Consider the following 144,179-nt stretch of genomic DNA (forward strand, 5'->3'; position numbering starts at 1 on the left):
GCCTTGGCGTTGATGCAACCATCTCATAGACAGTGATTCTCAACCTGTGGGTATGGGGGGGGGGGGGGGGGGTCATGGTAATGCTAAATGGTTAGGCACGAGCTTATAGAAAAGAAAAAAATGTGAATTCATAAACTGATGATATTACTGAAAGAAAAGAAAAGCAATACACATTCTGATAAAATAAGAAATTAAAATTCATATTTATACTGATATAACCCACTTATAAAGAGGACTGTACCAGTATTACACAATGCATCTAATAATTAACTTAGTACTAAACTAAAAGCAGGTTTTATAATTATTAGTTACTCCATAGGGCCAATCTCACAGAGCAAAGTTTTTTGAAGGAGGATTTGGTATTAGAAATAATCTTTCAGAGTTCTTTTTGTGTGTTTAGCTAAGATCTGTATTTTGTTTTCAAACCAGCAAATGCAGAAAACCAAGTTTTGAAAAAGTAGGGTGTTAAAAATGGTAACAGTACATAAAGTGCTCTTGTTTTGAATGCAGAAAACTCATCAATCCACCCTGTCTAAAATTCAGAGAGCTTAGTATTACTAAATTGTCTCTTAATTATGCCACTTGCTGTGAACTCAATGAATACTTCTTCTTTGTCAGGTAAGATAACTTCAGGAGTATTTTCATATGCACGCCCCCTCCCACATGCACGCAGAGGCGCGCGTGTGTTTGTATTAAAAAAGGTTATATTGCTACGACCTTTCGGAGCAGTGTATTTTAAATTTAGACTTCCTAAAGCAGTGTTTTAATCTTTTTCCGTACATTTTAAAAGAGCGAATACAACATTTGTACTGGTAAAAAATAAAGTTCTGTTGTACCACATCTCAAAATTTGCATTTATGCTTTTTTTCAGAAGTTCTGGTGCAGGATTCCGGTACATACCATCACAAATCAGTGTATTTAATTATTGTTATCATATGAAACAAAATGGGGGAAGGGGTGCAATGAAAACTGTGATTGAGAATTGGTCCATGAATAGGGAAAGGCTGAGAAGCACTGCCATAGAAATCAGGAGAGCAAAAGAGGCAGTCTGTGCCCTGGTGGAATGGAGAATGTCACTCTAGTCCATCAAGAGACAACTATTTGCCTTTTAGATAAGGAGGACCAAGTCCTGGCAAAAAATCAGAAGTGGAAAGAATTCATCTCATTAGTTTCTAAGTCCAGTAAATCATTCTCTTCCAGCCACAAGAGAATAGTAGCCGATCACGAAGATTGTTGAGGGAAGGGTACAATTATAACAGCACCTGTACATTGAAATGGTGTTCTTGCATGGTCACCACATCTAACTGAGTGGAGAGTGGTAGAATGTCTGTATAAAGAACATTTAGTGTGAGACAACATCACAACACCGCCAGCAACCATGGAGAAAAGATGCTCATGTCTGTGGAGTTTGATGGCCAGTAGAAGTGTTTAAACTCAGAAGAGTGTTCCTGGAGCCACTGTGTAGCAATTCGGGACATGCTGGAATAGCCCATGTCTGTTGGAATACACAAAGGACATGAATGGATGCAGGTGATCAGACAGGGTGCTTACGTACATGTCATGTGTCAGTCATATCTAGACATATCATGGATCCCATATCACTCAAATTGCATACCCCCGGCACCATTACAGAGCCTTCACCAGCTTGAACAGTCTCCTGCTGACATACAGGGTCCATGGATTCATGAGGTTGTCTCCATACTCGTACACATCCATCTGCTCGATACAACTTGAAACGAGACTCATCTGATCAGGCAACATGTTTCCAGTCATCAACAGTCCATTGTCAGTGTTGGCAAGCCCAGGTGAGGTGTAAAGCTTTGTGTCATGCAGTCATCAAGGGTACACGAATGGGCCTTTGGCTCCAAAAGCCCATATCAATGATGTTTCGTTGAATGGTTCACACGCTGACACTCGTTGATGGCCCAGCATTGAAATCTGCAGCAATTTGCAGAAGGGTTGCACTTCTGTCATGTTCTCATGATTCTCTTCAGTCATCGTTGGCCCCATTCTTGCAGGATCTTTTTCTGGATGCAGTGATATCTGAGATCTGATGTTTTACCAGACTCCTGATATTCACAGTACACTCGTGAACTGTTCATACAGGAAAATCCCCACTTTATTGCTACCTCAGAGATGTTGTGTCCCATTGCTCATGCACTGTCTATACCACTACATTGGAACTCACTTAAATCTTGATAACCTGCCATTGTAGTAGCAATAACCAATCTAACAACTGTGCCATACATTTGTTGCCTTATACAGGCATAGCCGAGCACAGTGCTGTATTCTGCCCGTTACATATCTTTGTATTTGAATATGGATGTGTCTAGGGAATTAATATCTGTCTTGTCTCTAGAAAAGAATATACTACTTGGCCCTGGCAGAATTTGTGGGGCAGGTGGGGGGGGGGGGGGGGGGCAGGGGGTACTGCTACAACTGAACCCTCAAGGAAATGAAATGTTCGAGGAACTTTTTAAAGGGATCTGGGTAGCTGGACAGTTTACAAAATCCTGTAAGAAAGATATTGTGATTTTGCCAGCATGTGAGAGAGACTGTTTTGCAGATGATCATCAACAGCCTTGTTTCGCTTCTGGGAAAAAAATAATCTTCGGAATAACTTCCAAGGTAGACACAGAAGCTGCCATTCTAGTCTGAGCAACATAATACAACTGGAAGCAACATAAAAAGGGTCTCTCCTTCATAGCAGATACCTCCTCACAGCAAGCAACTAAATGTCATCAGCTGTAGCTGATGCTGAAGAGGTTGAAGAAAAGAGCAAAGAATACTGGTATTAAATTTTTCATGAATAAAGCTGTGCATGTCAATTTTAATGTGTTCCTGTATTGTTTCACCACACATAACGTGCCCTGAGGAGGTCTGCTCCAACTTCTAAGGGTTCCTGTAACGAGATGGGAAGAATAGAGAAATATTTTTTGGTCCCACCTCAGTTGTTGTTGTAGCATATTTGGATTCACACAATCTTCATATCTTAAAAAGATAAATGCCATTTATCAAGAGAGCATTAGATTGACTACTGAAGATTAGAGAACAAGCCCCCATCTCCGTACTGAGGCTGGGAAGCCACTACATTCCATCCAGCAGATGCTCCTCATGATGTGACATTGGTGCAGATATTGTGCTGTCACCTGCACATTCATCAGTTGCCCGTTCACATTTTGTGTGCATGACACCCATTCATCATGAAGACTTTTGTAGTTCAAATGAAGCATCATTTACCTGACTTAACTGTACCAAGTATAAGTATTTTTTCTCAGTATTGTTCTGTTATCATTAAGTGAGATTGCATAGTGGTCAGCATGCTGTACTCACATTCAGGAGGATGATGATTTAAATCTGTGTACAATTATCCAAATTTAGGTTTTCTGTGCTTCCCTTAAATTGCTCCAGAAAAATGTTGGGGTGGTTCCTTCAAAGGCATGCCCAATTTCCTTCCCCGCCCTTGACAAACTCCAAGCTTTTGCTCTATCTCTAGTGACCTCAGTTTCGATGGGATGTTAAACCCTAATATTCCTTCCTTCTTTTTCTGTTCTGTTATTAGGTGAAATTTATTATTACGTAAAAATTGTATTTATTTTGCACATCATTGTACAACTGTGCAGCACTCTCATTGTTTTGGTGGACTGTTGCATGCTGCTCCTGCACATGTGGACATGTACTGCAGTGTACTTTCATATTCACTCACTACATCTGCACTCAGCTGGTATGCTAAGTTGTTTAATTGATCTGGGTCTGCATTGATGTCATATGCTTCCTTGAAAGCCTGAAAACCAAATAAAAATAAATCAGATTGTAAACTCTTCACATCATAGGCAATATGGAAAATAAAAACTTTCTGCTCTAATCTATTAAGTGTTCATGTTTTCTCAAAGACAACTATAAACAGTACATATTTTCTCATGTTATTTGTACATGTTGGGAATATAGAAAAAATAGTAGCAGTTTGATTTGTTTCCTTCACTGTTGGATGAGGTGGGTTCTGTTCACCAGTTTTCAAATCATCGTATTTAGATTATTTACGCACATGCACAGTAAGTACTCACTTGTTTACTAAATGAAAATAAAAACAAAAGGCATTCCATGCATACATAACCAGATGTTTATGAAAGCTATCAGGTTTCAGTGCTCACGCATTGCTAGGATACGCTTTGTGTGAAGGCTTAATTTTGAACAATCATTAATGAATGATGTTAAAAGCTAGGCATTGTTGTGAGTGTCATTGTAATAATGTAACCTGCAACCATAATGAGACTGTGAGAGCACAGAGGTGTGAAAGGTCAGAGCAGGAATGTGGATTTGCATGTAGTGTATTTGCTATTGTTAGGTCCTTTCATGTAGATAAAGTAAAATGTCTAATGCTGTGGCATCAATCAATAATTATTTCATTTAATTTAAGTGGAATATACAAACAGCACCTACCTTGTCTTTTATTGCAGACCAGAAATTACTACAAATAAATGTCAGTTATTAATTTATATCTGGATTTCATAATTTTAGACTGTACTAATGTGGAACTCATGGAAGAGTTAACTAATCCCACTCCTGTGACAAATGCAACAGTGTTGTAAAGTCACACCTTAGCACCAGTCTTGAAGATGTATACTGTCACAAAGGTGGTGGACAAAACAATGTGGACAATCTTCAGTTATGGTCAATCACAAAATATCTTTGTGTAGTGAATGAGCAGTATAAGCACAACAGTCTATTGGTAGAATTTGAAGTCAATGTTGCACAGGATATTTAATAGTGACTTTGAAAGTGTTCATTAGTATACCATTATTACAGTGACAATCACTGATAATTATGACAGGATGTAGAAAAACAGAATTGATATCAAGTGATATGGAAACAATAAATATAAATGTAGAGTGTAGGGTGTATAATAATGAATAAACACTGCAATGTTACAAAGCTAATTGGCTAAGATCAAGGATGCATAAATGCATACAGAATGTGGCAAAATTTAACTTCTCAGAATAGGCATAACTAGGATAGTGGATTTAAATATCTGTTGTCCGGAATGGGTTGAAAACAGTCACCTTTGGATACAGTAGGTCTTATTAATTGATAGGCTTGTAAAGAAAAATTGAAAATTCCCATCCCATGCAAGGCATAATTAATTTATCTTCCTTTTACATATTCATGGTTCATCACTCTATGTGCTATCTTCAGTGATTTGTTTGTTATTCTGCCTGAAAATGTTTTTTGACCTGACAACATATTCTGGACTTTCATATGAATTTTGCTTAGATATTTCTGTATAAAAAGAGTTGATTATTTGACATTAATTTAAATGAACCTCAGGGGCTCAGACAGCCTTGCGACAGTATTGGATGCAAATTTCTTGACCTCTGCTATCAGGAGCAGAATTGTAGGGTTCCCCTTAATAGGTCAAGTGTGCACTACATGCAGGAAGCAGCTACTACAATAGTGGAGTATGTGTGGTGTGCACATGGGAGCAAACACGCTTTGCCTGTAAAATCAGCCACAGCAACCTCGGAGAATCTTGGTCCTCACAGTTAAGAGATAGAAAAGATTAGTATGATTTTAGTAAATTGCATCTAAGGAAAGGTCCCAGAATTTGCATCACTTATTGAAGGTTATAATGCACAAATAGTATTGGGAACAGAAAGCTGGTTGAAGCCAGACGTCAGTGACAACGAAATCCTAAGTTCAGATGGGAATGTTTATCGTAAGGATAGGTTAGTCACCAATAGTGGCATGTTTATTGCAGTAAAAAATTTGATAAAATCTAGCAAGGTTATCACGGATTCTGAATGTGAATTTATCTGGATGAAACTGAGTATCAAAGAACGGTCAAAAATGGTGATCGGATGCTTTTATAGACCACCTGGGTCAGGATCTGTAGTTGTAGAATGCTTCAGACAGAGCTTGCAGAATATCATTAGTAATTTTCCTGATCATGCCATTGTAGTAGAGGGTGACTTCAACTTGCCAGGTATAGATTGGGAGTGTTATGGCATCAAAACTGGTGCCAGAGACAGGGAATCGTGTGGCCTTGTTCTGGATGTCTTGTCCAAAAATTACCTTGAGTAGATAGTTAGAGAACCAATTCGTGACAGTAACATCTTGGACCTTCTGGCAACAAACAGACCTGAACTTATTGAATCAGTTAATGTAGAGGAAGGTATCAATGATCATAAGTCTGTGACAGCATCTATGACGACAGGTCCTACAAGGAATGTTAAGAAATGTAGGAAGACATATTTGCTCAGCAAGGGTGACAGGATACAAATTTCAGAATATCTCAGCAATCAGCATCAAATATTCGGTGATGGGGACGAAGATGTGGAGAACAAATGGAAAAATTTCAAATGCATCGTTCAATATGCCCTAGACAAGTACGTTCCGAGTAAGGTTTTAATGGATGAAAAGCTCCACCATGATTTAATAGCCATCTTAGAAAAGCGCTACACAAATGAAGAGCACTTCATGTCAGATTTGTGAGAAGTAAAAACCTAGATGAACAAACAAAAACCGAACAAAGTGAAAATGAGCGTAAGGAGAGCAATTAGAGAAGTGTTCAATAATTTCGAAAGTTAAGACATTGTCAACCGACCTGAGTAAAAACCCTAAAAGATTTTGGTCATATGTAAAATCAGTAAGTGGGTCAAAATCATCTATTCATTCTCTCAGCAACCACACCGGCACCGAAACAGAAGATAACAGAGAGAGGGCCAAAACACTGAATTCGGGTTTCCAAAGTTGTTTCACCACGGAAGATTGTAACACTGCCCCTCCTTTCAATTGTCGTGCGAATGTCAAAATGGCAGATATTGAGATAATCGATAGCGGAATTTCAATGCAGCTACAATCGCTTAGTAGTGGAAAGGCTTTGGGACCAGATGAGATACCTATAAGATTATGCAAAAAAACTTACTCCCCTTCTAGCAGTAATTTATCGTATATCGCTTTAGCAACAAAAGGTACCTAAAGCCTGGAAAAAAAGTGCAGGGCATTCTCATTTTTAAGAGAGGCCGTAAGACAGATCCACACAATTATAGACCTATATCAATGATGTCAATCTGTTGTAGAATTATGGAACATGTTTTATGCTCAAGAATTATGACGTTCTTGGAAAATGAACGGCTCCTCTATAAAAACCAACACGGATTCTGCAAACAGAGATCCTGCAAAACTTAGCTCGCTCTGTTCCTCCACGAGATCCACAGTGCAGAGGACAATGGTGCTCAATCTGATGGCATGTACTTTGATTTCAGTAAGGCATTTGACACCATCCCGCATTGCCATTTAATGGAAAAAATATGAGCTTATGGAGTATTGAAGCAGACCTGCAATTGGATTCAAGACTTTCTTGCAGATATAGCTCAACACGTCACTCTTAACAGAACTAAATCGACAGATATAAAGGTAATATCCGGAGTACCACGTGGAAGTGTGATAGGACCGTTGCTGTTCACAATATGTATTAATGATCTAATAGAAAGCGTCAGATGCTCTTTAAGGCTATTTGCAGATGCAGTTGTCTATACAAACGTAGCAACGCCAGAAGATAGTAAGAATTTGCAGAATGACCTGCAGAGAACTAATGAATGGTGCAGACTCTGGCATTTGACCCTGAACGTAAATAAATGTAACATATTGGGCATTCATAGGAAAAGAAATCCACTACTGTACGGCTGCACTATTGATGACAAACAGCTGGAGACAATGTCTGCCGTAAAATATCTAGGTGTCACTATCCAGAACGACCTTAAGTGGAATGACCATATAAAACAGCAGACACAAGACTCAGATTCATCAGAAGAATCTTAAGGAAATGTAACTCATCCACGAAAGAAGTGGCTTATAAGGCACTTGTTCGCCAGATTCTTGAGTATTGTTCATCTATCTGGGATCCCTTTCAGGTAGGACTGATGGAGGAGATAGAGAAGACACAACGAAGAGCGGCGCGTTTTATCACGGAATCGTTTAGCAGGCAAGAGAGCGTTACGGAGATGCTAAACAAACTCCAATGGCAGACGTTACAAGAGAGATATTGTGCATCACGAAGAGATTTGCTACTGAAATTTCGGGACAGCACTTTTCAGGAGGAGTCAGACAACATATTACTCCCCCCCCCCCCCCCCCCCCCCTCCACATACATCTCGCATATTGACCACAACAGGAAATATTCGAGAAATTAGAGCCAATACAGAGGCTTACCAACAATTGTTCTTCCCAAGAACTATTCACAAGTGGAAAAGGGTTGGAGGGATCAGATGGTGGTACTGAAAGTACCCTCTGCCACACTCCATTCGGTGACTTGTGGAGTATGATGTAGATGTATAGATAAAAGTTGAAGTTAGATGTAGTAGGGATTAGTGAAGTTGAGTGGCTGCATGAACAGGACATAAAATTGGGGAGAAAAGAAATTTGGGGCATCATTTGACTAAAAGAAGGGATCAGTTGATAGGACACATTCTGAGACATCAAGGAACTTAGTGTGAGAGGGCAGTGTGGCGATTGAAAATGCAGAGGGGAACCAAGAGACAACCACAGTAAGCAGGTTCAAATGGATGCGAGTTACAGTTGTTATTCAGAAATGAAAAGGTTTCCATGGATAGAGTGGCATGGAAGGCTACGTCAAACCAGTTTTCGGTTTGAAGACAACAGCAGCAGCTGAAGAATATGATACATATAACAACACAGTAGCTGATATCATAAGCTTTTTGTTTTCATGGTGAAGTAAAATAAAATCTGCATATACTAGTTAAACAGCATTAGTGAAGAAAATATGTGTCTTGACGCATCTAATACAGTAAGATAACAGTGCCAAAAATTGTAAAACCCTAAAATTGCAATATGATATAGCAATTTCGAGTCTGAAATGAAAGAAAAATAGAAAATATCTTGTCATTTTCAGGTCACAAGGAACACAACTGATAGCAAAGTGTAGCAGTACACCTTTCTTATTTTGCCAAACAGTAGTGTGGTATGAAATTAGAATTATATATTAATACCTTCAGCTGCTGACAGGCATTGATACATATGAACAGGGACAGGTGAAAATGTGTGCCCCGACCAGGACTCGAACCCGGGACCTCCAGCTTACATGGCAGATGCTCTATCCATCTGAGACACTGAGGGCACAGAGGATAGTGCAACTGCCGGGAATATCTCGCGCACACCTCCCGCGAGACCCACATTCTCACCTTATATATCCACACACTACATTCGTAGTGTCCCTACGCAACACACTCATTACTCATGGAAGACATTCTTACCAAGTCCCGTAAGGGTTCGGGTAATATGTGTGCATCCACACAGAAGAGGAAGGTCATGGCCAGTATTGCCAGAACTATATACTTATATGGATATGGCGTCTGTTCTTTCGGACATTAGCACTATATATATTTATGTCTTCAACTGCTGATGGGCGTTGATATATATCAATGGAGACAGGTGAAAATGTGTGACACAATCGGGACTCGAACCCAGGATCTCCTGCTTACACGGCATGTCTGAGGGATGTATAGTATTTCATGGCTTGACTGTCTGATATATGTTGCAGCTATCGATATGTTGCAGCTGTTGATACACACACACACACACACACACACACACACACACACACACACACATAAGTTAATGTCAGATCATCAATTTGTTTTGTGTACTAATAGTTTTCAGCAGAATTCACATAAATCTCCTCAAAATGTTATCTTATTTAAGGCGGAAATATTCAACAAATTTTTGAATGTGTTGGCAGATTGGCAATACTATACTTCAAGTTGTTTTCTTACTTGTGTGTCCATCAGAACTGAAGTCAGTATCTTACTTTGCAAAGTTTCAAGTGATTTACATTAACAACCGTTAACTGAACGATCTCAGCATGTTGTGCAATACCCACCAAGCAAATCAGCATGAAAGTTTATCAGAACTAATACACAGTATACGTATAAATTCAGTATCATTGTAGGTGTGAAACCCTACTCTTCCTTCCTTAAGTACTATAATTCACAGAGAGCCAGATGATGTTATTCCAGGCTTACTGCCCATCTGAATAAGACAAGTCACTTTTTTATGATAAATTTTAGCAGCTTGAGATCTAACAATTCACATGGATATGAATGTCAGGTCCAGAATATCTCTCAGATGTTCAAGCATTTGTTCTCTCTCTCTCTCTCTTCCCTTCCTCCCTCCCTCCCTCCCTCCCTTCCTCCCTCCCTCCCTCCCTCCCTCCCCCACAAGCAGTGGAGGCTTTGGTTAAGGGATTTGCAGAACCAGAGGATGTGGCAGAGGACAGTGCCCAGCTGCTGAATGTGATGCGAGAAGGACCCAAATGGCACAGCCACTGAACCAGCAGCTGAGGTCACGAGTGTGATGGCATGTTACTGCTGGTCCCAGTTTGGTGGTGGCCATTAATGGGTTAAACATCTGGAAGTTGTCAAAACCTCACGTGCGCAGTAGTTGTAGCACAGTTAGCTATGGGACAATTGCACCAGGTATATGCTCTTGGGCATGATGTATGTGTGTGTGCGTGGGGGGGGGGGGGGGGGGGAGAAGGGGGGGGGGTGACATAGGGATGGACTAGGAGGACAAGGATGTTGTTTAGGTGGATGTGCGATGGAATAGGTTGAGGTCATTGGCATGGAATAAGTTGTATTTCAGGTGGCTACAGTGTATTTGTTGACATATAAACATTGTTTGGTTACAAAGCACAATAAATAGGGGGAAAAAAAGCGAAAAGGTACTTTACCTCATCATCATCAAACTGGCAGTACAGGATATTTTCTGCAGCTGATATACGCCGCAGACAGCTATAAGTGTTATTACGTGAATCCTGGCATTTACAAGAACCATCGACGGAGCAATACTGTAAAATTTATAGAGAATTATGTACTTTGGTGCATATGAAAATTGATTTACATTACGTACTATTATTAATGGCAATACCTGTTTAAATACTGACTTTTCATGTCATTACAGAGACAAAAATTTTAAATATGGATGATGATTGTCATAAATCCTATTCTTCTCATCAATTTTCAAGATTACCCAGTCTTACCATAAATTAAAAAAGATATGGTGCTGGTGTAATATTCTACAATATTGTAATATATAATATTGTACAATATTGCACCAGTGATGTGTGGTTTTTCATTCATAATGTATAAAATATTCTACCAGAGACTGACAGGTCCGTCAGTTAATGCAATAACTGAGCCTCATAACAAGTGCTCCACTGTAGTATTAAGTTAAAGTATCACCCAAATTATCCTTAGATTAATATTTGCCTTTCGTAGAAACATATAGCTTACTTAACCAATTAAATTCTTCAGCAATAAACTAAGGTAGATAAAAAAGGCCCTTGAAGACAAGATACAAAGTTATAAAGCTCTGCATCCTGTCCAAGATGGGTAAATTAGGATTGATTGACTGCCATGTCATCCACTGCCAATGGCATCATTGGATGTGGTATGGAGGAACATGGGGTCACACACCACTCTGCCGGCTGCTGTTGGCTTTTTTAACCTCAGAGCCACTATTTCTCATTCAAGTATCTCTTCAGCTGGCCTCATGAGGCTGAGTGTACCCTGTAACCAGTCCACCCACTAAGGAAAAATCCCTGGCAGTATTGGGTATTGAACACGGGCCTCTGTGTTGCAGCCAGACATGCTGACCACTGTGCTATGGAGCCAGGCCCAAAGCTATAAAGGCTCATAAAATATGCAATATAGCAGACATATTGCTTGATAAGTAGGTCTGACATCTAGAGGATCGGTGAAATAAGGGTACCGCCCAACCATTCCCAATGTTCCATAGAGCTCATCATAGATGAGGATCTCTGGGATGCAGAGTGTTTATAATATAATAGATAAAGGCCTCAATGTGTACTGAGAAGGGAGTGCTGCATTCATTTCACTGCAGGGGAAAAACAGATAAAAGGTTGACAGGCAAAACCAAACAATGGGAAGGCCAGGATGGAATAACAAAAATATTATGAGCTAAAATGCGTGGCAGTCTTTATAACTGAATGTACAATGGTCTTTTCATTGTGCCTGTCTGTGACTCCTCATTTCCTCTGTATGGTGAGTAGTGATCTATTGTTTTCAAAATATTGTTATAAACAGAGCAATTGAAAATTAGTGACCTATCCCTGGCTGTAGCTGCTCATGTAAAAACACCCATGAATGTGTCTTTTCTTTGGTTACCCAGCATATGAATTTCCTTGAACCAAAGCCACTTCCTAGACCATCTGAAATCTGTGCTCATCCCTCTTCACTCACACATTACCATTCATTTCTCACTACACCAAATCTACCACATGGTGTAGCTACCATGAATCAAGTGTGAGCCAAACCTCACTTGAAAGTGTTTCTCCTCACCTTAATCAATTTCTTACTTAACAATGTCTTGTCCACCCTTTAGAGTTAGCCATCACAGGTGTACAGCTGTCAGAACCAAAAATGGAAGTGAATGGAAAGCTATAGTTTGAAATTTCGTATACAGAGATCCCATAAGGCAGCAGAGTACTAGCTGTTCTTTTGTATATAATTTATTATAGTTTAATTTCTGAGAGCCTTGTTTTTATATAAAAAAGTGTGAAGTATTTTAGAGGTGTTCAAAGTTATAGAAAATAGTTAGTCTAGAAAATATGCAGGATAATCTCATCTCAATGGACAATGACGTAATTCATATTCCTGTCTAGATTCTGTTGATAACAGAATCCACTCAAAAACTTTATTGGGATACAAGTAAGAATTCATAATGACTAAATGAAATTAAACTAAAGTGATTTTCATCACAAGATTCTCAATCACCAAAAATATGCAAGATTTAAAATGAGTTCATTTGACATCAAGAAGAAACGGTTAAAATGTAAAGGTGCTGTACCAAGTTGAGCATCTCACAGATAACACTTTCTTTTATTTTAAGGAAGTGGCTCTCAAATTTTCTCCAGCCACCTTGACATAAATTTATCTCTGTCTCCCTAAATCAAGTTTCAAACAAACTAATTACTAGAATTCAGACAGGATACTACAGTCTAACAAAAAAGAGGAAAGGAAACAATGTAGCAGTTGCTGTTAGTTAATATCATTGGGGGTAATTGAGGATGATCTCTCAATGTACAAGAATCTGACACAGTATTCCAAGATGGCTCATGTGGCACAAAATAAAGAGGAGTTAAACATCAGTTTACGTCTTGCTGACATAAAAATCATTAGATGATTTGGTTCCATAATAGTGAGTAATCTGGTGAGAAAGTGTGTCTAGACAACAAATATATTATGAGCCTGTGGGATATTGACGAAAACGTTGACGCCAAAGGTAAAGACAAGCCAGACAAAGAAGTTTTACATCACATCATGTCAAATCACATGAACCATATTTCACAGCCAGGAGACAATGTACAAATAAAGGATGTGGATTTTATGTAAGAAAGAAAAACAAAAAGTTGACTTAACTTAATGAATATTACACTGTTAATGCTGATATGACTATAGCCTAAAACATTAATTTTAAGAATTTCTGTAAAGACAGATTTCAGTGGGGCAAATGAGTTGCAGTTCAATTCTATCTTAAATACCACTAATATATCCAAAAGAATCTAAAAAGCTCAAGCACATTGTTAAATACATGTATATCTGCTCTCATCTGCCCTGGTCTGAAACCCCTGTAGTCTTGTTAGAATGAGAAATATTGGAAATGATAAAGGACATTAACTAATATATGAACTGTGAAGCAGTTGTCAAAATGTGAAGGTTTTTAAAGTGGTCTTTGAAAAATGTTGTAAGACCAATATCAGCTGTGGCACAGCAGAAACATGTCAGACAATGGATCCAAAGATCTCTGGTTCAATCCCTAGCCAATCTTAGGAGTTTTATCTCTCTCCAATCAGTTCTTTCATGCCTGGCAAAGTTTATTGATGCGAAAAATGTTGACTCGTGGCTTGGTTCAAAGTCCACATTAAACTGTAAGCCCACATGTAACTGCCAAGGTAAGTCAGTTCAAAGCTCAGAGGAATGGACAGCAGACTACCTCCAATAGGATCATGCCAGGTAAAGCTCTGTGTTGTTAACAGATCTTCAAAATGCCTCAAAATACTTCTTATAATTTCCCTCTAGCACAAGTAGAACTCAACATATCATTCTCTGTGGGATTAAACCAAAAGAAGTAAAAGTAGCCGTGGGAGTACTCCAAGGCAGTATTACAGGGCCATTACTATTTAAAATATATATAAATGATTAGCAGATAACATCAGAAGCTCCTTGAAGCAATTTGTGGACAATCCAGTTGGCTGTAAAAAGGTTTCAACATCAGAAAGCTGTAGCGAAATGCAGGAAGATTCAGAGAACTGACAATTGGTGAGGGATCTGGCAGTTGACAATTAACACAAATAAATGTAACATATTGCACATAAATTGGCAGAGACCCATTACTATTTGGTTACACTATTGATGAAACATCACTGAAAATGACAACAACCATAAAAATATCTAGGAGTAACTGACTAAAGCGGCATAAGTGTAATGATCATGTGAAACTAGTTTTAAGAAAAACAGATACCAGGCTGATGTTCATTGAAAGAATCTAAAGGAAATGTAATTGATCATGAGAGAGAGAGAGAGAGAGAGAGAGAGAGAGAGAGAGAGTGGTGTGTTTTGTCACGAATTAATGTAGTGATTATGAGAGCATTACAGAGATGCTCAGTAAACTCCAGTGGCAGGTGTTACAAGAGTGTTGTTATGCATCACTGAAAGAGATTTACTGTTAAAATTCCAAGGATGGGTGTTTCCAGAAAACTTGAGCATGTATTGCTTCCTTCCAGACAAGTCTTGTGAAATGACAACTACTAGAAAATCATAGAAAATAGAGTTCACGCAGAGGCTTACTGATACTCCCTTGTGTCTCATACCACTCATGAATGGAGAAAGGAAAGGGAAATGATTGTCATGCATGAAGTACCTTCTGTCACATCCCACAGTGTGGCTTGAGAAGTATAGATGTAGCTATATTCCAAAAATATCAGACCTGGAAGCTGAATGTCACAAAAAGGATTTCTGTACTTCACTGTTGAATTCAGTTATCCAGAATAAACTGATTTCTAATTTTTTAAGTCATACATATTGAAAACATAAATGAACTAAAGCGTTTATTAACTCTACAATGTCAGTTTTCCAATTAAGATTGAGATATCTCTGTAGTCTCCAAAACTGGATGCTATATACTTCTTGTATTCCATTACTGGGGAAACAATTTTTATGGCTTGCGGAGTAACTGAATTGTAAGTATAAAACATTGTAAAAATTTAATGATAATCTGTGTATATAAAAACCCTGACACACACTGTGTCTGATTGTCTGAAATTCCAAGTGCCTGTTGCTATGTTACTGACCTGGAGCTGAGCCACAGTTTTTGTCACACACAAGGCAAACGCCATGAATCTGATGTGTCTGCTTTTCCATCCTTGTATCTGGGAAGCAACTACCAGTGCAGCAACACATATCCAATTGGAAAATTATTTTCAGCTGAATTTCTTGCAATTAGGAAGTGGCATCAGGAAAAATATTTGCTGTGACTCTCATCACAGAAAAGTAAGGGTTTAATCACATTGATTATTGCTTGGATCTGTTCCTGACATTCTTAAACAACCCACTGATTCTTACAACAAGCTCAACCACTCTATTCACTGAACAGAACAGAGGGAAGGTTGCCTCATCAGTAGTGAAAAGATGCTTCATGCATTATAATCAGAATGTTCATCACAAATTCCACATGTGAACTAAAAAGACTGGGTGCATTGGTGGAATGAGGGCTGTGTAGTGCTGGAATGGAAACAGGGAAGGGGCTGGATGGATGAGGACAATTACTAACAAAAGTTGAGGTCAAGAGGGTTACAGGAATGTAGGATATATTGCAGGGGGAATTCCTGCCTGCACAATTCAAAAAGCTAGTGTTGATGGGACTGACCCATATGGCACAGGCTGTGAAGCAGTCATTGAAATGAACGATGTCATGCTGGGCAGCGTGCTCAGCAACATGGTGGTCCACTTGTTTCTTGGCTACAGTTTGTCGGTGGCCATTTACATTGACAGGCACCTTGTTGGTTGTCATGCCCACATAGAGTGCAGCACAGTGGTTGTAGCTTAGCTTGTAGATCACATAACTGGTTTCACAGGTAGCCCTCTCTTTGATGGGATAGATGATGTTTGTGACCAAACTGGAGTAGATGGTGGTGGGAGGATGGATGGGACAGGCCTTGCATCTAGGTCTATTACAGGGATATGAGCCCTGAGGTAAAGGGTTGGGAGCAGGAGTTGTGTAAGGATGGACAAGTGTATTGCATAAGTTCGGTGGATTGTGGAATACCACTGTGGAAGGGTTGGGAATGATGGTGGGCAGGACATTTCTCATTTCGAGAGGTAGTCAAAACCCTGGCAGAGAATGTAATTCAGTTGCTCTAGTCCTTGGTGCTACTGAGTTATGAGGGGAATGCTTCTCTGTAGCTGGACAGTGAGACTTGGGGGTTAATGGGAGACTGGAAAGATAAGGCATAGGAGATTTGTTTTTGTACAAGGTCTGTGAAGGCTTCAGTGAGATACTCGGTATATTTTGAGAGGGACCACTTGTCACTGCAGATGTGATGACCATGGGTGACTAGACTGTTTGGAAGGGACTTTTTTGTGTTGAATGGGTGGCAGCTGTCGTAGTGGAGGTATTGCTAGTGGTTAGCAGGTTTGATATGGACAAAGGTACTGATGTAGCCATCTTTGAGGTGGAGGTCAACATCTAGTCAGGTGGCTTGCTGGGTTGAGTAGGACCAGGTGAAGCAAATTGGGGAGAAGCTGTTGACGTTCTGAAGAAATGTAGATAGTGTATCCTCACCCTCAATCCAGATCACAATGATATCATCAGTGAATCTGAACCAGGTGAGGTGTTTAGGATTCTGGGTGTCTGGAAAGGATTCCTCTAGATGGCCCATGAATAGGTTGGCATAGGATTGTGCAATGCGGGTGCCCACAGCCATACCTCAGATTTCTTTGGAGGTAATGCCTTCAAAGGAGAAGTCATGGTGACTAGGAAGGAAGTTGTTAGTCTGGAGTCTGTCAGGTGATGGGGACGGTAGTGTTCAATAGCAGTAAGGCCATGAGCATTAGGGATGTTAGTGTAAAGTGAGATGGCATCAACAGTGATGTGCAGGGCACTGTGTGGTAAAGGGACAGGAACTGTGGAGAGTCAGTGGAGGAAATGGTTGGTATCTTTTATATAAGAGGGTAGGTTCCCGGTAATAGGTTGTAGGTGTTAGTCTACAAGAGCAGAGATTCACTCAGAGGGGGCACAGTAACTGGCCACAATGGGGCATCCTGGGTGGTTTGGTTTATGGACTTTCGGAAGCATGTAGAAGATAGGAGTGTGGGAAGTGATAGAGGTGAGCAGAGAGATGGACTCTGGAGAGAGGTTCTGGGATGAGCCTAAAGATTTGAAGAGTAACTGGAGATCCTGCTGGATTTCTGGAATTGGGTCACTGTAACAAATTTTGTAGGTGGATGTATTTGATAGCTGGCAGAGTTCTTCTACCAGGTAATCCTTGCAATTCAAAACAGGTAGGATTATAAGGCTGGGATCATTTTTTAGCTGGTGGTCTGTGGTTCTCCCTGTAGATGTATGGTTAGTTTCCATGTTGAGGGATTTGGGGAATGATGGTGAGGCAAGGTTCAAGGTTAAGAAAGTTATTGGGGTGATTTGGGGGCAGTAGGGATGGATCACAGATGGATGGAGGAGTGATCTGAGTCAGTCAGGGTTCAACATTGGTCTTTGGTTGACTCTAATTGGTAGGGTTGGTGGTGAAAAAGTGTTTTCACCATAGGGAGCAGAGGAAGAACTGAATCACTGAATTTGGGAGTGAGGCCTAAGATGAGGCCTTTGGAAAGGGCTGATATTTCTGTGGGGCTAAGGCTTCTGGAGGAAAGGTTCGTGACTGTGTTTTGGGTTCTGAATTCTGTGTGATGGCGGGAGGGAGTTATGGAGGGTGGGGTAAATGGAGTAGGTCTGAGAGACAGGGTTTTCATCTATGAGGGGAGTTGAGAGGAGAGGAGAGGGGGGGGGGGGTTGGAGGTTGTTGTAGAGGTGGTGGACAGCAGTATTCCAAGGCTGGAGTAGGAAGTGAGCAGGGTGGAGAGTTTTTTGAGGTGGTGTTGTGCATGTTGCACTAGTTCCTGGAAGACAAGAGTTTCAATGTTTGTTATGGGTTCCAGGAATTTGGGATTCCATAGCAAGAGAACTTTGTGGATGGAGAGAAGGTACTGCAACCCCCCAATCACCACCTGCCCTCTGTCTAACTTTCTGACTGCACCTAGGTGCTCTACCCTCTCTTCACACCATCCCTGCACACTCCCTAGTAGCACTTCACTGCTCCCACACCTACCCTACTATCTCTCCCTGTCCCAGCCTCCTCCTTACCCCCACCCACTTGCCACTCCCACCATGCATTTGTGTTTGCAGAGTGTGTGTGTGTGTGTGTGTGTGTGTGTGTGTGTGTGTGTGTGTGTGTGTGTCATCTATTTTTGACAAAGGTCTTGTTGGCCGAAAGCTTATTTGCGACAGCCTTTTTGTTTTGAAACTTGGTTAGTTTCTTAAATTGTTTTAACCAATGCTTGAGTGACTGTTCTGTGGATGGATCTTATTAAAGTATGTTTTGTGTTGGCAATGAAACACCACAGGTTGTGCACCAAAGTCAAAATAAAGAAGCTGCCTTTTTTTGTACTGTGACCTCACTGAGCATATGGTACTCACTGTTCCCAGTTTATGCAAGAAAAGAAGTCGTTTCAATTATCATTATCACAAAATGCCATTGTAATTGAAAATTCTTTTCTCTGTTTATTTATAATATAGCAAACAATCTGTGGATAACCTATGCTTTCAGTTACAAGATAATATAATGGAATAATTTATGTAGATATCAAACCCTGGTTATGTGACTCAAGATACAAGAGAACAATTTTTGCACAGTAGGTTAACTCCAAAGGAAGCAAAGCAAATAGAGTTACTGTCCACATATACCATCATTTGGTTCTTTACTTTGTACCTGTGTATGTGGTTATGTTCTTCTGTTAGTTTTGGTTTAAGCAGTTGTTTTTAACAATTAAAATTTACATTACATAAGAGATATTTCCTTAAAAGTATAGCCATATAGATGCAGCTTAACTCTGTGTCACATATTAGAAGAGCACTTACCCAGCTACCAAAGCAGGAAAAATTGGAGCGAATCTGATGGCACAAGAAAAAAATGAAGTAAAAGAAAAACTAGATGCTATATTCTAAGCTTCAGGAGGAAGAGCTGTATTCAAAAATAGGAAAAATATATGCAAATAAACTAGGGAAGGTAAAGTCAGTCTGAGCTATCACTCACATATGACTGTAGGAAGAGAATCAGGTGCAACCCTAGTTATTTTTTTTATTTCCTCCTTCACTTGTATGTCTTTCTATTGCCTCCATCCTTGCTACCCTCCCTGTTTTCCTTTCCCTGTTGCTTCATAACCTGGGTTGTGAGTAATTGAATCCACTTTCCCTTTCTTTCCCCTCTCTCCTCCCTGATGAAGGAACATTTATTCCGAAAGCTAAGAACGTAAATTTTCGGTTCTGTTTTTTGTGTATCTATCGGCTGTACTGAGCTGAGGTAAATACTGGCCAGCCCCTCTATCTCTTTGTTAGTATTTGTCTTTCTATTGCCTTTTTTTAGAGCCTAGATAATTTTTCCTCACAACAAAGTCATTATTTTTCAGTTATGAAAGCTCTAGGTTCTGTGTCTGTTTCTCCCATTTGTGATTTGCATTCCACCCATTCTTCAGTTCTTGGTATTTCAGTACTTGCACTTAAGTCACTTTTTTATGGATCTTGATGTTCACAATCAATTCTTTAAACATTACCTCCTTCCATTTTCAATATTTATGTTCAACCAAATATGTATTAATAAGTAATGCACTTACCATGAGCTTATTATCCAGCACTAGAGGGCATTCTTCATCAACAGTGAGATCAGATCCCTCACCTACATATTCTATTACAAATTCTCTCCCAGTTGTGTTCTGGCCTGCTAAGGATTCCTTAAATGATTTGCCATCCAGTTCCACCAGAGATGAAAGATTTGCAATGTCAATAACAGTTGGTGCAATGTCTATGTTTAATACTGGATCAGATATAATCTGGCCCTTTGGTACACCAGGTCCCCTCACCAGAAGAGGAATCCTAATATCGAACTCATAGGGCTGTCGTTTGTCCCAAGGCATTGCAAACTGACCTGTAGCAGAAAAATGTAATATCTATAAACCATTTGTGATTCCTGTAATTTTTTCTTGCCACATCTGGTGGTATACAATAGCAATTTTTTTATTATGAAAAGATAGTTTTCACGTTTATGATTGCACAACAAAGATAAAAAGTTAATCATCAACTGCATAAGAAAACCTTTGTTTGGTTCATTTTACCAGTTCCAACAGTTTAAATTGTGATCTTCAGAAGTGAAATAGGCTCAAATCATTGACTCTGCAGCTGCTCAACTACAGCTATGAACAAAATCATTTATGATATTGTCTCTAATGCAGGATATTAATTGCTTTTTTAACAATTCGAAAAGGACACTTTGAAAAAATGTACTTCATTGGCTTCATCTATACTTACCTATCACCTGTTGTAAAAAGGAAAACTGTATAATGAGTTCAACAACTTGGAAAGTTACTAGAAGGAGACAAGAGTCTCACACATGTGTGACATGCATTGTCTGTCACTCAGGCATGTCGTACATGCACAGTCTGCACTTGAATACTGCTAGTAAAAGGACACTTGTGTGACAAATTTCCTGTAGTATCTTCTTTGATAGCGTTTTCCACCGTTTTCACTAATTCTTTTATAGGTTAAATTATTGGGAACCCATAGCTGCTGGGTGAATATAGTTACTAACCAAACCAAACCAGCTACTAACCAAACCAAATACTGCAGTTTGGGCAAAATTATGGCATGGATGAACACTCATTAAGCATCCTCCACAAAAAAACATAAGAAGTCTCAAAATTAAAATGATAGATTATTAAATTCAACACAAGAAAATAAAGATAGAAGTGGGATGTCAGCATACATATTATGGTTTTCAGAGCACCATTTGGAAATCATTGACACTGAAGTGATGTATCTAGAAGATAAAAGTTAATTCCATAGAAAATTATTAAAATCTCCTCTGTGTGAATCTAGCCTTTGCTAGTGTATACTGCTGATGAAATCTTCATGGACTTCCACTTGGATGGCTGCACTGAAATTCTATTATGTTTTAATGAGTGCCAGTCTCATCACTTTCTTGCAAAGTGTTGAGATGATGTGAGTATCCTTGAGTGGTGGCCACCTCTCCTCAATTCTTCCCCATGGTGCAGGCACGGTGACACATGATGGTGGAGGGGGGAGGCGCAGACTGTCATTTAACTCTCAGCACATTCGGTTCCATCCAGACTCCCAAACAGCTAACTGCTAGGCACTGTCTCAGTGTGTAGCTGTTAATGTTAATGCAGGGTTCCATACCAAACTTAGCTGGTAGCCCTCATTCCTCTTGATGAGACTTTCATGGAGCCTTATCTCAATTGATTCTTCATAATACTCTGCCAAAAGCCACCAGATCAGCACAACATTTTTGTTTTCTCAAATTTGAACATATGTCCCTCATTGAGTCTGTGTTCCGCCACTGTCAACTTACCTTTATGCCCCAGAAGTAGGTATCTACTGTGTTTCTTGCAGTGTTGCAAGATGCAACACTGTGTTTGCCTGCTGTGTTGGAGTCCACCCTCATAAGCGATGATGTATGCACCAGATAATTGAAGTTTCAGTTTGGCCTTTACCAAGCCAAACATATCTTTCATTTTTTATATTGATCAAAAATTAGTTTTGAAGTTGTTTTTTCTGACGAGTCTAACAATTTTGGCTGAAGGATGCTCAATATAGTGGTTAAAAGCAAAGGCAAATTCCTGTTGCTCTACTTTGTATTTGCAGATAGCTTTGTTGCTTGTTTTCTTCAGTGCACATGTGATCTGCACTTGCTTTATCTATTTTGACAAAGTGTCTCTTTAAGATGTTGCAACTCGGCTGGGAAGCTGTCTTTGTTGCAAATAGGGAGGTGCTGCGAACTAGAGTTATTAGAATATTGTACTACTGTGCTGAATGATGACAGTTCATTGCATGGAGCTACATATCTGTGTGAGTCTCATTTCTTTTTAGAAATGGAAGGCATCCATTCTGTTCTAGCTCCATCATGAACTGTATGTTTTGACAGATATTGCTGAGGTGGTTCAGGAACTAATTCAGTGTTTTTCTGCCATGTTTCCATGCAATGAATGTGTCATCCATGTAATGGAAGAAGTTTTTAGGTTTGAACCATGCAGTTCTTAGTACCATCTCCTCAAAGTTCCCCATATAGAAACTGAGAATCCCAGGGGCAAGTGACAAGCCTATGACTACTCCAACAGCTTGTTCTTTTAAGTCCCCACCACATCTCATGTAGGTTGTAGTTTTCCTGTTTGGGGCTGAGAAAGATCTTCTAAGACTACAGAGGTCTTAATGATACTTGTGTGAAAAGAGCTAAGCTAAGCTAACAAGCAGGTCACTCTTCTACAGCCACATCCCTTTTAGTGAGGTCATGAATTGAGCCAAGATCTTCCCATGATGAGTGCAATGTTCACTATTGCTTTCAGAAGGGAGGCTAGATACTCAGTCGCTCCATACATGGGCAAATTAAAGGTGTTGACTATTGTCCACAGTGGTACACATTCTTTGTGAATTTTAGGCAGTTCATACAAGCATGTTGCTCCTCGAACTTTGAGAGAGAGCAGTTTCATATCTTCTTTTGTTACAGCTGACACGTAAAGCAAAACTATTATTTTTCTTGCTCTCTTTGGTGTTGTGTCCTACCTTAATTTCCTGTTGGCTGGATCCTGTAGCAGAGAGCTTGTCTTCCAGTGGTAGTCTGCAGCACACAATAGAAATGTAACATGTCCTTTTCAAGCACATAGGCCTATTGTGTTTTATCTTCTCTTAGCAATCAGTGGTTTCCATTCTTTTGTGTAATATTTGATTTTGGAACTTGGGATTTGTTCATGATCCTGCATGTTTCTTGCCTAATTCCCTAGGCCATTTCCACTGGCAGGCCACAGACTGCTTCTTCATCACGAACTCATGACCATATGCAAAGGAATGCTGCTGCAGAAGGATGACCTGCCTCTGACCTTCACATGCCTACCACTTCAGTACAACTTGGTAATCTCATCAGATGTGGTGGGGATTTCTATGTACAAGTTGATGGAGTACCCACAGGCTTCTCAAAGCTAAAATCTTCTTCTGTTATGTGGATGACACCTTCATCATATTGGAACATGGAAGAGAGCTATGAATAAGTTCCTGGACCACCTGAATGTGTCCATAAAAACTTACAGTTCATCAAAGAGCTACAATAGAATGGAGGTCTTCCACTTTTAGAACGAAAGAAAGAAGTCCCACACAGATCTTCCAGCTGAGCTACAACATTTTGAAGATAAGTTTCACCAAAAGGGATGTAGTTAACCACAAATTAAATGTATGTTGAAGAAAACGAGTGACACGCAGCTGGGGCAAAAACTTGATAGAAGCGACCCCCCCCCCCTCCCCCCACCACCATGGAGCATTTTAGATAAGACATCACAAACTGAAAAAATCAGTTTTTCAAACGTATGTTCATTTTGTAGCCCACATCTTCTGAAGAGTGTGGAACATAAAACATATGTGTTTGAGGAAATGTAAGACATATTATTTGGTCTTAAGTGTGCCAAAGAGCAGTGACATGCCTCTTCACACAGCATTCTTCTGTCCCACATCACTATATTTTGCTTTGTGGAATTCAAAAGTGTATATTTTATAATGGAAGCCATTAATTTGCTGCCTCTCTCGCTCCCAGCTGGACAGTGTGATGTCCTAATCCCCCTAAAAAAAACTCAAAATTACTACTGAGAAGGATTATTTGTCACCAGGAGAATAGGAACTCACAATTAATACTGTGTAGGATTATTCGTGACTGGGAGAATAGGAACTATTCTGAAAATTTACATTCCTTATTGCCTATTAACTAATAACTTTCTCTTTTGTGTAACATAAAATTAAATATAGGAAACATAAAACAAATAAAGACAAAAGACAAGCAAGACAGTAATTTCTTCTATTCTTAGGTCCCATCATTGTTTTCTCTCTAATCTTGCTACAGTTTTACATGGAGTGCTTTCCTTTCTGCAAAAGAATCTCTTACCTCAAAAAAGTTTGTCAAATGTTTTGCTACATGAAAAATCAAACTATCATTATCTACTACTGAAAAAGCTGTTAATATGAATAGTTTCTCAATCTGATTACATCTATTTTGTCACTGTCTGCTAGACAAAATGAAATAGACCTTTCTAATATTGCAGCAATTGTAGCACATGCCAAATAAATGAGACTGTTTTGGCACTAATGGTCATTTTTGTGAACCTTGTTTACATAAGTAACATGACAGAACATAATTAACAAAATACCAATATCAAATGGTTAAGAGGCCTACTATAAGCAAAAGTTTTATGTTAGGAAATAGTTTCACATTTCATTCATATGCTCCATTTTCTCAAGCATAAGATCAAAAAGTAGTAGTATGAAATTTATTTGGTATTGTCATATTCATCCATATAACTTTTGTCATGTCCCCATTTCTTCTCCTTCCTCATTCGAAAAAACAATCTTTTCATCAATAATTCTGTAGCTATTCCTGCCATTGTCAAAACTTATTCTCTGGTTAACTTCACTAACCCTGCCAGAATCACCTGTTTAGTTATCCTGCATTTATTCTCCAGTTAGGCATTATTACTTGTTTGTACAATGCATTTTCCATGCTTATCCAAGAATAGAACTTAAGCTGCTTGTAACTGGGGACTGTACAATGGGCTCCTAGTAGTGTACCATCCTGGCAAAAGTTTTCTGTCAAAATTTCATTTTCTTGGGCACACCGAGGAACTAATATGTAATTTTTCAAACCTGTTATTTCTGTTAGTTTTTTACTTCCATTCTGGTAGTCCGCAATCACCTGTTTGAGTTTATTCGGCTCGACTTGTATAGCCTTGTCCCCTTTGGCTGTAGGAAAGTTTGTTATTTCTAGATGCCATGGGGATTCCCCTGGCAGAGACACCATATACACTATGCACACATTCAAAAATCAACTTACCATTCATTCAGAAATCAGCTTAGAATGTGTTCAAAACTGTTCAAAAACCAGCTGGGATGCATTTCAAAAACATGTGAATAATCGATAGACCAATGTGCCCTGGATGCTAGGTGCTTTGTGAAACAAGGTTATTTTCTTCAAGCATATGACTTTGGTGCCCCCTGAAATTGCTGCCTGGGGCCGACACCCTGGTTTTCCCCGCTCGCCCCTCACCCTAGATCTTGGCCTGTTGACACAGCCATGTACAAACAAGAAGTAGAGGAAGAGAAACTCAGACCTACTTCATGCACTTGCCATGAGAAGAACCTCTGGTTGTTAGTTCAGAAAAATTAAGTGGAAAAATATAAAATTATGAGTATTTTGGTTAGTTCCGGAGATGTGCTTGTATGATCTGATTTTTTATTCAAATCCTGGTGTGGCACAAATTTTCATTTCCCACATTTACTACATTACAAGTCCACCATTCCAAAATATATTTCATTTATATCATTTCATGCTGTTACATTTAATTGATTTCATTTCAGTAAATTTAACTGCTACAAGAATAGCTTAGATATTCTAACACAATGTCCATTAATTGGGTGAGAAGTGTGACATGGAACAGGCAAACAAATTAGTTTTGTTGTTCAGTACTTTTCATTGCTGTATCTTTAACTTTATGGAAGCATGTTAACATCAATTTAATGAGACAGACAAGTCAACTATTAATAAAATAAAACTCTTACCTATATGAAAACCATGGTCTGAAGTATATATTATGTAAGTATTGTCTAACACTCCTAATGATTCAAGCTCCATTATTACACTTTCTATTAGATCATCCACTGATAGTAAAGTTTCCCAGCGGTTGCGATAATGTGCATCTAGTATTTCCAGTGTAGATTCTGGTAAGACACTGGGTGACATGCGTAAAAGCCAGTGTTTATCCTGTACAAAAGGAAAAACATATAAATGTTCATATGCAAAATTATTATCATGTTTTAGCAGTTGGAAATTGGTTGGCTGACAGTACTGGCAATAATGGAAATTTCTAACGCATTAGCAAATGTATTCAAGTTAATAGACACTCATTACTGATTTATATTTTACCTGGATGGTATGGATCGTAAATGCAAGGATAGGCAGTAGTGATTTTAAATCTGTCACAGAGTTGTAATTCATGATAAACATCCATTAACACAATTGCTAGAAGTCAACAACATCAGCCACAATTATCTATTAGCAAGCATTTTAACATTTATTACAATGGAAGATTTTATAATAATGTGTAGATACAATGCAAGATAACTAAGAAAGGAAACATCAAGGAATAAATTTCAGAGTACATAGAAAATTGCTCTAAATTTCATTATTCTGTATCAGACATAATTAGGAATTGGAAAATACCTACCAAAGAAAATATCATGATATACAATTCATTTTATCTATCAGTTTTGACCTATGGATCAGAATGTTGGGCATGGACAAAGAAAGATCTGAGTGAAATACCAGCAACAGAGATGATCTTTCTATGAGGTATGCTGGATTGTATGAGAAAGGACAAGGCTATGAAATGAAACAATATGAAACATGCTTCAGATCAACCCATAAAATAAATTCACTATACTACACCAAAATCAAAAAGAGAAGTAAATTTAATAATTTTGTGACCAACAGTAGACTTTTTGATTCGTCAGAAGCTTTTGGCAATGATATTAAATAAACTGCAGATTTATGTGTTTACAGAAAACTATGTGGAATTACTGGCATCTTAGTACTAGAATGTAGAAAGTTATTAATAGTCAAGAGGATGGGAACTTGCTAGTGCAAGGTTTGTTACTAAGTGTAATCTTATTTATTATTTATATTAACAACTTGCTATATAACATAATTAGACCATCTATGTGCAGTTATTTATTTGCTAATGCTGTAGCACTGTCTATAACTTCAGAGACAATAGAAATGTTTGAGTATGAAATAGGTTGGATGACTGATAGTTTTGAAGCTCAGTGTAGTACAAACTCCCTCTGTATCAATCAAGGTGGAGCACAAGACCTCCATATTAAAGAGAATCATAAGACACCAATGGACAAGAACTGAGTGCTGTTAATTTCCTTGAGATAACAATTGATTCCAAATTTTCTTGGAGCTAAGTAGTACAGAAGGAAGAGTAGTGACCTTTTTCTCCCAACATACACATCTGAAGTACTCTTGAAGTAATTACCGTAATTAACAGTTTGAGTAGATTGGCACTAGTGATAATTTGTTGTTAGTATTTCACACTGCTTGGTTAGTAATCAAAACTTCTTCGGTTCTGCGTCCGACACCCACCACAACTTAAATATTGATTAATAATCAACATTGGCAGCTGAAGACTTTTGGCATAAGAAGTCACCCTCATTCTGCCAACAGCCTTGTCAAAAGAGGGCAGAGGAGCAGACAGAGGTTAAGGACACTCTCTTGCCACTATCTTGCCTGTGGTGGTAGGAGGGGGGGGGGGGGGGGGGGAACTGCCCTTTCAGGTGGAAGAATCAGCAATGATCAATGGCTTGAGCATGCAGAAGGCATTGGAAACCTCTGCATTAAAGACACATAATGTGTATCCACAGGACATGTGGTTTGTAATTGAAAAAAGTGTCATGAATATCTCTCCATTGGCAAAAGATACCAGAATAGTCCCCCATTCGGATCTCTGGGAGGGGACTACCAAAGGGGAGGTGACTGTGAGAAAAAGACTGAGTAACAACCAATGAAAGGATAATGATTTATGAGTCAGGGTGTTGAATCAGAAGCTTGAACATGGTAGGGAAGCTAGAAAATCTGAATAGGGAAATGCAAAGGCACAATCTTAGATATAATAGGGGTCACTGAAGTGAAATGGAAAGAAGACAAGGATTTCTGGTCTAATAAGTATTGGGTAATACCAACAGCAGCAGAAAATAGTATAATGGGAATGGGATTTGTTATGAATAGGAAGTCAGGGCAGCGAGTGTGTTACTGTGAACAGTTCAGTGATAGGGTGTTCTTATCAGAATTGACAGCAATCCACCATTGACAACAATAGTTCAGATATATATGCCAACATTGCAAGCTGTAGATGAAGAGATAGAGAAAGTATATGAGGCTATTGAAAGGTTAATACAGAACATAAAGGGAGATGAAAATCTAATAGTCGTGGGGGCCTGAAATGCAGTTGTAAAGGAAGGAGTAGAAGAAAAGGTTACAGGAGAATAAAGGCTTGGGACAAGGAATGAGAGAGGATAAAGACTAATTGAGTTCTGTAACAAATGTCAGCTAGTTATAGTGAATTCTCTGTTCAAGAATTGCGAGAATAGGAGATATAAATGGGAAAGGCTGGGTGGTATGGGAAGATTTTAGTTTGAGTAAATCATGGCCAGACAGAGATTCCGAATCAAATACTGGATTGTAAGGCATACCCAGGAGCAAATATAGACCCAGATCACAAGGCAGTAGTGATGAAGTGTAGGCTGAAGTTTAAGAGCTTAGTCAGGAAGAATCAATATGCAAAGAAGTGGGATACAGAAGTACTAAGAAATGACAAGATAAATTTGAAATTCTCCTAGGCTATAGATACAGCAAGAAGGAGTAGCTCAGTAGGCAGTACAGTTGAAGAGGAATGGATGTCTCTAAAAAGGGCAGTCACAGAAATTGGAAAGAAAAATATTGGTACAAAGGAGGTAACTGCAAAGAAACCATGGGTAACAGAAGAAATACTTCAGTTGATTGATGAAAGAAGGAAGTGCAAAAGTGTTTAAGGAGATTCAGAAATGCAAGTCACTGAGCATGAGAAATTTAAAGAAATGAAAAAAAGAAATGAATGTCAGAAGGATTTATTCAGCACTCTGGAAAGTCAAAACAAGCTTTGATGAAATTAAAAGTAAGGGAGGTAACGTTAAGAAAGCAATAGAAATTCCACTGTTAAATGCAGAAGAGAGAGTGGATAGGTGGAAAGAGTACATTGAAGGCCTCTGTGAGGGGGAAGATTTGTCTGATGTTATAGATGAAGAAACAGGAGTTGATTTAGAGGCGATCGAGGATCCAGTATTAGAGTCAGAACTTAAGAAGCTTTGGAAGACTTAGGCAGAAGGGATAGCTAACATTCCATCAGAATTTCTAACATGACTATCCATGTCCATTTGCAGAATATATGAGTCTGGCGAAATACCATCTGACTTCCAGAAAAATATCACCCAAACAATTCCAAAGACTAGAAGAGCTGACAAGTGCAAGGATTATTGCACAATCAACTTAATAGCTCATGCATCCTGACAAGAATAATATACAGAAGAATGGAAGCAAAAATTGAGGATGTGTTAGATGACAATCAGTTTGGCTTTAGGAAAGGTAAAGGCTCCAGAGAGGCAATTCTGATGTTGCAGTTGATAATGGAAGCAAGGCTAAAGAAAAATCAAGACATGTTCATAGAATTTATCAAACTGGAAAAAGCATTTGACAATTTACGAGTAAAAGGGTGCAAGTTGCACCAAATTCTGAGAAAAATGGGGTAAGCTATAGGGAGAGATGGGTAGAATACAATATGTACAAGAGCCAAGGACGACCAAGAACAAAGTGCTTGATTAAAAAGGGTGCAAGACATGGATGTAGTTTTTTGCTCCTCGTGTTCAATCTGCACATTGAAGTGTCAATAATGGAAATAAAAGAAAGTTTTAGAGTGGAATTAAAATTGAAAATGAAAGGATATCAATGATACAATTCACTGATGACATTGTTACCCTGAGTGAAAGTGAAGAAGGTTTACATGATCTGCTGAATGAAATGAAAAATCTACTGAGTACGGAAGAAAGACAAAAGTAATGAGAAGTAGTAGAAATGAGAAGTAGTAGAAATGAGAACAGTGAGAAACTGAACATCAGGAATTGGTTACAAAGTAGATGAAGTTAAGGTATTCTACAACTTAGGCAGCAAAATGACCAATGACAGATGTAGCAAGGACATCAAAGGCAGACTAGGCATTCCTGGCCATGATAAGTCTACTAGTATCAAACATAGGCCTTAATCTGAGGAAAAAATTTCTGAGAATGTATGTTTGGAGCCTAGCACTGTATGGTAGGGAGACACACACACACACACACACACACACACACACACACACACACACACACACACCTGCAGTCTCAGAGATCTGAAACCACACTGTGAGCGTCAGCACCTGTGCATGATGAGAGTGGTGACTGGGTGGGGGTAAGGAGGAGGCTGGGATGGGGAGGGGAGGGGGAGGGATTTTATGGTGGGAGTGGCGGACAGTGAAGTGTTGTGGTTTAGATGGAGGGCAGGAGACAAGGTTTGGAAGGAGGAGAGAAATAAAAATAAATAAATAAAAATAAACTAAAAAACTGGGTGTGGCAATGAAATGACGGCTGTGTAGTGCTGGAATGGGAGCAGGGAGGGGGCTGGATGGGTGAGGACAGCAACTAACGAAGGTTGAGGCCACAAGGGTTATGGGAACATAGGATGTATTGCAGGGAAAGTTCCCACCTGCACAATTCGGAAAAGCTGGTGTTGGTGGAAAGGATCCTCAAATCCCTCAACATGCAAACTAACCTTACATCTGCAGAAAGAACTGCAGTCCACCATCTAAAAACTGATCCCGACCTTATAATCCTACCCGCTGACAAAGGCTCCACACTGTTGCTTTGAACCACAAGGATTACCTGGCAGAAGGACTCTGTCAGCTGCCAGTTACTTCCACTTAGAAAACATGCCACAGTGATCCCATTCCAGTAATCCAACAGGATCTCCAGTCACTACTCAAATTCTTAGGCCCATCCCAGAACCTCTCCCCAGAGTCCATCTCTCAACTTAACCCTACCACTCCCCACACTCCCGCCTTCTACATGCTTCCTAAAGTCCATAAACCCAATCTCCCAGGAAGCCCCATTGTGGCTGGTTACTGTGCCCCCACTGAGAGAATCTCTGCTCTGGTAGGCCAACACCTTCAACCTATTACCCACAACCTATCCTCCAATATAAAAGATAGCAACCATTTCCTTGACCGACTCTCCACAGTTCCTGTTACTTTACCACACTGTACCCTGCCTGTCACTATTGATACCTCCTCCCTGTACATTAACATTCCTAATGCCCATGGCCTTACTGGTATCAAATACTACCTTTCCAGACGCCATATGGATTCCAAACCAACAACCTCCTTCCTGGTCTCCATGACCAACTATATCCTCACCCACAATTACTTCTCCTTTGAAGGCATTACCTGCAAACTAATCCACGATACGGCTACAGGAACCCACATGGCATCATCCTATGCTAACCTATTCATGGGCCATCTAGAGGAATCCTTCCTAAAAACCCAGAATCCTAAACCCCTCACCTGTTTCAGATTCATTTATGACATCTTTGCTATCTTGATTGAAGGTGAGGACACCTTAGTCACATTACTCCAGAACCTCAATAACTTCTCCCCCATTTGCTTCACCTGTCCTACTCAACCCAACAAGCCACCTTCATAGCTTTTGACCTTCACCTGAGAGATGGCTACATCAGTACCTCCGTCCATAATAACCACCAGCAAAACCTCCACTTCGACAGCTGCCACCCATTCCATACCAAGAAGTCCCTTCTGTACAGCCCAGCCACCTGTTATTGTTGCATCTGCAGGGACGAGCAGTCCCTCTCAAAATATACCAAGGGTCTCACTGAAGCCTTCACTGACCGTAATTATCTTCCCATCCTTGTACAAAAACAAATCTCCCGTGCCTTACCTTTCCAGTCTCCCAACACCTCCCGAAGTCCCACAGTCCGGCCACAGAGGAGCATTGCCCTCGTAACTCAGTACCATCTGGGACTGGAGCAACTGAATTACATTCTCCACCAGGGTTTTGATTATCTCTCGTCATGCCCTGAAATGAGAAATGTCCTACCCACTATCCTTCCCACCCCTCCAACCGTGATATTCCACTGTCCACCGAACCTACACAATATACTTGTCCATCCTTACACAACCCCTGCTCCCAATCCCTTACCTCATGGCTCATACCCCTGTGATAGACCTAGATGCAAGACCTGTCCCATACATACCCCTACCACCACCTACTGCAGTCCGGTCACTAACATCACCTGTCCCATCAACGGCAGGGCTACCTGTGAAACCAGTCATGTGATTTACAAACTAAGGTGCAACCACTGTGCTGCATTCTACGTAGACATGACAACCAACAAGCTATCTGTCCGCATGAACGGCCACCGACAAACTGCAGCCAAAAAGCTAGTGGACCACCCTGTTGCTGAACACACTGCCAAACATGATCTCCCTCATCTCAATGACTGCTTCACGGCCTGTGCCATATGGATCCTTTCCACCAACACCAGCTTTTCTGAATTGTGCAGGTGAGAACTTTCCCTGCAATACATCCTACATTCCCGTAACCCTCCTGGCCTCAACCTTTTTTAGTCACTGTCCTCACACATCCAGCCCCCTCCCTGTTCCCATTCCAGCACCACATAGCCGTCATTTCATCACCACACCCAGTCATTTAATTTCTTTTTATTTATTTCTTTTTATTTCTCGCCTTTCCACTACTTACCCCTACCCCCTCTTCTGCCCTCCGTCTAAGCTGCAACACTTCACTGTCCGCCACTCCCACCATACTATCCCTCCCCCTCCCAACCCCAGCCTCCTCCTTCCCCCCACCCAGTCGCCACTCCCATCATGCACTGGTGCTGCTGCTCGAAGTGTGATTTCAGCTCTCTGAGACCGCAGACGTGTGTGCAAGTTGCGCTTGCATGAGTGTGTGTGTTTACATATGTGTATGTGTGTCTACTGCTGACAAAGGCCTTAATGGCCAAAAGCTATAATTGTGTGAATCTTTTTGTTGTGCCTATTGTGACCCAGCATCTCTGCTATATGGTGAGTAGCAACTTTTCTTCAGTGAATGTTGAAAAGTAAATGGACTGATAAAGTAAGGAATGAGGTGGTCTGCGCATAATCAGAGAGGAAAGGAATATAGGGAAGACATTGATAAAGAGATGTGACAGGATGATAGGACATCTGTTAAGATGTCAGGAAATCAATTCCAAGGTACCGTACTAGAGGGAGCTGTAGAGTGCAAAAATTGTAGAGGACAGCAGAGATTGGAATACATCCACCAAATAATTGAGTATGTAGGTTGCAAGTGGTACTCTGAGATGAAGGGGTTGACACTGGAGAGGAATTCGTGGTAGGTCACAACAAACCAGTCTGAAGACTGTTGACTCAAAAAAAAATGTACACTTGATAGAAATATTGATCAGTGATAGCTTCTGACCATTGATGTGTAACTTGACATGTTTCACTATCCCTGAAGTGTGTCCTTCTTGGTGGGATTGATGAAACACAATGTATGAATGAGTGAGTGAGTGAGTGAGTGAGTGAGTGAGTGATTGAGGTAACTGCACAACAAAAGAGATATGTATATACTCACCCAGAGGGAACTATACCTTTTTGTTAGTATTCTGATGGTGAGTGCTGTCTATTATGCCTTTATATGTAGTCATATAGCATATTATACCATTAAGTGGGCTCAGGAAAAAAATGTGACCAATGTATTTAAATTATAGAAGAATACAGTGAGGATAAAGGACACAAACCTAGCTTCAAATAATTAAAGACATTACCATTGTTATCTATGATGGAAGATTGGAAAGTTATGCACAGTAATTTTATGACCAAAACCTTTTAAAAAAATCACAAATGAACTTAAATCTTGTACCTACTTTTCTACATGGTCACCAACATTTACAACACATTTCTCTGATTGCATTGTTTGTAGAAGTTCATTTGGTTCAAGTGTAGTCATCTGTGGATCACCGATTTCACTTCTGCATCTGTTGTGAAGCATTGGCCAGCCAGTAATTTCTCCGTGGGACCTTAGAGATAAAGTACAATACTACAAGGTCCAGGCTGTATTATGGATGCTGGAGTGCCTTCCATCAAAACTTGGCAATTTTCTCACCAATAAGAGCAGCAACAAAGGGGCGAGCATTATCAGGAAGAAGTTTGACACCATTGGCACTAATGTTGTGATGTTTGTCACAAAGGACACTATGCAGTTCAACCAAAGTTTTACTGTAGGCTGCAGCATTCACTGTAGTCCTGTGTTCATCCAAGTTCATCAATAACACACCATGTGTATCCTAGAACACTGTCACAAGTACCTTCCTAGCAGTTTAAGTCACTTTGAAGTTATCTGTACTGGGGAACCAGGAAGTTTTCACTCCACAGAGGACTGCTTGGTTTCAGGCATGTAGTGATATGCCCATAATTCATCACTAGTGATGATTACTTTCAGAAAGTCATAACCCTTTGGCTGCATGGTGCATTAAGTGATCATGTCTTCATCCGATGGCTCTTCTGGTTGTCTGTCAAGTTCTTAGTCACCCAGCAAGCACTATCTGTACAAAATTTCAACATGTCATGAACAGTACCATACACTGCACCATAGGAAATGTTGAACTGCTGTGATACAGTTTGCAGTTGCACATACCAGTCATACAAAATTGCTGCTTCAATGGCTCTGGCATTCTGTGAGGTTGCAGCTGTTACCAGCTGCCCACTGTGTGGTGGATCACTAAGGTTCACATGCCCCTCTTTAAACAATGCACACCACCTGAAGATATTAGTTGTCCTAACACACACACACACACACACACACACACACACACACACACACACACACCATGTATGTCCCTGTGAATTTTATTTGGTTTGCCCTTTGGTCCACAAATATCAAACTACAGTTCACTGTTCTTCACAAGTTGTTGATAGTAACATGCATGCCATGTTTGTTTCTTAGTTCAAGCTTCTATCACTAGAACTGCACATGAAAACAGAATGCCGTCTGTAGTACAAATTATATCATCAAGAAATTTCAACATTCCAGCTGTAATAACAGAGGAGAAAAAAAATTATTGTGCATTACTTTCCTAACTCCCTTCATATTTTACAACGTGTAATGCATACCAAGGAGAACTACTATGGATACTAGCAATACGACTTGCCCTACTTACAGTAACAGAAACAAGCATTATCTGGTATCATTCCAATGTAACTGTATAGAAAACAGATAGAAGTGCTTCGTTAACAAATTAACCAAACTTTTCACTCTCATATTTCAGTGTATCAGGTTGAAGATTGGGAAACACTGAAAAGGAAGGGAAGGTCACTCAGCCACAGGATGAAGAGACCCACCTCTAATGAGGAATTTAACCAATATAAAGTTACAAAAATGAGGCCGCGTTCATTGTCAATACGTCCCAGAGATGGCAGCACCGTACGGCAGATGGAATTTTACCGCCAGCGGCGAGAATGAGATCTGTTTTAAATACTTAAAATGGCGATGTTTTCCTTACTTGAACAGCATGCAATCATTTGTTTTCTGAATTTGCGTGGTGTGAAACCAATTGAAATTCATCGACAGTTGAAGGAGACATGCAGTGATGGAGTTATGGATGTGTCGAAAGTGCGTTCATGGGTGCAAAAGTTTAATGAAGGCAGAACATCGTGTGACAACAAACCAAAACAACCTCAGGCTCGCACAAGCCGGTCTGACGACATGATCGAGAAAGTGGAGAGAATTGTTTTGGGGGATCGCTGAATGACTGTTGAACAGATCACCTCCAGAGTTGGCATTTCTGTGGGTTCTGTGCACACAATCCTGCATGACAACCTGAAAATGCGAAAAGTGTCATCCAGGTGGGTGCCACGAATGCTGACGGACAACCACATGGCTGCCCGTGTGGCATGTTGCCAAGCAATGTTGACGCACAACGACAGCATGAACGGGACTTTCTTTTCATCGGTTGTGACAATGGATGAGACATGGATCCCATTTTTCAATCCAGAAACAAAGCGCCAGTCAGCTCAATGGAAGCACACAGATTCACCGCCACCAAAAAAATTTCGGGTAACCGCCAGTGCTGAAAAAATGATGGTGTCCATGTTCTGGGACAGCGAGGGCGTAATCCTTACCCATTGCATTCCAAAGGGCACTATGGTAACAGGTGCATCCTACGAAAATGTTTCGAAGAACAAATTCCTTCCTGCACTGCAACAAAAACGTCCGGGAAGGGCTGCGCGTGTGCTGTTTCACCAAGACAACGCACCCGCACATCGAGCTAACGTTACGCAACAGTTTCTTCGTGATAACAACTTTGAAGTGATTCCTCATGCTTCCTACTCAGTTGACCTGGCTCCTAGTGACTTTTGGCTTTTTCCAACAATGAAAGACACTCTCCGTGGCCGCACATTCACCAGCCGTGCTGCTATTGCCTCAGCGATTTTCCAGTGGTCAAAACAGACTCCTAAAGAAGCCTTCGCCGCTGCCATGGAATCATGGCATCAGCGTTGTGAAAAATGTGTATGTCTGCAGGGCGATTACGTCAAGAAGTAACGCCAGTTTCATCGATTTCGGGTGAGTAGTTAATTAGAAAAAAAATCGGAGGCCTTAGAACTTGAATGCACCTCGTATTATATATTTTTCCTCTTGAAGGTAAGTACTGGTCACCAATTCTGTCTCACAATTTATTAGTTTTCACAATTGATTTTTTCTTTGAACCAATACAAAGTCAACCAAACACAATGCATAATTTACATAATTTATTTTAATGTCATAGATGTTCTGTCAATATTGATATCATTTATGTACTGAGGTATGTAATGCCACAAGAAGTAAAAATTTGTTGTATATGTAACTATATTGACATGTGACCCAGGTGCAAGATCTGCCCAATCCATGCACCCAGCACTTCCTATTTCCAGTCCTGTCTTAGATTTATCCTACCCCACCAAGGGCCAGGCAACCTGTGAAAGCAGCCATGTCATTTAACAGCTCTGCCGCAACCATTGCATAGCTTTTTATGTTGGTATAACTTACAACAAGCTGTCCACCAGGATTAATGACCACTCCCAAACTGTAGCTTAGACCAAAGTAGACCACCCTGTGGCACAATATGCAGCTGAGCATAACATGCTTAATCTCAATGTCAGCATCACTACCTGAGCCATCTGGATCCTCCCCTCCACCACTAGCTTTTGTGAATTGCACAGATGGGAGTTATCCTTACAACACATTCCCTGCTCCTGAAATTATCCTGGCCCCAACCTATGGTAACACAGTAACTGTACCCACACCCTCCAACAGTTTTCACCCTCTCTGCCCTATCATCGCCAATCCAATCCTGTCTCCCAGTCTCTTTTTTTGGTGCACTCTGCTAATGCAACTGCCCATCTTTCCCCACTCCTCTTGTTTTCACTCCTTTTTGCCCCACTTCCCTGCCCCACAGCCTCCTGATTCCATGCCTGTTGGCACTCTAGTCCCCGCAGACTGCACTAAGCAGCATTCCTCTGTCCCCCCACCTGCACACTACTATCTCTTCTCCTTCCCCGCACCCTCCTGATTGCTGCTGCCACCCCACATGATAGTTGCATTCTGCCTGAGCTGCCGGAGTTGGCGGTCATGTGTGCATTAGGTGTTGTGAGGTATGCTTGCTTGTGTGTATGAATGGTGTGTGTTTCTCTGTTTGTCTTTTGCTGATTAAGTCTGTGGCCAAAAGCTTTGTGTGACTTTTAATTGTACCTATCTGCAGCTTAACATGTCTTCTTTATGATACATAACAATCTGTCTTTTGCTACTTTGTTGATATTTTTACATAATGACAACATGTACATGAAATGAAAATATAGTCACAGGTCCATCATTAAAATCATAGCAGTGTAAAAGTAGTGGATAATGTATACTCAATATAATCAAAAGAATGAGAAAAAGATGCTGACTTGGGAAAAATATAATCTGCTCATATCCTCATTTAAACTGAAAATGTGCCAGTCTTCTTAAAACGAAATACAAGGTGTATCCTCACTTTATTCTTCTATAATTTGGCATGTTTATATTTCTGAAACTAATAAACATGTACTATGGAATTTTTTTTTTTTTTTTTTTTTTTTTTTTATGAACAGTAAACTCAAAAAGCTTTTTTCCCAATACCTTTTCGTAGGTGTTCAATGTGCCCCTCTTGAGATGCATGGCATATGCCAATGTGGTATTTAAATTGTTCCCACACTGCAGCAAGGGTATCTTGAGTTACAGCTTCCACAGCTGTTATTAAGCAATGTCACTTCATTCATTGTTGTTGGTAATGGAGGCATATAAACAGAGTCTTTTATAAACCTCCACAAGAAATAATCACATGCAGTCAGGTCCGGTGACCTTGTAGGCCAGTGATGTAAGGCTAAATCATTTGGTCCAGTGTGCCCGAACCATCGTTCAGTAATACTTTGATTTAAAAATTCCAACACTTCCAGAAGACAATATGGTGGTGCCACATCCTGTTGGTAAATGAAGTCATTTGAATCAGACTCCAACTGTGGGAAAAGAAGGTTCTCAAGCATATCAAGATAAGTGCTTCCTGTGACAGTGTTCCTGGCAAAGAAAAATTGACTCTCCTTTACACAAACAATCTGTTTCTCAGAATTGTTGATGCCATTGTCTAATGTTTTGTACTGTAGGAGGATCTGCATCGTACTTAGTATGAAAGGCACACTGAACAATTATTACTGACCCGTACTGTGCCAAACATAGAAGACAAAGTGCTTTCTGTTGTCCTGATACCATTTTTACTAGAACTGAAGTGGGTGCACACTGCTGCTACCTAGCAGTAACCATGTAAAACTGGAGTGTTTGCTCTTTCCAACAGTTTGTTGTTCATGCAAATATCTCAAATAATGTAATAGTTACAACTTTTTAAAATCAGAAGACTCTTTGTGATACACCCCGTATAATATAGTAAAATGAAACTCCTACCCTGTAATGCAAGGTAAAATTTTAGATGTTTTTCAGTGGAGCATATTATTTATTGTTTACTACAGTAATGGAAATTGAACAGAGAAAACAATAAATAAAAATGAGGGATGACAACCCTTCACAAATAGATAAATCATGTGTGTAGTATTTGAACCATTGTTTCTTTCTTGTGTAAGTACATACTCTCACAAACACAACCATACAAAATATGAGTGCATCCATCCATGGTGGGAGACAGTGGAGTTGCAGTTGGCTGAATTTGAGTGTCTGTGTTGTTGTGTGAGAGATTCAATGTGTGCACTTACACTAGTAGAGTGTTAACTCAGAGGCTGTTTAAATTTCTATATTATTTTGTGTCTCTCTGTATCACATGTCAATCATCAATAGGTAAATGGGTGCCTTTCCTAATTTTTACATATTGTTCAGTGGTACAAAACTAGTGTTCACAACTTCTATTAAAAGCCAAATTTTACACTGAATATTCAAGAAATGTGATCCAAATTAAAATACTTACCTCACCAACAGGGAGATTGAAGTTCTGTGTTTTCATAGCTGTAACATTCCTGAAATAGTCTGTATACTTTTTGGAAGGTGTGAAAGGAGCATGTGCAGAAGGGGGGCACAGCATCATCATGAACCCAGAAGAGAGAATGTCACTCTGTCTTAGAAAATCCAAGCTGTATGAAGTCTGCAACATGAACATATATTGTCTCTGTCATCAAATTAATACAAAAAAATAAGTTTAATACTTCCTAACAATAATGTACTTACCTTTAGGAGACAGTGAAGGATACACGATAAATGGTAGGTGTAATTATACAAGAGGACAATAACAGACTTCTCTGCCTCTAAGTTTGACACTAGTACTTCTTTCGGTCAGGAATGTCCTTTTTGCCGGTGTTGGTCTGCTTTTTATGTCCTCTTGTTCCATGCACAATGGGTTATTTTGCTGCCCAAGTAGCTGAATTCCTTAACTTCATTAAATTTGTGATCACTAATTAAGATGTTAAGTTTCTCACTGTTCTCATTTCTGCTGCTTCTCATTACTTTCAGTGTTCTTCGATTTATTCACAATCCATATTCTGTAATCATTAGACAGTTCATTCCATTCAACAGATCCTTTAAATTTTCTTCAATTTCACTGAAGCTATCAAAGTCATCTGCAAATCTGATCATTGCTATCCTTTCACATTGAGTTTCAATCCCACTCTTGAACCTTCTTTTATTACCGTCATTGCTTCTTCGATGTATAGACTGAACAGTAGGGGTGAAAGACTATATTCCTGTCTTAATCCCTTTTCCGTTTGTGCAATTTGTTCTTTGTCTTCCTCTCTTGGTTCTTTTATGTATTGTATATTATCCATCTTTCCTCATAGCTTACTGCTATTTTTCTCAGAATTCAAACGTCTTGCACCTCTTTATACTGTTGGTTGTTTTTTCCAGGTCAACAAATCCTATGAACATTTCTTGATTTGTCTTCAGTCTTGCTTCTATTAAAAACTGCAACATCAGAAATGCTTCTCTGGTGCCTTCACCTTTTCCAAAGCCAAATTGATCATCAAACAGAACTTCAGTTTTCTTTTCCATTCTTCTGTATATTATTTTTGGCAGCCACTTTGATGCATGAGGTGTTAAGCTGACAATCATAATTCACACACTTGTTAGTTCTTACAGTCCTTGGGATTGTGTGGATGATATTTCTTTCTGAAAGTCTGATGGTATATTGCCAGTCTCATACATTCTACATGTCAATGTGAATATTTGTTTTGTTGCCACTTCCCCCAATAATTTTAGAAATTATGATGGAATATTACCTATCACTTCTACCTTATTTGATTTTTAAATTCTGATTCTAATACTGAATCCCCTGTCTCATTCTTATTGACCCCCATTTCTTCTTCTGTCCTCCCCTCATAGAAGTCTTCAATGTAATCTCCCCACCTATCCACTCCTCTGCATTTAACAAAGGAATTCCCATTGCACTCTTAGTATTAATGTCCTTGCTTTTAGTTTCACCAAAGGTTGTTTTGACTTTCCTATATGATGACTCACAAGGGGAGGCTGCCAATTGTGAAATTCAGATTCGATTCATACTGCGCATAATTAAAGCTCATGGCCAGAGGTGTAATGTGGCTAAGCACCAAGATGCATTTCTCAGCCGTTGTCGAGAAAATCGACAGTTAAAAGAAACCGTTGCTGTGAAATACTCTCTACGATTATTAATTTTCTACAACGGCTGAGAAGTGCATCTTGGTGCTTTGCCACATTACACCTCTGGCCATGAGCTTTTATTATGCGCAGTATGAATCGAATCTGAATTTCACAATTGGCGGCCTCCCCTTGTCAGTCCTTCTGACAATCATTTCATTTCTGATTTCTTCACATTTTTCACTGGGCCATTTCAGCTTAGCTTCCCTGCTTTTCCTATTTATTTCATTCCTAAGTGACTTGTGTTCCTATATTCCTGAATTTCACAGAACATTTTCATACTTCCTCCTTTCATTGATCACCTGATGTATTTATTCTGTTATCCACGTTTCTTTGCAGTTATCTTCTTTGTACCTATGTGTTTCTTTCCAACTTCTGTGACTACCCCATTTAGGCGTGATTGTTCCTCTTCAACTGAACTTCCAACTGAGCTATTCATTATTGCAATATCTATAGCCTCGGAGAACTTCAAGTGTATCTTTCCATTCCTTACTATTTCCATATCCCACTTCTTTGTGCATGATTCCTCCTGACTAGTTTGCAGCAGCCTACTTTTCATCATTACTAAATTCTGCTCCTGTGTACACCTTATACTCCAATATCCGATTTTTGAATCTCAGCCTGACAGTGACGTAATCTGACTGAAATCTTCCTGTATCTCCTAGCCATTTCCAAGTATACCTCCTTCCCTTGTGATTCTTGAACAGGGTATTCGCCACAACCATCTGAAATTTATTCCAGAACTCAATTAGCCTTTCTCCTTCCTTATTCCTACTACCAAGCCCATATTGTTCTGTAATCCTTTCGTCTATTCCTCCCCCTACAACTGCAGTCCGATCCCCATGACTATTAGATTTTCAATCCCCCTTACACAGTGAATTACCCTTTCAGTATCCTCATATACTTTCTCTATCTCTTTATCTTCTGCTTGCAACATCAGCATATATACCTGAACTGTTGGTGTCAGTGTTGGTCTGCTGTTGATTCTGACAAGAACAACCCCATCACTGAACTGTTCAAAGTAACTCACTCTATACCCTATCTTCCTATTCATAACAAATCCTACTCCTGTTATGCCATTTTCTACTGCTGTTGATATTGCCCTATACTCATATGACCTGAAATCCTTGTCTTCCTTCCATTTCACTTCACCTACCCCCACTATATCTAAATTGAGCCTTAGCATTTCCCTTTCCAGATTTTCTAGTTTCTGCATCACAGTCAAGCATCTGATGTTCCACATCCTGACTCGTAGAACAGTATCCTTTCATTGGTTATTCAGTTTTTTTATCATGGTCATCTGCCCCTTGGCAGTCCCCTCTTGGAAATCTGAATGGGGACTAGTCTGAAATCTTTTGCCAATTGAGATATCATCATGATACTTTTTCAGATATAGGCCTCATGTCCTGTGAATACACATTATGCTTCTTTAATGGGGTGGTTGCCATTGCCTTCTCCATCCTCATGCCATTGATCATTGCTGATTCTTTCACCTACTTGGGCAGTTTCCTGTCTTAAGGGCAAGAGAATGCCCTGCGCCTCTGCCACTCCTCCACCCTCTTTGACTAGGCTGTCAGCGGAATGAGGGTGACATCTTATACCAGAAGTCTTTGACTGACATTGCTGATGATTTTTATTCAAAAATTAAGCAGTGGTGAGGTTCAGACACAGGACCAAGACTGTTTTGATTACTAATCAAAGACACTACCCCTAGACCATGGATATTCACTAATTACCAACAATTAATTTTTTCACATTCTATTTTTATTCATTCTGGAACCCTACTTTTTATCACTGTATTGCACATTGATTATTCACAGATATGTTATGTAAAGACTCATACTTTTTTCCTACACCATAATAGAATCATTGAAACTGAGAGAAAGTTATAGAAAATTCAGAGACTTGAAAACCGTGTGGAAGATCCTTTTTTTAAAAGAAGAAAAAAAAAAAAAAAAAAAAAAAAAAAAAAAAACGGACACTGAACTAACTTGTCAGTAGCATATAGCACAGCATCTTTCAGTGTATAACTGCTTAATTTGGTTATTTTATTGTTAAAATGTTGCAGATCTACATTTCAAACACAGATACATTAAAATGTGTATGTTTAAATTTACCCTGCAATGGAAATATGATTATCATTTGTCGATGAGCATCATTTTCAAAATTGTTCTTATTATTTGTGACATTTCATGTATCAAATCAATGAGCATCACTTTCAAAATTGTTCTTATTATTTGTAACAGTTCACGTATCAACAGTATGAGGATGATAACAATAGTAAAATAAATATATTTGGAATTTTGTCTCAGTTACACAGCTGTGTATTTGTTCTTGTTCTGATGTTGCATTCACCAAGTTAAAAAGATGACTTCATTCTTGTGTGGATAACTGCCTTATCATTTGTGTAGTAATTTGCAGAAACATTGATACAAAAATTAAATGATTAAACACTACTGGTATTGAATGTACTTGTAAGCCAAACCGCATAGTTTCCACTTTAGAATAACACTATATGTTGCAATAAACTTACATCACTACCTCGTGTAAAGAGTATACTTACAATCAAATCTGTTAGATAATCTTCCTCTGAATCTCCATGCTTTACTTCAGTGCCATTCACAGAGAGGCTGTAATTGTAGTACTGAGAATTACCAACAAGTCCAATCCACCAATCCCATCCAGGAGGTACATGTGTGACACCTTCACTTGTATACCCATACTGAAAACATTATGCAAGAGCACAGACTGATTTACACCAATAAACTATGTGATTTCTTACTTTATTGTATAATAAGGCAGTCATAAAATTGAAATTCTAATTGAGAATAAATGTATTTGTATATGAATTAAAATACAAAGATTCTAGAGATATTTTCTTTAGCAAAGAAATACTCAGTTACTTCCCCTGCAATACACTACAAAATAATTCTGTAAATGTACATTCAGTAGGACCAGATTAAAAATATATTGGAATTTTTACTGTTGTCTGCATGCTAGAAGTAATGATTCTGTCTAACCCATCAAGAAAGTAAACCTTTTTGAATATAAATCAAGAAAATAACAACTCAGAACATGTCTTGCTGTACTATTACATGCACCATTATATAAGTACATTGGAAAGTGGCTCATTATGGCATACAAAGTGAGATGATTCCAAAGGGAATGCTGCTATGTAATGTTAGGCTACTTACAATGTTAGGCTTCCTACAAAAAATAATATCATACATTATATATTTGATTTACAAATTTCCAATGAAGAAAGGAGGATAAGATCCGAGAGAATGAAGAAGTACTGAGCTGACAGGAAACTGAAAAATTCTTTGTAAAAGTTGGCTAGAGTGGCCCCATGAAGGCCATAAAATGTAAATAACAACAACAGCAACAACAACAACAACAATAATAATAATAATAATATATTTGATTTACAGCCAAACACATCCATTCCAAGAGCATCAAGGCTATGATAAATATGAAAGTTTTGAAATTAATTAGGTAACAGTTACTGATCATCAAAGACACTTCCACAATGAGAGATTAAGCCTTGTGCTTTGAGACATAGTGAAAAACCAAAATTATCAGAACTGTTTTCATCACTATCTGCAACGAAATGCTGGAGTATACCTTTACTGGTTATTTCCTCAAGTACAATCTCTGTCTGGCTTCACAGGCCTATTTTCATTTCAAAGATGTAAGTGCACCTCCTCAGAAATCTTAAGCAAGTAATTTGTGGGCAGGTGTAGATCTGCTTATTTAAGCTCAAGCATACTACAACCCAAAACTCTTGGTTGTCAAATCTATCTTTGAAGATAAGTCAACAGTGGAAATAGGAAATGTTCTGCATGCCAAATTTGATGTCAGTTAGGAGAATTAAAAAAAAAAAAATCTCCATTTTTGCATAACTGATTTGTATTTGATGAATTGAGAAGATATAACAATGAAAACAATCAATTATTGACAAAATTATTTAATTGGATAGAGAAAAGAAAATCCACATACCAATGAATGGCAGAACAAACATGTAAAAGAACACACAAAATATGGTTGTAACCGGCAAGCTTTTGGAGCCATTGGCTTGTTCTTCAGGCAGAAGGATTGAAGGGAAAGGAAGAGTGGTGAAGGAAAAGGACTGGAGAGGTGTAGGAAACTGGGTATATTTTCGGAAAAGTCACCCAGAACTGTGGATCAGGGGAGACTTACCATACAGGATGAGAAGGAAAGATTGATTGTTGGGGTCTGCATCAGATGAGATTTGACATTTTCAAATCTTGTCTGATGCAGTCCCCAACAATAAATCTTTCCTTCTCATTCTGTGTATGGTAAGTCTCCCCTGATCCACAGTTCTGGGTGACTTTCCCAGAATCTACCCCTTTTCTTAGACCTCTTGAGTCCTTTTCCTTCACTCCTCTTCCTTCCCCTTCAACCCTTCTGCCTGAAGAAGAGGAGCCATTGGCTCCAAAAGCTTGCCAGTTACAACTGTCTTTTATGTGTGTGTTCTGCCACCACTTGGTGAGTAGAATTGAGAAGATAGTCTGATGCCACAGAATTATGCAGCTAACCAAATGACTGCAAAAAATAATGAGATTTATTAGAAACAGAAACTGTGTTAATAATATGATCAGGAAACTGACTGGTTCTAAGTGTTAATAAGAAAGTTTTTACATGTTGATTCTTGCAAAGAAGACAACAGAAACTAGAAATGATTAATAATGCTATTGTGTTTCTGCAAATTGTACCATTTCCAGTTTTGAACTGACAGGTTCACCTTCTGATGGCTGTTCATGTTTATATGTGCATGTATATTGTTGTTTACATTAGATGTTGGCTGTTTTTTTCCCAACAGCTACTGTAAACAACAAAAAATGCAATACAAGCATAAACAGCTATCTGAAGATGAACTCATCAGTTGAAAACTAGTAATGATGTGATTTGCGTAAATAAATATCATTATTGACAGTGGCTGATTGCTGTTTTCTTCGTGTGCCAGAATTAGCTTATATATTGTACTCAGCCACAGTCTCAAAAATGTAATTTTTCTACAAAATATCAGGAAAGAAATTTCGATGCAAGTGCCATTAATACTGAGGCAATACATTTTATTTGTGATGATACAAGTACACAAATGAAAATACTACTCCTCATATATTTTTAATTTTGGAACTCCAGGTTGATACAAAGACAATGTGCCATCCACTAACATATGTTTGAAAGACTTTCTTTGTGGCTATTCACCTTGGTCAAGTCTAGGGACATGGAACAAAGTAGTGAGAACACAAAAGCACTGAAAATGCATTTTGTGAAAAATGGCACTTAAAATGTTTTCCATTTCCATTTTCCCAAGTTTTCCACGCTTCTTTGTAGCAGTAACCTACATCATCAGCCACTGTGTGAAAATTCCAATCCACAAAACCTTTGGAGCATCCAAACTCCTATTGAGAAATAGAATTTGTATGCAACATACAAAACATCATTAGCAATCAACAGTTTCAGAGGACATTAGAGTAAGTACAGATTATTTGACGCATTATTTTGATGTTCTTTTTCAGTTAAGTTGTGCAGTACTACTCTCAACAAAATTTTCCATCAAAATCATTCATGCTAAAAGAAATACATTTCTGAGGAGGAATTGAAACTATGGCAAAACCTCTGTTAGCCTCTGCATGTGATAGAAAGTGAAATTAGTAAAAATTGCCATTATGGGTTACTGGGTCTGCATCAAATCTTGTGCAAGAGATGTTAATTTTATGTTCACTGCACATCACATTTTATGATGGTGTAAAATTTGTACTTACCATATTGAGATATTTTCCTGCATAAAATGTTCTATAGCCATCTGAATTTAGAACTGTAGGAAATGCATATGGCTCAACCTCCTCTCTCCATCTTTCTCCAAAACAGTTTCCTTCCTCTGTGTTGTTAACTGTTCTATGATTGTGCTGGTAAAGTCCACTGATAATTGATGTTCTGCTTGGGCAGCAAACAGGAGTTGTAACAAACTGGAAAAGAAAAGTGACTATTGTATTTCCTACAATTATAGTAACAGGTTCTAAATAAGTCCTTTGTCTACCTTTTTATCTCTCCTGTTCCTTATCTTCCCTTTTCTCTTTGGTCCTGGCTCATTCTCATCCAATATCTATGAAGTATGTATGTACAGCAATATAATGAGAGCCAGTACATCACAGATAACTAAAGTCTCCTACAACTTCTAAGTTGTGTACAGGGTGCTGATCTGATAATGGTTTGAATTGGAACTTTTGTGTGGAAACTAATGATTTTCATGCTGCAGCAACAAATATGTAAAACAATGCATTCCTCTCACCTACATCAGCTAGATTAAAATGTTACAGTAATGTACTTGTTCCATTTTTTTTCCGTAGGAAATGCTGCTCATTCCACCATCTGGAATTGTTGCTGAAAATACATGATTTGATGCCTTTAATGTATTGTTTACAATAATAGTAACACAGAACTCACCTTCATTGGCTGTATCATAGTTGTACTGAACACTACAAATACACTTCACAACAAAAGTTTGATAAGCTGGAAAAATATTGTCTTGTAATATTTTCTTTCCTTTATTTGTTGAATTTAGCTAAGTATTTAAATATTCAAAACACTCCATTGATACCCTATTGGTGTGGTATTACTTCTCCTATCCACCTCTTTTTTTTATGAAATCAAACACTGGAAAATCCAGGATGGAATGTAACAATACGAGAGAAGGAAAGTTGCTACTCACCATATAGCGGAGATGCTGAGTCGCGATAGGCACAACAAAAAGATTCACACACAGCTTTCGGCCATTAAGGCCTTTGTCGGCAGTAGACACACACACACACACACACACACACACACACACACACACACTCTCACTCAAGCACAACTTGCACACTCGTCTGTGGCCTCAGACAGCTGAAACTACACTGCGAGCAGCAGCACGAGTGCATGATGGGAGTGGCGACTGGGTGGGGGTAAGGAGGAGGCTGGGGTGGGGAGGGGGAGAGATAGTATGGTGGGAGTGGAGACAGTGAAGTGTTGCAGTTTGGATGGAAGGTAGGAGAGAATGTGCAGAGGGGGGAGGGGGTAAGTAGCAGAAAGGAGAGACATAAAAATAAAAATAAATTAAAAGACTGAGTGTGGCAGTGAAGTGACGGCTGTGTAGTGCTGGAATGGGGACAGGGAAGGGGCTGGATGGGTAAGGACAGTCACTAACAAAGATTGAGGCTAAGAGGGTTATGGGAACATAGGCAGTATTGCAGGCAAAGTTCTCACCTGCACAATTCAGAAAAGCTGGTGTTGGTGGGGAGGATCCATATGGCACAGGCTGTGAAGCAGTCATTGAAATGAGGGGTATCACGTTTGGCAGCGTGTTCAGCTACAGGGTGGTCCACTTGTTTTTTGGCCACAGTTTGATGGGGACCGTTCATGTGGACATACAGATTGTTGGTTGTCGTGCCTACATAGAATGGAACACAGTGGTTGCAGCTTAGCTTGTAAATCACATGACTGGTTTCACAGGTAGCCCTACCTTTAATGGGATAGGTGATGTTAGTGACCGGACTGGAGTAATTGGTGGTAGGAGGATGTATGGAACAGGTCTTGCATCTAGGTCTATTACAGGGGTATAAGCCATGAGGTAAGGGATTGGGAGCAGGGGTTGTGTAAGGATGGACGAGTATATTGTGTAGGTCCGGTGGATGGCGGAATACCACGGTAGGAGGGTTGGGAAGGATAGTGGGTAGGACATTTCTCATTTCAGGGCAGGACAAGGAGTAATCGAAACCCTGGCGGAGAATGTAATTCAGTTGCTCCAGTCTCAGATGCTACTGAGTTACGAAGGGAATGTTCCTCTGTGGCCAGACTGTGGGACTTTGGGAGGTGGTGGGAGACTGGAAAGATAAGGCAAGTCGGATTTGTTTTTGTACAAGGATGGGAGGAGAATTATGGTCAGTGAAGGCTTCAGTGAGACCATTGGTATATTTAGAGAGGGACTGCTCATCACTGCAGATGTGACAACCACGCGTGGCTAGGCTGTACAGAAGGGACTTGTTGGTATGAAAAGGGTGGCAGCTGTTGAAGTAGAGGTATTGCAGGTAGTTAGTAGGTTTGATATGGATGGAGGTACTGATGTAGCCATCTCTGAGGTGGAGGTCAACATCTAGGACGGTGGCTTTTTGGGTTGAGTAGGACCAGGTGAAGCAAATGGGGGAGAAGTTGTTGAGGTTCTGGGGTAATGTGAATAAGGTGTCCTCACCTAAAATACAGATAGCAAAGATGTCATCAATGAATCTGAAACAGGTGAGGGGTTTAGGATTCTGGGTTTTTAGGAAGGATTCCTCTAGATAGCCCATGAATAGGTTACCATAGAATGGTGCCATGTGGGTGCCCGTACCCATACTGCAAATTTGTTTGTGGGTAATGCCTTCAAAAGAGAAGTAATTGTGGGTGAGGATATAGTTGGTCATGGAGACCAGGAAGGAGGTTTTTGGTTTGGAATCCATAGGGCGTCTGGAAAGGTAATGTTCGATACCAGTAAGGCCATGGGCATTAGGAATGTTAGTGTACAGGGAGGTGACATCAGTAGTGATGGGCAGGGCACCGTGTAGTAAAGGGAAAGGAACTGTGGGGAGTTGGTCGAGGAAATGGATGACTTTCTCATTTCAGTGTTGTGAATAGTGACAGAGATGCAGATGGTTCTCTTGTCTGTCCATCAGACTGTTGCTACTTTTTCTCATCTCAAAGACAGCATTTTAACTCTTGTGCAAGTTATTCTGATGTAAATACAGAGCCATATCTCTTGTGCGTCTCACTTTTGTGAGCAAAAAGTGGGTGATATCTAATAATCGTCAACATTCAGGCAATAAAATTTGTTTAGTTGTTAATAATAATAATAATAATAAACCCTGTGGAGGCCTGGGAAAAGTATAGGCCTCTGGTATGTTCTGCCAGTCGTAAAAGGCGACAAAAATAACAAACCACTAATAGGGCTAACCCTTCTATTAGTGTGATTAGTTGGTTCAGGACAGAACTAATGAAGCCTCGGACAAGCGCTGTCATGGTTGGGGATAACGCTTGAACCCTATGCCCGTCCACAATGATAACGACACTGCTAGCCACACGGAAAATGATTTAAATCCAAATAGAGGTGTTTTGCAGGATATGCTTCCTGCAACCACTCTAGAAGGAAAAAAAAAGACAGAGGATGAGATGGTCAGATGAAGTTAACCAACACCTCGTGTTCTGTTATTACCAAGCAACCAACACAACTAGACACAGATCACAAGTATACACAACATTTATTACCAGATACCCAGAATTAAAATTTTTAACAAACAACGACTAGCTGATCAGATCCATGTAATAATCAAAAATAATGGGATACCCCAGTCAGAATTAGAAAACATCAAACAACAAGTACAACAAATACTGGAACAAAATAATGTGCAATCAGAAGAAGAAGAAAATACAGTAATGGACTCAAACATCCCAGAGCGAACAAACAAAGAATAACACACATCAATTAAACAATCATAGGAAAACGAAATCTTAAGACAGCCACCAGAACAAGCACAAATAGAACACGAAGTAACACACATGTTAGATGTAGAAGAAAAATTTCAGCTGACATATATAGAATACAAAGACAGAAATACAGACATTAGACCATTCTTGCATAGACCACCAAATAACCCACAAGTCGAAACAACAATAACAACTATCAACACAATTATACACAACAAAATAAATGAAAATACAGCTATGGAAGAGTTACAACTACTGGTTTATATAGGAGCACTCACTACACTAAATATATGCACTAGGCAGAGATCAGAACCAACCAATACACAGAAGAAACCCAAAAAACCAGCATGGCAACACAGGCTACAGATCAGAATAGAAAAACTGTGAAAAGACATCGGACAGCTAACACAATTTATAAGAAATGAAATATTAGACAAAAAACGAAAAAGGTTAGGTAAAATCTCACAACAAGAAGCGATAGAGCAATTAGATTAAAAGAAGCAGAAATTACAAGCATTGGCCAAATGACTTAGAAGATACAAAAAAAAAGTGAAAATAGAAGGAAAGAAAACCAAACATTCAACACAAGACAATAGATAACACACACATTAAAATAGACAATCCACCAAAAACAACAGACATGGAACACTTCTGGAGCAACATATAGTCAACCCCAATACAGCATAACAGACATGCACGGTGGATACAAGCAGAAACAGACACATACAAGATGATACCACAAATGCCTGAAGTGATAATTGTGCGAAATGAAGTCACCCGAGCAATTAATTCTACGCACAATTGGAAAGCCCCTGGAAAAGATAAAACAGCAAATGTCTGGCTAAAGAAGTTCACCTCAACACATTCACATCTAACTAAATTATTTAACATGTGAATATAATAGAGGGAAACATTCCATCTAAAAACAAAGATGATGTGACTTACCAAGCGAAAGTGCTGGCAGGTCGATAGACACACAAACAAACACAAACATACACACAAAATTCAAGCTTTCGCAACAAATGGTTGCTTCATCAGGAAAGAGGGAAGGGGAGGGAAAGATGAAAGGATGTGGGTTTTAAGGGAGAGGGTAAGGAGTCATTCCAATACCGGGAGCGGAAAGACTTGCCGTAGGGGGAAAAAAGGACAGGTATACACTCGCACACACACACGTATCCATCCGCACATATACAGACACAGGCAGACATATGTAAATGCAAAGAGGTTGGGCAGAGATTTCAGTTGAGGCGGAAGTACAGAGGCAAAGATGTTGTTGAATGAAAGGTGAGGTACGATCAGCGGCAACTTGAAATTAGTGGAATTTGAGGCCTGATGGGTAACAGGAAGAGAGAATATATTGAAGAGCAAGTTCCCATCTCCGGAGTTCTGATAGGTTGGTGTCAGTGGAAAGTAACCAGATAACCCGGACAGTGTAACACTGTGCCAAGATGTGCTGGCCATGCACCAAAGCATGTTTAGCCACAGAGTGATCCTCATTATCAACAAACACTGTCTGCCTGTGTCCATTCATATGAATGGACAGTTTGTTGCTGGTCATTCCCACATAGAAGACTTCACAGTGTAGGCATATCAGTTGGTAAATCACATGGGTGCTTTCACACGTGGCTCTGCCTTTGATCATGTACACCTTCCGGGTTACAGGACTGGAGTAGTAGGTGGTGGTGGGAGGGTGCATCGGAGAGGTCTTACACCAGGGGCAGTTACAAGGATAGGAGCCAGAGGGTAGGGAAGATGGTTTGGGGATTTCATAGGGATGAACCAAGAGGTTACGAAGGTTGGGTGGATGGCTGAAAGACACTCTTGGTGGAGTGGGGAGGATTTCATGAAGGATGGATCTCATTTCAGGGCAGGATTTGAGGAAGTCATATTCCTGCTGGAGAGCCACATTTAGAGTCTGATCCAGTCCCGGAAAGTATCCTGTCACAAGTGGGGCACTTTTGGGGTTCTTCTGTGGGAGGTTCTGGGTTTGAGGGGATATGGAAGTGGCTCTAGCTAATTGCTTCTGTACCAGGTCGGGAGTGTAGTCGCGGGATGCGGAAGCTGTTTTCAGGTTATTGGTGTAGTGGTTCAGGGATTCAGGACTGGAGCAGATTCGTTTGCCACGAGGACCTAAGGTGTAGGGGAATGACCGTTTGATATAGAATGGGTGGCAGCTGTCAAAATGGAGGTTCGTTAGTGGGTTTGATGTGGGCGGATGTGTGAAGCTGGCCATTGGACAGATGGAGGTCAACGTGAAGGAAAGTGGCATGGGATTTGGAGTAGTACCAGCTGAATCTGATGGAACCAAAGGAGCTGAGGTTGGAGAGGAAATTATGGAGCTCTTCTTCACTGTGAGTCCAGATCATGAAGATGTCATCAATAAATCTGTACCTAACTTTGGGTTGGCAGGCTTGGGTAAAGTGTTACACAGTCCAGGTTATCTGGATACTTCCCACTGACAACAACCTATCAGAACTCCGGAGATGGGAACTTGCCCTTCAATATATTCTCTCTTTCCATTACCCACCAGGTCTCAACCTCCGCTAATTTCAAGTTGCCACTGCTCGTACCTCACCTGTCATTCAACAACATCTTTGCCTCTGTACTTCCACCTCAACTGACATCTCTGCCCAACCTCTTTGCATTTACATATGTCTGCCTGTGTCTGTATATGTGCAGATGGATATGTGAGTGTTTGCGAGTGTATACCTGTCTTTTTTTCCCCCTAATGTAAGTCTTTCCGCTCCTGGGATTGGAATGATTCCTTACCCTCACCCTTAAAACCCCACATCCTTTCGTCTTTCCCTCTCCTTCCCTCCTTCCTGATGAAGCAACCTTGGGTTGCGAAAACTTGAAATTTGTGTGTGTGTTTTTGTGTTCTTTATTGTCTCTATCAACATACCAACGTTCTCGTTTGGTAAGTTATAGCATCTTAAACAAAGATGAGGTGACTTACCGAACAAAAGTGCTGGCAGGTCGATAGACACACAAACAAACACAAACATACACACAAAATTCAAGCTTTCGCAACAAACTGTTGCCTCATCAGGAAAGAGGGAAGGAGAGGGGAAGACGAAAGGAAGTGGGTTTCCTTCTATTAATTCTAATTAATAATTAGTTTCAGCTCGTTCTATACGGAATTTTTCTTAAATTGTCTACCTGTCCATATATATATATATATATATATATATATATATATATCAGGAAAGAGGGAAGGAGAGGGGAAGATGAAAGGAAGTGGGTTTCCTTCTATTAATTCTAATTAATAGAAGGAAACCCACTTCCTTTCGTCTTCCCCTCTCCTTCCCTCTTTCCTGATATATATATATATATATATATATATATATATATATATATATATATATATATATATATATGGACAGGTAGACAATTTAAGAAAAATTCCGTATAGAACGAGCTGAAACTAACAAAATACACAAAGCAATCACTCATATAAATATATTGGCTACACCATTGCAATTTCATAACCACTTCTGCAACCCTTTAGATCACATAAAATCAACAGATACGAAGAAAGTAAATTGGAAAAAGAAAACACTACATGGCATGCACCCGTATCATTTAACACAGCCACACACATATATATATATATATATATATATATATATATATAAAAAACAAAGATGCTATAACTTACCAGACGAAAGGATGTGGGGTTTTAAGGGTGAGGGTAAGGAATCATTCCAATCCCATATATATATATATTTTAACAGTTACATTGCAGACCCATACATGGACCCTGATACACTTACACAAGGAATAACTTATCTGAAACCTAAAGATCAAGCAGACACAGCAAACCCAGCAAAATATCGCCCCATAACATGCCTACCAACAATATACAAAATTAACTTCAGTCATTACACTGAAATTAATGACACATACAACACTGAACAAAATTATAAATGAAGAACAAAAAGGCTGCTGCAAAGGAGCACGAGGATGTAAGGAGCAACTGATAATAGATGCAGAGATGACATATCAAGCTAAAACTAAACAAAGGTCACTACACTACGCATACATTGATCATCAAAAAGCTTTTGATAGTGTACCCTCACTCATGGTTACTACAAATATTGGAAATATACAAGGTAGATCCTAAATTGATACAGTTCCCAAACATTGTAATGAAAAATTGGAAAACCCCACTTAGTATGCAAACAAATTCAAATAATATCACATCACAGCCAATACAGATTAAGCATGGAATATGCCAAGGAGACTCATTAAGTCCTTTCTGGTTCTGCCTTGCTCTGAACCCACTATCCAACATGCTAAATAATACAAATTATAGATATAATATTACTGGAACATACCAACACAAAATCACACATTTGCTATACATGGATGATCTAAAACTACTGGCAGCAACAAATCAACAACTCAACCAATTACGAAAGATAACAGAAGTATTGAGCAATGATATAAATATGGCTTTTGGAACAGGCAAATGCAAGGAAAATAGCATAGTCAAGGGAAAACACACTAAAGAAGAAGATTACATATTGGATAACCACAGCGACTGCATAGAAGTGATGGAAAAAACAGATGCCTCTAAATATCTAGGATACAGACAAAAAATAGGAATAGATAATATAAATATTAAAGAAGAACTAAAAGAAAAATATAGACAAAGACTAACAAAAATACTGAAAACTGAAATGACAGCAAGAAACAAGACAAAAGCTATAAATACTTATGCTATACCAATATTTACCTACTCATTTGGAGTAGTGAAATGGTGTAACACAGACCTAGAAGCACTCAATACACTTACACAATCACAATGCCACAAATATAGAATACATCACATACATTCAGCAACAGAAAGATTCACATTAAGCAGAAAGGAAGGAGGAAGGGGATTTATTGACATAAGAAACCAACTTTATGGACAGGTAGACAATTTAAGAAAATTCCGTATAGAACGAGCTGAAACTAACAAAATACACAAAGCAATCACTCATATAAATATATTGGCTACACCATTGCAATTTCATAACCACTTCTGCAACCCTTTAGATCACATAAAATCAACAGATACGAAGAAAGTAAATTGGAAAAAGAAAACACTACATGGCATGCACCCGTATCATTTAACACAGCCACACATCGATCAAGACGCGTCAAACACATGGCTAAGAAAAGGCAATATATACAGTGAGACAGAAGGATTCATGATTGCAATACAGGATCAAACAATAAACACCAGATAATGCAGCAAGCATATTATTAAAGATTCCAATACCACAACAGATAAATGCAGACTTTGCAAACAACAAATAGAAACAGTAGATCACATCACAAGCAGATGTACAATACTAGCAAATACAGAATACACCAGAAGACATGACAATGTAGCAAAAATAATACAGCAACAACTTGCCATGTAACATAAACTAATAAAACAACACATTCCCACATACAAGTATGCACCACAAAATGTACTGCAGAATGATGAATACAAATTATACTGGAACAGAAAATTACAACAGATAAAACAACACCACATAACAAACCTGACATCATACTCATCAATAAAAAGAAGAAATTAACACAACTAATTGAAATATCCATACCCAATACAACAAATATACAGAAGATAACAGGAGAAAAAATTGAAAAATACATCCAACTGGCTGAGGAAGTCAAGGACATGTGGCATCAGGATAAAGTTGACATTATACCAATTATACTATCAGCTACAGGAGTCATACCACACAATATCCACCAGTACATCAATGCAATACAGCTACATCCAAACATATATATACAACTACAGAAATCTATAATTATTGATACATGTTCAATTACCCAAAAGTTCCTAAATGCAATGTAACATATACCGGACAGTTAAAGGGAAGTCACGCTTGATCAAGGTCCATGTCACTTTCCATTTTTAACCAGACATAACATCTGAGAAAGGAAAGAAATAATAATAAAAGTGTCTGCACATGGTTTACAGAATTGATAGCTAGAAAAGTAAAGACACGTCTCTAGCATCAAAAAGCTGGTAGACCTCAGAACCTTTCAGAATATTGAATATTTTGCCCATAATATTTAATAGTCTAGCTTCTTCACAAAGCTTTTGCAACACAGATGAATTTTTATTCTATTCTATTTCTGATAGTGTCTTTTCCCAAAAAATAAATTTTTCTAGTGTGTATGTTTCTCTTTGTGACAATAATGTTTACTGTCTTGCTAGCAACAAACTGATTAACATAATTTGTGATATTGTCCACCTAATGGTACAGTGCCACATAACCTCACTTCAAGTGACACTGCAGAGAAATATGGAATTTAGTTCAAGATCGTTGTTATTGTTGTTGTGGTTCCGATATGAAGAGTGGTTTGATGCAGCTCTCCATGCCAGTGTGCCTTGTACAAGCCTCTACATCTGTGCTAAACTGCTGCAGCCTACATCCTCTTGAAATTACTTACTGTACTCCAGTATTTTTACCCTCCACAGTTCTCTCCATTACCAAGTTGACAAGTACTTCCACTTTAGGTTATGTACTAAACCAGCTGATCCTTTTTTCTCCAGTCCAGTTCAGTCCATCTCATTAGTTATTTGATCTACTTTTCAACATTCAGTTTTCACTGTAGGTTTTATTCTCTTGTTGGGGGAATTGTTATCATCTATGTTCCACTTCTATACAAGGCTGCTCTCCACACAAGTACCTTGATAACTGACTTCCTAACACTTAAATTTATATTCAATGTTAACCCATTTCTATTTTTCAGAGATGCTTTTCTTGCTATTGCCAATCTATATTTCATATGCTCTCTTCTTCTTCCATTTTCAGTCATTTTTTCACCCAAACAGCAAACTCATCTATTCCTTTTAGTTTCTCATTTCTTAAACTAATTCTCTCAATGTAACATGATGTAAGGTGATTACATGCTATTACCATTGTTTTACTTTTGTTTGTGTTCATATTATAAACTCTTTTCAATTAATAACCATTCCATTCAACTGCTCTTCCAACTCCATTGCCATCTCTAGCAGAAATACAATGTCACCAGCAAATCCCAAAGTTTTTATTTCTTCTCCCTTAATTTTCATTCCCTTTCCGAATTTCTCTCTGTTTTCCTTAACAGTTTGCTCAGTGTTTAGACTGAATAATGCCAGGAGCAGGCTACCACCCTGCTTAAATCCCTTGTCAATTCCTGCTTCTCTTTCACATCTACAGACTCCTAATTGCAGTCTGGTTTCTGTACAAGTTATGGATAACCTTTTTCTCCCTGTATTTTACACCCTGATACCTGCAGAACTTCAAAGCATGTATTACAGATATCATCATCAAAAGCTAATGCTATAAATATTGATTTGCCTTTCTTCAGTCATAGGGTCAGTATGGCCTTGCATCTTCCTACATTTCCCAGGATCCAAACCGATTTTCCCTGAGCCCAAGATTATGTTGTCAATTGTTTCTTGTGTTCCTACATTTCTCTGGAATCCAAATTCGTTTTTCCTGATCCCTATATTATACCATTAATTTTCTTAATTATATGGCAAGCACGATCAACATATTGACACAAACTCTGGTGATTTATAATTTTGTGTCTCCCAGCTCTCCTCAGGTATGAGCATAAAATATTTTAACCACCAGGATTCAAACTGGCTGTCTCTGAGTCAAGGGCCATTGTAAAAGTGTGTGTTAGTGACCATAGCTACTGAGACAGGTTTCCAAAAAGTCATCAGAGGTAGGATCCATCATGAAATCTAATGTCATTCCATGTTAAGTGGTATGAGAAGGTGATCAGATGTCATATGCTGTGGTGGGAAGGGCAACAAGAACAGTAAACTCATAAAATGGTCATATTAGAATAGTCTATTATCAAGTAAAAGAAGGATCATAAAGGGCTGCAATCAGGATGAGAATAGAAACCTTGGTGACTGTGAAAGATTGTGGTAGTTAGCAGGAAAGAAGAAGGCAAAAAGAACTGATTGGCTTAGGAGCCATTTAACGAAGGAGAAAGAGAGGAAGAGAAGGGCTAGAAGAATACCACTAAGTAAAATGACATCATGAAATTTATAACATGCATAACATAACAACAATGATTATGTGAACAAATATTGCAGAAAGATGATAAATGATACTGGTGCAAGAAACAAGGAAAGCCAGAGAATAACTGGGATGGATGGAGAGCACAATAGAGACTACTTAGATAAAATAAATTCAGACCAAGCAGCCTGTAGGAATGCATTGTGTGTCTGGTGTCAAACCTGGGTATGAAGTATGAAAAAGCTGATAGCAACATAAATTTGCTCATTGAAACAGGAACAAAATATAAAGTAAAATTAATAGTTTTTATTGATAAGGTACATGATTTCTAAAAAAATGTGGGAAATTACAAATTAGAAGATCATAACACACACACACACACACACACACACACACACACACACACACACACACACACACACACACGCTCACGCGCACTCGCGTGCATGCGCGAGTGTCAAAAAAGTCATTTACAAAATTGTAGAATGTTTAGAGAAGGTACAAATTGAACTGCAATAGTAATTTGGGATTGATATATGTCTCACAGTTTTTCTTTCACTTGGTTTTCTTTATGTGTGAAAATTGATTAATTCCCAAATTAAAGGCATTCTAATACTATTCACTTTTAAAACTTAACTCTTAACCTGTGTGATATCGAGTTTTCTACTATTTTTTACTGCAGTTTTCTTACCATTTAAAGAGAAACAACTATTTATATCTTACCGCATTGTTAAATGTAACTCCCATGTCTCCAATTAGGGACTGCGCTTTCTGCATTGGTGTCTGGAACAGAAACAAAGAATTGCAGGAAATGAAAAACTGAAATTGAAGGACGTGTTTATTATTTCTTTGATAAGAGATGTGTTTAGAAACATAGGTTAGAATAGACATACAATAGTAGATGGATTATTTTGTAGTTTGTAAGCAATATGTAAATGTGGTCTTGTTGACATGCCAAACCGATAGCAGAAGCCTTACTTCATATAACATGGTAGACAAATGGGATTTTGTCCATATCCCTGTGTGCTTATGAACTGGGAGACACCAAAATTGTTTTATTTAATTAAGTCATTCCTTATTACAATTAAATGTTCTGCAAACCTGAGATTCAAACCAACTGTATTAGTTTCTGTACCAAAGCATTGTCCCTGATATTCATAACATTGAACTTCACAGAAAATGAATATGACTAAAGCAGTTAGTAGTCTACAAAACAGGAACTCCCCACACCTATGAACCAGGAACCTTGTCGAAGTGAGATGGCTTATATGCCTCAGCGACACGTAGCTGTACCATAGGTGCAGACACAATTGAAGGGTATCAGTGGAGAAGCCAGAATAAACCATGCTTCTTGAAGTGTTTCAGCAACCTTTTTAGTAGCTGCAGGAACAACAGTCTGGATAATTAACTGAATGATTAATGGAAAATCTCATATGAGATGTGAAACAAATACTAACAAAGAGATAGAGGGGCTGGCCAGTACTTACCTCAGCTCAGTACAGCCGATAGATACACATAAAACACATAAAACAGAACCGAAAATTTACGTTCCTAGCTTTCGGAACAAATGTTCCTTCATCGGGGAGGAGAGAGGGGAAAGAAAGGGAAGAAGGGAAAGGAGATTCAGTTACTCACAACCCAGGTTATGAAGCAACAGGGAAAGGAAAATAGGGAGGGTAGCAAGGATGGAGGCATGGTTGTCAGAGGGAAGCCAAAGATATTCTACTGTAAGTACTGTGCCAGCTTCAAGCCAAAGAGGATGCATACAGAAGTAAAGAGGTATATAGTGTAAAGATAAACACAACTATGTAGGATGAAAAGATGCGTGAATGGCTAAAGAGGAAAGGGAAAGAGAAGAAGACTGAAGAGTAAATGGGATTGAGGTTGTTTAATGTAGGTTCAGTCCAGGGGGATGGCGGGATGAAAGGATGTGTTGGAGTGCAAAGCTGTTACCCAGGATCCCATTCCCTCCATCCAGACTGAGCTGCAAAAAATCCTAAAAATCCAAGGTCCCTCACAAGGCCTCACAATGGCTTCCATAGACTTACTCACTCCACCTGAGCCACGTACCCCTACCTTCTACCTATTACCCAAAATCCACAAAGAGAACCATCCTGGCCATCCCATTGTAGCAGGCTTCAAAGCCCCAACCGAACGTATCTCAGCTCTGGTAGACCAGCACCTCCAACCTATCACCCGCAGACTCCCATCCTACAGAAAAGACACAAACCACTTCCTAGAATGCCTCAAATCCATTCCCACTCCTCTCCCACCTGAAACCTTTCTTGTCACCATAGATGCTACATCCCTTTACACAAACATCCCACATACCCATGGTCTCTCTGCCCTTGAGCACTACCTCTCCCAACACCCACCCGAAGAGCTTCCAAAAACCTAGTTCCTTATCACACTTACCAACTTCATCCTCACCCATAATTACTTCACTTTTGAAGGCCAGACCTACAAACAAATCAGGGGAACGGCCATGGGAACCAGGATGGCTCCGTCCTATGCCAACCTCTTCATGGGCCGCATGGAGGAGGCTTTCCTGAAGACCCAACAGCTGCTTCCCCTGGCCTGGTATAGGTTTATAGATGACATCTTTGTGGTCTGGACTCATGGTGAAGAAACACTCCTTAATTTCCTCCATAACCTCAACTCCTTTTCGAACCTGAATTTCACCTGGTCCTTCTCCAAGCCACCTTCCTGGATGCTGACCTTCATCTTGTTGAAGCTCACATCCACACCTCTGTCCATATCAAACCCACAAACAAACAACAGTACCTTCACTTTGATAGCTGCATCCTTTCCACATCAAACACTCCCTTCCCTACAGCCTAGGTATTCGTGGCAAACGTATCTGCTCCAGTGACGAATCCCTCAACAATTACACCAATAACCTGACCAATGCATTCCTTTCCCGCAACTATCCTGCAGACCTTGTCCACAAACAGATTTCCCAAGCAATACATTCCTCCCCGTCCAACAACAATGTTCCTACCCCCAGACCACACAGAAGCATCCCCCTTGTCACCCAATATTATCCTGGCCTCGAAAACATCAACAAATTACTCCGCCAAGCATATGACTTTCTCAAGTCGACCCCTGAAATGAGATCATCCCTTGACAAAATTCTCCCCACACCACCCACAGTTGCCTTTCGTCGCCCCCCTAACCTCCGTAACATCCTTGTTAAACCCTACCATATTCCCAGACTACCTTCTCTACCCAGCGGTTCCTACCCCTGTAACCGACCCCACTGCAAAACCTGCCCCATGCATCCCCCCACAACCACCTACTCCAGCCCCGCTACTGGTAAAACATACACAATTCAAGGCAGGGCCACGTGTGAAACTACACATGTCATTTATCAACTGACATGCCTGCACTGCACAGCCTTTTACATCGGCATGACAACAACTAAACTGGCTGAGCATGAACGAACACAGACGAACTGTCCGCCTAGGAGATGCCCAATACCCAGTAGCAGAGCATGCCCTCCAGCATAATTCTAGGGACCTAGGAACCTGCTACACCGTATGTGCCATTTGGCTTCTCCCACCCAACACCAGCCCCTCTGAACTGCGGAAATAGGAACTTGCACTCCAACACATCCTTTCATCCCGCCATCCCCCTGGACTGAACCTACGTTAAACTACCTCAATCCCATTTACTCTTCAGTCTTCTTCTCTTTCCCTTTCCTCTTTAGCCATTCATGCATCTTTTCATCCTACATAGTTGTGTTTATCTTTACACTATATACCTCTTTACTTCTGTATGCATCCTCTTTGGTTTGAAGCTGGCACAGTACTTACAGTAGAATATCTTTGGCTTCCCTCTGACAACCATGCCTCCATCCTTGCTACCCTCCCTATTTTCCTTTCCCTGTTGCTTCATAACCTGGGTTGTGAGTAACTGAATCTCCTTTCCCTTCTTCCCTTTCTTTCCCCTCTCTCCTCCCCGATGAAGGAACATTTGTTCTGAAAGCTAGGAACGTAAATTTTCGGTTCTGTTTTATGTGTATCTATCGGCTGTACTGAGCTGAGGTAAGTACTGGCCAGCCCCTCTATCTCTCTGTTAGTATTTGGATAATTAACTGTTAAGACTTGTAATATTAGCCAACATGCTGTGCTGTGAACGGCTGAAAGAAAGGGGAAACTATAGCCATTATATTTTTTTAAGGACATGCAGCTCTCTTGTATGGCTGAATGGTGATGGCATACTCTTGGATAAAATATTCCAGAGGTTAAATACTCTCCCACTCAGCTCTCCAGGTGGGAAGTACTCATGAGGATGTCATCATGAAGGAAAAACAAATTACAGTTTATGGTTCACAGATTGGGATGTTAGATCTTCTAATCCGGTAGATATGGGTATATATGTTAGAGAATTTAAAAAGGGAAATGGATAGGTTGAGCTTTGATGTTGTGGGAATTAATGAAGTGCAGTGGCAGGAAGAACAGGACTTCTGGTCAGTTAGTACAGGGTTATCAACACAAAATCAAATAGGGGTAATGTGAAAGTAGACCTAAAAATCAATAAGAAAACAGGAATGCTGGTAAGCTACTATGAACAGCATAGTGAATGCATTATAATAGCAAAGACAGATACAAAGCCAACACCTGCCGCTGTAGTACAAGTTTATATGCCAACTAGCTGTGCAGATGATGAAGAGATTGAAAAAATATGTGATGAGATATAATACATTATTCAAATAGTTAAGGAAGATGAAAATTTAATTGTGGTGGGGGACTGGAATTTAACAATAGGAACAGGAACAGGAAGAGAAGGAAAATTAGTAGAAGAACAAGGACTGGGAAAAAGGATTGAAAGAGGAAGCTACTTTGCAGAGAGCTATTAACCTTTGCTAACACCTGTTTAAGAATCTCATAAAATAAGGGCATATACACAGAAGAGACCTGTAAACATTAAAAGATTTCACATTGATTATGTGATGGTAAGAAAGAGATTTTGAAATCATATTTTAAATTGTAGGACATTTTCAGGGACAGATTTGGACTCTGTCCATAATTTATTGGTTACGAACTGCAGGTCAAAACTGAAGGAAACGCAAAAAGGTAGGAAATTGAGGAGCTGTGATCTATATACAATGAAAGAACAAGATGTTGTTGAGAGTTTCGGAGATGGCATTAGGCAATGAATGCTCAAAATAAAAGAAAGGAATACAATAGGAAACAGGTTGGTAGCTTTGAAAGATGAAAAACTGAATGCATCAGAGGATCAAATGCATAAAAAGATAAGACCTATTGTACATCCCTGGATAACAACGGAATAGCAAATTGTGGTTTATTCATTTGCTGTTGTGTATCTGCAATCAATTTGATTTGCATACGGGTGATATATACATACTTGTATCCAGCTCAAATTATGAGTTTCTCATGTATGAATTCATCCCCTGAGTAATAGCATTTCAGTATCAGTACCTTCTTTTCAGTAGTCCTAAATTCATCTTCCTTAACTTGTATCTTTTTATATATATATATATATATATATATATATATATATATATATATATATATATATATAAAAAAAAACAAAGATGAGGTGACTTACCGAACAAAAGCGCTGGCAGGTCGATAGACACACAAACAGACACAAACACACACACAAAATTCAAGCTTTCGCAACAAACTGTTGCCTCATCAGGAAAGAGGGAAGGAGAGGGGAAGACGAAAGGAAGTGGGTTTTAAGGGAGAGGGTAAGGAGTCATTCCAATCCCGGGAGCGGAAAGACTTACCTTAGGGGGAAAAAAGGACAGGTATACACTCACACACACGCACATATCCATCCACACATACAGACACAAGCAGACATATTTAAATATGTCTGCTTGTGTCTGTATGTGTGGATGGATATGTGCGTGTGTGTGAGTGTATACCTGTCCTTTTTTCCCCCTAAGGTAAGTCTTTCCGCTCCCGGGATTGGAATGACTCCTTACCCTCTCCCTTAAAACCCACTTCCTTTCGTCTTCCCCTCTCCTTCCCTCTTTCCTGATGAGGCAACAGTTTGTTGCGAAAGCTTGAATTTTGTGTGTGTGTTTGTGTTTGTTTGTGTGTCTATCGACCTGCCAGCGCTGTGTGGATGGATATGTGCGTGTGTGTGAGTGTATACCTGTCCTTTTTTCCCCCTAAGGTAAGTCTTTCCGCTCCCGGGATTGGAATGACTCCTTACCCTCTCCCTTAAAACCCACTTCCTTTCGTCTTCCCCTCTCCTTCCCTCTTTCCTGATGAGGCAACAGTTTGTTGCGAAAGCTTGAATTTTGTGTGTGTGTTTGTGTTTGTTTGTGTGTCTATCGACCTGCCAGCGCTTTTGTTCGGTAAGTCACCTCATCTTTGTTTTTATATATAATTTTTATATATAATTTTTCCCACGTGGAATGTTTCCTTCCATTATATATATATATATATATATATATATATATATATATATATATATATATATATATATATATAGTGGGAAACATTCCACATGGGATATATATATCTAAAAAGAAAGATGCTGTAACTTACCAAACGAAAGTGCTGACATGTTGATAGACACACAAACATACACACAACATTCAAGCTTTCGCAACCAACGGTTGCTTCATTAGGAAAGAGGGAAGAAGCGGGAAAGACAAAAGGATGTGGGTTTTAAGGGAGAGGGTAAGGAGTCATTCCAATCCTGGGAGTGGAAAGACTTACCTTAGGGGGAAAAAAGGACGGGTATACACTCGCACACACACACACACACATATCCATCCGCACATACACAGACACAAGCAGACATTTATAAAGGCAAAGAGTTTGGGCAGAGATGTCAGTCGAGGTGGAAGTACAGAGGCAAAGATGTTTTTGAATGACAGGTGAGGTATGCCGCGACTCTTACCTCACCTGTCATTCAGGTTCTGTGGGGGCTTGGTAACCAGCTACAATGGGGCGGCCGGGATGTTTGGGTTTGTGAATTTTAGGAAGTAGGTAGTGGGGTCAGGAGGTTGATGGAGTCAGGTGAAAGGTTTTGTAGGAGGCTTAAGGTTCTTAGGATTCCTTGAAGCTCCACCTGGACATCAGGAATGGGATTACCTTGGCATTTGTGCCACATATGTGGGAGGGTGCATGGGACAGGTTTTACACTGGGGGCAGTTACAAAGGTAGGAGCCAGAGGGTAGTGTACTTCCGCCTTGATTGACATCTCTGCCCAAACTCTTTGTATTTACATATTTCTGCCTGTGTTTGTACATGTGCAGATGGATGTGTGTGTGTGTGTGTGTGTGTGTGTGTGTGCGCGCGCGAGTGTATACCTGTCCTTTTTTCTTGTTTTCCCCCTAAGGTAAGTCTTTCTGCCCCCGGGATTGGAATGACTCCTTACCCTCTCCTGTAAAACCCACATCCTTTCGTCTTTCCTCTCCTTTCCTCTTTCCTGATGAAGCAACCTTGGGTTGCGAAAGGTTGAAATTTTGTGTGTGTGTTTTTTATTGTGTCTTTCTACCAGTGCTTTCTCGTTTGGTAAGTCACAGCATCTTTGTTTTTTATATATATTTTTCTCACGTGGAATGTTTCCCTCTATTATACATATATAAATCGAACCATTCATGTATGGATCACAGAAAGAATGGTTGTTTAAATGCCTCTGAGAGTGCTGCAATTAATCTAATATTGTCCTCACTGTCCTACAGGGTTGTTATGTAGAGGTCCAGTCCTTGGAACTTTGTAAGCAGGCTTTCTCAGGATAGTTTATGTCTATCTTCAAGAGTCTTCTCCAGTTCAGTATCCTCAGCTCCTCATCGTCTCTGTGACCCTCTCCCAAGGCACAAACAAAGCTGTGACCATTCATGCTACCCATTTGATAAATAACCAGAAAAGTTTTATAAAAATAGTAAACTTTGACAAAGTCTGTGTTTCTTTGTTATTTTTTAGTGGTGTCTATCAGCTGGGGTTGGCACACCTGACTCTTGAACATGTTGGTTAAAATTGGTGAAACAAGATGGTGGGAACCGGCAAGGGTCCCACTAGCAGTAGAGCGTCATTACATTTCTATTAGCTGAAGGGTTGAAACCAATGAAAATTCCCTGTTGGATGGCAGTGAAATATGGTGAAAGTTGTTTGAGTCAAACACAAATGTACAAGTGGCCAGATAAGTTCAAACCGGGTGTAAAAAGTGTTGAAGATTCACCATGCTCAGGACGCTTCCTCTGTGCAGTTATGGAGAACAAAATTGTGAGAGTTGATGAGTTGATATGGGAAAACTTGTGTAATTATGGTAAACGATATTGTGGTACTGATGACATTAGTGTCAGATCAGCCTGCCATATTGTTCATGATGTACTGGTGTTCAAGAAATTGTTTGTGAGGTAGGTTACAAAACATCAGAAATGAAGGAAAGATGCATGGATGTGTGCAGGGAGACCTGAAATTCATCTACTTGCTCCAATATTCCCTGGATCTGGGACCTTCAGATTATCGCATTTTTAATCCACTGAAAGAAGCTCTTTGTGGCTCAAGATTTGCTGCCGATGAGGAAGTGCAGGCAGTGGTGCATAACTGGTTACGCAAATGCCCCCAAGACTTCTTTGCACATGGAATTGAGAAGTGGGTCGACACCCGCATACATCCGTAGAACTTGAGGGGGATTATGTTGAAAAATAAATAAATTGTATTCCGTTCTCATTATAGGTCTTTTGATAAAAATCAGGTTTTTATTAAAGGACCCTTGTACATCTCATATTGCATGTGAGTCATATTTAGTACCAACCCCACACACTCAAACAGTATTCAAGGATGGGTCACTTGAGTGATTTATAAGCAATCTCCTTTGTAGCCTGATAGCATTTCCCCAGTAGTTTACCAATAAACCAAAGTCTACCACCTGCTCTATCCACAACTGACACTACATGCATGTCCCATACCATATTCCTAACAAATTATAAACTGTTACACCCAGGTAACTGTATGAGTTAACAGCTTCCAACTGTGACTCACTGATATTATAGCCATAGGACACTGCATTTTTTTCATTATGTGAAGTGCACAAATTTACATTTCTGATTTAAAGCAAGTTCCCAATTTTTATACCACTTTCAAATCTTATCAAGACCTGACAGAATAGTTATGCAGCTTTTTTTGGACATTCATTTCAGATAGCTGCATCATCTGCAAGAAATTTGAGGTTACTATTAATGTTATCTGCAAGATCATTAATATACAACATGAACAGCAAGGATACTGATGTACTTCCCTGGGGCACACCCAAGCTGTTCATGACTTTCCATACAAGATAACTTGCTGCATCCTCTCTACCAAAAAAATCCTCAATGCTGATACAAATTTTGCTTGATATCCCATATGATTGGCTTTCGATGGTAAGTGTAGATGTGGTACTCAGTCACATGCTTTTCAAAAATCAAAAAATACTGCATCTGCTTGATTTCTTTGACCCAAGGGTTGCAGTATATCATGTGAGAAAAGTGCGAGTTGTGTTCAGGTGATTGATGTTTTCAGAACTGTTGCTGGTTACATGGAGGAGGTCATTCTGTTTGAGATGCATTATGTCTGATCACAGAATATGTTCTAAGATTCTACAATAACCTAGTATGCAATATATCCAATCAGTACTCACCATTGATCCATTCATTGCATTTAAACATATTTAATTCATTCTTAATCTCATAGTATTGTTGAACTAGTCAGAGACAATGGAGGGTTCCTGTATATTCCAAAATCAAAGTAGGGTCAAGACCAACTGGCTAGTTAATAGTCTGTTGAATAGTTGTTTGAATGATGTGCCATAATAGTGGATCTGAAAATATACAATTTGGTATTACTGACAATCTTAAGGCTGCTTTGATGAGGTAACATTTCCAGCCAAACTCTAGCACTCCAGGCAGCCCATTCACATGATGACATGTGGCCTGTATAGTTAGCTGCTGTGCTTCACTGGAGTTCATGTGAAAGTAAGGTTTCACACTTGTGTTCACTTCCTATGCTTGCTCACAGTCCAGCAAATGACAAGGGTTGCTCTACTGAAAATGCCATTTACACATTCACTCACCATATTTTACAACCATAAAATAATAAAATGGTGCTGGTTGGTATTTTCTGCAATCTCTGTAAAGCATTTGCCATTGTGAATCACAGATAAATTGGCATTTCACAGGATTGATGGTATACCCGACCAATGGATAATGTCACATGCAACCAAAAGAATGCAGAAAGTTGTTGTACTTAGTAATTCATGCAACATAGTCCAGGGGCATAATTCTGACTAGAGAGAAATCATGTTCCTCACGGTTAAATCTCAGATCCACTACTGAACCTCAAATATGTAAATAATCAATCAGAATTGACTCTTTTTGCAGATGCCACTAGTATTGTAACCAGTCCAAGTGCATGTATGGAAACAAAAGAAATGGTAAACAAAGTTCTTAAAAGTATCATTGACTGGTTTTCTGGGAATGATCTCACCCTAAATTTTAAAAAGACATAAGTTATTCAGTTCTGCACATGTAGAGGTACTACACCAGTGGTAAAAATAACAAATGCTGAGGAAATAATAAATAAGGTGGAAACTTCAAAATTCTTATGGGTCAATATTGATGAGAAATTAAATTGGAAAAACACATTTGGAACTCCTATAAACAACTTAGTTCATCAACATTTGTGCCTAGAATCATTGCAAATCTTGGGGAGAGACATAAGAGACACAACAGTAAATAACATATTTTGCATATTTTCATTCGATAATGTCATACGAAATAATGTTCTGGGCAACTTATCTTTAAAAAAGAAAGTCTGCATTTCCTAAAAAAGACACTGTAAGAATAATATGTTGTGCTCACCCATGATCATCTTGTAGGCATCTGTTTAAGAAGTATATTAATTCCCTCATGACGTTTGTTGTAAATAATCAAATACAGTTCAAAAAGAACACTGAAGTACATAATTACAACACCAGAAGGAAAAATGACATTCTTTACTCCACAAAAGGTTGTCTTTAGGACAAAAAGAGGTGCACAATATTGCAACAAAAATTTTTGATCACTTACCTAGTGATACAAAATGTCTGATAGACAGCAAAGTTGAATTTGATAGCAAACTGAGAAAGTTTCTCCTTTAGAACTCCTTCTATTTTTTAGAAGAATTTCTATCATTGTAATGTGTCCACATCATTAGGACCCATCCTGAAAAATGTTCCATGGAACGTAACTAACTAACTAAGTGAGAGAAGTTCTACCATGTCTTTTGTGCCCATTCTTGAAATCCAATTCCTTGGAAGATTTTTGTTGTGGTCCTGCAAGGTCTGGTGCGATCTAGCCCAGTTCCCCCTTCCTGTATAAGCAATTGGCTTACAAAGTGAAGTGAACAGATTTAGTGCAGTGAAGCTTAGTGAGGGCCAGAAGTACCAAGCAACTTATGTTACCATTTCCTTACTGGCCACTCCTTTACTCTTTGACCACAAAGTGTGCCCAGAAATGAGTTTCTTTCATCCAACAGCCAAGTCTGTTTTTGTCCTGGTTCCCCCTTTTTGTGTGCATATATTTCACCTTTAAATGTTCTTCCAACAGTATCATATAGTAATGTCCCCCACTCTCCCCCCTTCCTTTGGTATTTGTTCATTTAAATTGCCAAATGTTGTCACACCAGATACTGGAGAATGCTAGTAGCTTTCCCTGCTCAAAGATTCCAGCATGAGTGAGGGCTCCTCCTAATCCCAAAATCTAAATTCATTGCATTTTGTTATAATAGTCAGTCTTTATGAATAAAAATCATGTAAACCCGCTAACATATTTCCTTTTATACATTCTGTTAATAGTCATATATTCTTGCCAATTTTATGTAGGCTTGGAAACTTGCAAGCCGTTAATGATGAAGTAGGAAACATTAAGCTGCCCCTCAGTACTCAATGTGTGCATACAGACCTTATTATTTATCCAAATTTAATCCTAAGAATTTGACTGAGTCAACTTCTTGTAAATAATCTTGTTGTAAATAATCTTAATCTGCTCACATTTTGAATGTTTGGTTTTGAACTGCTTCAAGTGAGTCTTAGATTTGTTTAGATTCAATCTATTCAGCTGAAACCAAATTATAAGGGCCAGTTGGTACTTATCAGTGACTTTGGACTATTTTCTAAATTCTGATTTTCAACTAACACATTGGCATTGTCTGTGAACAGAACTGATGGATAGTTGATATTTAATGGTAAATAATTAACACTGAATGGAAATACTACTGGGCATAGTATGGAGCCTTGTAGGGTACTCTGAGGTATTATCAGGCCCAGATCTTGTGGGGGAACTGGGACATCTACCCCAGGTGGAAATTTCAGGTAGCACCAAATTCATATTCTTGAAGAAAAAAATCTAAAACACCTAGCATCCAGTGCACATCAGTCTATTGACTATTCACATGATTTTGAAACAAATCCTTGTTACTTTTGGATATTTTTGAACACATTCTAAGTTCATTTCTGAATGAACCATAAGCTGATTTTTGGTTGCCTGCATAGTGTACCTGATATCTCTGCCATCCGTAGCTCTGTCAGGTCTAGAAATAAAAAACTTTCCTGCAGACAAAAGGGGATGGGTCTGTATGAGCTGAGCTGAATAAACCCAATTGGGTGAATGTCAATCACTGTTTGTTTATGTGGTTAATTGGGTGTGCAAATGATCACCATTGTTAGAATTATCAGCAAAATCCATATATTGAGCCTATCAGAGTATAAACAAATTATTAAGAGGAATAATAGCAAAGAGAGATTATATATTAATCTTCTCATTGTATCCAAGAAAATGAAATTACCTGGTTAGTGACCACTTAAGTTTTATTCTCGAAATAGAACAGAAAACCTGTTGTATGAACATGTAATAATGCCTAACGAGAGAAGAAATGCGGGATAACTAAACTGATGATTCTGGTGGGGTTTGTGAGGTTAACCAGAGAATAAGTTTTGACAATGGCAGCAGGAACAGTTACAGAATTAGTGATAACAACATTGTTTGTTAGAATGAGTAAGGAGAAGAAATGGAAACATAACACAAATTATATGGAAGAATATGATGATTCTGAATTTATAAAAAAAAATTTCATACTGCTACTTTTCTGTCTTGTGCTTGAGAACTGGAATGAATGAATGAAATGTGAAACTATTTCTTAACGTAAAACTTTTTGCTTTTAATAGGCCTAAAAGGCATTTGACATTGGTACTTTGTGAATTATATTCTGTTGTGTTATTTATGTAAATGAGGTAGATAAAAATGACCATTTGTGCCAAAACAGTCTTGCTTATTTGGCATGTGTTACAATTGCTACAATATTAGAAAGGCCTATTTCATTTTATCTACCACACAGTGACAAGGCCTATTTCATTTTATCTAGCAGAGAGTGACTAATCGAGGAACCACACCAGCCTTGTGTACCTTACATATTAACAACTTTTTCAGTATTAGACAACGACATTTTGATTGTGTAGCAAAATGTTTGATGAACTTTGATGAGGTAACAGATTCTTTTGAAGAAAGGAAAGCATGCCATGCAAAGCCATAACAATACAAGAGAAAAAAAAATGCTAGGACCTAAGGGTTGAAGAAATGTGTACTGTCTTGCTTATTGCTTGTCTTCACTGGTTTTATGTTTTCTATATTTAATTTTATGTCACACAAAAGAGAAAATTGTTAGCTATGGGCAATAAAGAGTGCAAATTTTCTGAAGAGTTCTTGTTCTCCCATTTACAAATAATCCCATGCAGTATTAATTTTGTGTGTGTGTGTGTGTGTGTGTGTGTGTGTGTGTGTGTGTTTTTTTTTTTTTTTTTTTTTTTTTTTAGTGGGGTACGATGTCAAACTGGCCAACTGGTAGCAGGAGAGCACCACAGGACATTTTAATTTCCACTGTCCTGAATATAGGTCTGATGGCTTCCATTACAAAGTATACATGCTTGAATTCCACAGAGTGAAATACAGTGACATGCTGTGTGCAGAGGCATGTGGATTGCATTTAAGACTAAATAACATGTCTTACATTTCCTCGAGCATATGTGTTTTATATATATATCTGACCTTTGACAAGGACGTGCACTACAAAATTACCATATTTTTGAAAAATCAAGTTTTTTAAAAATTTTTGATGTCCTGTCTCCAATGCTTGAGGGGGAGGGGAGCACTATGTTTGCACCAGTTTTGAAATATGATAGATCCAGGGCTGAGTAACATTTTCCAGTCAGAATATTAAGAGCACTGTTGGCAAGCCAGTACTACGAAAACGAGGGAAACTTGAATGGTGGAACAATTACATAGAAGAGCTATACAAGGGAAATGAACTTAAAGGCAATGGTCTAGAAAGGGAAGAAAGAAACAGAAGTAGATGAAGATGTGATGGAAGACAGGATACTGCTAGAAAATTTGTCACAGCATTGAATGACCTATGCTACAACACCACCACCCTGGGAGTACACAACATTTCCTCAGAATTACTGAGATCCTTGATAGAGCCAACCATGACAAAACTATTTTACCTGGCGTACAATATATATAAGACAGGCAAAATACCATCAGGCTTCAAGATCAATCTATTACTTCCAATTCCAAAGAAGGCAGGTGCTCGATCTGTACAAGATACTACATTACACAAAATATTGCATGACATTTATTTATTTATTTTTGTGGGGGGGTTGGAGAAATTACCCACTTACTGTATCCAAAAATTCATCTAATGAGTAGAAGGAGTTGCCATTAAGAAATTCTTTTAATTTCCTTTTAAATCTGTCAGACTTTTGATGCTATTTGGTAAGTGACCAAAGACTTTTGTGGCAGCATAATTTACGCCCTTCTGAGCCAAAGTTAGATTTAACCTTGAGTAGTGAAGATCATCCTTTCTCCTAGTGTTGTAGCCATGTACACTGCTATTACTTTTGAACTCGTTCGGATTGTTAATAGCAAATTTCATAAGTGAATATATATATATTGTGAGGCTACAGTGAAGATCTCTAGCTCTTTAAATAAGTGTATACAGGATGATCTTGGATGAGCTCCAGCAATTATTCTGATTACACGCTTTTGTGCAATGAACACTCTTTTACTCAATAATGAGTTACTCCAGAATATGATGCCATACGAAAGCAGAGGATGAAAATAGGCATGGTAAGCTAATTTACTGAGATGTATATTGCCAAAATTTGCAATGACCCTAAAAGCATAAATAGCTGAACTCAAACGTTTCAGCAGATCTTCAGTGTGTTTTTCCCAGTTCAACCCCTCATCAATGCATACACCTAGAAATTTTGAATATTCTACCTTAGCTACTGATTTCTGATTGAAGTCTATATTTATTAATGGTGTCATTCCATTTACTGTGTGGAACTGTGTGTACTGTGTTTTGTCAAAGTTTAATGAGAGCCCAATTGCAGAGAACCACTTAATGATTTTCTGGAAAACATAGTTTACAATTTCACCAGTTAATTCTTGTCCGTTGGGTGTGATAGCTATCTGTACTTGTATCATCGGCAAAAAGTACTAGCTTTGCATCTTCGTGAATATAGAATGGCAAGTCACTAATATATATTAAGAACAGCAGAGGACCCAAGACCGAACCTTGCGGCACCCCTTTCTTGATTGTTCCCCAGTTTGAGAAATCGGCAATTTTTTGCATATTATGTGAACTGCTTATTTCACTTTTCTGCACTCTTCCAGTTAGGTATGATTTAAACCAGCTGAGCGCTGTCTAGAAGTATTCCATGATTTACACAATCAAAAGCCTTTGAGAGATCACAAAAAATCCCAGCAGATGACTTCCGGTCACTCAGAGCATTTAATATTTCATTAGTGAAAGTATATATAGCATTTTCTGTTGAAAAACCTTTCCAGAAACCAAACTGACATTTTGTTAAAACTTTATTTTTACAAAGGTGTGAAGCTGCTCTACAATACATTACTTTTTCAAGAATTTTGGATAAGGCAGTCAGAAGAGAGATTGGGCGGTAGTTGTTGACATCAGATGTATTCCCTTTTTTGTGCAGTGGTTTAACAATGGCATACTTCAGTCTATCTGAAAAAATACCCTGCTTCAGAGAGCTATTACATATGTGGCTAAGTATCCCACTTATATCTTGGGAACAAGCTTTTATTATCCTGCTGAAAATGCCATCAATTCCATGTGAGCTTTTATTCTTGAGAGAGTTTATTATCTTCCTAATTTCAGAAGGAGAGGTGGGTGGAATTTCAGTTGTATCAAATGGTGTGTGTAAGAGTCAAAGGACGTGGAACGGAAGCAGTAGTTGAGAGAGTAAAGAAAGTAGTGATGCAGGATTTTATCTCATTTCCAATGTTGTTCATTCTGTACATTCAGAAAGTAGTGAAGGAATTATAGTCCTGAGAGAAAAAATAAGAAACTTTGAAGTTTTGCTGATGACACTGTAATTCTATTAGAGACGGCAGAGGACTTAGAAAAACTGTTAAATAGAACAGATAGTGTCTTGAGAAGAAGACAGAAGATGAACATCAACGAAAGTAAAACATCGGTAATGGAATGCAGCTGAATTAAATCAGGTGATACTGTTGTGATTAGGCTAAGAAATTAGTCATTAAGAGTAGCAGACGAGTTTTACTATTTTGGCAGTAAAAGAAATGATATAGCCAATGTAAAGAAGATAGCAAGAAAATAATTTTTGAAAAAAGAGGAATTTGTTAACATGTAATATATATTTAAGTGTTAGGAAGTCCTTTCTGAAGGTATTTGTCTGAACTGAAGCCTTGTTTAAAAGCAAAACATGGATGATAAGCAGTTCACACAAGAAGAGGGTAGAAGCTCTTGAAATATGGTACTACGAAATAATGTTTAAGATTCCATTAGTGTATCAAGCAAATAATGAGGAATCACTAAACCAAATTGGAGAAGAAGCAATTTATGGCACAACCTGTTTAAAAGAAGGGAGCATTTGAGAGGGCACATCTTAAGACATACAGGAATTGTCAGTTGATGGACAGTAGTGTGAGGGAAAAGTTGTAGAGGGAGACTAAGAGATGAATACAGTAAGCAGATTCAGATGGATGTAGGTTGCAGTAGTTATTCAGAGATGAAGAGACTTGCATAAGACAGATTAGCATAGAGACTGCATCAAACTTGTCTTCAGACTGAAGATCATGGCAACAAAAACAACAACAACAACAACAAAACAGTAATATTTTTATCTTTTGAAGCACCAGAAGTCACATGCATTGATGAAAATATGACATCCATAGTGCTACATCATTACAGCAGATCTAGGACATCAAAGTGAGATGATATGGCTATTCTTACTGGGAGCTGCTTAACTAGCAAAATAAGAAAACTGAAAATAAATTTGCAGATAGCAGTATTTTGTCTTTAAGGTGTATGTATGCAGTGTAACTTGTTTGGGCATACTGCATCATGCACAGAATTGGTGCCTCTAATCTGTTATATGTGTCACCGGTATGGCCATTTTGAAAGGCACTGCAGAGAGTCTAGGTGGCTCGTGATATAACATAAAGAGTAGTTTGTTATGATTTTTTTGGAGTTGTGATTTCTTTTTGTATTATTGTGTGTAATGGAGAGTTCGAGTGTCACAATGACAGAGTCAGAGACATAAGATTTTCTGAAGCCAGAAGCAGCACAAGCATTGTTAGAAAAGGTAGCACAGCTGGCAATGGATAATATGCAGTTACAAGGGCAGCTGAGAGCTGGTGACAAGCAGTTAGCATTGCTTCAGACACCACAGTATGAGGTGCATCCAGCTGCTGCAAGATTTGTCCCCATTTTTTGGAAAATTGTCATAGGATGTGCAGTCTTTCTTAGAGGAACTTCAGATACCGGCACAGATGGGTGGTTGGACTGCTAGCCAGTTGTGGGTAGCAAAACTGTGACTAATGGGAGAAATAAAAACATATTTAAAGTATACAGAGGCATTAAAGAATGCAACAAACTTTGAACAGTTTGAGAAGGGGCTTTTGTAAAGAGGCAAAATACAGGACAGTGTGAGGTATATTGGGGAGCAGTTGAGCATTATTATGAAGAGAAATGGTGAAAATGTGGAAGATTTCACAGACAGGATAAGGGAAGCTAATGGACACATGTATGCACGTATGAGTTGGTGCAGAGTGATGTTCAGTCTGGAACCACGCGACCGCTACGGTCGCGGGTTCGAATCCTGTCTCGGGCATGGATGTGTGTGGTATCCTTAGGTTATTGATTGGCAACTCCATAGTGTCCTGTGCACTACGACCAGATAATAGGTATACTTGAAAGGAGAGACAGCATTGGTCGTATATTTTTGTTTATTATCGCAAAATCGATTTTCGGTCACTTAGTGACCATCTTCAGTGCTGTAATGTATAACTTAAATTAGTAAGCACTGGTGTCAATAAGCTTACGGCGATCACGTAGTCTATGTGATCGCCGTAAGCTTATTGACACCAGTGCTTACTAATTTAAGTTATATATTACAGCACTGAAGATGGTCACTAAGTGACCGAAAATCGATTTTGCGATAATAAACAAAAATATACGACCAATGCTGTCTCTCCTTTCAAGTATATCCTTAGGTTAGTTAGGTTTAAGTAGTTCTAAGTTCTAGGGGACTGAAGAACTCAGATGTTAAGACCCATAGTGGTCAGAACCATGCAAGAAGCAGAGCAGAGGGCACTCAGTGCCTTTCTGAGGGTGGGGGGTGGGGGGGGGGGGAAGGGGGTTGCCATCATACATGTGAAGAAGGTGTACACAGGAGCTCCAAAGAATCTGCATTCTGCTGTTAGGTTAGCAATGCAATGCAAAGAAACTGGCATCTCAACAGGAGTATGGGATAGATGAGGGGTATTTTCTGTGAACATTAACTGTAACAGATGTGGACAAAAGGAGCATTTACAGAGGTAGTGTCACTAGTCACAGGGAAGTAGAGGAAATGGAAGGTATCAGCAGCAGTGTTTTAATGATGATCATAGGGGTGGATGAGGAGGTCATAAGCAGCTCTTAAATGCAATGGGAAACCCAAAGTCCATCTAAAGGTGCTCCTGTTAAAATTAAATTAAATGAATATTTATGCACAGGTGGAGTGCGCAGTGTTGTAAGAGGTAAAGAGTACTAGTTTTTGTTGGATGCAGTGATCCATTTGGCGGTTGCCAGTGGAGACTTGGTAGATCAGAGGCAATGGAACCCACCGCACGGTAAGTTACATGGGGTCAGGGATAATGATGTGGGGTCACTGGAATTAGTGGACATAGATTTTAATATGAGGCTGATTTGGTTTAATCAGTGTGTGTTGGTGTTAAAACATGTAATCAAGGGTTACTGCATTATCCTGGGCTTATATTTTATGTATCAATATTGTTCTGAGACTGACCTTTCCCAATATATGGCAGAACTCAGTGGAATGACATTCCAGCTAGGAGAAGCTATTGCCAGAGTAGAGCTGTCACAAGGGGTGTCTAGCATATTAGAGAAACCAATTGAAAAGCATACAACTGCACTAAGGCTTAACTTTAATGATTGTGTGCTGGGTGCCACCAGGAAGTCACTTTGGATGAATGTGGAGCCACATCTAACTGTGGGTATGTCTTGTAGAGCCTCTGGAAGAGAATGATATACTGGATCCAGCAAGTTGTTTCATTAAGAGAAGAGTTGTGCTGTGCATGTACAAGAGATGAATGTTGGGAGAATGGTGTCCATAAATATAGATAATTTTGGTTCCAAAGAAATGAAGCTAATAGCAGGGATGTTAACAGCAAATTTGGACTTTCTGGATGAGTTGTGCACAAGGAGTATCAGCCACAATCAGCTGCAATCCATAGTTAAGGCAAGTTATGTAGACAAGTGGAGCGTCTAATGGGAGTAAAGAGAGAGTGCTGATGGACGAATTGCTGTTTGAATGGGGTCCATTGCCAATAATGCTCCTGACTCAACATGAACTACCAACAGGAAATGAAGCAGTGGTCTATTGGAAACTGTATTGGATACCATGATATCTGCAGCCAATTATGGAAGATTTTATTAACAAACAGTTAGTTGATGGAACAAGAAAAAAGGTCTAAGGGTGTTTCTAGAAAATGCTGGTTCTGTTACAATAGCCTCACCTGAAGATGAAGCAGATCCATACCCCATCCCCAACATTACTGAGACCATGATAACTTTTGACAATGTCGGCACTTTTCTACCACCGATGTAAGGTATGATAACCATAATTTGAAGGCTTTTCCTGAAGACTAGCCAAAGACAGCATTTTCCTACCATGGGAGTACTATCGGTTCAGAAGAATGCTGTTTGGACAGAAAAATATGCCTACAATATTTCAGAGGTTATTAGGTGGGATAATGAGAGGTTTGAAAGTGTGCCAGTGTCAAGTTTAGCTAGATGATACCACTGTATTCTCAAAAGACATGGAGCAACACAGACAATTTCTGAAGGAAGTGTTTAAGAGACTAAGGGCTGCAGGTTTGATGTTGAGCACAGATAATGACAATTTTGTACAACGTTTGAAGGAAGTGGTTGGGAGACTGAGAGTTGCACGTCTGACTTTGAGCACAGGGAAGGGTCATTTTGCATTAGAAAAGGTAGGATATTTAGGCCATGTAATCAGTAAAGACAGGGTAAGGACAGACCCGAGGCGAGTGCATGGTATATGAGGGTTCTGATCACCTAAATCGATTAAGGAGGTACAATCTCTTTTGAGGATCTCAAATTTTTACAGAAATTCATAAAACGGTTTTGTGACATAGTATGACCACTCATGCAGTTACCAAGGAAAGGAGGATTGAAGAGAGTCAGGGGATGTATAAAGAACTAAAGAATTTGGTTCTCGTATATCCAGACTTTGAGAAGGAGTTTATAACTTCATATGATGCATCTAATCATGCTTTGAAGATGTTTCCTAAGTCAGGAGATTAACAGTGAAGAGCACGGTGTAGCTTGTGTTAGCGTGCTGGCACTGTACTTGGTAGGGCATGGACGCCCACATTGAACAGACCATGTCACAGGGTTGCACATGTCCAGAGAACCAATCCGCTCCACCACAGACACTCTCTGTTTGGCTTAAGACTCAGTCACCAAGGCAACAAGTGCACATAGACTTTGCAGGACTGTTTTGGAACACTCCTTGGCTCATAGTGGTAGACTCTTTCAGCAAGTATCCATTTGCGGTGCCAATGAACTCTACCACATCACATAGCACCTCCATATTTTGCATAGAAGGTTTGCCAGAAGTATTTGTGTCAGACAATAGACCACAGTTCACTTCACTTTATTTTGAATAGTTTTTTGAACAAAATGGCATTCGTCATCTAACAAGTTCTCCGTTTCACCCGCAGCCCAACAGAGAAGCAAATTGCTTGGTACGGACTTTCAAGCAACAGATGACCAAGCTTCGCACCACCCACGCATGGGAACAGATGCTGCAACTCTTTCTCGTCTCCCATCGCTCCCATCCACGAGACGGAACATCACCGGCGGAACTTCTACATGGTGGCCACTCTGGTATTGCGCGCCGCGGAATTTGAATCCGCGCCAGACGTCATGGACGTTGAAGATCCATAGAGGTCTCTGCACCATCCCGCCGTAAGCTGTGGCGGTGCGTGCCTCCTGGCCCGCATTTAGTGTGAGGGCGCCACAGTGGAACACGTGGTCCCAGCGGCCAATAGCGGCGCCCCCGATAGCATACTTAAGCGCCTGCCTTGTGCTCAGCCAGCAGTCTATCATTGCGTGCGTCTCAGGACATATCGCCTCAGACAGCTTCTTGACTTCATGTTTCTATTCCAGTGGATGTGGTTGTCTTGTTTGGTTCGTTACTCTGTTGTCTGTTCTTGTTGTGTCGTAACGTCCTCCGTTGGTCGTGTCCGTCCTCTCCCATTGTGTTGTTGTTCGCGGGCCGCTCCGCAGATCCCGCTGCGTTTCTGTCACTACTACCCCGCGACCGTTCCGGTCGCCGTTACAACAGCCACCGCCATGAGATGCTGTTACACTTGCTACACCCACCGCAGGATCCGGCGCCGCCAATGGTCCGCAAGTGTCACTTTGCGTCGCGCGATCTTATTCTTTTCAGGTTTATGGCAACTGTGGGCGCTGGGAAAGAGGCGTGATCCAGGAATGCATTGGCTCTTACATGTATTTTATTGCAGGTCTCAATGGTTGCAGCGCCGCCACCAGAACCAATTTTGCGCATGTCATTTGACCCGTGAGTCTGCTGCTTTTCTTCCCCCAGATTTATGGCCTCACGGGACTGCGCAGTCTTTGCAGCTGCCCGTTGGTGCCACCACGGCACCACAGGAGGAGCAGATGGACGATGAGCCCTCGCCTCCGCCCTGCCCGCCTCCCACCCATGGATCTGGACTCGCCATCGCCATCGCCCTTGCCGTCATTGCCCCAGGACCCACTCTCAAGCTTGGATGTGTGCCCTGGCAGCAGTTTTAGGAGCAGGAGAAGCTCACAGAGGCCGGACGGATTGAGCTTAAGAGGAGAGGGTTATTAATCAATGGACATGACAGAGTCAGCTTTCCATCTACCAGCCACGGTTACGGGAATCACGTAACTGAATATATCAGGACCACAACTGTATTGGCCAGATGTACCTTTGGAATTATTGCCAGCACCGAATATAACATTTCTAAATCAAGCTTTAGAACCTGACTTAAACTATTCCCTAGATCAATTCACTGCCACACAGGAAGGGCGCATTTCAGCCGAGCGGTTAATGCAGCCTGCAGGGCAGTGAGAGAATAACAACGACGCACGACAGGGATTTTGAGTGCCGGAATACCAAGTGCCACAGTACTCTAACTCTGCTGTGCGTAGCTTTCGCTCTTCTGAGGTGGAGAGCTGACCGTCAGCGTAGACCACCGACAGTCTTGATTCCTTTAGAGTGCGAGAGTGTAATCTTGTTGTGTCAATCCGGAAAACGTGTAAATTTATGGTTAAGAGGAAGGGAAGCGAAATCACTGGCGGTAAAGGTTAAAACTGGCTGATGCGTAAAACAAGAGTGATAAATAGAATATAAGTAGAGTAGCAATAAGCAGTATAGAACGTAAGATTGGATGTGGTATCTAACCCATGTGACCAAGCCGGCAGTTGTTCTGGTTATATGTTTTTGTTTTTTTTTTGTATTTTTGACGAACATGTTGTATAGTAAGAAAATGCTCCTCCTAACTATCAGACTTCACGGTTCTCTGGCATACCTTGCTGAGATTATTATGGAGGTGGGAGACGAGGTACTGGCTGAGGGGGTACTGTGAGGGCGAACCGTTTTCCGTGTTCAGGTAGCTCAGTCGATAAAGCTCTTGCCCGCAAAATGCAAAGGTTCCAGTCAGTCCGTGTTAGGAGGCCATGTCGTGCGGAAGTATGCTGCCGCTTTGTGCATCAGAACGCTTGTTTATTGCGGAGCCCCCGTTGTGCTAAAGGGAACCGCGGTCAGTAAGATTATTTCCTCGAGGAGAGAAATATTGGTATTTAGTTTTGAGAGAAACACCGAAAATCCTACGCATCTCGCTATTCGCAAATGGATGACTGACGATGCGAAGTTGCTTGTTGAGGAATTGATAGATATATTCAGATTAACAGCGCTGTTAATTGTGTTTGCAAAAGGTACACTACTGGCCATTAAAATTGCTCCACCAAGAAGAAATGCAGATGATAAACGGGTATTCATTGGACAAATATTTTATACTGGAACTGACATGTGATTATATTTTCACGCAAATCGGGTGCATAGATCCTGAGAAATAAGTACCCAGAACAACCACCTCCGGCCGTAATAACGGCCTTGATACGACTGGGCATTGAGTCAAACAGAGCTTGGATGGCGTGTACAGGTACAGCTGCCCATGCAGCTTCAACACGATACCACAGTTCATCAAGAGTAGTGGATGGCGTATTGTGACGAGCCAGTTGCTCGGCCACCATTGACCAGACGTTTTCAGTTGGTGAGAGATCTGGAGAATGTGCTGGCCAGGGCAGCAGTCGAACATTTTCTGTATCCAGAAAGGCCCGTACAGGACCTGCAACATGTGGTCGTGGATTATCCTGCAGAAATGTAGGGTTTCGCAGGGATCGAATGAAGGGTAGGACCATGGGTCGTAACACATCTGAAATGTAACGTCCACTGTTCAAAGTGCCGTCAATCCGAACAAGAGGTGACCGAGGCGTGTAATCAATGGCACCCCACACCATCACGCCGGTGAAACGTCAGTATGGTGATGACGAGTACACGCTTCTAATGTGCTTTCACCGCGATGTCGCCAAACACGGATGCGACCATCATGATGCTGTAAACAGAACTTGGATTCATCCGGAATAATGACGTTTTGCTATTCGTGAACCCAGGTTCGTCGTTGAGTACACCATCACAGGCGCTCCTGTCTGTGATGCAGCGTCAAGGGTAACTGCAGCCATAGTCCCCGAGCTGATAGTCCATGCTGCTGCAAACGTCTCGAACTGTTCGTGCAGATGGTTGTTGTCTTGCAAATGTTCCCATCTGTTGACTCAGGGATCGAGACGTGGCTGCACGATCCGTTACAGCCATGCGGATAAGATGCCTGTCATCTCGACTGCTAGTGATACGAGGCCGTTGGGATCCAGCACGGCGTTCCGTATTACCCTCCTGAACCAACCGATTCCATACTCTGCTAACAGTCATTGGATCTCGACCAACGCGAGCAGCAATGTCGCGATACGATAACCGCAATCGCGGTAGGCTACAATCCGACCTTTATCAAAGTCGGAAACGTGATAGTACGCATTTCTTCTCCTTACACGGGGCATCACAACAACGTTTCACGAGGCAACGCCGGTCAACTGCTGTTTGTGTATGAGAAATCTGTTGGAAACTTTCCTTATGTCAGCACGTTGTAGGTGTCGTCATCGTCGCCAACCTTGTGTGAATGCTCTGAAAAGCTAATCATTTGCATATCACAGCATCTTCTTCCTGTCGGTTAAATTTCGCGTCTGTAGCACGTCATCTTCGTGGTGTAGAAATTTTAATGGCCAGTAGTGTATAAAAAAATGAAGTTTGTGAATGGATAGTCGGGAACACTGATGATAGCTAAAATTTAAGCATGATGATTGTTCTATGAGCACAGTCTTAGTAACTTAAGCAGGTGTTGGCTTGTGCTTTGTGATAGTCTGTAAGACACCGTTCTAAATGTCGCTCGAGGAGATAAGAGAAGTTCTTGGCTTACACGGGACAGTTTAGTTTATGGCGCCAGAGAAGAAGTGTGGCCTGAATATTTTTGGCATGGCAAGTTAAATGGCAATCGAATAGCTTAAGCAGAATTACAAAAGCACGTACCCACTTATGTGCCTGTCTGCGGTCATAAGGCGTACTTCTGAATGAAAACCAACTCTGCACATGGTCCGAATCATATTTCACAGAGCTCCTGAGGGAAAATTATGCCGGTGGACGCCCAGTGCAATGCATACTGAAACACGTCCACCAGGTCTAATGGCATGGGCAACTGCTATGTTATGTCAGACTGACTGCACTGTGAATACATCAGGACCTGAAAGTGGGAGAAATCTGAATGAGAATGTCACAGAAACTATCGCCAGAGAGCAAGGGAGCGTAATGGTGAGCGACTACAAAAGTAAGTCAATCAGCGAGGTTGCTATCAGCGTCTCTGATAACATACACGATGCGAAACATCTGAGTGCGTTTATGGAAGTGCGCGCGGAGATGGCAGCAAGCGTTAGTGAAACTATCGCCGAAGAGCAATAGAAGGGGATGGAGAGAATTACATAGTAGCCAATAAAAATAAATCAATCGATGGAGATGCTATCAGCATTATTTACAGTACACAAGATGAGGAACATCAGAATGCGAATATGGACACGGGAAAGAATATGCATATGGCAGTAAGCGTTAATGAAAGCAAAACAAACTGAACTGCAGGAAAACTAGCTATTCTGAGCATGTAAAAATCAAATGCAGCTTCAAATCTTGGACCGATGAGAGCACAGAGCTTCAATGGAAACATAATTTGTCCTGCTGTTGGGGACTGATGAGCTCAGATGCTAAGTCCCATAGTGCTTAGAGCCATTAGGACCATTTGTCCTGCTGTTTCTGACTGCTAAACCTGTTTTTCATCTGTTTTTTCCTTTTTTGCTGCGAAGAGTGTGAATGATACTAGACGAGGACTTGTAAATTCAAATGACATAGCTTCTTTCCGTTCATTCTCCAAAGAAACTTGGTGTTCTCCAGTCATGTGCACCCTAAGGACGCCACATTGTTTAAATGTATTAGGTTGGTGCGTTAAGTTCATAGAGCTACTGTTTTGCATGCTGGTATTCCGGCTGCTACAGGTTTATTTATCGATTGTCATTTTTGTATTTGTAGTTCACTGTTGCTATTTGAGTTTACATATTGTCATTTGGATGTAGTGAATAGAGCTGTGGACGCTAGAAAATCGAGTGACAAGTGGAGGAATCGGAACATTTCCGACGTAATCTTCTGTTTGAGTTCAGTAGAGGGCTGACGGCAGCGGAGGCAGCCACAGACATTAACGATGTGTATGGGACGGCATGAAAATGGTTTTCTCATTTCAATGAGAATCGTTTTGATATTAGGAAGACCTTCGAGGTTTGATGATGATCGTTTAAACTCATTAACCCACAATGATTCATGTTAGTGTGCTCGAGAACTGGCAAATATAACTGTGATCATTCCACTATCATGCGATATCTGTATGCAACGGGAAAGGTTCAAAAATCGGGTATATGGGTACCGCGTGCTCTTAGCTAAAATCACAAACATCATATGCTGACTACACGTGGATCTTTGCTTACACGTCAACAGTTGGCTCGTGAACAACACCAACCATTCCTATCCTGTATTGTTACTGATGATGATAAATAGCATCTTTATAACATAAGGAAAAGAAAGGAATGGCTGAGGCCAAACAAAGCAGCAGCTCCCTCTACCGAGACCTGCGTGCATCCACAGAAGATAATGTTATGTATCTGGTGGAACAGCGACTGTGTGGTATAATACGAATTGCTTCCCTGAGGTCTAATTGCTGATATTTGCTGTCAACAACTGAGATGCCTTGCAGACTCAAACCAAGAATAACGACCAGGAAGACTGAGTAAGTGATGGTACTCCACGATAATGCACGCCTGCCTTCCGTTAGACTGACAAAACACGCTATACAAGTGTTGGGCTGGGAAGTCATTCAACACCCACCTTATTCACGTGATCTTGTGCCTTCAGATTTTCACCTTTTACCCTCTCTATCGAACAACCTCCAAGGAAATTTCTTTCCGGATGAAAATGTGCACCGAACATGACGAGTTCTTCGCCTCAAAACCAAGTTATTTCTTCAGCCGCGGAATCGAAAAACTTCCTCAGCGTTGGCAGTCTGTGTAAATAGTCTAGGAGAGTGGGTTATTGATGACTATCTCTTACGTGTATCTCTTGTGTTTATTAAACCTACTCTATGGAAAAACGCTACGAACTTATGCATCAGTCCAATACTTACAGATAATGCCATGAAGGTTTCAAGAATTAAGGTACGCCACCAATCGCTTTTCTTAAAATATATTTATTAGCTTAGTGACGAAACAGAAATGTTGTATTGGGCTCCAATGTTTGATCATAAACCTTGTGGTAGATCATTCGTGGTCCTGATTCCGTAAGAAGCATGTGGGTGTACGGGTTTTTTATGTCTGTAAAAGCTGTATGAAGTAATAGCTGACACACTATCCTAAAATGTAGAAAAGTGTTTTAATAATTAAAAAAACAATTAACAGTTTTCTTGTGAAGGGTAAAGGTCCCAGTTTCGAGTCCCGATCCAGCATACACTTTTAATCTGCCTGGAAATTTCAGAATAGTTGAGTTGCACACACAAATGTATCCCTATAGGCGGTGTCCAGCAAGAATGACGATTCAGCGAACGTGCAAAAGATTTTTATTGGGTGATCACTAGGATACTACGCAAATCGTAAGGAGCAAACCTGCGATGAGCGGGGCGAACGGAATACATGCTCTGGCAGTTGTTGCTCATAACTGACATGTTAGCTCCAGAGTGATTCGAATGCCTCTGGAATAAGTCGCATTTTGCGCGCGAACAGCTTCCAACCACTTCGTAAGTCGCTCACCATTAGATTAATCAGCGGGACTGCATAAGGCGCATAGCACTCAGTCGCTCGCCGGCCGCGGTGGTCTCGCGGTTCTAGGCGCGCAGTCCGGAACCGCGCGACTGCTACGGTCGCAGGTTCGAATCCTGCCTCGGGCATGGATGTGTGTGATGTCCTTAGGTTAGTTAGGTTTCAGTAGTTCTAAGTTCTAGGGGACTGATGACCACAGCTGTTAAGTCCCATAGTGCTCAGAGCCATTTGAACCATTTGAACTCTGTCGCTCGGTTCTGATGCGACAGTAGGACAATAGATTGTTTCTTCTAAGATCAATGAAGCAACCCTTTCAAATTATTGGAAGCTGCATGTATGAAAAATGCATTAGTGTGCCGCTGAGGATCCTCACTGGCTGAGACGGGTTAAACATCAGAGGCAGTGGATTGTGAACGTTTGTGCGGGGTTATTGGAAAGTGTCAGTGGTCTTAATACATTGAAGAAACTTCTACGGGTAAAAGGTACGCACCTTTTCTTACCGAAGTGCTACCCGCTCTCCTAGAACACGTGTGTAGGACGATCAAGATCAGGGGTCTCCAAACTACGGCCCGCGGGCAGAAATCGGCCCGCGTTAGCTGGCCGGCCATCCCCGGTATCCGGCCCGCCAAATATTTGAGGTGGTACCTATACCGCCAACAGTTGAGTTTCGACGCCTATCGCGACCAATACACAGCGACATTGGCTCTGCTACTCGCTACAAGACTACATAACTAAACTTGTTGTTGCACCGCTTGAAATAATAATGCGTTGACATACTCTACCTCTGTTACGTCTTGCAGTAATAGTGTTGCAAACAATGATTTTGAGATTTCGTTAACTTTGCAGGACGCTTTCGTGAAGAATGTGCAGTGACATACTTTTTTGTCGGTGAAATTCGCCAAAATAAAATACGCCAGAATTTCGGTCAGGTACGTCCACCAATCAAAATTATGTAATTAAATAAAAATCGTAGTTCGTTTCAGTGCTAGCTATTCTACAACCTTAGATTTTTGCCATTTCATCTTTCCTTTAGCCTTAGATTACGGTGATCATGCTGCTTTAACCCCACTAGGTAGATCTTGGCCCTTATGACTTCCTGGAGGAGTCAATGTGGCCCGCGGACTAAAAAGTTTGGAGACCCCTGATCAAGATGGGTGCCTGGCTCAGTACTCGCTTGTGGTTCCGAAAGCGCTCATGCAGCCCTTTCCGGTTAGATAGATAGGGCGTGAAGCCGTTATGTTGTCTTTCTGATCCGATGGCACTACACTTCTTTCTCTGCGATAAACTCTAAGATGAAGACTATATGCACAGGTTCCAACGACCCAAGAAGATTTAAAACATCGCATTGTTGCAGCATATGCAATGGAATCGAAGGAACCTCTTCATTGTTTCCAGAAGTCTTTGCACCAGCGATTACAAGAGTGTATTGTGGTAGACGGTGGGCATTTCGAACATCCGATGTTATAAATGGAATTTCAAGGTAGTGTGCTGTTGCCGATGTAATTTTGTAATGAGTTTGTATCTTGATATTACACTCATGACAAAAAGTTTTTTCTTTAACAATTTTCATTCCTCAGTCCCTTGTTTTCACACCCATTCAATTTTTGACGTCCACCTTTCTTTCTAGGCTGTGACAGATACAAAATCAAAACTGTTGCCATGGTTAACTGACGAGTCAGCCTTAGATGCCATGTCATTTGCCTTCCAGTCAGAGTGCCGGTCCCACCACATGTAGCGATTGGTTTGTTTTCTATTAATATTTTATTCCACTGTTCCTCCTGTGAAGTAAACACTCTTTAGGTATGTCAAGCTGGAGAACTCCACCAGCCTGACGCGAAAGCTCCATGTAACAGCACGAACTACCGCATAAGGCGTCAATCGGTTTCGTACTGAAAACAGATTAACGATAAAATTATAAATAGTGTAATTTCTACGAAAGCGCTAACTGGATTTTGAAGAGTGAAACGCCGTTGAAGTCTTTTCTTTGGGAAGTTGGATGCTGGCTGTAGAAACCACTGCATTTACATTTGAAAAAGCGAAGCTGCTGCCAGTGTCTCTGTAATTAATGAAGCTATGAAAAGAGACTGAAGGTAGTTTAATGAGTAATTTGACAATTCATATGGAAGAAAAGATAATTACGATATCTTAAACGTTCCCAGAAATATCTAAAATGAACAGCTTAGCTGAACCACACTGTGTTTGTTTGGTAGCCATCTGTTCACGGGAAACTATACTGTTTTCTTAGAGCAGCAACGATTTCGGCGCCGTCCTTCTACACATAGCATGCGAATTTTTACAGAGAATTGTTGAAACAGGGTCCAGAGTCGTTTCTCTGTCGCTTTCTCGTACAGCCGTTACTGAGTGGTAGAAAAGTTGGCATGCGGATTCCGATGCTATACCCCGCGCAACATAAAAAGTCTGAAGTTTACTATATGCACTATACACTGAGGTGACAAAATTCATGGAATACCTCCTAATATTGCATCGGACCGCCTTTTGCCCGGTGTAGTGCAGCAACTTGATGTGACACGGACTCAACAAGTCGTCAGACGTCTCCTGCAGAAATGCTGAGCCATGGTGTCTCTATAGCCGTCCATAATTGCGAAAATGTTTCCAGTGCAACAGTCATGTCCGGCGATCTGGGTGACCAAATCGTTCGCTCGAATTATCGGTACCGTTCTTCAAACAAAATGCGAAGAACTGCAGCCTGACGACATGGTGCATTGTCATCCATAAAAGTTCCATCTTTGTTTGCAGTGGCGGATTTACATAAAAGCCCACTAGGCACCGGCGTAGGGGCGACACCTTAAGGGGCGCGGCATTTTTTGCTCTGTGCTCATTTTAACCTTTTACACTACTGGACATTAAAATTGCTACACCACGAAGATGACGCGCTATAGACGCGAAATTTAACCGACAGGAAGAAGATGCTGTGATATGCAAATGATTAGCTTTTCAGAGCATTCACGCAAGGTTGACGCCGGTGGCGACACCTAAAACGTACTGACATGAGGAAAGTTTCCAACCGATTTCTCATACGCAAACAGCACTTGACCAGCGTTGCCTGGTGAAACGTTGTTGTGATGCCTCGTATAAGGAGGAGAAATGCGTATCATCACGTTTCCGACTTTGATAAAGGTCGGATTGTAGCCTACCGCGATTGCGGTTTATCGTATCGCGACATTGCTGCTCGCGTTGGTCGAGATCCAATGACTGTTAGCAGAATATGGAATCGGTGGGTTCAGGATGGTAATACGGAACGCCGTGCTGGATCCCAACGGCCTCGTATCACTAGCAGTCGAGATGGCAGGCATCTTATCCGCATGGCTGTAACGGATCGTGCAGCCACGTCTCGATCCCTGAGTCAACAGATGGGGACGGTTGCAAGACAACAACCATCTGCACAAACAGTTCGACGACGTTTGCAGCAGCATGGACTATCAGCTCGGAGACCATGGCTACGGCTACCCTTGACGCTGCATCACAGACAGGAGCGCCTGCGATGGTGTATTCAAGGACGATCCTGGGTTCACGAATGGCAAAACGTCATTTTTTCGGATGAATCCAAGTTCTGTTTACAGCATCATGATGGTCGCATCCGTGTTTGGCGACATCGCGGTGAACGCACATTGGAAGCGTGTATTCGTCATCGCCATACTGGCGTATCACCCGGCGTGATGGTATGGGGTGCCATTGGTTACACGTCTCGGTCACCTCTTGTTCGCATTGACGGCACTTTGAACAGTGGACGTTACGTTTCATATGTGTTACGACCCGTGTCTTTACCCTTCGTTCGATCCCTGCGAAACCCTATATTTCAGCAGGATAATGCGCGACCGCATGCTACAGGTCCTGCACAGGCCTTCCAGGATACAGAAAATGTTCGACTGCTGCCCTGGCCAGCACATTCCCCAGATCTCTCACCAATTGAAAACGTCTGGTCAATGGTGGCCGAGCAACTGGCTCATCACAATACGCCAGTCACTAATCTTGATGAACTGTGGAATCGTGTTGAAGCTGCATGGGCAGCTGTACCTATACACGCCATCCAAGCTCTGTTTGACTCAATGCCCAGGCGTATCAAGCCCGTTATTATGGCCAGATGTGATTGTTCTAAGTACTGATTTCTCAGGATGTATGCACCCAAACTGCGTGAAAATGTAATCACATGTCAGTTCTAGTATAATATATTTGTCCAAAGAATCCCCGTTTATCATCTGCATTTCTTCTTGGTGTAGCTATTTTAATGGCCAGCAGTGTATATTTTAAAACAACTGCGCTTACAAAAGACAAACATTTCTAACATTGTTAAACAACTTGCTAGTTTAAATAAGCCTTAAGAACGAAATTCGACAATACGAGCTTAAAAATATACATAGTGTACTTGATGACTGAGTGGAAAATTAACATTGGGTTTCTGTCTGGTATCATCTTCATGATTGTTAAAAATATTTTGAAGTAAGCTATCGGGATGGCAATCTACAATACAATGTTTGAAACGATATTATTCCGAGAATGTTGTTAGCTTCTACTTAGCAATACCATATTTTCCCCGTGAAAATACCGGGACCCCTGGAAAGCTGTGGTAAACTAATCAGCAGTTTCTTAAATACTGTAAGATGTATGGGCCTCAGTATGTGAAACCCGACTCTACTTAAATTTCTTGTAGAAAATGCGGGAAGTATCAAGTCAACCCTCCATTACTGTAATTAATGTGAAAGCTCTGTGGTCTTCAATATCAGAGTTTGGATTTAATGACACCCGTTTAAAAATGTAAAACATTCCCAGTATCAACATGTTTTGTTTATACGAAAAGAACATAAGCAGAATATCTAATAATGTGCGAAATACACTTCACAAAAATTTGAATATTTTGTTTATATATTTACTTAGTTACTTTCTTTGGCGAAGAAGAAAAAAATCAACTTTCGTTTGTCTCATTTATTGTGCTGCAGCCTGCAGGATATCAAAGTTCCCACTCTGTGCAATCGAATAATATGTGGCATTGCAAATTTTATATTAAACTTCTTAACTAACATTTTTTTCTTCGAGAAAAGTTTATTTTTATTTTATGTTGGAACAAAAGGTGCATTTGCGTGTAGACATAACACCAGTGTAAACACAAATTACAACACACCACATCAACTGCCAAGATGACTACTTAAACTTTGTAGTCTGTCCTCTCTGCCCACAGAAACCGCTAAAATGTTATAAGAATAAGTGGGATAAGAGTCAATCTAGCTCACCTCACTGCAAGAAATTGCAAAAATTATTTCCTTTTTAAATTAGAAAGACAGTGTCAAGAATATTCAGAACATATTTGCGTCGCAGCTAAAATTCCGGCGACCCGCGAGACAGAAGCCAAAAAGGGACTGTCCCGATTTCTTTACGAGACGAATTCCAGCCGGCAGGTGTACTTCTGCTGTTCACTGACAACAAAGAAACAGGCGGAAATGAGATTAAATTATTCTGCATTGTCGTTCTTTCATAGCACAGTCCTGAGACAGGTTTGATGCAGCTCTCGATGCTACTCTATCATATGCAAACTTCTTCATCTCCCAGTACTTACTGCAACCTACATCCTTCTGAACCTGCTTAATGTATTCATCCTTTGGTCTCCCTATACGATTTTTACCCTCCACACTGCTCTCCAATGCTAAATTTATGATCCCTTAATGCCTCAGAACATGCCTTACCAACCGGTCCTTTCTTCTTGTCAAGTTGTGCCACAAACTCCTCTTCTCCCCTATTCTATTCAATACCTCCTCATTAGTTACGTGATCTACCCATCTAATCTTCAGTATTTTTCTGTAGCACCACATTTCAAAAACTTCTATTCTCTTCCTGTCCAAACTATTTATCGTCCATGTTTCACTTCCATACATGGCTACACTCCATACAAATACTTTCAGAAACGACTTCCTGACACTTAAATCAATATTCGATGTTAACAAATTTCTCTTCTTCAGAAAGGCTTTTCTTGCCATTGCCTGTCTACATTTTATATCCTCTCTACTTCGACCATCATCAGTTATTTTGCTCCCCAAATAGCAAAACTCCTTTACCACTTTAAGTGTCTCATTTCCTAATCTAATTCCCTCAGCATCACCCGACTTAACTCGACTACATTCCATTATCCTCGTTTTGCTTTTGTTGATGTTCATCTTATATCCTCCTTTCAAGACACTGTCCATTCCATTCAACTGCTCTTCCAGGTCCTTTGCTGTCTCTGACAAAATTACAATGTCATCGGCGAACCTCAAAGTTTTTGTTTCTTCTCCATGGATTTTAATACCTACTCCGAATTTTTCTTTTGTTTCCTTTACTGCTTGCTCAATATACAGATTGCATAACATCGGGGAGAGGCTACAACCCTGTCCCACTCCCTTCCCAACCGCTGCTCCCCTTTCATGTCCCTCGACTCTTATAACTGCCATCTGGTTTCTGTACAAATTGTAAATAGCCTTTCGCTCCCTGTATTTTACCCCTGCCACCTTTAGAATTTGAAAGAGAGTATTCCAGTCAACATTGTCAAAAGCTTTCTCTAAGTCTACAAATGCTAGAAACGTAGGTTTGCCTTTCCTTAATCTTTCTTCTAAGATAAGTCGTAAGCTCAGTATTGCCTCACGTGTTCCAATATTTCTACGGAATCCAAACTGATCTTCCCCGTGGTCAGCTTCTACCACTTTTTCCATTCGTCTGTAAAGAATTCTTGTTAGTATTTTGCAGCCAGGGCTTATTAAATTGATAGTTTGGTAATTTTCACATCTGTCAACACCTGCTTTCTTTGGGATTGGAATTATTATATTCTTCTTGAAGTCTGAGGGTATTTCGCCTGTCTTATACATCTTGCCCAGAAGATGGTAGAATTTTGTCAGGACTGGCTCTCCCAAGGCCGTCAGTAGTTCTAATGGGATGTTGTCTACTCCCAGGGCCTTGTTTCGACTCAGGTCTTTCAGTGCTCTGTCAAACTCTTCACGCAGTATTGTATCTCTCATTTCGTCTTCATCTACATTCTGTTCCATTTCCAGAATATTGTCCTCAAGTACGTCGCCCTTGTATAGACCCTCTATATACTCCTTCCACCTTTCTGCTTTCCCTTCTTTGCTTAGAACTGGGTTTCCATCTGAGCTCTTGATATTCATACAAGTGGTTCTCTTTTCTCCAAAGGTCTCTTTAATTTTCCTGTAGGCAGTATCTATCTTACCCCTAGTGAGATAAGCCTCTACATCGTTACATTTGTCCTCTAACCAACCCTGCTTAACCATTTTGCACTTCCTGTCAATCTCATTTTTGAGATGTTTGTATACGTCGAGTAATCCAAGTTGGTCAATTCATCGCTCCGTGTTTAAAGCAAAAGTCTTTGTGCTCAGGTGCCGTATTTAAAGTGAAAAGCTTTGTGCTCATGTGCAGTGTACTACTATCGGAACTGGATACAGTCTTTCTTTCTTTCCTTTTACAATTTTTTTCTTTTGTTTTGTCTGTTGTTTTGACAATTTTGTAAGTGCCTTAACATGAATAACAGTGAAAAAGGCAAATGTGCAAAATTAAGTGGTGCAGCATTTCAGAAATTATCGAAGGAAAGGCGATAACGAGAAGCCAACGTTCTAAAAACGCTTGGCAGAGTAGATAAATTTTTCCCAAAAAATGCTGCTGGTTCAACTTCAAGTTCAAGCAGTACGGATGATATTTCCAGCACTGCATCTGTTGTAAAAGAAGTAAATAGTGTGTGTACAGTACCGCCGTTGCTATCGACCCTCGTATTGTACAGGATTTTGTTTGTTTGGTTAAAACAGCTTAGTGTCGGTTAGACCGTAAGTGAGAGAGCATTTCGATTTCCCGTGCTCATAAGGAGAGTACACTGTTCGTTTGTTGCATATTTTTATGAGCTTCAAACAAGAGCGACTGCAGTGATGGATAGGAACTGTGATTGTTGTATACAGATGCCAGCTGAGCTGGCGACTCTTCTCTCACAGCTCCAGGCTGCTTTGGCTTCCATCACACAGCTTGAGGCTGCTGCCAAGGGGCGTCACTGTGGGGGATTGAACGTGGGGATGTGAGGGACGTCGAGCACGTCCCACATGTCCTCTGCTCAGTCCACTGCTGTGGCTGCCCTGGGTACTGCCTGCACTGAGGTTGACCCCTCACCCATGGTCAAATGGGAGATCATTCCAAAGTCCGACAAGCAGCGAAAAACTTTCCGAGGGGGCGATCATAGGGCCTCCCTGGTTCGTTTGACAAACAGGTTTCGGGCGTTAACTGTGGCTGACTATGTCTCTGAGCTGGATGCAGTCGTCCAACTTGTTCCTGAGGAAGCTTCTCAACCCGTAAGGTCTTGGCATTCACAGAGGGTGGGTTTGCTGGTAGTTGGGAGCTCCAACGTTAGGTGCATACTGGGGCCCCTTAGGAACATGGCTGCCAAGGAGGAGAAGGAAGCCAGTGTGCACTCCGGGTGCATTCTGGGGGGAGTCATTCTGGATGTGGAAAGGGCGCTTCTGGATGCCATGAAGAGTACAGGGTGCAGCCAACTGCAGGTGGTGGCTCATGTCGGTACCAATGACGTGAGTCGCTTTGGATGGGAGCAGATTCTGTCTAGTTTCAGGTGGCTAGCAGAAATGGTAAAGACTGCCAGTCTTCCTTCTGAGATTAAGGCGGAGCTCACCACCTGCAGCACCGTCAATAGAACAGACTGTGCTCTTTTGGTGTAGAGCCGAGTGGAGGGTCTGAATCAGAGGCTCAGGCGGTTCTGTGACCGTGTAGGCTGCAGATTCCTTGACTTGCGCCATCGGGTGGTGGGTTTCTGGGTTCCGCTTAATAGGTCAGGAGTCCACTACACACAGGATTCGGCTACACGGGTAGCGGGGGCTGTGTGGAAGGGACTGGACGGTGTTTTAGATTAGAGGGTCTCAGGGAACCACAGAGGAGACGTCCGTCTAAAAGTGGGCGGGTAAAACACAGTAAGGAAGTTGTAGAAACCATTGGTATTGTAGTTGTAAATTGTCGTAGCTGTGTTGGGAAAGAACCAGAGCTCCAAGCCCTAATAGAAAGCATTGAAGCTCAAATAGTTGTAGTTACAGAGAGCTGGCTAAAGCCGGAAATAAGTTAAACCGAAATTTTTTCAAACGAACTAACAGTGTTCAGAAAGGATAGATTAAATACAGTTGGTGGTGGAGTATTTATTGCTGTCAGAGGTAGTTTGCCTTGTAGCGAAACTGCAGTAGATAGTTCATGTGAAATAGTATGGGTAGAGGTTATACCTGACAATCGGACTAAAGTATTAATTGGATCGTTTTACCGACCCCCCGACTCAGAAGATATAGTTGCTGAACAATTCAAAGAAAACTTGAGTCTCATTTCAAATAAGTACCCCGCTCATACAATTATAGTCGGTGGTGACTTCAATCTACCCTCGATATGCTGGAAAAATTATACGTTTAAAGCCGGCGGCAGGCATAAAACGTCATCCGAAATTGTACTGAATGCTTTCTCAGAAAATTATTTTGAACAATTCGTTCATGAGCCCATTCGAAGCGTAAATGGTTGCGAAAGCATACTTGACCTTTTAATAACAAATAATTCTGGACAAATAGTGAGTATTGTGACGAATACAGGGATTAGCGACCACAAGGCAGTTGGTGCTAGGCTGAATACCGTAACACCTACAACCATCAAAAAGAAACGCAAAGTATATCTATTTAAAAAAGCTGACAAAAATGCTCTTAACGCCTTTTTAAGAGACAGTCTTCACTCCTTCCGATCAGATCATGTAAGTTTAGAAAGGATGTGGAATGTTTTCAAAGAGATAGTAAAGACAGCAATAAATTAATAAGTAATGATACTGATCCCCCATGGTACACAAAACGGGTCAGACCGTTGTTACAGAAGCAACGAAAAAAGCACGTCAAATTTAAAAGAACGCAAAATCCCCAAGATGGCAAAGTTTTACAGAAGTTCGAAATATGGCACTTACTTCAATGCGAGATGCTTTTAATAATTTCCACAACCAAATTCTGTCTCGAAACCTGGCAGAAAACCCAGAGAGGTTCTGGCAATACATAAAGCACACCAGTGGCAAGACGCAATCGATACCTTCACTACGCGATAACAACGTTGAAGTCACTGATAACAGTGCCACTAAAGCAGAGTTACTAAACACGGTTTTCCGAAACTCCTTCACCAAAGAAGATGATGTAAATATTCCTAAATTCCCGTCAAGAAAAACTGCCAAAAAGAGAAAAAACATAGAAGTAGAAATCCTCGGTGTAACGAAGCAACTGAAATCACTTAATAAAGGCAAGGCCTGTGGTCCAGATTGTATACCAGTCAGGTTCCTCTCACAGCATGCTGATAAAATAGCTCCATATTTAGCAGTTATATACAACCACTCGCTCACAGAAAGATCCGTACCTAAAGACTGGAAAATTGCTCAAGTCACACCAATACCCAAAAAGGGAAGTAGAAGTAATCCGCTGAATTACAGGACTATATCACTAATGTCGATTTGCAGTAGCGAAGTACCTCGAAGAAAACGATTTAGTGACACATAGTCAGCACGGTTTCAGAAAATATCGTTCTTGTGAAACACGACCAGCTCTTTATACTCATGAAGTAATAAGTGCTATCGACAGGGGATGTCAAATTGATTCCATATTTTTATATTTCCAGAAGGCTTTCGACACCGTTCCTCACAAGCGTGTTCTAACCAAACTGCGTGCCTACGGAGTATCGCCTCAGTTGTGCGACTGGATTCGTGATTTCCTGTCAGAAAGGTCACAGTTCGTAGTAATAGACGGGAAGTCATCGAGTAAAACAGAAGTAATATCCGGCGTTCCCCAAGGAAATGTTATAGGCCCTGTATTGTTCCTGATCTATATTAGCAACATAGGAGACAATTTGAGTAGCCGTCTTAGATTGTTTGCAAATGATGCTGTCATTTACCATCTTGTAAAGTCATCAGATGATCAAAACGACTTGCAAAATGATTTAGATAAGATATCTGTATGGTGCGAAAAGTGGCAATTGACCCTGCATAAGGAAAAGTGTAAAGTTATTCACATGAGTACTAAAAGAATTCAGCTAAATTTCGATTACGCAATAAGTCATACAAATCTGAAGGCTGTAAATTCATCTAAACACTGATGGATTACAATTACAAATAACCTAAATTGGAACGATCACATAAATAATATTGTGGGTAGAGCAAACCAAAAACTGCGATTCATTGGCAGAACACTTAGGAGGTGCAACAGGTCTACTAAAGAGACTGCTTACACCACGCTTGTCCGCCCTATTCTGGAGTATTGCTGTGCGGTGTGGGATCCGCATCGGGTGGGACTGACGGAGACATCGAAAAAGTACAAAGAAGGGCAGCTCGTTTTGTATTATCGCGAAATAGGGGAGATAGTGTCACAGACATGATACGTGAATTGGAGTGGCAATCATTAAAACAAAGGCGTTTTTCGTTGCGACGGGATCTTCTCATGAAGTTTCAATCACCAGTTTTCTCCTACGATTGCGAAAACATTCAGTTGGCACCCACCTACATAGGGAGAAATAATCATCACGATAAAATATGAGAAATCAGGGCTCGCACAGAAAAATTTAAATGCTCGTTTTTCCCGCGTGCCGTTCGATAGTGGAACGGTAGAGAGACAGCTTAAAGGTGATTCATTGAACGCTCTACCAGGCATTTTGTTGTGAATAGCAGAGTAATCACGCAGATGTAGATGTAGTCGTGGACTTCCCCTACGTGGACACATTGGAAGATTCCATTCATTACATAATGGTCAATTTATGATGTCTCTTGAACTAATAGCCGAGTTTGATCCTTTGCTCGCAGAGCACAATGAACGATATGGAAATCCAGGGCAGGGACACACAAGTTATCATTCTTCAATAATCTGTGATGAAATAATAGAGCTTCTTTCTGAAGGAATAAAAAAAATTTTCATAAGTGAAGTAAAACGCCAAATATTTCTCTATAATAGTATATTCTACTGCGGACATTTCACATATTGATCAATTATCTTTCATATTAAGATATGTGAACGAGAATGGTGAACCTGTTGAATGTTTTCTTCTGCTTTTACCAAACATATGACACAAGTCCGAAAACTTAGCTGAGGCCGTATTAAAAGTCTTGTCTACAAATTCCATTGATGTTACTGACAGTAGAGGCCAGTCATATGACAATGCAAGCAATATGTCAGGAACCTACACTGGTATGCAGGCACACATTAAAGAACGAAATCCGAGCGCGCATTACGTGCCTTGTGCAGCACATTCTTCGAATTTAGTCGGCACTAGTGTTGCAAGCAGTTGTCGAGAAGCATTTTCATTTTTCGATATAGTGCAAAACCTTTATAATTTTTTTTCTGCTTCTACACAGCGCTGGGATAAACTTCTTTCTTTCTTGAAACCAGGAAGCAAAGCGGTAAAAAGTTTGTCAGAAACACGTTGGTCAGCAAGAGAGGAAACATGTGTGTAAGTCTATATGAAAACTGGGAGGGCACTATCAATGCCCTCGCACGCAATGCCAATGCGAAATGAGGCTTCAGATTTATTGAATCAACTCAGCAGACTAGAAACAGTATTCATGATGACAGTTTGGAAGGACATACTCCAGAGATTTAGTAGTGTAAATATGAAAATGCAAAGTGTAAATATTGATCATACTAAAATAATGCATGAATTATATGAATCACTTGTAGGATTTATTGCATCTATTCATGGCATGTTCGACTATTATGAAAATAAACCCAAGGAGATTGTGACTGATGTAGACTATGAATGCACCTATAAAAGATCACGAAAACGCAAACTTCATTATGACGAAGAAGTGCACTCTGAAGAAGATTTTCTGACTGGAAGGGAAAAATTTAGAGTCGAAACATTTCGCCCAGTACTCCACAACTTGAATTCCGGCATAGTGAGGAGGAAGGAAAGCTTTAGAACACTGTTGAACTCCTTCACAGTTTTCAATAACCTTAAGAACAGTTCACCTGACGATATTGCTGAACGTGCAGCAAAACTCCAAGCGTCATATGACACAGATTTAGAGCCTTCCTTCCCTAGTGAATGTGTACATTTCGCGGAACTTCATAAATCTTCTGAGATTAGTTATATACCAGTCGAAATGAGTAAATATTTACGAGAAGAGACGTTACAGTACGTTTTTACGAATGTTGACATTACTCTTAGAATATTTCTATGTATGGCACAAGTTGTTCAGCAGAACGCTATTTTCGGCTCTTAAAAGACTGAAACCGTACCTAAGTTCTACGTTGTCTGCGGAGAGATTGAACGCCTTGTCCATTCTTCCCATCGAAACCGACCTTCTAACTGATAACCGTCTGAACTATGTAGATATGATCAACGAATTTTCTGACGTCAAAGCCAGACGCAAACTTTGCTGACTGGAGAGTTTGTTCATTTATTCATTTTAGTTTTAAAAATTTAAGATTATAAAGTGATTTTTATTATAACTTAGAGCACATTCATTGGATTTACAAACTACGTATTACTTTAATGAGATTTTCACTCTGCAGCGGAGTGTGCGCTGATATGAAACTTCCTGGCAGATTAAAACTTTTAATCTGCCAGGAAGTTTCATATCAGCGCACACTCCGCTGCAGAGTCAAAATCTCATTCTGGAAACAACCCCAAGGCTGTGGCTAAGCCATGTCTCCGCAATATCCTCTCTTTCAGGAGTGCTAGTTCTGCAAGTTTCGCAGGAGAGCTTCTGTAAAGTTTGGAAGGTAGGAGACGAGATACTGGCAGAAGTAAAGCTGTGAGGACCGGGCCTGAGTTGTGCTTGGGTAGCTCAGTTGGTAGAGCACTTGCCCGCGAAAGGCAAAGGTCCCGAGTTCGAGTCTCGGTCCGGCACACAGTTTTAATCTGCCAGGAAGTTACCTATTACCTGTTTATTTTACAATTGTCGATGGCAGAACGCGGAACTAAACCTCGTTTACGTGCAGACGTGACCGAAGGCGCCCGACAATGGTAAACATTACCCGAATGACCCAGGCCGCTCGGCGCTGTACAGTCAAGGCATACTGACACTATAGTATATTATAACTGATGCGTATTCTTGGTGTCTGATGAAACGTATAGTTATCGCGGCATTACACGTTATCGGAGAGTACGCTCAGATGAAAAAGTGTTAATAAATAACGTAGTTCAGTTCTGTCAATAAATACGTAAAAGCTTTGTTAATACCGTTAGAAAGAGCCATGGTGAGGACAATAGCTGCAGTACAAAACTGTTCAGCCCTTACATGGATTAAAGGTATTGTGTACATTTATTATGCAGCATCTAGCTACATAGACCCTAATGCTTTACACGTTAACTATTAGATTAGATTTTTCCACACTTGTCTGTAAAATTATGTAATAGCAAATCCAGTTCTGTGTTTGTTCGTCTGTATTTAGTTATTAGTTCGTGCACGGAAATCCTATTTCATTTCCATTTCTTACGCTTTCCTATAGATTCACTTATTTATACCGAACGTGGTTTTTTTATCTGCTACACATGCAAGTTATTAGATCGTAAAACGACAGTTTAATTTTAATTTTGAACACATCTCTGCAAAAGTACGTATTAATTTCTAATGTATGACACGTTCGCTTGAATTTTTAGATCGTAACACAACTTTTTATGTTCATTTTCAACGGTTTCGTGTAAAAGAACATATTAAAAGTGAGTGTATAACAAAAATTCGTTGTCTGCTACACGCTCTGCTGAATTTTTAGGCCATAAAAGAAAAGTTATTTTCCTTGTGTTCGTTTCTGTTGTCTTTCGACAGAAGAATGTGTTAACACAATGCAGTTTTAAGTTTGTTTTATCCACTGCCGTACACCATGTACAGTTCAGGAACCATATTACATTTTTATTGAGCGCGACTAGACCGCTGACGCGTCCTTCAGAACAACGAATGGGAGAATGCGGAAACAGCTCACAGCGCTCCCATCCAAAACGGCAATTGTGAAGTGATCGGGTAATAGTTATTATTTAAAACATGTTTCTTTTGGGGAGGATGATGATGAGCGTAGGGAACGATGCGGGAGACGCGCACCGCCGACTAGGCAAGGTCATAGCGGAGGTGGTTTGCCATTGCCTTCCTCCGACCGAAATGGGGATGAATGATGATGATGGTGAAGACAACACAACAACATCCAGTCATCTCGAGACAGGGAAAATCCCTGACCCCGCCGATAATCGAACCCAGGACCCAGTGCGCGGGAAGCGAGAACGGGCGCATATAATATGGTGTGCCTAGGGGCGCCAAATTTTTAAATCCGCCACTGGTTGATTGGGAACATGAAGTCGATGAATGGCTACAAATTGTTTTCAGGCAGCCGGGCATAACCATTTCCAGTCAATGATTAGTTCAGTTGGACCAGAGGACACAGTCCATTCCATGTAAACACAGTCCATACCATTATGAAACCACCACCAACTTGCACAATGCTTGGTCGGCAACTTGGATCCATGACTTAGTGGGATCTGCGCCGCACTGGAACCCCGTCATAAGCTCTTACCAACTGAAATCGGGACTCATCTGACTAGGCCACAGTTTTCCAATTGTCTAAGGTCCAACCGATATAACCACGAGCCCGGAAGAGTCGCTGTAGGTAATGTGCTGTTAGCGAAAACACTCGCATTCGTCGTCTGCTGCCATAGCCCATTAACGCCAAATCTGGCCGCGCCGTCCTAACGATTTCGTTTGTCGTACGTCCCACATTGATTTCTGCGGTTACTTCATGCAGTGTTGCTTGTGTGTTAGCAGTGACAAATCTACGCAAATACCACTGCTCTTTTGTGTTTTTTTTTTTAAATTCCACAAAAACAGTAAAAAATTGGCAAGCTTGCTCTCGGTCGTTAAGTGAAGGCCGTCGTCCACTGCGTTGTCCTTAGTGAGTGGCAATGCTCGAAATTTGGTATTCGCAGCAGACTCTTTACACTGTGGATCTCGGAATATTGAATTTCCCCATCCATTTCCAGATGGAGTGTCCCACGCGTCTAACTCCAAGTACCATTCCGCGCTCAGTGTCTGTTAATTCCCGTCATGTGGCCATAATCACTTCGATAATTTTTCCACATGAATAACCTGAGTACAAATGACAGCTCTTCCAATGCACTGCCCCTTTGTGCTTTGTGTACGCGATACCTACCGCCATCTGTATATTTGCATATCGCAATCCCAATAATTTTGTCACCTCGGTGTATAAAAAATGGTTAAAATGGCTCTGAGCACTATGGGACTTAACTTCTTAGGTCATCAGTCCCCTAGAACTTAGAACTACTTAAACCTAACTAACCTAAGGACATCACACACATCCATGCCCGAGGCAGGATTCGAACCTGCGACCGTAGCGGTCGCGCGTTTCCAGACTGTAGCGCCTAGAGCCGATCGGCCACTCCGGCCGGCACCTCGGTGTATAAACTGGCCCATTTCTGCGAAGGATGGAATCGGCGGAAGTCGGAGTAAGTATGAAATTGGAGGCAGTATGACATGTTTCGGCCCGTTGCAAACCTTAACTGCTAAATAATACAACACACCGTAGCATTTCAGTAGGCACTGTGACTGCAGTGTTGATTCTAGTGTGCTGCGAGCAGTGCGAGAAAGATGCAAGGCTTCTGTCATCCAACATCTCCCCCCACCCCGCACCTCTCCCCCCTCCTTTCCCTCCCGCATCATGACATATAGACCACGATTAGGTGTTTCCACTCCCTGCATCCATTGCAAAAGCATGAAGTTATATTCGGGGATGGTACCTGCCCCAAATACGTCCACAATCCTCAAATGGACACCCTTCCCCTTACTGAAGTGTTTTCGTCTATTGCCAACCGTAGCTACTAAACAATACAACATGCCTTAGCATTCTAATATACACTGTCACTGCGATGTTGATTCCAGTGTGTTGCCTGCACTGCGAGAAAGAGGCTGGGCTTGTTTCATCTACACCTCATCTTCACCAGTAGCAACACGTAAACTAGGAGGCGACATTCCCAGAATCCGCTGCAAAAGCGTCACAGTAACATTGTAGGTATAGTACCTAATCCCCGCAAGCTGCCCGCTCCCTGCGCACTCACTACTACACAACTTTGTCACAACAGCTGTTTCCCATTTGTCTGTGGCCAAAGAACTGCACCAACAGCTTCCTAGTTCTACATCCCTTTCAACACGGCATAGCTATTGCAATAGACCCTAAAGGACACTGACATACAATACTGTAGGTGGATGTCTATACATCTATGAACCGAGATGCATCGATAGAGAAGAGAGGGAAAAAGTTTATGATTTCGACGTCGAAAAACATGTCATCCTCTGCAATTGGAACATACTCAAAGTCTGTGGGGTGTGACACGCTGCAACATGTAGGCATAACGTTACAAATTCTACAGTCCATGGGCATGGCTGTACAGTGTATCAAACTGGGGAGACAACCATCATCTTGATTCAATACCAGGCTTGAACCGACCAGTTGCAGGGTGTTTTTGGAAGGTTTCCCACATTCATCTAGTCGAATGCTGCTCCTGGGTCAAAATACCCAAAGAACACAAAAAGATCTGAAACGCATTTTATTCAGCTTTATTGATGAAAGTCAACATTAAATAATAAAAGGTGAAAATAATAAAGCGGTAAATCCATTGCGATGGTCAGATGTGAAGTTTCGTAAGTAAAAAAAGTGTTAAAGGTGACATAAAAGTTGAATAAGCGTGTTTTTTAAAGTTTGTTTTCTCTTTCTTCCCTTTCAGAAGTATTAATTTAGCATTTCTTGCTGGTTATTTTGGTTGCTGTACAGCACACTATTTTCATCGTTTAATTTTTTTCTATTTCATTTTTTTTTGTTTTCAGTGTCAAAGTAACATTAGCATACGAGTGAATTTTTTTAATAACTCATTGGATTTACTCGTAAGAAGGATGTAATTTCAGAGCGCTGAACTAATATTCATATTAACAACATAAAAAGATGCGTTTCGCTTATACTTATTAAAACTGATCAACATGTAGGTATCAAACTGATCTACTTCAATAGTATTAAGCGGATACCTGTCAACTTTAAGTCTTAAACATTCCATACTCCCGAATCAGTTGTATCAAGGATGGTAATTTAAACCATTGCCTCTTCTTCGATAAACCTTTACGGGCGTCCACGGTACTTGGTGGATTTGTCAGTTCAAAATTCGGAGGAATGCGATGGCAGTACATTCCGAACTGAACCATTACTAGTAAAGCGTTGGAATTTAAACCAACCTCCGAGTTGACAGCTTTATTTTTATGTTAAGGGTTATTTCTACACTTATTGGTCTACAATGGTACTGATACTGTGTTCTCCTCTCCATATTTTCGGTGAGAGCTACCCCATCTAACTGCATACAGTCCGAGTCGAGGATCAATGACAGTTCAGCGTCCTGTCGATCTTGCACGTGATGGAGCAAGCTCGTGTAGTAGTCGGTTTTGTTTAAGGCATAAACCTGACATTCACCTCAAGTTGTTTACGAAAAACAAGGAAAACGCAGTAGACGCTACAATAGTGCTTTTTGACCACTGCGCCACTTCCCGCGGCGCTTGTCAACGATTGATAGCCAAGGTCCTACTGTGGTCATTATAAGCTGCTCCTCCGGTCGCTGTGATAAAGATCTCGCTAGAAGGAACAGAGAGCAATGATAAGAGACAGGTGCCGTCGGGAAAGGTGTAAACAGTGGAGGTTCAAGGTTCCGGCGTGCGAACCATCCGCCAGTGGCAGTGAATAGAAAAGAATAAAATTTCTGCATCAATGAAAGACTTGTACTCCTTCCTCTTCGATCTTGTCACCGAATCTGTATCACCGCACGGGGTACCCGGTAATGTGATAATCGAAGCGACAAATTCCCGGGAAGACGCATGCCGGTGTTACTGTACATCGCTTGTTGCATTAGATGGGAGCTGCCTCCAGTAGGCCAAAGATTAATGTTCGTAGTACATCACAACATAGACAATCACCAAAACACTTTTACTGAATGTCATACTGGCTTCTACAGCTTAGGCTCACACAAACATTTGCGTGGTTTTTAACGCAATTTACCTATTCGCCCTGTAATGAGATCGGTTGAAAGTAGTAACAATACTTACTCCACCACAGATTTCGAGCTCATAGCTAGTGTGACGAATGCCTTGGAGCATCTGCGATAGATTTTCAACTCAAAGAATCATGTCATCGATGAAAAAAAAAAAATGGACGTAACATGAAAAGCTGCCGAAAATATCACGTGACGATGCATTCGTTTATTGTGAAATTCTTATTGTGTTCAAAATTCTTATTAAACAAACAGAGATATTTAGAAGCTGAAAAAATCTGTTAAAATCACGAATACTATTCAGACATGTGTGACGTATAAACATGTAAACGAACCATAGCTATTATAGCAATCATTATTTTTATGTTGCGCAATCCTAGAAAAATTATATGTAGTTATGGTTATGTGGTTTTGATTTGAGCTAACGCTTATTCTTCGTGTTTAACATCCAGTGAAGTTTCGCCATCTTCAATGATTTCATTTATCCTCTGTCAAATAAAATCTAAAGAAATTTTATATAAGCCATACGTTTTGAGATTATGGTATTTATTTTTATATTCATTAGCAGGAAAAATATAAACCTTAATAATACATACTGATGTGTGTGTTGCAGCTGTCTCAAATTTGCAGTACAGCTGATATTTTGCTGTCATATGCAATTAATCAGGATTTATTCAATATAATATTACGTTATGTAATGAATATGGGAAACCTGGAATAAGGGTTATGAAAGAATCTCCCCAATTTGGAACTGGTTTTATAGTCAATGTGAAAATAATAGATTCGATTATCTATTTTCAAGCCATCTCCCCTAGAATTGCAACTTTGAGTTTAAAAGCATCCAACAAAATTTATACCATCATTAAAGCCCATGCCCCTACTAATGAAAAGAATTTTCTATCAAAGACTAGGAAAGAAGTGGAAAAGTTTTGAGATCCCCTTGACCAAACAATAAACCAAGTAAATATTAACAATGTTAAGATCCTGTTAGGGGACTTCAATGCCCAACTTGGAAGAGAAAGGAAATACCGGGATATCATTGCGAAATGGGCTCCACATAAACAAACAAATAAGAATGGCCAAAGACTTGTTGAACTATCTAGGGAACACAAACTGATCTTAAAAAGGAGGCCAAACAAATTTAAAACTTGGAAACATCCTGGTTGCAGAAAAGGAGAATGGCAGCTGGATCATGTATTTATGGACAAATTCTTCCACAGAGAAATCTACAATGTTAAAGTATTAAGAGGGGTAGATACAGGTTCAGATCATTACATTGTCAAAATAAAAATTGAGTTCACACAACTAAAATAGAAACCAAAATGCAATAAACAGGAGAGGAACTTCGATCCCCACCAATTAATTAGAAATGATAGAGAAATCACACAAAACATAAAACTGACAGATAATTTAGAAGAACTGGTTCAAATTCTCAGGCAACAAGCAGAAAATTTAGCCCTATTGAACCCACATAAAAGACATGCTGGGGGAACTGATAATGCGACAAAATTCATGAAGAAAGACATCACTCATGTTTAAAATTTCAAACACACAAAACAGAAGAAAATGCAACTAACCTCAAAAATATCAGGAAAAAGTTCACACAAATTATCAGGCAAACCAAGAAACAATCACAGAATGATCTAATCAACTCAGTAGTACAAATTTACCATAAAATAAATTCCAGAGACTTTTACAAAATGTTTGGAAGACAATTACAAAAATTTGCCCCTCCCACGTTAATGCTGAAAAGGGAAGATAGGAAAACGACACATAATGACCAGGAAAATGCCGAAATCATGGCAAAAGCATTCAGTAAACTTTTGAATTGTGAAAACCCAGGAATTTTTAGCAATTAATACAGATACACCCATCAAGATTCTACCTGCTCTCATAAATCCTCCAACAATCCAAGATGTGGAAACGGCACTCAGAGAGACAAATAATAAGGAAACCGGAGAAGACAAAGTATTTGCAGAAATGTGGAAATATGTCAGTGATACAGTTCGAACATCCTTAAACATAGGTCTAACAAGAACCTGGACACAGAAAAGTTTCCCAGACATTGGACCTCAGCCACAATCCACCCACTCCACAAAAAAGGAGATAAAAGCAACCCAGATAATTACAGAGGTATCTCTCTCTCTTAGACTGCACATACAAGATTTTCTCCAGAATCCTATACAAGAGGATCAAAGAGCAACTAGAGGAAGAATTAGGTGAATACCAAGGAGGCTTCAGACCTTGGAGAAGCTGTGCAGAACAGATCATCACTTTAAAATTAGCCATAGCATATTACAAGAAATGAAATAAACCTCTTGTAATAACCTTCAATGTTAAAAATCTTAAGGTATTTGGGCTCCATACAAAATTAATCAAATTGATAGAACTCACCTTAACCAACACTGTATCAAGTTCAGGGGGGAACTTTCTGAGCCATTCATTATAAAAACAGGTTTAAGACAAGGAGATTGCTTGGCACCCCTGCTGTTCAACTGTGCTTTAGAATACATAATGAAGGAATGGTGCAAGATTAACCCAAAGAACATCCAAATTGGAAGACCCAAAGACAATATAAGTTTAAATTGTCTAGGATTTGCTGATGACCTTGCTCTCTTGTCCAACAGTATTCAGGAAACCAAACAACAAGATATCTCACTACAGGAAACAGCACAGAAAATTGGTCTTGGAATATCCTTTGAAAAAACAGTCATCATGTTAACTGACCTTGTGGTGTCACCGCCAGACACCACACTTGCTAGGTGGTAGCCTTTAAATCGGCCGCGGTCCGGTAGTATACGTCGGACCCGCGTGTCGCCACTATCAGTGATTGCAGACCGAGCGCCGCACTCGCCCCAGTTGTACAGCCGACTTTGCTAGCGATGGTTTACTGACAAAATACGCTCTCATTTGCCGAGACGATAGCTAACATAGCCTTCAGCTACGTCATTTGCTACGACCTAGCAAGGCGCCATTACCAGTTACTATTGATGCTGTAAAACATGTACCGTCAAGAGCGATGTTCACCATTTACGGATTAAAGTTAAGTATTCCAACAGCTACGTCCTTTTTTGCTAAAGTCTAACATCCTTGTCCTGTGCCAGACCTCACGCCAGCCTGCGTGAACCGAGCGAGGTGGCGCAGTGGTTAGCACACTGGACTCGCATTCGGGAGGACGACGGTTCAATCCCGTCTCCAGCCATCCTGATTTAGGTTTTCCGTGATTTCCCTAAATCGCTTCAGGCAAATGCCGGGATGGTTCCTTTGAAAGGGCACGGCCGATTTCCTTCCCAATCCTTCCCTAACCCGAGCATGAGCTCCGTCTCTAATGACCTCGTTGTCTACGGGACGTTAAACATTAACCACCACCACCAGCAGCCTGCGTGAGCTAAAACACGTGCCTTTCGGCTTCCTCTCATAGTGGGTTGGCTCTCTTGCCAATCCACAACAGACCCACCACTTACAAACATAGGAAACCAAGAAATGAAAATTGTAGATAAATTTAAATGTCTGGGAGAAATCATAACATATAACCTCAATGAAAAGCCAACATGGCATAACAGAATAAACAAAATGAGCACAATATATCACCAAGAACACCTACAACAAAAAGAGCCTGTCAATAACAACAAAATTAAAACACTGCAAAACAGTCACTCAACGAGAAATAACATACGCAAGTGAAACCATCTTCAGAACAACTAGCGCTGCACAAATAGACAAAATACTCAAAATAGAGTGAAGAATCATCAGAACGTGCATCAACAAATCGTACCAGAAAGGTGAACACTGGAGAGTAGCTACAAATGAAACAGCCCACTAGGAAATAGAACTGGTAACAAGTACAATCAGGAAGAAACGCATTTCATTTTTCGGACATCTAATCAGAACACCAGAGAACAGGATCATCAGGAGAATAACAGGAAAATTGTGGAATAGTAAGTGCAACATTAAGTGGATTACAGAAATCAAGGAGGATATGGATGAGCTACAGATTACATTGGAAGGCCTAAGAAACAAAGCTGACAAAATCAGGAAACTCACAGACAAACAAACCAGACTGCAAACGAGAATCAACAAACAGACAATAGGAAGGGTGATTTCCGATGAAGAAAGAAGGATGAGATCCGAGAAAATGAAGAAGACTGGGCTGAGAGGAAACTGAAAAATTCTTTGTATAAGGTAGGCTAGGGTGGTCCAATGAAGGCCGTAAAATGTCAAGAAACAAGTAAATAATATTACCTATACTCACCAAAAAGTTAGGCCTAAGACGAAACTGTAACATTTTTCTGCGTTTTAATTTTGTAGTACTATTGTCAAATATATATAATGACAATATTACTATAAAATTAACTATGGCAGTTAACGTGTAACTAGTAAATGCTGCGGGATTAGCCTGTTATCCACCAGTTTCAGAAATGTAACTCAAATTTTACGATTGATAACTTCACTTGGTTGACAAGTAGTTAACGTCAAAATAACATTTTACATACCATGCCGCCAAGTGTGATATCCTGGTCGTCCGTGAGTATGATGACGAAATTCGGTTTGTTTGCCCCACCCCATTGCAGCAGCAGGGCGAAGGCAACCAGTTTTAGGAAAACACTGCCAGCCGGCTTGACCATTGTGATCTTATGAAACTAGCCTTTTTACAGGCAGAACAGCTTTTAAATACCTCTCATCCGACTGCAATCAAAAGATAAGAGGCGTTTTACGTGATAAGAGTGGATGGCGAACATAGTAGTTTAAACAAACTGCCCTAATGGATCTGTGTAGCGGATTTTAACAGTTGTTTTCATTTTGCGATGAAGGAAAGAAAACTCTTATCAAGGCCTTCAGTATGTGAACTGCGACACGATCGACTGAAAGGCTGCATTAAGTCACCGTGCGTGTATTTGGGAAGAGTGGTTTTCAAATTCCCATCAGACCACCCCGATTTAGTGTCTCGTGGTTTCACCAACACACTTCACTCTAATTTCGGGATGACTATGACACTAAGGCAAACTTCGTATTCCATGTTCTAAAATGAGGATTGACGTAGGTGCGCATGCTTGTCGTCCAGGTGTTAGACAATAGTAGCACAAGAATTCACTGGCAAGGAGCCATCTCAAACTGCAAGACGATCACAGCTTTACTTAGCAGAAATGTAGTAATCAGAGTGAGCTTATAACGACATATAAGTATTTTTCTTGTTTTGCTTCTGTTAACAAAATTACTTTTCTATTGTGAATTACGACAATGGTGATACAGAAGATTCTTGCACGTAAAACATGAAACAATAATGTTTTCAATTTTGAAGAATAAATCGCAATTATATTCAAAAATGGTTCTGAGCACTATGGGACTTAAATTCTAAGGTCATTAGTCCCCTAGAACTTAGAACTACTTAAACCTAAGTAACCTAAGGACATCACACACATCCATACCCGAGGCACGATTCGAACCTGCGACCGTAGCGGTCGCGCAGTTCCAGACTGAAGCGCCTAGAACCGTTCGGCCACTCCGGCCGGCGCAATTATATTATCTTTGTAAGATGTTCACTATCTTTTGTATGACCTACTTCTTTTGTTACTTCCTCAAGGCATTGATCTGTTAAGGTACGAGTTCCAAACATGATAGCATTAATGTCAAGGACATGGGGAAGGGAAATAATGCAGAAACATTTCAACTGAAACACTTCTAATGTGCTACAACGGTACATCATAGCATTACATACCGGTACCATTTCTGCTACACAATGGGCTCAATATGGCGCCCATCAGCGTCCAGAAGAGTCTGAAAGCACAGGACTGCATTCTGCACAGCAGAACGAACTATGTCCGTAGGTATGCTGACTATCCCTCTTGATGTGCTGCTCTTCAGGTCAGCACCTGTGTGAATGTTCCCCTGGAAAACCCTGTGCTCCAGTTAGCTCCACAACTAGAAATCACAGGGAATGAGGTCAGGTGATCGCGCCGGCGAGCATTTGGAAACGATCGGCTGATAGTTCGATCGTTTCCAAATGTGTTTCGAGGAAGCAGATGAACTTCACGAGCGATGTGTGGTGGGGCCCCAACTTGCATGGAAACGGCTTAGTTCAATGCGTCTCTCTCCTGTAGGGCGAGCATGGCATGCTAGCGAAGCATATCACAGTAATGCTGGCCAGTCACACTGCGCGTCTTTGGTCCTTGAGCGCCAACCTGTTCAAAAATGAATGGGCTAATGATGAACGTAGCCGTGAAGCCACATCATACTGTGACACGTTCGCCATACAAAGGAACTTCATGCACAGTGACTGGAGGTGAAGATCCCCACAGTCGGCAGTTCCGTGTGTTCACCTCCCCCGTCAGACAAAAATGAGCTTCGTCTATCCTCATCAGCTTTAATCCTTGCGAGAAAGTGGAGAGCGAAGTCAACAAGTTGTGCGTCCTGTGGTGCAAGCTGCTGTACGATATGGATCTTGCACGGATGTCATTTGAGAATGGTTCGAAGCACCTTCCGTACAGTGGACCACGGTATTTTCAACTGTTGTGACACAGCACGCACGCTGCCTGCCGATCGGGAGTTGCGTGCAGCGTCGTCTGCCATAGCAACAGCGATTTCACCAACCACTTGTGGTGCAGCCGGTCGTTGGCCTCTTCACGGAGCGACGTCCAGTTCTCCAGTTGATTCGAACTTCATCATGCTCCGCACAGTAGGTGGAGAAGGAGGACCCTTCAATAATTCTTTCAGCCGGCGATATTCTCAAAGTGCAGCTGCCAGCATTACTGTTGTTTTGATAATAAAGCTTCACCAATAATGCCCTTATTCTTAGGTCCAAGCTCACGTTGACACGTCAACAAGTGCACTGCGACTGGTCAGGTGTGTGAGACTATGAATCATATTGACTGATCACGGCACCAGCTGGCCATGGTTGGAACTGGACAGTGGCGCTGTGACGCATGGAAATTATGCACCCCGTGCCCTGAACATTAGTGCTACCAAGTTTGGTACTCGTACAGTAATTAGTTTCCGTGTTATTACGTGTAAAATAGGGAAAGTTCAATTATAACCACCCGATATGTGCCAGTGTAAGATCCTATAAGTGAGAGTTATTACTTATTTTCGTTCAAGCATTGACTCATGTTTTATCATATGATACCACTAATCTCATTCATATGTTACTGACAGGTTTCAAGTAAAGTGTGGTTAAGCCTAATGTATGAACGGAAATAACCGACTTGCGCGATATCTGTTTAGCTGCCATTGCGACCATCTCACAGAGATAACTATACTTTGAACTCCCCCGTCCGAACAGGCTTTGGAAGGCCTAACGGTACCATCCAATCGCCGTTTCATACTCAGCCGAAGGTGTCACTGGAGTTCGGACAATCCCTTCTTAAATGATGCCTACAGTATAAGATCCACACCCTCTACGAACCTCAAGTTTCTATCCTTAGTAGTCTGGGCTGGGCGATGATGAGTCAGTGAATCATTCTCACCCTATTTCACCCCCCCCTTAGGGATTGAATTTCCACGAACTGTGAAACATGTATTTTTTCATCTCCAACCGAGAATCCAAAGACCGATTATCAAAGATTTAGCTTTAAAATTGCTTTCAAAACTAAGTATTTTCATAAAACGTTTCGCCCCCAATTTCATCCCCATAGGGATTGACTTTCCAAACACAGTGACATGTGTTCGCTTTATTTCTAACAGAGAAGCCAAATAAAAATTTTCATAGATTTAGCTTCAAAAATGCTCGCACAATGAACTATTTCCACATAAACTTCCATCGCCCATTTCACCCCCATAGGGGCTGAATATCCAAAAACAGTGAAACACGTATTCTTTTATTTCTAATAACTTCATTGACTTCGTGACCATCAATCCTGATGTTAAGTTTCTCGCTGTTCTCATTTCTACTACTTCTCATTACCTTCGTCTATCTCCGATTTACTCTCAAACCATACTGTGTACTTATTAGACTGTTCATTCCGTTCAGCAGATCATTTAATTCTTCTTCACTTTCACTCAGGATAGCAATGTCATCAGCGAATCGTATCATTGATATCCTTTCACCTTGTATTTTAATTCCACTCCTGAACCTTTCTTTTATTTCCATCATTGCTTTCTCGATGTACAGATTGAAGAGTAGGGGCGAAAGGTACAGCCTTGTCTTACACCCTTCTTAATACGAGCACTTCGTTCTTGATCGTCCACTCTTATTATTCCCTCTTGGTTGTTGTACATATTGGATATGACCCGTCTCTCCCTATAGCTTACCCCTACTTTTTTCAGAACTTCGAACAGCTTGCACCATTTTATATTGTCGAACGCTTTTTCCAGGTCGACAAATCCTATGAAAGTGTCTTGATTTTTCTTTAGCCTGGCTTCCATTATTAGCCGTAACGTCAGAATTGCCTCTCTCGTCCCTTTTCCTAAAGCCAAACTGATCGTCACCTAGCGCATTCTCAATTTTCTTTTCCATTCTTCTGTATATTATTCTTGTAAGCAGCTTCGATGCATGAGCTGTTAAGCTGATTGTGCGATAATTCTCGCACTTGTCAGCTCTTGCCGTCTTCGGAATTGTGTGGATGATGCTTTCCCGAAAGTCAGATGGTATATCGCCAGACTCATATATTCTACACACCAACGTGAATAGTCGTTTTGTTGCCACTTCCCCCAATGATTTTAGAAATTCTGATGGAATGTTATTTATCCCTTCTGCCTTTTTTGACCGTAAGTCCTCCAAAGCTCTTTTAAATTCCGATTCTAATACTGGATCCCCTATCTCTTCTAAATCGACTCCTGTTTCTTCTTCAATCACATCAGACAAATCTTCACCCTCATGGAGGCTTTCAATGTATTCTTTCCATCTATCTGCTCTCTCCTCTGCATTTAACAGTGGAATTCCCGTTGCACTCTTAATGTTACCACCGTTGCTTTTAATGTCACCAAAGGTTGTTTTGACTTTCCTGTATGCTGAGTCTGTCCTTCCGACAATCATATCTTTTTCGATGTCTTCACATTTTTCCTGCAGCCATTTCGTCTTAGCTTCCCTGCACTTCCTATTTATTTCATTCCTCAGCGACTTGTATTTCTGTATTCCTGATTTTCCCGGAACATGTTTGTACTTCCTCCTTTCATCAATAACTGAAGTATTTCTTCTGTTACCCATGGTTTCTTCGCAGCTACCTTCTTTGTACCTTTGTTTTCCTTCCCAACTTCTGTGATGGCCCTTTTTAGAGATGTCCATTCCTCTTCAACTGTATTGCCTACTGCGCTATTCCTTATTGCTGTATCTATAGCGTTAGAGAACTTCAAACGTATCTCGTCATTCCTTAGTACTTCCGCATCCCACTTCTTTGCGTATTGATTCTTCCTGACTAATGTCTTGAACTTCAGCCTACTCTTCATCACTACTATATTGTGATCTGAGTCTATATCTGCTCCTGGGTACGCCTTACAGTCCAGTATCTGTCTGGCCATGATGTAATCTAATTGAAATCTTCCCGTATCTCCCGGCCTTTTCCAAGTATACCTCCTCCTCTTGTGATTCTGGAATAGGGTATTCGCTATTGCTAGCTGAAACTTGTTACAGAACTCAATTACTCTTTCTACTCTTTCATTCCTTGTCCCAAGCCCATATTCTCCTGTAACCTTTTCTTCTACTCCTTCTCCTACAACTGCATTCCAGTCGCCCATGACTATTAGATTTTCGTCCCCTTGTACGTACTGTATTACTCTTTCAATATCCTCATACACTTTCTCTATCTGTTCATCTTCAGCTTGCGACGTCGGCATGTATACCTGAACTATCGTTGTCGGTGTTGGTCTGCTGTCGATTCTGATTAGAACAACCCGGTCACTGAACTGTTCACAGTAACACACCCTCTGCCCTACCTTCCTGTTCATAAAGAATCCTACACCTGTTATACCATTTTCTGCTGCTGTTGATATTACTCGATACTCATCTGACGAGAAATCCTTGTCTTCCTTCCACTTCACTTTACTGACCCCTACTATATCTAGATTGAGCCTTTGCATTTCCCTTTTCAGATTTTCTAGTTTCCCTACCACGTTCAAGCTTCTGACATTCCACGCCCCGACTCGTAGAACGTTATCCTTTCGTTGATTATTCAATCTTTTTCCCATGGTAACCTCCCCCTTGGCAGTCCCCTCCCGGACATCCGAATGGGGGACTATTCCGGAATCTTTTGCCAATGGAGAGATCATCATGACACTTCTTCAATTACAGGCCACATGTCCTGTGGATACACGTTACGTGTCTTTAATGCAGTGGTTTCCATTGCCTTCTGCATCCTCATGTCGTTTATCATTGCTGATTCTTCCGCCTTTAGGGGCAATTTCCCACTCATAGGACAAGAGAATGCCCTGAACCTCTATCCGCTCCTCCGCTCTCTTTGACAAGGCCGTTGGCAGAATGAGGCTGACTTCTTATGCCGGAAGTCTTCGGCCGCCAATGCTGATTATTTATCAAAATTTAGGTAATGGCGGGGATCGAACCAGGGACCGAAGACGTTTATGATTATGAATCAAAGACGCTACCCTTTTTTTTTTTTTTTTTAATTTTGTTCGCTTTGGTTCGTTGCATCTGCTCGGGGCGGACGTCGTAAGACATCCAGTTAAGTTCGTTGTTGATCTGTTGACTCAGTTTTTTTTATTACAGAGGGCACATTATTCTCTGACCGAACACGCTGAGCTACCGTGCTGGCTAACCCCTAGACCACGGGTACTCGCCTGCCTTTTGTATACAGAGATCTAAAAACATAATCAAATTGTGGATGGCGGCTGTGTTAAATGAGAAACAATCTGTGGAGTTATAGAAGTAGGTTATTTTAAAAAAAATATTTATACAAAAATATTCCAGCTTTAGCAGTGGGGGTGGGGTCTTGTTTGAACTGTAATATATACTAGACTGTGAATAAATGTACGAACTTCAATCAAAAATGCTTCATCACAACCACTTAGCACCATTTGTCATTTGCCTCTTACACGTTCTCGCCAATTTTATGTTAGCGTAGCAGTTTTGACCGATCTCCAGGTGCCTCGCCATCCAATATTCGTGTTATGTATGCATTATTAGATTCAAAGCGCTGTTGGTTATATTCTTCGTGCGACACTTTTGCAACTTCAACAACAAATAGAATTGATTGGCGACTCCATGGAGTGCTCCGTTCACAACGACCATATATGTTAAATTAAAAGGAAGGTCAGCGTTGGCCGTAATATTGATGGTTTATTGATAGCAGAATCGATTTTCGATCACATAGTGATCATCTTCGGTGCTGTACAAATTAAACTCAGACACTGGTATCAACTTATCAATAATCAAAACTGAGAAGAGTTATTGTGATCGCTTCTCAGTTTTGGTTATTGATGACTTGATACCAGTGTCTGAGTTTAATTTGTACAGCACCTAAGATGATCACTATGTGATCGAAAATCGATTCTGCTATCAATAAAACATCTATATTACGGCCAACGCTGACCTTCCTTTTAATTTAACAAACAGAATTAGTACTGGATAATGTATAAATATGTATGTACACATGCAAGTCAAATAACAGTCAGTACTTCCAAAGAGTATGACGTTCAACCTCACTCCCATTCGCAACGTAAATTATTGTGCTGTTGCCCTGCACTTATGGCATAACATATTGAACGAATGCCTAAATAATATGCACACACATACACACGCAAACGCAAGAGATGGTGCGAAAAAAATCGGTATTTACACATCTCAAGAAATGCTTGTGGCGTTGTTGGGGAGTAGTCTCATCATCATCATCATCAGCATCATCATCATCAGCCACTCAGCTGCAGGCATTTCGGCTGTAACTTATATGGAATGACACACACACACACACACACACACACAAGCGCGCGCGCTGCATTTAGATGCATACCTAAGGTGTCTTCAGAAAGGCAAGGGCTTTTGTTCTCATCACCACCAGGCTGAATGTAAGACCGTTTTACGGTTATGAGTAATAGACAGTAACTCTGAGGTGAGCTCAAACAGAGTAGTCGCGCACTATACAGGGTGTTCCATTGACCGTGACCAGGCCAAATATCTCACGAAATAAGCGTCAAACGAAAAACCTACAAATAACGAAACTTGTCTAGCTTAAAGGGGGAAACCAGATGGCGCTATGGTTGGCCCGATGGATGGCGCTGCCGGAGGTCAAACAGATATCAACTGCGTTTTTCTAAATAGGAACCCCCATTTTTACTACATATTCGTGTAGTACGTAATGAAATATGAATAACCGCGCGACTGCTACGATTGCAGGTTCGAATCCTGCCTCGGGCATGGATGTGTGTGATGTCCTTAGGTTAGTTAGATTTAAGTAGTTCTAAGTTCTAGGGGATCTCCCGATCGTTATGATGGTTTTGTTTGACCGGAGCCGCTACTGTTCGGTCGAGTAGCTCCTCAATTGGCATTACGAGGCGGAGTGCACCCCGAAAAATGGCAACAGCGCATGGCGGCCCGGATGGTCACCCATGCAAGTGCCCGCCACGCCCGGCGGCGCTTTACTTCGGCGATCTGACGGGAACCGGTGTATCCACTGCGACAAGGCCGTTGCCTGAGCTACTAATAGAAGGAGTAGAAAAATAAGAGATTTTGCTGTCAGCGAGCGGCTTTTGACTTACACCAATCCACACACACTACCTGCTACCAGAGGACAATCACACCTGTTACAGCTGGAACAGTATTGGCTGAGCACTGGATGTCTTCTACGTCGAGACCTGATGTAAACTGCCAGCTTCCCTCCGGATTTTTCAAAATTGCTATCGTGCAGTATGAAAGTGATTCCCTTCAAATGCAGTCTCCTAGTGCAATCCTGCGAGGTCTATTTTTATCGTCACGTAAAGAATAGGATCAAAAAGTTTCAAAGCTGCTCTTACCTCATCGAGAGAGAAAAAGAATTCGCGTCCAGAGAAGACTATATCCAAATATATTCCACTGCACTTCACCAGCTATCCTCGCCAATATTTGACTAAATGATGCGTTACGTGTTTTTTGGTGTGAAATTGGAATGAGAGAGAACCTTTCATGAATGTAAACTAAGTTTGCTTTCTATAGAAATTCTGAAACAGCTTGTAATAGTAAAAATGCGTCGTCTGTAGAAATAACGAGAAATTATTGCTGATGCGCAGGATTAGCCGAGCGGTCTGGGCGCTGCCGTCATGGACTGTGCGGCTGGTCCCGGCGGAGGTTCGAGTCCTCCCTCGGGCATGGGTGCGTGTGTTTGTCGTTAGGATAAGTTAGGTTAAGTAGTGTGTAACCTTAGGGACTGATGACCTTAGCAGTTAAGTCCCATAAGATTTCACACACATTTGAACATTTGAAAATAATTGCTTCCCCTGTTTTTATGATGAATATCACCCCAGCACGGGTAAATCATAAAATGTAAAATAATAAAAGTATCTAATTTTAAATACGAAGTTCCAGTGAACGCCTTTCAATCACTTCATGGAAATTGGTTTGCAATCCCGAGTTTTCCTCTTCTTTCCTTCTTATGCCTTTTATGAAAATATTAATAAGTACAATATACTGAGAATTATTTTGGCTTGTTCACAATGTAACTGAAAAACTGAAAATTTAAAAAGAAGTGGCTGCATAGGGACTCGAATCAACGACCCTCAGAGCACCGTTCTGTATTCCTTCCGCTGCGCCTAACTGCTACCTGGAAACTACGCTGACACAAATGGCTCTCACCTTGCCCGACGCTCTCCAAAAAGGCTGTCTTGCTTGTAGTTCCTGTCCTGACTTATGCATAAGTACCGCTACCTTAAGCAGGCTCGGTTGCCTACTTAGCGTCAGCAGTGCTACTATATTGAGTAAAAAGTTTGTAATTACTTGCTTATTAGTTTTATTTCTTTATTAGTTGTTTATTTGCATTTTTACAATTATTTAATTTTTTTCATAATTTATGTCCTCCATACTGTCTTTAAGGCAGAAATTTGATGACAATTGCAGGAAAAGACGAAAAACAGAACAGGAACTGGTTGCCAAAGTAGCCGGAAGTCTTGAAAGATTTATTATGAAAATTGTTAATAGCATCAGCTCTGTAGGTACACCAGAATTTACATGTTCATCTATTCTAGAGTCCGTAAGCTGTTCACCCTCTACAGTAGATGCAGAGACAACTTTGCCTTAAGACCTTCAACGTCTGCTGAGAAAATCTCTCTCTCGGAGCAGATTGATTAGGAAGTGCAACTGATAATATTTACTGGCCAGAAAATGTAGCGAGGATTGAACATTGCACTTGTTAAGAAAGGGACGTGTGAACTACAGAATAAATACGACATTTTTATCAGCAGAGAATACTCGCAGATCATTTTCTGAGTATTAGTTTTATACGAAGTTAGAAAATGGCTAGAGGGCTTTAAGGTCATGGTTTGTTGTCCATAGCGCTATTCCAGTTTTAGACTATTTCCCCTGCAACATGTCACAAATTTGTTCTGTAAAGTCAATAGCTGGTTCCCCATGCAACGGAATGAAATGTGACTTATATTGCTTGCTTTGTATCCCTTGCGAAAAATAAAGGAACAAGTTCTTTTGTACAGCCAAATGGTTTTAAGACATGGGAAAGCTTAACCCCAGAGTCTTAGATGAATGTAAAAATGAATCAACAAGAATTCTTGATTATATATTGTATCTATACAGGCAATCCTTATCCTTGCGTGGTCACTCAAAATATCTTCGTGGAATTGGTAACTGGAAAATTCCTTGAAATTTTCAACCTACTTTCTAAGTATGACACAGCTGCGAGTCGTCATCATCATTAAGTTCAGCAAACAGGTGGCTATGTTATCTCTTATCTTTCTCCACGAAGCCAATATGAATTCATCAAACTAATTGGTGATCAAGTCAGAATAGAGGTATTTAAGGAAATTTCTAAGGTTAATTATTTCTCCATCATGCTTGATACTGCGCACACTTATCGCATACCGACCATCGAGTAACGCGTTGTGTACATACTGAAGGCTCAAAAATCACAATAGCTGAATCTTTATTGACTTCATTCCGTTGCATGGGAAACCAGCTAATGACATTACAGAACAAATTTGCGAGAAGTTGCCGGAGAAATAGTCTAAGACTGTAGGAGCGCTATGGACAAGGATGTGATAATGCTGTGACCATGGCTGGACACATTAGTGGTGTTTAGAGACGTATTTTGGATATAAACCCCAAAGCAGTGTTTGTGCGATGTAACAGTCACTCCTTTAATCTTGCTGGACTACATGCGGTTACTGTTGGAACAAAATCAGTGACTTCTTTTGGCGCTGTGCAAAATGTGTACATATTTATCTCTAGGCATTCACATACGCAGCATGTTCTTAAATAATATGTTCTACTTAATGTGAAGCGATCCTGTCACAAAATGGAGTTCAAAGCATGAATCGGTACACGTGTTTTCTGAACACATTGAAAGCATAACGGATGCTTTGGAGGTCTTGAGGAATGGATCAGAAGAAATCCCAGAAACCAAAGGAGGTGCAGTTTTTTGGTTTGCGTTACGACCTATAAGTTCTTTACATTCCTTTGATTTTGCTTACTGAAGTGAATTATGCCAGGCATATGTACAACAAAGAGGATTTGGACTTGATCAGTGTGTTCGAAAGCTGAAACCACTAACTCCCATTTGTGAGGAAAAGAGTGATTCTTTAGTCATAAAAGCATCCGAGAGAACCATGCAGGTATGCATATTTCAACAGAAGGAACAATCGAAAGACGAAAGAAAAAAAGTTTGGTGAGGAAACCATCATATGGCCAGTGGCTTAAATGTAATTCAGGAAGCTCTTCGGATCTCCGGGGGGGACTACTCAAGAGGACGTCGTTATCAGGAGAAAGAAAACTGGCATTCTACGGATCGGAGCGTGGAATGTCAGATCCCTTAATTGGGCAGGTAGGTTAGAAAATTTAAAAAGGGAAATGGATAGGTTAAAGTTAGATATTGTGGGAATTAGTGAAGTTCGGTGGCAGGAGGAACAAGACTTTTGGTCGGGCGAATACAGGGTTATAAATACAAAGTCAAACAGGGGTAATGCAGGAGTAGGTTTAATAATGAATAAAAAAAATAGGAATGCGGGTAAGCTACCACAAACAGCATAATGAACGCATTATTGTGGCCAAGATAGACACGAAGCCCACACCTACTACAGTAGTACAAGTTTATATGCCAACTAGCTCTGCAGATGATGAAGAAACCGATGAAATGTATGATAATATAAAAGAAATTATTCAGATAGTGAAGAGAGACGAAAATTTAATAGTCATGGGTAACTGGAATTCGGTAGTAGGAAAAGGGAGAGAAGGAAACGTAGTAGGTGAATATGGATTGGGGCTAAGAAATGAAAGAGGAAGCCGCCTGGTGAATTTTGCACAGAGCACAACTTAATCATAGCTATCACTTGGTTCAAGAATCATAAAAGAAGGTTGTATACATGGAAGAAGCCTGGAGACACTGACAGATTTAAGATAGATTATATAATGGTAAGACAGAGATTTAGGAACCAGGTTTTATATTGTAAGACATTTCCAGGGGCAGATGTGGACTCCGACCACAATCTATTGGTTATGAACTGTAGATTAAAACTGAAGAAACTGCAAAAAGGTGGGAATGTAAGGAGACGGGACCTGGATAAACTGAAAGAACGAGAGGTTGTACAGAGTTTCAGGGAAAGCATAAGGGAACAGACAGGAATGGATGAAAGGAATGCAGTAGAAGAAGAATGGGTAGCTTTGAGGGACGAAATAGTGAAGGCAGCAGAGGATCAAATAGGTAAAAAGACGAGGGCTAGTAGAAATCCTTGGGTAACAGAAGAAATATTGAATTTAATTGATGAAAGGAGAAAATATAAAAATGCAGTAAATGAAGCAGGCAAAAAGGAATATAAACGTCTCAAAAATGAGATCGACAGGAAGTGCAAAATGGCTAAGCAGGGATGGCTAGAGGACAAATGTAAGGGTGTAGAGGCCTATCTCACTAGGAGTAAGATAGATACTGCCTACAGGAAAATTAAAGAGACCTTTGGAGAAAGGAGAACCACTTGCATGAATATCAAGAGCTCAGATGGAAACCCAGTTCTAAGCAAAGAAGGGAAAGCAGAAAGGTGGACGGAGTATACAGAGGGTCTATACAAGGGCGATGAACTTGAGGACAATATTGTGGAAATGGAAGAGGATGTAGATGAAGATGAAATGGGAGATATGATACTGCGTGAAGAGTTTGACAGAGCACTGAAAGACCTGAGTCGAAACAAGGCCCCGGGAGTAGACAACATTCCATTAGAACTACTGACGGCCTTGGGAGAGCCAGTCCTGACAAAACTCTACCATCTGGTGAGCAAGATGTATGAGACTGGCGAAATACCCTCAGACTTCAAGAAGAATATAATAATTCCAATCCCAAAGAAAGCAGGTGTTGACAGATGTGAAAATTACCGAACTATCAGTTTAATAAGTCACGGCTGCAAAATACTAACGTGAATTCTTTACAGACGAATGGAAAAACTAGTAGAAGCCGACCTTGGGGAAGATCAGTTTGGATTCCGTAGAAATATTGGAACACATGAGGCAATACTGACCCTATGACGTCTCTTAGAAGCTAGATTAAGGAAAGGCAAACCTACGTTTCTAGCATTTGTAGACTTAGACAAAAGCTTTTGACAATGTTGGCTGGAATACTCTCTTTCAAATTCTGAAGGTGGCAGGGGAAAAATATAGGGAGCGAAATGCTATTTACAATTTGTATAGAAACCATATGGTAGTTGTAAGAGTTGAGGGGCATGAAAGGGAAGCAGTGGTTGGGAAGGGAGTGAGACAGGGTTGTAGCCTCTTCCCGATGTTATTCAATCTCTATATTGAGCAAGAAGTAAAGGAAACAAAAGAAAAAATCGGAGTAGGTATTAAAATCCATGGAGAAGAAATAAAAACTTTGAGGTTAGCCGATGACATTGTAACTCTGTCAGAGACAGCAAAGGACTTGGAAGAGCAGTTGAACGGAATGGATAGTATCTTGAAAGGAGGATATAAGATGAACATCAACAAAAGCAAAACGAGGATAATGGAATGCATTCGAATTAGGTCGGGTGATGCTGTGGGTATTAGATTAGGAAATGAGACACTTAAAGTATTAAAGGAGTTTTGCTATTTGGGGAGCAAAATAACTGATGATGGTCGAAGTAGAGAGGATATAAAATGTAGACTGGCAATGGGAAGGAAAGCGTTTCTGAAGAAGAGAAATTTGTTAACATCGAGTATAGATTTAGGTGTCAGGAAGTCGTTTCTGAAAGTATTTGTATGGAGTGTAGCCATGTATGGAAGTGAAACATGCACGATAAATAGTTTAGACAAGAAGAGAATAGAAACTTTCGAAATGTGGTGCTACAGAAGAATGCTGAAGATTAGATGGGTAGATCACATAACTAATGAAGAGGTGTTAAATAGGATTGGGGAGAAGAGTAGTTTGTGGCACAACTTGACTAGAAGAAGGGATCGGTTGGTAGGACATGTTCTGAGGCAACAAGGGATCACCAATTTAGTATTGGAGGGCAGCGTGGAGGGTAAAAATCGTAGAGGGAGACCAAGAGATGAATACACCAAGCAGATTCAGAAGGATGAAGACCACAACAACATGGTCGTGTGAAAAGGTTTTCGACGTGATTATGGTCGCAAAACGGAAATTAACAGACTTTATTCCGATATCTCCAACGTCAAGAGTGTGCCGAGAATACCAAATTTCGGACATCACCTCTCACCACGGATAATGCAGCGGCCGACGGAATTCACCTAACGACCGAGAGCAGGGGCATTTGCGTAGAATTGTCGGTGTTAACAGAGAAGTAACACTGTGTGCAATGATCTACGAAATCAATGTGGGACGTCCGGCGAACGTATCTGTTAGGACAGTGCGATGAAATTTGGGGTTAATGGACTGTGACAGCAGACGATCGACGCGGCTGCAACAGCACGACATCGCCGGTGGCATGGTCAAATGAGTCCCGATTGCAGTTGGTAGGGTTCGAAGACGCAGACCGCACGAATTTATGGATCGATTTTGTTTACTACGCACTGTGGAAGCTCATGGTGTCTGTGTTTACATGAAATGGACTGGGTTCTCTGGTCCAACTGCACCGACCGTTACCTGGAAGTTGTTCTGTTGAGCTTCGTGGAGGTCATTCGTGGATTTCATGCTCCAAAAAAAGATGGAATTTTTGTGGATGACAGTTCGCCATGTCTCCGGTCCACAGTTCTTCTTGATTGGTGTGAAGAACATTCTGGAGAATTCGAACGAATGATTTGGCCACTCAGATCGCCCGACATGAATCCCATCGGATATTTGTGGGATGTAATCGAGAGGTCAGTTTGTGCACAAAATCCAGGACTGGCAACACTTTCACAGTTATGGACTGGTATAGAAGAAGCATGTCTCAGTATTTCTGTAGGTGACTTTCAATGACTTGCTGAGTCCATGCCACGTCGAGTTGCTGCACTATGCTGGGCCAAAGGAGGACCGACACGATATTAGAAGATATCCCATGACTTTTGTCACCTCAATGTACACCTCAGTCATATGACATAAATCGCCAAATGATGCCGGATACGGGGATCTACACTGTGGTTAGGACACATTAAGCCTTTGAAGATCATAGTCTGCAGAGCTTGACCACCACATCTGGGAGGTTTGTGGCGATTCAAATTTAAACTTCCACAGCCCAACTTGCAGACATATGATTTAACTGTGCAACAGCTAAGCGCACCCTGAGACTCAGAATATCAGTCTTAAGTCACTGGTGCTTAGAGTGACTGCCGGCCGCCGGCGACACGGAATCATAAGGTTTTGGTATTGCCAACGCCACGCCACCTTGATGGCCCTGCAACGCTTGTTGTCGCGCGATGACGTGTAGAGCTGATCATAACCGATCTGACACACTCGAGACAGTATCCAGCTGGCTCCAAGGCGATAAAGTATTGCCCTTTCTTCAACATCTTCATGATGAATATGCCGTGGACCCTCCCGTCATCCAAGACGACAGGAGCAAGTTCACTCGGCTGCATACATACGTAGTTTGACTAACACTCAGAAACAGTATCATCTGACCTTAATGGCACAGAAAATCTCTGGCACAGTTTGAAACGGTAGGTGAAGCTTAGCAAACTGTATCCCGTCATTTTGGTAGCTCAACGAGATCGAATAATCTATGAGTGGCTTTAGCTGGATATAGCTTACCTGAATAAACTGGTAGACTCTCTTGCTCGTCGAATTGGGGTCATTACGATGCGAGAGGTGGTGTTTCAATGTATTAGTGTGATGTCTCCTGTGGGTGAATAGTTTCTTGTTCATTGTACTTAAAGAACAGTCACAGCACTATCACATCTACATCTGCAGCTACATCCACATCCACGAGGCTGCTCTGTACTTCACACTTAAGTGCCTGGCAGATGGTTCACCACCTTCAGACCATTTCTCTACCGTTTCGCTCTCGAATAGAGCATGGGAAAAATAAACACTTACATCTTTCTGTTGTGACCAGATGAAACTACCTTAGTCTGCTCTGGGAGAAGGTTTACCAACCTAGAACACATGAAATACTAGTTCACTTTGTTACGTAAATGAATAAAAGGTTTACTTAACTTCGACACATTTCTTTGCTACAGAATGCTTGATAATTTACAACTGTCACTGACTATGTAAGCATCAATAGATGCATAGATTAACAAACTATTCTCTTGTAGCGCAAAATGCGACGTTTACGACAGCACACTTCATCAGAAGCTTTGAGAACTGTCACTGTCCTATATGATGGTGTTGACCGCTTTAGCTGTCACGAACTGGGCTGATCGCTTCCGTGCTCGGCTCTGTATTGACTTCCAGTGCGAGGGCGTTACTGTGCTGAAGGGGAAATCGTCTTCTTCCATACGTCGTTGTGGAATGCAATGGAACCTCGCTAACCTTTGTGGTACCAATATGTGTTGGCAACTTTGATACGGCACCACGATCTGTGGACAATACCACACTTCCTGTAAGAGCTCTGGTTTATTTTATTATAATTATCATTTCTCCCTATGTGGGTTGGCGTCAATAAAATATTTTCACATTCAAAGGGGAAAGATGGTGATTGAAATTTCGTTAAAAGGTCTCCCTGCAACGAAAAACAGCTTTGTTTTGATGATCGCTGCTTCTAATCGGTTATCATACCTGTGACACTCTCTCCCATATTTCGTGATAATACAAAACGAGCTGCCCTTCTTCGAACTTTTTCGATGTCCTCCGCCAATCCTGTCTGGGAAGGATCCCATATTGCACAGCAGCACTCTAGCACCAAGCTTCTCAACGATTTTTACTTTGGGGCAAACTTAAGTACGTTGCAGCCTTTAGCGACACCCTTCAAAAAAGCAAACACTTAAAGAACATACAAAAAATTGCTTTTCCTTGTTACTGACGGCTATGAGATACAAATTTTACAAGTTTTTCACGTAAGACTCTTGAATAAGAACATAAGACTATAAAAATAAGGCTTGCAATAAAGGAAACTTATTACTCTTCAGCAGGAACATAAAAATCTCGCGACACACCTGACATGTATTCGCGACACACGAATATTGTGACACGGCGGTTGAGAAACGTTGCTCTAGTGTAGGCAGTCGCTTTAGTAGCACTGTTGCATCTTCTAAGTGTTCGGCCAGAAAAAGACAATCTTTGGTTCCACTTCCCCACAACATTATCTATGTGATCTTTCCAATGCAAGTTGTTAGTAACTGTAATTCCTTCGTATTTAATTCAATTGACACCCATTATATTTGTGTGAGTTATCGTGTAACCGAAATTTAACTCATTCCCTTTAGTCCTCATGTGGGTGAAGTCACAATTTTCCTTATTTAAAGACAATTGCCAATTTTCGCATCATACAGATGTTTTGTCTAAATCATTTTTCAGTTGGTTTTGATCTAATGACGTTAACAGATGGTAATCTTGAATTTAAGAGGGCTGCTCACATTGTCTCCTAAACTGCGTATATAGATTAGGAACCGCACAGACCCTATAACACTTTCTTGGGGAAGGCCAGATAGTACTCCTGTTTTACACAATGGCTTTCCCTCCATTACTACGAACTGCGACCTTTCTGACAGGAAATCACGAATCCAGTCGCAAAACGCTGCGGTAGGGTACACGCAAAAACGCTTTTTTGGACTCCCTATCAATCATGCAGTTCCCAAACAGTATTTTGTGCCTGCTGTTTCTATTTAGGTTTGCGTTCCAGTTGTCATCCTGGTAACTGTAATCGGTTTCTGACGCTTACGGCACTCAGCGGATGGCCTGAGATAAGATGCCGTGAGAAGAAGCTATCGATAACGTTAGCAACATGTTTACCGTTCTTTCAGACGCTGGGTTTTCCTCTGGTCACGAGCAACGAATTGATGACAGAACAGTTTAATCAGATGACATTCAATTGCTCAGCCACTTGTAAGTGATGCAAATGTATGCCATTAAAAGTTAATTAGACAGTTCTCATTTATCTGACATTTTGTTTATATGTATTTAATCTACCAGAGATATTACAGTTAACGTTGTCTCGATAGCCTCCATAAATTAAACATCATCCATAAATTCGATAACGACACCTGAACGGTATACCAGAAGGGTTACAGAAGGAGGTAAAATTTCACAACAAAACAACACTGTCCAAAACAGTTTGTTAGAAAACGTACGAAGCCGAAGACATATTTTTTTAGGAAAGTAATGAAACCATGAAATCTTCAGTAATGACTAGTTGCATACAGACACGTCAACTTCAAACAGCTCAACAAAGCGTTTTGAGAGGCAGTGCTGGATACAAACGAAAAAATGTATTTCTTTGGAAGAGCTCTGTGAACTGCGACTACAAATCCTTCACTATATTTGCACGTTTTGACCAGTATTGCTGCACAACCGATTAGCCTGCAACACTAAACGGCGCGATCTCGTTGCTACCACTGGCTGCCTCATCGCGACGATGACCAGCTCAGCATTTACTATTCGTGTATCTTTTATTTTTGAGTTTCTGATCCCAGCTCTCTTCTTATTTCCGTATTTAGATTTCGATTTTGTCTTGTACATCCCCTAACGTGTCTCACAAACTTCATTTCCGCACTCAGGATTTTGACAAGCCCAGCACTGCCCGGATATTCATTTTGCCAATTTCCTGTTGGTAACGAAAACAAAAGAATGAACTGTGTGTGAAGTGTAATACCGAAAAAATTCCAGTTTCACTTATTAATGAAAACAGCTTTGAAATTATTAACAGTTTATGTACGCTGGAAGCAACTGCTTCACGAGACTATAACTCGTTTTTTGTAAAAGTCACTATGGCAACGCCTCTTCATAGTTCTTTAAGCGACTATTTTTTTCGCCTACAGCCGTTTGTCTTCGCATTTGCAAGCTGTCAAAAGCACTGCCAGGTTTGAGGGATTTCCTTACGTTGTCTCTTATCTACTGTAGGTGTGTATGAATAGCAAAGAATATATGCATTAAAACTTCATGCATGGTGCGGCGTTTTTTCACGCTTGTCAGCGTTTACGACGTCATATATCCTGATCTGTGTGTCACAGAATGATATAATTTTGTTGGTACATTCGGTAAACTGTGACATAGTCGCGAGTTGAACAGTGACCCGAATATAGAATAAATTTCCTTTACTTTACGTCTATGGTCACACATTTTTTTGCCAACAGACCACCGGTTCCGGTCTATAATAACCATTTTCAGATCTGCTTTATAAATACATGTCCTAATATACTGGAGCCATAGCGACATCGTCAAGAGCTAAACATAAAATCGGCGCCAGCATCGTCAAATGTATATAAATAATGGAATATACAAGAATCATCTTGTCAACAGCACTACTGTTCAAAGCAAACTCTAACAGGACATGTTTTTATAAGACAGATCTGAATATGGTCATTATAGACCGAAACTGGTAGTCTGCTGACAAAAAATTTGTGGCCATAGACGTAAAGTAAGGGAAATTTATAGTAGTGAAGACGTAATAAAATTAAACATTATGCACAATGGGGAGTTTTTCACACCTCTCAGTGTTTAAGACGTCATATCTCCTGAAATATGAAAAGTAGATGTTTCTTGCCCCCACATCGCTATTGTCTGACAACAAGGGTATGCATACCAAGTGTGGTTGAAACTGGTCCAGTGGTTGAGGAGATGTGGAACATACACACACACAAATAACCATTTCGGTAATATGTGTGAATATCCAATTTTTTTCCCCCACTTTCACTTCCAAATACCACAGTTGAAAGTGATGGTTTTAATTAAGTTTTAAGTGTTCTGTGCCCATCAGATACATTAATAATGGCTACAACGGTCACCCTGTCCCAGGTCCAGGTTGCCTACCTAACGACTTCCTAGTCTACCAAAAATTTTATTCTCAGCATTTCACATAACTGTTGACCAGATTTAAAAATTTAAAATTCTGTCAGACTCTAGTCATTAAGAGGCATAATCTTACGTTAAAGATTCATCACAGCAAGTATTAAAGTTAGAAAACGCGTTTATGTCTTGAGTCAGCGCAACTGACAGCACACAGACTATCCAGAGTGTACTCACGAATTACCTGAGAATGAGGGCACTTTGCGACTTCCAACCAACATTGCACATATTTCAGACTTCTTCACAGCTTTTTTTTCCCTCTAATACCCCTAAAAAGTAATAAGAGGAATCAAATTTATCGTTCACAACATTTTCGCTGCCCATGCAGTAAAACTTCAGCTTGAGGTATGACACTTTAATTTATTTCTGATGTACTACTAACTCAATTCGGAACACATTTTGCAAAAAGTTTCCACATACACCATTGAATGTACCTGCTAAGTTGTATCATTTTACTACATACAGATCAGGAGATAAGACGTCGTATACATTGAGATGCGCGGAAAACCAGCTGTTTTATAAATGGGAGTTGGATTTCATAAATAATCGAGACTGAGGTTATTCTGCCACTCTATGGTACGCCCGACGGCACGAATCATTAGCCGGCCGCTGTGGCCGAGCTGCTGCTACGGTCGCAGGTTCGAATCGTGCCTCGGGCACGGATGTGTATGATGTCTTTACGTTGGTTAGGTTCAAATAGTTCTAAGTCTAGGGGACTGATGACCTCAGATATTTTAAGTCCCATAGTGCTTAGAGCCATTTGAACCAGTTTTTTGAACGAATCATTACGCTATTTTTCCACGTCTTAAATCGAAAATCAGTTTCATCTTCGAGCTGTGTTTTCCCTGCTAAATATTTACTTGTTCAATTGTCTCTCCGATCATTATAATTTGAGACTGTTTTTCGCATAGATGCTACCTGATATCTGCGCGTTTACGAAGCACAGTTTCATTGCAGTTTATATGCTGTTCTTTAAAGTTTCCACTATGGTCGGTAATTACAATGTTGCAGTATCCAGTTTGAATTATTAAGATTAAAAGAATAATTAGCAGGATGATTTTCCGTTCCAAAACGATTTCCTTCATAAGAATACAAAAATAGAATGGTGATAATACACCATGGTCTTCAATCTAACGCTGATATTCTCTCTTTTTTAAATACTTTTTGCTGCAACGGTAATATGTGACTTTTCATGCACACTTCTATTGAATCTGTATTGAGACTACTGCTGTCATGTCCTAGAGAGGTGTGCCTTCTTTTGTGCTTTTTAAGAAGAGTTAATGAAATCAATGAAGACTGTAATATTCTTTCTTCATTTCCTTTGTAATACATTGAATGAATGCCTAAACTGAGAATGCATACAAAACTAGTGTTATTGTGTAGCGTGTTGTAACTGCAGGTGATGCGCTTACACTGTGTTATTGTTAGGAAAAACTTTGTACGAACTGACTGGGCAGTTCAACTTCCAATACCATAAAGAAATACAGTCACTGCAAAATACATTCAGCCCCTTAGGTACTGAATCCTCTGGCTCTGTTCAAAACTGATCACTCTGGTCAATGCGCACATAACAAATAAATAAAATTGTCTTACCTCTAAAGCAGCAACGGCGGATCGCGATATATTCTGGACTCTCATGACGAAGAATAAAATATACCAGCTACAGGCTCAGCGGTGTGCAATGCTGGCCGTAATACTTTGAAATGTACATGAGATTCTTTTGGCTGATAAATGAAAACGTTTAAGAAAAATTCAATGTCTTTGAAAAACATATGACATGGATAGGAAGGCGCTACTGATTTGGGTGAATTATTAACACTGACTTTTTCCATAGTGAAATTACATTCGAAGTTAAGATTGGCTTTCCAAAACATCTGACAATTAAAATTCCATGATTCCGAAAAATTACATCCTTTTTACTAATTGAGTCACAAACAATAAGGGTTATACAGCAAGTATTATCAAACTTAAGTAAAAAAGCATAAAGAGAAATCATCAAATTACGTTACCTGTGTTAACAAGTCGTACAGACACTACAAAAGGGAAATATCTAACTAGCCTATACATCAAATCTGTTTACGTACACTCTGGGGCTACTCAACATGGAAGTCACTGTTACCAATTATCAGCCAACTCATTTACACTAACGCGCTGGCAAAACGAAAGTCATAAAAATTTAACTTCTTTACCTTACTTGCGAGAAGACTTCTGCTTCCACATTTATATTTCCAACAATATATGTACTCATAATTCCTACATTATAATCTAACACGGTGGATTTACAGAGCACACTACAAAAACTGCCTACTGCATCCTCTTTCGTTCACAGACAGATACCCATTGCTGTGTGCCAAGCGCTCTCTTACTTCAACACTACAATCTCAGACCAGAAGCAGTATCTTTGCCCTTGCGGCTGTGCACAGTCAGCGATCCGCTTTATAGAGCCAATGAGAGACATGCATCGTTTGTAATATAATAGTTTCATTTTAGTTTATATTAGTACCATTACAATATTCGAATCCCACATATAAGTCTACCCCAGTAGACTCCTTTCAAGATTAAGCATGTTAACGTACTGTAGTCCCTATATTTCACAATAATTTGCTTCAAAATAGACATTTTAAGAATACAGCTCCTACCATATCTGTATCCTGACTGAATAATTGGTTGGAATTCTGTCGTAAGTTGCATTAAGAAGTATCCTTTATTTATTGTACTTACTGGTGGTAACTAGTTTCGGTTAAAGGCGCTGCAGTCTGGAACCGCAAGACCGCTACGGTCGCAGGTTCGAATCCTGCCTCTGGCATGGATGTTTGTGATGTCCTTAGGTTAGTTAGGTCTAAGTAGTTCTAAGTTTAGGGGGCTAATGACCTCAGCAGTTGAGTCCCATAGTGCTCAGAGCCATTTGAACCATTTTTGAACTAGTTTCGGACACTGAGTTCATTTTCAAACTATCCTATAAAAACAAAGTTGCAGCAGATGTTATAATAACGATACCAGTGAGGCAAGAGTATTTGCAGTAGTTCCCATTAATAGTACGTTACATGAAAGGCTACATACCGTCTTCGTAAGTAACTGGAATACAGTGAAGCATGCATGTTTGGAACAGCCACAGCAGACAGTTCAAATGGTAATGCAGATAGTTTACCATACAACAGGTAAGTTACAGTGAACAGTAGGAAGAGAACTGATGCTGGAAGACACCAGCATTTACCAAGTGACAGAGGCAGAAGCCGCCAGCAGCGGTGCGCGCAAGGTACGAAAATATTTACTATGTAATACGAAAGTTCTGATACTGTAATGTCAACATTATACAATGACAAAATAAGATAAACTGTAACCACCTGCGGGTCGCAATCGACCCAAATTAAATTGAAGTAATAATGACTCATGTAAAAATGTAGCAGCGCATAGGGTGTGATTCACAAGTTACAGTGAAAATTGCCAATAGTCGAAACAATTTTAAATAGAATGTAGGAACAATATAAATAAAATATGAGTAGAGTATTTCTATAGTGTTTATAAAGGAATCCATAGTGTCGCAGACTACGTAACACGTAGTCACGGTACAACCTATACTAAAAACATCTCCTTGGTGGCAGATAATATGCATCTTCTCATCTAATAGACGAATTATTATTAAATGAAATACATGTGTAGAACAATGAGAATATCTGTAGAGTGTCCAAGAAGGGCCTTATATTATCATCTGAGATGAAACATAATTACACAGCGCAAAAATGCCTGTAATTACAGATAAAACTGCTTGTGGGAGGATAGGTAAAGTTGGTATGGTCGTCCATATGACGACCATCTTTCACATCAAGGAACATGGCATGCCCACGGATACTGAGTTTTCTCGTTGCATGACACACTTAAATCATAATGCAGAATTTGCCACGAACAACACGTGTAAGTGAACGGCCTCCATATCAGTCGTATATTGGACAGACTAGAGTTCCTGCTTAAACAGGGCAAAAAAAAAAAAAAAAAAAAAATTACACGTAAAGGCTGCCTGCTCATTGAGCTCCTTATCTGGGTCTTTGATCTTACTTTTATGTATTTCTAGCTCTTCTAAAATATGCTTAGAGGTGACGTGTAGCACTTTCATCCACTTGTGTATGCTATCACGCATCCTTCATTACGTAATTGCAGGCACAAGGCCGTTTGTTTATCGGGCCTGTGTGGTCTCTGAATCTAGTCAAGAATGATCTGCCCATCTGGCCAATGTAAAACTTTTCACAAGATTTGCATTTTAACTCCTATACCCCAGATGCGTCAAATTTCATAGTGTCATCCCTTTCTTACCTCCTTACCCAGTCTGTGTTTCAATCTATAGGCTGCTCTCCCAACATGCCTTCTACAATGTACCTAATTTTTCTTATAATGACTGTGAAGTACACTTTCTAGGCCGCATACACTAAAGTCGTACCTGGATAGTTTCCGAAGTTTGAACTGTCACTTTCAGTATTGGAAGTATCACTGCGTACTTCACTTGCAACAGAAGAATCAGCAACAACTTTAAAACTCTACGAACTTAATGAACAAACTTATACATATGATTTATATTTAAAAAAGAAATTGTGACCAAAATGGATTATTTCAATAGCAAGATACATGTATTTATTTTTACTCAGAAGAAATATTTCATCTCTAACTTACCACGGATATTTTGGAAATTTGTAGAAAGGTCTTATGGGACCAAACAGCTGAGGTCATCGGTCCCTAAACTTGTGCACTATCATCATTAGGAGGCAGGACTGTGGTGCTCCAAAGCAAAGCCGAACGCCCGCATCGCGTAGAAGAGAACCCGTCGACGTGTACTTGACAATTGTGCGTGCAATGGTTGTTAGTCACAGCATAATCTTGGACGTTCTGAATTAGCAACAATTATATCCATATCATTTACAAAGGGTACACGCTATACGTCCAGAAGCCGATTTTCCACAACGTGTTGCCTACTGCACGTGATTTCTCTACCATTTGAGCGACACAGCCCTGTTTCCATGTCGAGTTCTGTTCACAGATGAATGTGAGTTCACTAGTGACTATTTTATGAATTCGAGAAACAGTTACATCTACGCCGAGAAAATCCTCGTGCCACGCATGTTCAGGGATTTCAGCACTGGTTTGGTATTAACTGTGTTCTGGGCGGTCATGTAATTGGGCCATATCTGCTTCCACTCAGGCTAACTGATCCTCCATACTTGACCTTCCTACAAAAGGTATTGGACACGTTCTCGGAAGCTCTGCCACTGAATGTCCGTTAGGAAATTTCCATTCAGCATGATGGTGCACCATCACTCTTCTCGCGTACTATTCGGAGACATCTCAACAGACGATATGGTGAAGGGTGGATAGGCCGAGCTGGTCAAATCGCCTGTCCGCGGCAACCGCCGTGTTTAACTCCTATGGACTGCTTCTTGTGGCGTCGTATGCAAAGTTTAATTTACGAGACTCCTGTGCAGACACAGGAAGATCTGCTGGCATGAGTTCTGGCCGCTGCACTAGAAACTACAGACAGAATTCGCATGGACATAACGAAAAGTCCCCGCAAGTCGGTAAATAGGTTGTCTCAGCGGATTGATATATCTTGTACATTGTGTCATCGTGCACTACAAGATACGAAATTAAAAGCCTGGTGTGAGTGGCTGCAAGAGTTGAAATTTGAGAATCACGAAAAAAGAGATCGTTATTGTAACTAGCTGTTAACATCAATTGCTAACTGTTACTTGGACCCCTTGATTTACTTTATATCAGATGAGGCCTGGTTTCACTTGTCAAATTGCATAAAATACCAGAATTTCAGTTACTTGTCACAGAGCGACCCACATATTCTGCATGAACAACATTTTCACTCATAGAAGATAGGTGTTTGATATGTGTTGTCCAGCATGCACATCATTGGCCCCACATATTTCAGTTACTCCTTAAACAGTGCCAGGTATCTAGAGATTTTTGACTCTTTATAGGCACAGTTAACAGATGCAGAGAAGCTATATGCAGTATTCCAACAAGATGGAGCAACAGCTAACACATGCAGCCGACCTGTGGTGATGACCAACAACGTGTTCCCTCAAGACAGACTTGTCAGTAGAGGCCTTTGGCCCCCAAGGTCCCTTAACTTAACATTGCGTGATTTTTATTTGTGGGACACACTGAAAAGCAAAGTATATGCTGACAATTCTCGCTCAACACGTCTTAAACGGAATATTACTAGAAAATTTAACAACATTACACCTGCAGAATTGTAGTGTGTTGCCAGTAATGTCATCACACGAAATCAGCTATGCCTGAATGCCCATGGAGACCACTTCCAGCATGTCTTATAAACAAGAAGTTCATGCATTTCAACGTTATTGTTATCTTTTCTTTTTTCGTTAGTTCAGTGTTATTTGACTCTCAGGCATAAGGTGCAATGGTTTTATGTGGGACACCCTGTGTTACTGATTTTCTCTTTCATCTAAGTTCCTGTTTTTCCTACACAGAAGTCATGAAATTCGAAACGATCAGACAGCAGTTTTTCAGAGGATGTGTCAGACAATAAATCATTTTGTTTGTTGCAGATGATACTGAACATAATACTTGAATTTAGATGGTAATGATACAAGAAGAGGAGCAGGGACGATATGAGAACACTTTTGAGATTAAATTTATATCCAATTAATTGACTAATTAATTAAGTTGATCAATTTATCGCCGGCCGAAGTGGCCGTGCGGTTAAAGGCGCTGCAGTCTGGAACCGCAAGACCGCTATGGTCGCAGGTTCGAATCCTGCCTCGGGCATGGATGTGTGTGATGTCCTTAGGTTAGTTAGGTTTAACTAGTTCTAAGTTCTAGGGGACTAATGACCTCAGCAGTTGAGTCCCATAGTGCTCAGAGCCATTTGAACCATTTTGAACCATCAATTTATCCTCCCAACCCTCAGGGAAATCCCAGCCCTCCCTCCTCCTCCTGGGAATCCCCAGTTCTTCCCCCTCCTCCTGGGAAATCTTCAGCTCTCTCCTCCATAACCCCTACCCCATCCCCTACTTCTGCACGCTGTAGTGGCTGGCTGCAAACTGCCCACTCACATGGCTATGCACCATGTGCACTGCCATGTGGGGGCTGTTGGACTACTTTGGCAGCTGGTGTTCAGACTGCATGTGTGCACCGCCCAGTGGTTTCCGTGGTAACTACATACAGTCAGGTGGTCGATCCACAGCAGCCTAAGGCTTTGTGAAAGTGGCTGTATATTTCCCGTTGGCTTTGCTGACTGCCTGTGGCAGCTCAGAATACCCAGAGGACTCACGCTCGCAGCAGCTTGCTTTGTTGTTGCTGTTTGCCAGCTCCAGGACACCTGCACATGTAAGTGCTGCTGACAGCTTGAAACATCAACAAAAGAACGAAGCACCAACAAAAGAACGATGCATTTCCGACACACACACACACACACACACACACACACACACACACACACACACACACACAAGCAGGTGATTCAAAGACATTCCTCAGACTTGTAAAAGCTGTTCTATTCTCCTCAGAAGTATGGGCAAACACATGTCCACTGAAGTGTCACTGCCCACCTGAGCAAAGAGAAATACCAGACGCCTCTTCTGTAGCGTTTGCTTCAAAGACATTCGAAAACTGTCCTGGAATACCTGGACATTTAGCTAAATGTTAACCTTGTGAACGATACCACCTCATCCCATATGTCCCAGGGGATTTGTGCTAGCAACAGAGTGCAGCGATGTGGGACGTTTAGTTTGTAGCGAGTGGATGAAAGACAGTCCTAGAATAACTGGCTGTTTAACAATATGTTTCCTGTCTTCCCACATGTGTTCTGTATGTGGGTGGTCTTGAAGGATATGAATGACGCCTGACATGCCTGGAGATCTGTAAAAGCGTTCTTATTGGTTCCCACCAAATTTGTCACTGATCTCCAGAACTGGGAAATCCCTAGCCCTCCCTACCCCTTACCCTCCAATCCCCATTCATCCTCCATCACCCTTCCCCTCTCAACCTGGAAATTGACGGTAAGAGCTGTCTGTGCTGGACTGTTGGTGTGGAAGCAGTAGCGTGTGCACAACGTGTTGACTTGATGAGATGTTGGTGTCAGACAGAGGGGAGTTTAATAACTGTATTACTTGAAAGTACACAACTGATGACTGTGTCCATAGCTTCCTATGAGAGGAATGTAAAGAAATGACAATGGAGGAGCGCGAAAAGAATACTTTTTGGCAAATAGTGCTGAAGCAATGGGATGACTTGAAGATGCATTTCGCAACTGATACAGATGGTTGCTGGTGTTCATACTGCCGACCTTGTTGGCGAGGTGATTGGCAAAAGGTGATTGGCACCTATCCAGCAGGTAAGTGACATTATCCTTAGGGCATCAAACTGACAGTAGTAATACGCTGAGCTAATAACAGTTCTCCCTGCAGCCAAACAGATGGTGTTGCAGAGACCCATCCTCTTCCACAGCCCCAGACAGACCGATGGCTGTGTGAGAACCCAATGTGAGGTCCGGCAACACTCGAAGTATAAGGCGACATGGTAGCTCACTGGTCCCACAAGTCAGGGAAGGACTATGATGCACCAGTAGCAGCGGAGATCATTCAGTGCCTCCCAGCAGGACAGAAAGAAGTGGAAGAGTAAGCACCCCTTGCTTAATAATATTACATCTATATCTGTCGCATCTGTGTCTGTAATTCCTATTATTATTACTATCACATGTCTTCTTCTTCTTTGTTCAACAGCACAACTGAGTACTGCAGTTGTGGTGCCCTCCAACTTGTTGAGATTTTCAGTGGTGACTTCTAGCTTGTCAGGACCTCCAGCAGTGGCAGCGGTCTTTGGCACATGGGATCCTGTAGCAGAACTAGTTGGCGTATTAGAGCAAGGCAAGGAGCTGCTGTTGTCTGTGTCACTCATCAATTTGTGTGATGAAGACACATGACAGCAGTAGCAGAACACAGATATACTTGTCCACGAATCCTAGAAGTGCACCAGAGGCTTTTAATTTCCACAGTCACAACATGCTGAGCAGCATTGGCAGTGCACTGGGAGTTACAGACAGCAAGGTCTCCAAAGTATACACCATCCATTAAACCATGAAACATTCCAGTGATACTGAAAGGATAGAGTATGGATACAGTGTATGAGGAGATACCACTTCTACATGTAATTTAACTGTTAGTGTTCAAAGCGTCTGACTATAGGAATAGAAGCAGAAAGTAAGTGGCATGTGCGGATGGAGATTGAGAATGTGATGAAGGGTGTTAAAGTGGGGCTTACTCAGTCAGAATGGGACGAGGTATGTCGTGCAATGCCATACATCAATGCTCAGATGACCACAGAGTAAAAACAGTCTCTTTGTCCCCCGAACATTCACTTACTGTTCTGACGATATCGACCACTTCAGTGTATGATTCCTCTGAACTCAGGGTGAAATCTAGAGACCTATTCATTTATTTACAGCAGTCTACAGTTATGAACTTATTTGGACTAAGGATGGGGTTATCACTTGTCAGAGGGAGTGAACCGCTGGCTTCCATGTACACAAGTTGCATATAATGACGTTGTAAACTATCTTCATGTGTATAGTATACATGTGAATGATTTACAACAGTGCTTCAGTTCACGTGCTCATGCCCTGCTGAAGTCAGCTACTATTGCTCCAATGGGAATGGAGTCCATCCACACTAAATTTACAGATGGAATATCTGAGTTTTGTGATGCTCCCATCTATTTGAGGAAAATACAAACAGAATTTAGTACATGGAAGAAACAATTGTTCAGGAAATACTGTACTGCTGTGAAAAATGAACCTGTGTGTGTGTGTGTGTGTGTGTAAGGTTTGCGAGGTACAGAAATGACGTTCGTTTTGAGCATGAGTATGCAGGAGGAGTGAAATAAGAAAGTGGAGCAGTTTAAGATGGAGTATAGCAGTGTAAAATTCTGTTATAATGCTCCAGGTTAAGACAACGGAATAGGTTCTATGATGTCAGAATCCAGGTTCTGGAATAATGGCATTGTGCAGGAAAATGTGCTATAATAATTCATATCACTACATAATCGAAGAGAAGTTATGATATATGCACCATAGGTGGTCTCTTCATAGCGCTTCATATCGCAGAGTACAAGTATCACACATTCAGCTCAAATGAATGATGAAAGCTGCTTGTCAGAGTCGCATACTCCTTCTCACGTTGCTCCATACGCAAGTGGAATAGAAAAAAGAGACTGACTAGTTCTGACATTAGATAATCTCCATGATATGTTGCATGCGGGCTGACTACTCACCAAGAATATACTGGAACAAGAGAGCATCGAAGTCTCTAACACCACACAAAACACACCCCAGAAACAACACATCACATCTTCCATTTCTGATGAATTGTACTGGTATTGTACTGGAAAATGGACTACAATATTTCATAGAGACTTTGGGGTGTTTTGGCTCAGTTGGTACAGTACTGTACTAGTATTTGTAGTAGTAGATTTAAAAGATTCAAACAGTAGGCACCATGAGGAATTCAGATTGCAATAGGTTCCCAACTAACTGTAAGATTCTCTTCCAGTAGTACAGTACTATAGCGACCCACACACTCCTTCAATGGATGGTAGTACAGCTGTTTTAACTAACACCGATTTCCGCTGCAGATATACCTTGGTGTACTGGGAATTTGATACTGATCCAGACAGAATGTTAAACTACATCCATCGTTCCTATAAACATATTGTGACCTAGTGTGCAGGCTGTCACAGCATTTTAAGTGATTTTTCTCACAAATTATAAGTGTTTTACGTTGTACATAGGACATCTGAGATTTTGAACAGATTTCTATCCACAATTCACCTGTAGCGTCCTGGCTTACTACCCATCAAGAATGAAGTCTGCTATGATACCGACAGAAGCTGAAGAAATTAACTGAAACTTGTGACAGACCCAGGACTTGAAACCAGGTTTCCTGCTTACAAGGTAGATGTGTTAGTTATTACACCACGACAGCAGAATAGGTAACACAGGTGCATGGAGTACCCTAGTCCAGTGCCCTCCCTAATACAAACTTCATTTCACACCTTCAGCCTATTTTCTCCTTCTTATATCGTCAGTACTGCTGAGGCTCTCTGGCATTGAAGTAGCACCCAAGCTTCGAACGTAATGGGGAAATCCTGACTGTATCTGAGGCATAGGTGATATAGGTGTTAGGATCACTACAGTAGTCTACATTGCTGTGGAACTGTAAAGGCTATCACATCCGCCTATTAAGCAGAAGCCCTGGTTTCAAGTCCCAGCCAAGGCATAAATTTTAATTCATTTCTCCCATTTCTACCGTTATCATAGATAAGGTTGCGGCTCGTATGTCTCAAGGAAAATTTAATTATGTAAGAACTATAGATCTCTGCTACGAATTTATAACATGTTATTCTCATCTGATATTCCAACATAGTAAATCACTGAGCAAGAGGAGCAGAATTTCCTATGACATCATCCTGCAGGTACTAATCTGCATGGTTCTAAGTTTAGAATCCATAAAGTTCTCGGTGTAATGGAATGAGATGTGTTTAACTCAGTCTTCAAACATCTGTCAGAGCTATTTCAATACAGTGATGCCATGTGTGGTATTCCCAATATCCATTAGAACTAAGAGTCTTCCATATCATATACATGCAAAATAGACTTCATTCTAATTTCGAAATGTAATTTGCCTATGACGAAAAAAGAACTCAATGATCCTACAATGCATTAGAATCAGATGTGTGCAATACAGGTTCCGAACGACTGACAGTGCTATTTAAGTACTGCGATGATGTGTAGGTTACTCCTTTATATCATTAACAAATTTTCCACTAAAACTACAGTCTTATGCAGCATATACATCCCATACTAATTTTGAAAAGTACGTCCGTGTCGCTAGCATTAAGATAGGCTCAAACTCGAACAGTTATTTCCATAGTTATAAATCAGAGGTTAAAAACTAGGTTCATTTTAGCTGAGGAAGATGTAAACGTTTCTCCCAAACGTTACGTAGTCGCACATATCCATTCTGATAAAAAATCTAGTGTTTTATCCGAATCCGTAATCTAGTAGTCTTCTATAGAAGGCTATTGCAGTATTACAGGCTGATGGTTCATTTTATCATCAACCAGTTTGCTTTAGATGGACTTTTTTTTTATATTCCCACCGCATCCACACCAGTTTCCCGAAATATAGATCATGTTCCTGACTATGGAATATGGTAAACGTGTCTAGAGTGCATAGACTTGCCTTATTAAAGTACTGACGTCGACATTATCCTTCCATCTAAAATGTCGTGCATACATTAGGAAACCAAGGACCTTCAACCTCCAATTCTGATTACATCTGATGTGTAATGCTTTATACTAAAGAAATATGTTGCATGGCCATAGGCATCTCTCAGATTTTCTTTTTCTCCCTGCAATACACCCCAATACAGAATCAAATGGGGTGTACATGTCGCAAAGCAGTTGTTTTCAGATCATGTGGAACTTCGTAGGACAGATCATAACAATTGTACTACGCTTGAGGGCGAAATGCTGTTTTTAACCCTATGGAAGACTGAATACGTTGACAGAACGGTAGTATTGCATTTCAGTTCAATGCTTCAACACTAAAAAATTAGGATTCTTCCTCACATGTCAGGAAGTGTTAACCTATCATATTGAGAGCAGACCTAAGCGTGATTGATGTAGGAAAAAACAAGAAAAGATTTTGACGATGATGCTTTATTCTTCACAATGTGTATTAAAAAAGTATAAAGAACACATCATAAAATAATAGTATCTCTTACTACATCATGGTCTTCATAAAAAAATGCTCTTACTGTAGCTAAAACAGGTCTCTGAACCACAGCACACAGGGAAAGATAGGTTCACATTTAATGCAAGCAACAGCATGTCTGCAAGGAAGCAATACCGCTCCCACTTCTTCCAGGAAGCACATTTTTAAACAGGTAAGCATTGTCAGAGACTCCTAGTCATGTGGTGTTCTGATGCTGCTGTCAGAAGATCTGATGGAGGTTTAATATTAGCTGCAATCATTCTAGTAATTTCTGCATCTCTCTTCTGACAAATATTATCCACAAAATCCTTCCCCTCGCAAGAAACACAAACAAGCACTTGGAAAACCACACAGCATATACAACCCATGGTTTATCATTTCATCCCAATATTTCAAGCCTCTGCCGCAGTAGAAACCCATGGTTTCATCTCCATTACCGATATACAAGAAGAACGAAATGTGTTTGTTCCACCTGCTGCAGTCTTCTACAAGCCAGAGACTGCAACTTAGTTTGCTGTGGGAAATACGCTTGCTGACGCTTCTGAGAGAAACCGGAAGCACTTTGCCCATTGTCAGTGTTTCAAGCGGTCGATAGCAGTTAAGTTGCCACATGTACGAGTCCCTTGGGCATTATGAGCCATTGCAGGCAGTCAGCAAAGCCCACTTGACAATAAACAAACACCAGGTCGTCATCGAGCACCTGATTGTGCAAGCGAGTTCTTAGTAGTGAATGGGGAGGCCACTGAGCAGCATGTGCATGCAGTCCGAGTGCTAAGTATTACAACAGTTCCAATAGCTGCTGTGTATCGGTGCATGTGTCACCGGCGCACCCGGGTGCACAGCTTGCAGTCAGCTGTTAGCTGCTACAGCACGCAGACATAGGGGGTGCAGTAGGAGTGTGGGAGGTTTGAGGAGAGGGTGGGAGGGGTGAAGGGAGGGAGGAGTAGATGTTTACCAGGAGGACAGGGAGGGCTGAAAATTTCCCTGAGGAGCAAGGGAGGGGGTGAGG

General features: G+C 40.5%; 1 protein-coding gene across 1 annotated transcript; it reads right to left on the bottom strand.

The window, feature by feature from the left end:
* Positions 1-3,568: 3,568 nt before the first annotated feature.
* Positions 3,569-110,586, bottom strand: LOC124595777 (N-acetylglucosamine-6-sulfatase-like). Its single transcript, XM_047134663.1, has 9 exons — positions 110,455-110,586; positions 59,538-59,597; positions 47,055-47,258; positions 43,826-43,984; positions 39,569-39,742; positions 25,966-26,167; positions 19,977-20,287; positions 10,745-10,861; positions 3,569-3,784 (listed from the first exon to the last, which is right to left on the bottom strand). The coding sequence occupies exons 1-9, from the start codon at positions 110,584-110,586 to the stop codon at positions 3,629-3,631; spliced, it is 1,515 nt and encodes a 504-aa protein (XP_046990619.1). The 3' UTR covers positions 3,569-3,628.
* Positions 110,587-144,179: the final 33,593 nt, after the last annotated feature.

The sequence above is a fragment of the Schistocerca americana genome, chromosome 2 (assembly GCF_021461395.2).
Source record: "Schistocerca americana isolate TAMUIC-IGC-003095 chromosome 2, iqSchAmer2.1, whole genome shotgun sequence".
In the NCBI taxonomy this organism is placed as follows: domain Eukaryota; kingdom Metazoa; phylum Arthropoda; class Insecta; order Orthoptera; family Acrididae; genus Schistocerca; species Schistocerca americana.

Coding starts and splice junctions, on each gene's coding strand:
- LOC124595777 (XM_047134663.1), bottom strand. CDS start 110,586: ATGGTCAAGCCGGCTGGCAGTGTTTTCCTAAAACTGGTTGCCTTCGCC. Junction 47,259..59,537: donor GAGTTACATTTAACAATGCG/GTAAGATATAAA, acceptor TTTCTTTTCCAG/TTTGTTACAACTCCTGTTTG. Junction 26,168..39,568: donor TCAATCTCCCTGTTGGTGAG/GTAAGTATTTTA, acceptor CCTTTTGTACAG/GATAAACACTGGCTTTTACG.